This window comes from Solenopsis invicta, chromosome 12 (genome assembly GCF_016802725.1).
Source record: "Solenopsis invicta isolate M01_SB chromosome 12, UNIL_Sinv_3.0, whole genome shotgun sequence".
Classification (NCBI taxonomy): domain Eukaryota; kingdom Metazoa; phylum Arthropoda; class Insecta; order Hymenoptera; family Formicidae; genus Solenopsis; species Solenopsis invicta.
In genome coordinates, this window is record NC_052675.1 from 7,662,637 (window position 1) to 7,794,239 (window position 131,603).

Sequence of the window (131,603 nt, forward strand, 5' to 3'; positions counted from 1 at the left end):
CGTCAATCTTTAACCCTTGATGAAAGAACAATTTTCACCAAGTTTTAACCCTATATCCTTGCTATTGCGATAGTGACAAATAAAATCATAATTATTTAATTTTATTTTTTCCTATTCTTCTGATTCTTAAAAAATTATGAAAAAAATCACTGATCTTTTAGTCATCTAGGTACATATCTAGAAATTTCAAGTTTTAATTTTAAAAAATTTAAAAAGTTTAAAATTGTAGATTTTTTATTGAAATTTTTAAATGACTTTTTTTATATTTTTTTGGTTGCAACATCTTTCCAACATTATTTACCTCAATTTTTTCAGATTTTTTTAAAGATAAGCGTCAATGTTAAAATATTGATAATATAATTTTTTTTAAGTTTTTATGCATAAAATTAATGTGATTCTAAATCTACGTACTTTCTAATACATGTTATTTTATTTTATTTATTGTTCATAATAATGTAATTTTTCTATTATATTAAATGATTTGAGTTTTATATGTATATAAAAAATAATACAATTACATCTTTATTCTTAATGTTATCATTATTATCATTATTAATCACAAGATTTACATTTTCAACACAAAATATTTTACTTAATATTAGGTTGAGGAAAAAGAAATCCATTATTTCACCATTATTTATCTATTATAAAATAATATTTCTGCAGGTCTTATAATTTTTTAGAGATTTCAACTATGACAAATAATAAATTACTGCAGATACGTATGAACAGCATCCGATAGTACGATTACCATTAGCACATTCGCAATAATAACATTTCACTATAAAATATCTAATGAAACTTGGAATGTAATCAATATAACATTTATAACTTTTATTATTAACATGTCGCGATAATGGTAATCGGATATTGTTGACACGTATCTGTAGTAATTTATTATCTATCTCATGATCAATACCTCTCAAAAATTAAAAGACCTGCAGAAATATTAAGTAGAATATTTTGTGTATTAACTATTTTACATTATCCTAATATTTTTACTATGATGTATAAACAGTTAATAAAGATAATATGTAAAATTAATTTTATATTTATTATTTTCTCTAAAGCAAGACAAATACAATTCCAACACAATTAAATAGTTAAATCAACTTTCATTGTTTTTTTTATAATCTATATATAATTGTATTATTTTTTATATACATATAAAACTCAAACTTTTTAATATAATACAAAATTCCATTATTATGAACAATAAATAAAATAAAATACACTCGACGCCAAAATTAAGGGATCACCTATTCTGAATCCGAAAAATAGGCGTAATTCAAGAAAGTGTAACTTTGTCAAAAATAATTGTAAAAAATTTTTAAAAAAGCATTTTAAAGCTTGAAATCTCTAGTTTTGAGATTGATAAGTCATTAAACAATTTATAGATTGTTTACGAAGTTACGCGGATTCAAATGGGGCTGCGTCAAAAAAATATTTTACAAACTTTGCACAGCTCCACGGCGTAAAATAAAAATTGCACGCAAATGCGGTTTACACCATTCGAAAGCGTAAATCTTTACCTTTAATTTGCGTTTTGGTTGAGCGTGTGCGATTTATATTCACCGAATTATTCAACATTGAAGAAAGGAGAAAATTGTTCTTTCATAGAGGGTTACAGATTGACATATGATAAATTTCTTTCGGCGTGGGGACAGATTTCATATACAATTATCTAACTGTAATTCTCAATCTTTCCATTTTATTACTTTATTGTAGGAAACACTAATCTGAAAAAATGGTCTCGTCTTTCTCTTCGACGTGCCGGAATGTGCGAAAATCATTTCACTGCAGATTCATTTAATCCAAACAGTAAAATGAAGCGATTAAAAAAGGATGCAGTGCCAGTCCCATTTGACTTAAGTGTACAAAACTCCAAAAGAGATAACAGAAAAAGAACAAATTTAAATGAAGCAGAATATCAAGCTGATAATATTACGAGGCAGGCAGAATCTGAAAATGATGAGACAAACGTTGCATCTGCACTTATATCAATTTCCGATAATATTTCAATTCAAAAGCAATTACAAGAGCCTCGACTAAAAACTTATATATCAAAGCTAAATTTTGACAACTCAGATGAAGATATTAGCGAATGGCTACACCTTGAGCCAGATATGTGTAAAGAAACCTCAACGGCTATTGCGCCTAATTATGTACAGAACGTTTTTCAAAGTTCAATGCCAGTCTCATTTGAATTCAATGTCGCTGAAAACAATTTTAAAACATATAATAGAAAAAGAAAAAATTTAAATAAAACAGAGGCATATCGAGTTGAAAATATCACGAGACAGTCACAATCTAAAAATAATGAAATGAACATTACATCTGCACTTACATCCATTTCCAATAATATGTCGATTGAAGAGCAATTAAGAGAGCCTCCAATAAAAACATATAAATCATGGCTGAATGATTGTGACAGCTCAGAGGAAGAAGATAATAACAAATGGACACATCTTGAGTCACCTATGCATAATAAAAATTCAGAAAATAAAGAAAATATAAAAAATAAGAAACAAAACAACAAACAAGAAGAAAATAACGATCATAAAAAATGTAAATAATTCAAACATTGTTAAGTTTTTACAACGTAAGATAAGTCGATTACAGAATCATATAAGATCTTTAAAATATAAATTACAGCTCGAAGATATAGAAAACCAAAAACACAAAAGCAAAATAAAAAGTTGGTAAAACAATTAATAAATAAACAAGACCTACATCCCATTGCAAAAACTATGATAAATTTGCAGCTACACCATACACACAAAAAGGAAAAAATCTTGCAAGGCAATTGTATTATTATTCGCCTTCTGCATTCTGTCGTTTAAGAAAAGCAGGTTGTAATTTACCGGGACAGCGAACAATTCGAAAGTGGCTGGAAGAACATGATATAATATCAGGATTTTGTGACTTTATATTTAAAAAATTAAAAGACAAACTTTCTCAGCTTCCATTAGAGGAAAGAGTGTGCGCTCTAAAATGGGACGAAATGTCTATAAAAAGTTATGAGGAATATTCGCAGAAATTAGATCAAATAGAAGGTCTTGTCGATCTTGGACCTTTAGGAAGAAAATCCGAGAGAAGTAAATGTGTTCTTGTATTCTGTTTGGATAGTTTGAATGCGCATCATCCATGGCGTCAGCCTCTAGCATACTTTCTACCAGGAAAATGTATGAAAGCAGAGGAAATAGTGATATTAGTAAAAGAATGTCTAGATAGACTAAACGAAGCAGGAGCTGACGTAAAACTTCTTACATGTGACCAAGGTACCAGCAATCAAAGTGCTTATGCTCAACTAAATATTACTACAGAAAAACCATATTTTACACATAACGGTAAAACATATTATGCCTCATTTGATTTTCCTCATTTGATAAAAAGATTAACAAGTTTTTTGAGGAAACATACAAATCTGTATTGTGATGGAAAAATAATTGCATCATATACAGATATCGAAATGACCTGGACTATCGACAATGCCACAAAAGGAGGCTCAAATTTGTTATCTCACATCACAGAAGCTCACATTCGTCCAAATAATTTCGAGGCGATGAGGGTTAATTTAGCTTTTCAGCTATTAAGCCATACCATTGGATGTGCGATAAAAACAGCTGGCAATGAAAACGAGTTAGACACTGAAACATGGGAAGCAACTGCCGATTTTGCAGAACGCATGAACAATATTATTGATGCGTGTAATAGTTATAGCATTAAAATGAGATTTAGCGGAAAACGACCATTGTCCTCTAAAAATCCCGATTTAATTGCTCTGTTAACAGATTTTACTGAATGGTGCTCAAGATGGTCAAAATCACCAAACAATGTAACTCAAATGCCATGTTTCAGAGGCCTCGTTTTAACTGTACGAGCTATTCTTGCAATTTATGAAAAACTTTCAAATCAATTTCAAGGATTTGAACTGGCAACAGGATTGTACAACCAAGATTCGGTGGAGCACTTATTTTCTAAACTTAGACAACGTGGAGGGCATAATCCAAATCCAACAGCAAGAATGGTACGATTATCCATGAGACATATACTCTCAACAGGATATATACAAACAAGCGACAAAGGTAACGTTGAATGTCCAGAAAGTGAGGCACTTATTACTCAACCAAGTCAACTCATGAAAGAGGTAGAAAAAGTCATGAGTACAAGTACTTCTACTGTAGAATATGCTGACTTTGAAGATGATTCATATTTGGAAGATGCGCAGCTTTTGGAAGAATATGCAGATTATGAAAATATTGAAAATATAGAAAATATAACTCCACTGAGTGGTTATGATGAAAATGCTATTGCATATTTCGCTGGATTTGTAGCACGACGAAGTTTGAAAAAAACTAAATGTGAGAATTGTCGAAACGATATGATGAAGACTCCCATGGATGATGCGACAGCAAATGAAAAGTATATTGAATATCGTGAATATTCAGATTCAGATGATGATGAAGATGCTCCAACAGTAAAAAAATGAGTAAGGCCAACTACTATCTTAACAAATATAACAAAAACACAATTAAAAACATTTAATCATACGTGGCAAAATCATTGGGCATCTAACCACGTTCTTGAAAATATTGTAGCTGCATGTGTTCAAGCAACAAATAAAAATCACGCTGGATGGTTGGATACTAGTCACGAGTGTTATAATCATCGAATGGAAGCTTTAAAATATTTGATTAGAGTAAAAACATATTCTCGCACTAGATACAACAATCGTGCAGAGAAAATAAAAAGTAATACCTCCAAAAGAAAAATGAAAAACATTTTAAACAAATAAAATGTAATAGTGAATATACGATAAAATCTAAAAATAACACAAAAATAAAATATTATTAGCATCAGATCATAATTTGTCATAATAAGTAAAGTGTAACAAATATAATGTAAAGATATTAATTTTACAAACCTAAATCTATTAATTTATATATTGTATTGCACAATGAGGAAAATGTTTTATAATATTTCACTGCGCATAGCGCAGAATGCATTTAACAACAATTTACTGCGCATAGCACAGAATGCATTTTACAACAATTTGCTGCGCGGAGCGCAGAATGCATTTTACAATAATTTGCGGTGCGGAGCGCAAAATGCATTTTAAAAATACTGAAATCAGTGTTGTGCTTTTATGCATAAAGTATGAATAGTATATGTATAGTATGAATAGTTATGCGTAAACATGTATAAAATGCAGGGTAAGTTAATATATTTTTTAACTACATTAAATTAAAAAGTTATTTGTTTAAAAAATTAATTTAGTTACGTTAAATGTTTCATGATCAAAAAATAAACTAGTTAAAAGTTACGTTCAGATTAAATTAATGTAAGTTAAATGATGATGACGCTGACGCTGGTGATGAAAAAAAAAAAAAAAAAAAACCGCGAGACGCGACCGCGCCTCCTGATTAAAGGTTTTAGTATATATATATATATATATATATATATATATATATATATATATATTACTTTATATCCTAAAGTCAGATATATTAACAATGTTTTAAAACTTTATTATTACTTCTTCTGTTTTGTGTTTTGTATTATCCAATTTACAATAATTAACATTTTTGTATTCTCTAATATGAAAAAGGTTTGTGTAAATTACACGTAAAGTACACGTTAAAAAATTGTAAATATAATTTCAAAATATACAAGCACACCCTGAGTAAAATAACCATGTGAATTGATGCGCGTATTCATGTGGTGGTGCGTAATTGACTTACGGAATCGGCCGCGATGCTACAAATTTCGATGATCATCTACGATGATCAGCGTAGTGTGGTGTAACGGACATCATCTTTTACTTTGGTTTCCGTTCAGAGAATCATCGCTGAGCTCGAATACTTGGGTACGTATGACGAAATTGTTCGAAATAAATTTCGATCGGAATTATTCAATTATTCCCTAAATTTTTATTATTTTCTAGGAAAAATGGAATAATTCCGATCAGAATTCATTCAAAATAATTCCATAATATGTGCCTTGTTTGAGATAATAAATAATTCTTGTCGCCGTCACTTGCCTGGTCAAAACTGCAAATCGGCGCGAGATCACCTGTAGTTACTTTGTCCAAGACCCGTCGCAGCTCCAGGAAATCGCTCCTGTACACTGTGCCCGTTTGAGAAATACCAGAGGCCGAGGTTTCGTATAACTTGGTACTCTGCTAATCCCATATAAGCCATGTACACCGTAAAGTAAATACAAACATTTTTTTTCTTAATCTTAAACAACACGCATATTATAAGGCGTGTTGTCTGGGATAATATCTAATAAATTTATATAAATTTATATAATCTTTTTGTTAATACGTGTTTTTGACACTTTCTGTTTTAGGTCTGGAATCTTCATAAATTAATTTTTATTACTTTTACAAGTATAAAAAATTCTTCAGCAACTCTTGTCTATGCATCTTTAGAAAGCATTTGAAAAACATAGATATAAAAAAATTGTATATAAATATTGTAAGTAATTTTAACAAAAGAAAGAAGTTAGAAAAATGCATATTTTTACTGGTGACAATTTTTTTCAGATTTTTTTAATAACGTTACCACGGTGTGCAAGGAGATCTATCTCGATACGAATAATAACAAACAATCGTCTCGTCAAATAGATGTTGCTCGTGCGAATCGTTTGATCAAATTGCTCAAGGAGTTAAAGCCGATGATCAAAGCCCAGCTTTGACTCTGCTGATAGTAATATTGCACAAGAATAAAGAATTAAACAGCGAATTGCTACAGGTAAATAAATTCAGTAATTGAAATATAGAAAACGGGTTATCTGCTGCTTTTTCAATTTTCACAGTCTCTAATCAACTTTATATAAAAGTACACAGGAGATAGAGAAGAAAAAGTAACATAAACTCCTGAGACTACTTATTTTACTAATAAGAAGTTGACTCATTAATTGTCTGTAAGGATAAGAGCATACAATACTTAAATAGTCATCAGTTATAGCATTCTTCTAACATAACATGGTATACTTGCAAAACATTGTATGTCTAAAATTAATTAGTTTACAAAAGTAACAAAAAGTTATTTTTAAGTAATATTATAATAAAACATTTACGATTATCGTTTAAGTCAATCTGGGACTTAATGGGAGAAAATTTATATTGAGAAATAGATGTTTTCATTCTCTTAAATGTGTTCTGTTATAACATCAAAATCCGTCTGTTATAACATCAAAGGTTTGTTGAACGCCTCTCGTATTACAATCGTTACTGGAGCGCTCCACGACTGCGTTATAACATCATTAGAGAATCCAATAAATCCGGGATAATCTACTGAATATAACGATACCAAAAACTCGATTTTGTTTTGAAAGTATACCATTGATAACACCTTTTAACAGATATTGAAGAAGAAAATTTATTTTTTGTTCTACCCTTTCAAACTGCTCACAAAAATTTGATGATGTTTAAGTCAGGCAATTACGCTGGCTGAGAAAAATGTTGAAGTTTTAAAGAACAGAAAGCAATTTTGAAAAATATTTTTTCCTCAAGCATTTAGTGTTTCAAAAACCAATTTAAAATATATTTTAATAAATGTTATACGTTAAGATATTATGGGAAAAATTCTCCATGAAGTATTCAGATACATCGCCAATATTATATAGATAACAGAATTGCATTAATGATAATAACGATAATAACTCAGGCAAACTTCAATATAACGACCGATAATCTGGACGTGTTAATGAAGATAGAATTAGGTCTGCGCAAGAAAGACGATCTTCTTTTAGCGCGAGATATTTGCAGAATGTTATTAAAGAAAAAACAAACTAGCAAGGACGTCGAAAAACCACTTCTAAGGTAAGCTTTCAAAGTGGTGAAATTAATTCAAAAAATAATTCGAAATTTGTTGGGAAATTATTAATTAAAAACAAATTTTCTTATACAGATATTCTAACAATCATGACATATTAAAAGAGATCTTGACATTAGTAATAAGATATTTTATTAGCGCGGAAGAGAACGCTTATATTTCTTTTGTCACAGATGCACTTAACGCTATATCATGTCAGTGCGATTATTGTGTGTTAATTAAATGCAACTGGAATGAAAACATTGCACTGAGAGAATTTTATTTTAATTGCAGTTAGCGAATCAACCTGACAAGTTGATAAAGGAATTATTATTAAACATCGTCGAGAAGGGTCACTTTATGAATAAAAAAACGAACGAAGTGTCAGATATGTCAAGTACTGCGCTCTCCAAATTGCTTTACATAAAATTGAACACGCCATCAAAGAGTTAATTTACTTGAACGTGTTCATTTACAAGGATTTAAAGCGTAAAAATATACTACGAGAGATGCAAGGTAAAAGAAAGAAACAGAAAATTGCGTTTTCGACTCCAGATATTAAAGTTAAATTGACGAACGCATCAATCTCGAGAAGCTCGAATGCGCGATGCGAATTTCTCGAGCTAAGGAAACCTCGATGCTCAGGATAATGGCGAAGAAGCCTTAGAGAGTGCTATGAATTACGCCAAGGCGAAGTTTGTGAATGGCACACTCGAATATGAAATGGTTACTGGGGAAGGCTTGCTCGTAAAATTTGTGTATGTATTTGAATATAAAAAATTGCAAGAACTTGAACTTACTCGATTATTAAATATTGCAATTAACGAATGCGCGATTATTTACAGTTCGCTGGTATTGGATATATGCCAGTATCTCGGAAAACGTACAGGCTGCAGGTTTACTCGCACTCAACAAAATGATGATGATGAGCTCTAAATTTTGCGAATAATCTTTGCAACTTTAGATCACCACATTGGAGCGATCGCCGCATCCTGGGATCCGATCAAATATATACTGATCGGATTAAATAATCTCGCTACTATAATGAGATGGAACTATGGTCGAAATACATCTACGGCAAGTAAATTAACTTTTATGCATAAATTTTTAGCATTTAAAATCAATATTTTAGGATTAATATTGATAATTATATTACATTGATTTTTATTATATTGATTATTTTTATAGACTTCGAGATGATATGAACGTGCGTAAGACATAAATTCGTATGTTGTCAAATCTGATAATAAGAGAAATGATATGCGTGAAGGCACAGATCTTGGAATTAGCCCTTTGCGTCATCGATGAGGCTGAACAGATACGTCGGGATACGAAGAAATTCTTCATTCAATTTTCTCAAAAAGGCAATGTCTTATACAATATAGTTCCGGATATATTGTTGCGCTTAGTAAATCTTCAATTAGGAGAGGAGAAGGAAGAAGAGGACGGAGAAGTGGATCCAGACGCGGAATGTAGAAGAGGGGATCTATTTTTAATATTAATGGAAACAATAAATTTTAATAAATATTGTCTAATAAAATATATATAATTGTTCACTTTTTAATACATGTCCTTGAATAGAAAGACATTTCCCTTTATATAATATTTATATTAACTTATAACTAGTCCTGTTGTGGATGTTGCACGCCGACACGCATCAGATTTATCGTTAGCAAAAGATTAATATTGAGAAAAATTTTATTAAAATCCGTTACTCTATCAACCAATGCTTCGATACCTCATATCGTATTATTATATAATTTTTGATTAATTTCTTTTTGCAAAATTTTGATTAATCTTTACGTGACATTTCGTAAAAACTGTAGAAAGGTTCTATTGAAATCAGATCTATAATTTTCACGCTTGTAAGAAAATAAAAATAATACTCAGATATTCATATATATATTCCATATTAATCTTTATTACATTATTATTTATTATACAATATTAAACACGCGCGTATTATCATTTTTAATTCAATCATATATGCGCGCATATTCCATTATAACAAAATAAAAAAATTTATAAAAGAGGCGCTTTCTGGCCTCTTTACGTCCCTGCCCAAAAATCGTCCGAAATCCTCTTTCTGCATTTTACGGCTAGGACGTAGCACGGAAAATGAGATCGGTGCGAGGGAAGTGGAGAGGAGGGTATCCATAGAGATAACATCGCCGCTTGCTTCGTGTTTGCCACCGCGATGCTTTCTCTCTCTGACCGGTGATGTAAACAGAGAACGAACAAAGATTGTCCGTTTTTATCTAACCAGAAAAGAACGTCTTAGCACGGACACGCATAATGTCAAATGATTTATCGACGGGAAAATGGATGTTAGCAAAGACAACAACCCACATCCACCTTCACGGTACTGTTTTTAACAGCAAGTTGCAAATGGATGTGACATGTAGTTCCCATTCTGGCCTAAATGAATGTGCGTCGCTGGTGTACGGGAGTTTTCAAGCGTTACTGGAAAAAGGCCGCCGTGGCCGCTCTCAGGTTCCTCTCTGGTTAGTGAAAGCAAGAAGGAACGTTCCAGTGCAGTCTGGTGGAGGAATAGAAAACAAGCCTATTATTTTATCCTTGTAATTCCCCAAATGTTAAACAAGGATAAAATGATACATCATGCGCATCATGCGTGAAACGGAACGTAGCCCATGACGCACGCTGCGCGCGCATTGTGAATGCCGAATAAAGGAACAAGCAGGATCAAGCGTGGCCGAACGCATTCGGCTCAATTCGTCTGATTCATCACATGCTGTAAGTTTTTTGTCATTTTTGTAACATTTGCATAAAAAAACGACAGTAAGGACGGTATACACTTGACAAGTGTGTGCTTGAGAAGCTTGTAAACTAAATCCAATATCTCAAGTCTCAAATCCGTCGTTGATTAGTAGCGTCTAACTGCGACTAACAGGATCAATCAGGATGGCCGACGTAAATAGAGTGTTTGGCTTCGAGCTCTTTCAAAAGCTCTATCACGATGAAATTCAGAAAAAGGAAGATGTGATAATTTTATTAGTGCATTGGTATTTAGTAAAGTCTGGATTTCGATGCATCGGCATCGGAAATGAGGTAAGTCCCGATGTCATCAAGATAGACATTCCACAACATTCTGCGTCATGGGATAATACCATCCATGTATACTGCGACATCAAAATTTTGTCGAATACTTTTATTATCCTATACTAAAAGCATCTTTCGCAATGCTTTTTTTTCATACACAAAATTCTAACCTATATAAAATTGTCAAAATAATTTATATAATTAGAATTTGTTCTTTAGATATAATTTATTCAAGTTTGAATATTTTTTCAACAGTATTATTGAATGTATTAGATTAGTTGTATCAAGCATTTTTCACTGTAGTTTTAAAGAGAATTTTGAACATAAGGATGGTATGTCATCTAGTAATTATTTTAAAAATAAATTGTAATTTTTTAGACAGTGTCGGATCCATTGGAAAAAGGTTCTGAATTACTTCCAATGGAATGGAATTTACGTCCTAATTATGCATTACGTTATGTAATGGATAAAAAAATACATGTACTTCTCGGAGTCAAATCAGATATGGATCTACTATTGAACTTTATGGTAATTTATATAATAATATATCAAAATATTTCAAAGAGTGCTAGTTATCAAAATAACCAATTGCCTGAAATATTTGAATTGATTATTGTTACAGAGGACTCACAATAATTCTGTTTGTAACATTCAATTACCTATTGAGGAAACTGTATCTGTATTACATGGACCTTTAGAGATTGTAATACCATCTTATCAAACAATTTTACATAGTATACAAAAAGAATTTGTAAAACCAACATGCTTTAATGAAGCAGAGACTCAAACAAGTTTAAGCCCCATAAATGCTTTAGCTATCACTACTGAAAGAGATGATAATCACCAATCATTGAGGACTAGTCGTCGGCCAACTGTCAATCGGTAATTCAACATTGATTTAATCAATGTGTCTACGTCATTTTTTAGATTAGTTTAGGACTTGCTAGGTTGCACATTAATTTGTGTATACAATTTTGTAAATATATTTCTGCACTAATATCATATATAAATCTATACTTTTGGATGAATTAAATGTTTATTGCACACACTTTAGGATTTTATATATAAAATTGTATAGGTATAAAAAAAGTTTGTGTTTTATATATCTAATTACACATTTGACTAACTGTATGTTTTAACATTTGTTTTTAAACAATCTTAATGATCTAAGTGTTGTAATTTAAATTACTTATTTTTATTACTAGACCCGAATATGATCCTGCCAGAGTAGGCGTTAGAGATCTGGATCCATTTAGAGAAGGTGGTGGTATGATATACGATCCATTTGACAGAAGGTTTCCAACTGAATATCCACCGGGTGGCTTAGGAGTACCTGGAGTATTACCGGCGTATGTTTTAAATTACCTTCTTGCGAGAAAACGAAACAAGCGTACGCAAGTATGTAGGTGTATGCCACAATAAATAAATAATTTTTTTTTTACAAAACCCAAGTGATGCTCTCTTTAATTTTTATACAAAACCTAAATGGTTCTATTTCTTTATTCTCATTGAAAGATCTTCCTATTCCTAACCCAGTGGTATTTACTTAAAAATACTTTACTTAAATTTTACTTAAAATTTACTTAAAAATAAATATTTTAAATTTAATCCAACTTAAATGTATTTTTCCCAAAAAATGTATGAAATCTTTAAATTGCGCCAATTATAAACAGAATATATTGCTTTTTAAAATAACTACTGTATTTACTTAAAAATAAATATCTTAAAATTAATCCATCCTAAATGTATTTTTTCCAAAAAATATATGAAATCTTTAAATTGTGCCAATTATAAAGAGAATATATTGCGCTTTGAAATAATTGCTGTACTACTTACAACAAATAAAATGCAAGTGATAGTATCTTTACTTTTTAAATAAAACTTAAGTAGCGGTATCTTTGATTCCTTTTCAAATAAAATTTAAGTGATATTATCTGTGTATTTCTATTGAAAAATTGTTCTGTTCTAATCTAAATGGATGTACTTAATTTTAAAAAGTTTTAATGAAATATATAATCTCAAAGAATTAAAGAGGAAACAGAAATGAGAGTTTTATTAAAATAAAAAATATTTAAACTACAAAAACTTGGCGCTGATAGATATCTGAATATAATAATCTAAATAAAATGTTGTAAAATATAATAGTTATAGTAACTTAAAAAATTATAATGATTTACAATGTTGCTTAAATACTAAAGAAACTTAATCTTTAACTTATGCAAAGTATTGCGTAATTTTATAACGCATATCTCACAAGTGTTATAATTTATCGCACTTTTTCTTATGTCAATTTTTTTCATTAGTTTTCTTATCTAGTAGCACCAAGTTTTTGTAGTTTAAAAAATTTTTTATTTTAGTAAAACTCATTTCTGTTTCCTCTTTAATTCTTTAAGATTAAATGTAAATTTTTTAAGATTGTATATTCCATTGAAACTGTTTTAAATGAAGTACATCCACTTAGGTAAGAACAGAAAAATTTTTCAATAGAAATACACAGATAATATTACTTAAATTTTATTTAAAAAGGAATTAAAGATATCGCTACTTATATTTTATTTAAAAAAAGTAAAGATACTATCACTTGCATTTTATTTGTTAAAAGTACTACAGCAGTTATTTTAAACAGCAATACATTCTCTTTATAATTGGCGCAATTTAAAGATTTCATACATTTTTTGGAAAAAATACATTTAAGTTGGATTAAATTTAAGGTTCCTGAGTACTCGCTGCGGCCATATTAAAGTCGTGACGTCAGAAGCGAGAAATTGCGTGAAATGACACGTAATTTCGTCTGATGTACTATTTTAAATAAAGCCAATTTGGATAAAACAGACTAATCGGATGGTTTTAAAACACTTGTAAAAATGGATCAATATCCTTTTTTCGCCTAACAGTCAGTAAATAGTCGTAAAAAACACATAAAGTGACGTCTATTCAGATAAGAAAACAGACAGCTATTGAAAGGAGTGAAAAATGTGCTTTTATGTATAAGATTCAAAGAAACTTTATTTGGGTTCATTTTTACGAACTTGGTAAATACGAGACAAGTCATATTTTCACAATAAAACACATAATAACAAATTAGTTCTAATTTTGTCCGCGACGGAATATCGCTACCGTCAACGCGGAGTTCTCGGCTTAGGAGTCGAGAGCCTTAAAATATTTATTTTTAAGTAGATACAGCAGTTATTTCACAGAGTAACATATTTTTTTTATAATTGGCGCAATTTAAAGATTTCATACATTTTTCGGGAAAAATACATTTAGATTGAATTAAATTTAAAATATATATTTTTAAGTAAATACCACCTGGGTTGGGAATAGGAAGATTTTTCAATGAGAATAAAGAAATAGAACCACTTAGGTTTTGTATAGAAATTAGAGTATCACATAGGTTAGAATATAAAATTTTTTTGAATGAGGATACAAAGATAGTACCACTTGGGCTTTGTAAAAAAAAAATAAAGATTTATGGGATACACCTACACACTTGATAAAAATTTCCACGCAGATAAGTACGAAGAATGTCAGAGTCACAGCAAGGTTCACAATTATTGATATTTGGAAAAATGATACTCCTTATTATAAAGATGAGATTGTAAATCAGGAAGGTCAGGGAAGGAAGAGCAAGTTTATTAACGATAAATCGGTGCTAGAAATAACTTTTGAGTCATCCGTTAACATATGGAGCGTTTTTTTATGAGTTACAATGAATTTTCACTTTCAACAAAGCTCATTGTAACAGACTTTACATCAGTATTCATAAAATAATGCTCCATTTACGACCAGATAACTTAAGTTATTTCTAGCGCCGGATTATCGTTAATGAACTTGCTCTTCCTTCTCTGACCTTCCTGATTTGCACTCTCATCTTTATAATGAGAATCTGTATCACTTTTCCAAATATGAATCTTTATGTATCTTGCTGTGACTTTGACATTCTTCATACTTACTTGCGCAAAAATTTTTGTAGATTACCAAGTTTCTAAACATAAAATGTTGAATCGCGACTGCGTCTCTTTATGACTAATATACTAGCGTGTGTAAAAAGAGATCTCTATTGTAGTAAAAAAAAAATCGCAATTTAAACGTTATTTTGTAGAGGTGCGATACCACCTGGTGCAAGATTCGATCCGTTTGGTCCACCTGAGCTGGATCTACACCGTCGTGGACCACTCCGTAGACCTGACCATGATCATTTACCTCCTCCAGGATATGATGACATGTTTCAGTGACGTGTGAAACAAAATTAAACATTACAAAAATAAAAGTAAAGAGTTCACAGGTTCACAGTTTCTATGTATACGAAATGTCAGTACGATCTTATGTTCCTTCTGCTAATGTATGTGTATATCTTCTACAATATATATATATATATATATATATATATATATATATATATATATATATATATATATATTGTAAAGATTGTGTAAACTATCGTATGTGAATGATACATATACTTGTCGTACTTGCCTGGAGAAGGAAATAAAGTTGGAAAATCTATATTTATATATAAAGTATACATCAGGGTATAAGAATTATTATAAAACGTTTCTTTCTTCACAAAACAACTTCCATTCCTTTTTATTTCATTATTAATGTTTACAGTGTAACAAAACGATTTCTTGTTTAATTTAACTAAGAGTAATTGTGTAATAATAGATAGGAAATTATATTGAGAAAATAAACGGTGAACTTTGTTTAAATTGCGCTAACTCGTTACTTTTATTTCTTGCTTAATCAATTTGTAGGGAGTGTTTGTTTTTATTTTATTATGTCGGTTCAAAATAGAGGATTTCTTTGCTATCTAAATTGTTCTTCCTTGAAATATTCACATTAGACGTATGATTAAACACAAGAGATCAATACATAAAATTATTGTATTCTTTAGATTGACATCAAGTAACTATTTAGAAAAGACAATTTTAACTACAATTGCATTTATTTTTTTCGAGTAATATTAATTTTTGCAGCGATTCGATTCATTTCTTCGAGAAATAAGATATTCTACTAATTTTTTATCTCATTTATAAATAAGCATTATTGCACAGCAGAATAATTTTTACACATTATATTGTAATTGGACATTTAATTTCAAATAAAACATCAATGTGCATAATTTTCTACAACTGTTAGCATCACAGCTTCGATAACCACAGTCCTAGTCCTGCTTCTCAATCTATACTTTTTATGCACATAAAAATTATCACAGATATAAAAAAAAATAGTTAATATTTCTAATTATTTAGCGATTTAATTATACACCTTGTTGAAGAAGTGAATCGATGCGCAAGGATTAAAAACGAAGAAAAAGATAATGAAAATTATACTGGTAACTGTTAAGATAATATCCATCACGAATATCGGCATAATTTCTTTCGAAAAGGACTGTATTAAAAATAACATGTATGTTAATTGCTTTAATTATTACAATTGAACTAGAATTAAACGGGTAAAAGTAATGGTACTTTTGCATCTAAGGTTGGATCATTTGCTTTTATATATATCCGAATATATCCCTCGTCCCATCCTCTGGTAAAAAATATTGCAGTTTTTAATATTACAAAAAAAGCAGCGGCACCAGATTTTAATTTTCGATTCGAGTCTGCGATTGTAGTGAATGTACTCCATTGTCACTCATTAAAGAACATGTATAAGTAACTAAAGGTAAAGTTGTCTCCTGTCGTCTATTTGGTAGCTAAATAATCGATTACAAGTCAATTGTGTTAACGATGTTTAGTTACAAAGCTTACTATAAAAGATAAATTGCCAAATACACGATTAACAAACGTATAATGATACGTAATCATTGTTGTCACATTCTGAAACACAACAGTGCCTCTCTCGGGTGTTTCGTAGCAATTAAATTTGTTTGGTTAATTGTAGCAAAACACGTAGCAACCAGACTTGATTGCCGCGTGTCATTGTGCAATAGTTTCATTTCCGGAACGCGCGCGCGCACGCGTCTATTGTTGAGCAAAACAATTAGAAACAAAGATGGTATATAAGTATAAAATAACGTACATTCACATAAAATCAGCAGACACGCGTGAAATGTTCTAAGTTAATTATATTCGTTATTATTTTACGCGAGTGAATTTTTCTATCCTTTGAACACAGTTTAGTGTGGCGTACACAGCATCATTGACAATTTTACCAAAATAAAAGACGATGATGACTTTACATAATATGCTTGTATCAGATTGAAAAATCTACTTTGACTAAAAGTTAGATATGCAAAAGTTTTGGTGAAATTGTCATTGAGCTACGGTAATACGTGATATACAGCTCTGGAGTGATTTGCTTCACATTAGTTTCTCATTATCCATCATTCAAGTTAACGCAGATTCCAAGTCCAATAAGAGTTAAAAACATCCATCAGCGGTTCGGCATGCCATTGGAAATGCAACGCAATGTATTTCTCTTTCGTTCTTCAAATTGATAATCTTAAATTTCATTAAAAATTCTTTTACAGCTCTAATGTTGCGATTCAGATTTCATCTATCAAACATTTGTGCCAAGTATCAAAATATACAATGCAAGCATAAATTATTATCGTCCAATGTTTTGTTAATTAAAATTAATATTAACTGTAATTAAAACATACACATAATGTATGTAAATGAAAAAAGAAGAAAAGGACACTGGTTTTGGTATATTGCAATGTCATTTTATAAGTGTAATGTATTTAATATGCCTACATACTCCTTTAGCGTAAAATTAATAATCTTTTGTTATATCTTGATTCATCATAGAAATAATTTTTCACATTGAGCATCCCGAAATTTCATACTTGGCAAAGTTGATACATTGTATCGAAAACATTTATCTGAAAAGCCACATTTTTTTTCTTTTTAAAGAATAATACATATACATGTATTTTTATTTTATTTCGATCGCATGCTGCGAAAAATTTGTATATAAAATCTTCCTAAATAGTAATATCATATTTCTTCCTTTCTCTCTGCCTCTCTCAAAACAAGATTGCTTTGACATATTTTGTTTAAAGAAATATAATTCTATATAGATATTAAGATTCCGATTCGGATATTTTCACACATCTTGACACTTTATAAAGAATACTTCTTTAAATAATATCTTATTCAATCTTAAAATTTAATTTTACAATTGTTTATTATGTAGCACACACACATGTTTTAGATGATATTCGCGAATTATGTATCTCTTTTTTCTGTGTGTACATATATATCACAAATGCAACATAATTTACTATTCCAATAAAATACAAAACAAATCGACAATGTATTGGATGTGTGTTACATTCATTTGATTCATTACAGCTACAATTTTTTCCTACATACATTTCATTTTTCTAATTGGATAAATCATATTTTCTCTTCATTCATTACAATAGTTGATAAAGGATTTTGGTCTCATATTGAAAAAAAAAGATGAGTATATATTACATAATGTACGAATTTGTACATAACTCTCACGTCATGACTTACAAATCAGTAAGGCTAAATGGCAATAATATAGTCAATTGTGTTTTTTTGTTTTCAAATAGTTATTACCATTTCAAGACTTAACTTTTGTTCTTCCATGGTCAATATTGATCGAGTATCAAAAATAACATGGTTCATTTTCATAAAAGGAAATAGCAACGATATATTTTGAAGCGAATTCCCCTGTTAATGACTCATTTCGGAATATAAAATTAGGTAATGCGAAATATGCCTCAAAGGTTGATACTTATCACCGTTGCATTTCCAGTGATAGACCATTCAGAACAGATTTGCTACAATATGCCACTTGTTGTCAGGCGCAAAATTCTACACATTTATACCAATCAGTATGAATTAGTGACTTTTTTTTCATCTTCTTTCTTCTCCTTTTCTAAAAGTTCTTTGATCTATTGGATGCAGCAGGAATTTTTTTGTCCATTCTTGAGCTTCAATCGAGACTTAGGACGATATTTTTCAAGAAAAGTTAACTGCTTCGCGTTTATGGCGCCTCGTCTTTTTCTAAAGCAAAGAGAAAGAATCATTACAATCACTTTCATTTGCCATTTTCCATTTGGAATGTGACGCGACAGTTCTTATTCCACACTACAGACCTTCTAATAAGAGTCACGACACAAGAAGACCACTTTTGATTGGTCCGAAGTATTTGATCGAGAGATGTGAATATAAACAGAGATGTGTATATCAAACAAAGAAATACAATATATTTCCCCCTTTGTTTAATATATTTCCCTCTGTCTTGGAGATCGACCATACTACTACAAAAATCGGCTCGTATCGCGACTCTTATTAGAGGGTCTCTATTCCACACTATTTAAGACAAAAAAAAACAAAAAAAAATTACAGAGTACAAGATAACTTACTCTCTGATAAGGGCAACAGCATCTTCGAACTTGAGCCCAAGTTCAATGAGAGCTAACGCAACCAAGACCGGTGCTCTACCAAGACCTGCGACACAATGCACAGCCACACATGCGTCAGGCGATTCCCGAAATCGGTTCTTTAACAACTCAAACCATACATCCACCACCTAGAAGATGTATATAAATAATGAAATACGAAAAAAAAACATTCGTGTTCGAGTTTGCTTACTTTTACAGTCTAAAAATAAAATCTTTACCTCATTTGGTGGAAATGTACCATCATCGAATACCAAATCTATCACATTGATCCCTTCTGATTTGAGTTCCTCTACTTTGTACGTTGGTTCGCAGACTCTTACCACCTCCTTTACATTGTGCTTTTTCAGTTCCTGTTAAAGAAACATGATTATGCGATTTATATTAGACAGAGATATTTGGCGATGTCTCGATGTTGGTGAACTGATTTGGTATACTGACTTGAATAAAAGTATGGATGGTTTGATCATTGGGCCGATCAGTAATGAGGAACTTCATGTTTTTGTATTCAATCTCGGCGGGCGCCGGTCTGATATCCTTCACCCTCATGTTGCTCATTTCCTTCTTAACCACAGAAATGGTTATATATATTTATCTCCTCTTATTGTTTTTAACTCTTAAAGATCTTGTTGTGTCTCTTAGAATCTCGTACGTGTGCCACACTATACGAAGCGACAAAGGCTGGATTTGACAACTTAGCCCATTAAATGTCAGTCTTATAAAGTTGTTTTTCATTTAACTAATAGAAATATTTTATTTTTTTACAGAGGACAGAACCGTGGGCGTTTACATGTAGATTTTAAGAAAGGTCGGGGTATAAACGTGGCCGAAAAAACAAGGGTTAGGTCACATTAGGCGATGTTGATATGCGCTTTATTCTTCCAACTTGAGACTTTTTGACTAAATATTTCACGGAAGATTACCTAAAAATCAGTATAATTGTAATAAATTTAAAATTAAGATGAAATTTTTTACTACTTTTAATGAAACGGACGACAGGCGGTAAGCTATTGCTTACCTATTTGGCACTGGGTGCTCCTGTGACAGGTGCGCTCAGTAATCTATGACGTTTGCATCTACTATAAGGTAAATTAATAATTTCTATTAAATTCTTCTATGTCTTGTGTGATGACTAGTTGATGATTTTTTCTGGCTTCCCCGGTGATAATTCTCTATTACTTCTAATATCCTTCTCTCCCTCCAAGATGTTTCTATCCTTCCTCTGTCTTCCTCTCTTTAGCGATATCTAATAATTGTCAGGGAGTATGTGGGCGTGTCTCTCTATTTGTGTTGAGCCTGGCAGTATTCTGCGCTATCCAACTGAAACTCCATGTATGTGAGGATGCACTCACCAGGAAACTGCAACACAACATCAAAGATGATATGACCACGCGTTCCTCGCTTACGCAATAAGTTTTGCTTTTCATCATTTTCATGTTTTTATCATATTTGCATCATATTTGCACATAACAATAGCGCGCAAACTTTGCTATTAACGCGCGCGACGCGGTAAAGTTGCGTCCTGGCGACTTGTCAAGTGCAGCCAATTCAATGTGATAAGATATATAAATGTTAAAATTCATATGTATGTAATATTATTCTATTTCTTATGAATGAATGAATTTAAGCAATGATTGATAAATTTCGTCTTTACGAAAATTACAAAATTTCATTTGCGGTAAAAATATCATTCGCGCTACTCTGTAGATTGCGGAAGATTTTTAAATAGAAGATATTATATACGGTAACATTTTAGGTCGCAATTTCTAGTTGTTCTATGCCAAGCTTGCGTGTGACATTCGACAGCGCGCGTAGTTGACCTCTCGATCTTTCGCCGGGACTGATTTACGAAAGCTTCTTTTTGCGTAACGCTGCCGTCGATATGCGATGTACGAGCGCTACTGATTGACGGGAAAAGAGTAGTATAACCGACCGACATCCAGGCGCGTATGCACCAGAATAACCGAAATTGGCAGGTGAGGACGCAAGTTTGAGCAAGAGAGAGAGAGAGAGAGAGACGTGCACGCGGACTATATGTTGGTGAAACATCGCCAAGGCCAAATCCATCACGATGACGTCGCACGTCCACTATTCCGACTGTATATTCTCTATTTCTTCAACATGATGCCATTGTAAGAAATACTTGCGTACCGTTATATGATATGGTAACGTTTGACAATAAAATTTACCAAAATGGAACGCTCCTGATTAGTAAAAGTATTCGATTAATAAAGAGCTGCCGTCTATAACGGCATATAAAGATCGGCATCATAAAGAAACTGTACAAAAAGACTATTAGATTTTTAAAAAATCTCAAGGAAAAAATCCATAAAGTAATTTGAATCTGCCTACAAACCTACTTAATCCTGAGCTGACACACTAGGTGTGATATATCATGGGCTATTTACAAAAATGCTTGGCATTTATAAACCGTAAGAGTTAGGGGGATAGATCGAGTAGGGGAACATTTCTATCAATATCCCCACTAATTCTCCATGATAGCAGTCTCCGAGAATCGAATGGAAATTTTACATAGTGTTTTTTCAAGTTACGGGTGCACTACGCCCAGTGTGTCAGAAACGTACGCACCGTCAGTATAAAAAAAAAAAAATTAGATTTATCTTTAACAAGCAAAAATAAATTGATTAATAACATTTTTTTATAATTTTTGACTTTATTTTTATACTATGACCGACGAAAGACTAATCTTTGCGTTTTGATAAAAAAATGTCACGATTTTATCACACAAGAAAAACATGTAGATGGCAATACTTTTATGGGACGTTAGATCAGACTAGCGTTAATTCGTTCACAATTTATAATTTACTGAAAGATAATTCGAAAAAATGTCGCAAAAATTATATACGAGATCTAACTGTGTAGCTCTCATCAAGCCATTTCTGACACATCGTCTCACTTCTTCAACATTGCAAACGGTATTGCGTGTACAAATTGAAAGATTCTTAGATTATACAGACATTTCCAAAGTTCAAGATTCTCACGATTTGTTGGAAAAAAATAAAATAGCCAAATCAAAAAGATACTCTTTATGTCCGTCTACCCTTAATCGAAAAACATCGTATTAATGTTTGAAATGTGCCAAACCGATGTGTAAGCAACATAGTGCAAAAATTTGTTGCAAATGATCCATTTAAATAAATAATAATAAAGTATATTATATTGTATTTTATGTTTTTTCAAGTTTTATAATCAAAAACGAATGATTTATTTTGTTAGTTTTCAACTAGCAAAACAGGCGCGCGCTACGTGCGCAATACGCACTCCTTGATATTATAAATTACAAATTTACTCGATACACACATAATTCTTATAATAACTGTCAAAGTGCGATCTCTACGATGACAGTAGCTCACGAAGTAAGCGTGAGAGCCAATCAGCATTACAGAAAAGCGTCAACAATAAACTTCGACTATCGATTTAACATGGACTTTTTCAGATAAAGATTCATCTTTTCTTACACTGAAAAACTATCTAACGTCACCTTGCAGAATAAATGTTTTTAAAAATAATCGAAATAACGATATTTTTCTCTTAAAGTACGTTCAATTACCTTTCAAAATCCGTTGGAACCATCTCTCTAATGATTTTTCCTTCAAAACTATGAATCTAAAAAAACCGTTTTTTTTTCGCGAATACGTTTTATTCTCTCCTGAATATTTCAAATACATTCAATTTCTCGATTTGTCAATTTCTCAAATATATTCGATTTCTCTGCTATTTATTCTATTCATTCTTTTTTCTTGACCTTCAGGCGTATCGATTAAAAAAAATTGTTCAAATTCTATGCATTACATACAAAGCTATACGCAATTGAAAAAGGTCGAGTGACGTACATCCACGTGTAGCAAAATATCGAATCCGCTATAGTGTGTCAGCTGAGAATTAAGATTACGACGCGCCGTTAGTCCGACTAAATCATGTGGACTCCCAAGTCCACACGATTCCCAAAGGTAATGTTAGAATGTGCGAAAACTCAGTTTACACTTTATAAAGATGATATATCTCAATTTGACACAATATTAACAATTTTTCAAGAATTTCTTAAACGATATGTTTCCGTATATATTAATCTCATTTAGATTTAAAAAAAATTATGTTCGCACAAGTCAACTAATACAGTAGTATTTTATCTTATCTGAGCACATAATTCTTTATGTAACGACACACAGGAATATAGCAAAGAATAAAGAAACTGTTGCCAAAGAATATAATGATAAAAATAAGGCAACAAGAATAATAGGAATCGTAGCTTATATGTTGACAACGTAAGGTATATATATGTGAGACTGCTTTAATTCGCCAAAAAAAATTTAAAAATAAATCAAAACTTTACTGCGAGAGAATTGATTAGGGTCAGAGATTTACGAATAATGGTTGCGTGCTTTTTTATAAACGATTTATGCGTAGTTTATGTCGTATTGTATGAAGGTGCGATGTCATCGCGATGTTACCGCAATGGCGATGCACGAACTAAGAAAATAGACCGACCAATTTATCGTACATACACAATAAGATGTCCAATTAATATATCGATGAAGAGAGGGAGAAAAAAATCAAATATCTTAAAAACGAAACTAAATTTGATATTTTTCTTCTTATAAGTTCGAAGAGAAAATTAATTTGATCAAAACAAGTTTTGCTTTTTCTCCAAAGTCTCTACAACATTACAGAGAATTTGCAAAATTTTGCATGTGTAACGTAACTAAGATTTTATTTTTATAGAGAAATAAGCGCGATTGTATGTATGTGCGCGTGTGTCTGGAATCAATTCATCCTTGTATTCATCATCGGAACCGTCAAGAGACTGTCGCAAGATCGACGACGCGTTGGTTCTCGTGATAGTAAACAAAATTCTATTTGCGTGTAGTTACGTCGTGAACGCTGTCGGATAGACCGCAAACCAAAACGACGTGCGAAGAACAAGATGACAAAAATCATTCTCCCCATTTCTATCGATAGAACTTGAAATAATGAAAGTTTCCATGGGGGAAAAATAAATATGCTGAGTATTTATACGTCGAAAATTTTTCTCTTTTAACGTTAGCTGTTTCAGATATACATGTATATACATACATACATACATATATATATCATATACGCGCGATACAAGAGAAATCATGGGTCAGGAGTCAGGATATATCCGATCGAGAGACATAAGACTTCACCTGTGTCTACTAAACGTTTCTATCGAAGGAAAATTTCGACACCTTACGTCTCTCGTCTAATTCCTACACTGAGAGAAAAAATTGTAGTGGCGGCAACTATAAGGGGACAACCATACCAATTTAGTAGAATTTAATAGAATTATAATTTATAGTTAAGCGAACTGTATTATAATTACTGCAACTAAGTTAGTGATTAAGAGAACTAATAAAAAATAGTTGCAATATACTAATATATTAATTACAACTATTTTTTATTAGTTCTCTTAATCACTAACTTAGTTGCAGTAACTATAATATAGTTCGCTTAACTATAAATTATAATTCTATGAACTAAATTGGTGTGGTTGTTCCCTTATAGTTGCCGTCACTACAATTTTTTCTCTCTGTGTACGTACAAGACAATTTTGTGACGTTATAAATTTTACGAATAATTAAAACAATGCCAATGTTGATAAAAGAACAATAAGATATATGCCTAGGAGATGTTTCAATTCAAATCTCGAAAGAATAGTGCTTTGCACCTGTTGCAACGTTTTTGTATGTATAATTGTATAATGTCGGGAATGATGTCAACGAATTTATGACTCTCGCTCGCGTGATTGTTCTTTGTTTTTCGCGAAGAAACCGAAGAAAATCATAAATGATGTCGACAAAATTCTAATATTAGACTTATTATCGCGTTTCTACCGGTTGTCATCGAGAAAGCAACGCACAAAATAAATAAAATTGTCGAACACGAAAGTATTGATACGCGTATTTAAAAAAAAATTCTCAAAACTAGTGACGCAGTCGAATGCGATTTTCTTTATCATTATCATTATTATTTAGGCATGGAGATGGATGAATCTCCTACGAGGATTGACAAACACACCGATGCTTCCTTCAAACTTGTCGTCGACAAATAGATGCGTCGTGCCAAAATTTTCTCATCCGAGTAAAGCGGCATTACTCAGGTTTACCGTACAATTATACTTATTTCGAAAGCATGTGAAAACTTTATTCTATTCCGTCTTCATTCTATTAACGTATCATCGCTTTCGACAGCCGCTACGTCGCACTTATCGCAAACTTTCAGGTATACTTGATAATTGTCCCGTTTTTTTTTCTCCGAAAGAAATTTGCATCGATCAAAAATAAAAGCGATTATTCCGTAACGCTAAACTAGCAAAATGCTTACGCTATCGAAAATGTGTATCTTTTTACACGTGTGAAAAAGCTCTACGACAGCAAACAAGTTTTCATGATTTATTTAAAAATCCATGTAGTGAAAAGATAAAAAAAAAATGACGAGTGAGGAAAAAAAACGTTTAATAATATTTATTTTAGAATTATTCAGATTATTTCATTTATACGAGAGAAAAAAAATCAGTCGTACACCCAAGGACTTTGATTCTGTCCATGGGGAAATTTTCCAAACTGAGAAGTCACCACTTTCTTCATACTCGCAGTTCATGATTAATGAAACGACTAGAGCTTATTGGTCGTTACGTTAATCATGAAGTGTAAGTATGTAGAAAGATAGCGACTTCTCAGTTTGGAAAATTTCCCCATGGACAGAATCAAAGTCCTTGGGTGTCCTACATCTAGACTTACGAAGTAATTAAGCGACTCTTCAAATAACTGTACCTTATGATAAAGGATTTGATAAAAAGTCTGCAAAAGTTCGAGGTCACACGGAAGCGCGTTCCAAGATAATTAAGATCTCAGCGTAAAACAATTGGCGTATTGTCATGCGATCAAAACGATCGTTAGCAATGCATCGAAATCGCCGCGTATTATCACCAACAAGTCACATTTTAATTTGATGCGCGCGCACTTGCGCGTGCGTTCGTGCGAGGCACTTTCACCAAACTACTTTCCAAATTTACGCGACTCGAGATGGGAAATCGTATTCTTCCGTATCGTCCATGTCGTCAAAGTCACGAGATTTCAAGTTTAGTAATCGGCAACTTTGTCCTCGAGACTCGCCGTCAATTATCTTGGACTTGGACTCGCGCGCGGTCGTTGCACATACGATGGAACACGCAGCGAAAAATTGACATCCTTCGTCGGCTTACGGAGAGAACAATCGGCTCGATTCGCGAGAGCGAGAAGCGGCGGTGAGGCCCAGCGAGCAAGCGAGCGAGCGAGCGCGCGTACGCGGCTACTTGTGGTACGATACCGTGACGCTCGCGCTGACGGTCGCGTCGAATCTGGGCCAGCCGCAGCGTGGCGGCGCCGATCAAAATAGCACAGTGTCGAGACAACTTCCACCCTTCTCTCCATCGAGCGAGAGCACTCGTCATCCGATCCCCCTCCACGTATATACGTACGTACGTACGTACGTACGCACGCAAGCACCACGCATGTACGCACGCATCACATATGCTATATACATTCCACGCGTAATGTCGTCCGACTCCGTTCTCACCAGTTCTCACAACAGTAACGTTTTGCCTTTCGCGGCGTTTGCATAGTTGCTTGATGAAAATTGAGATCGCATCTTTGATTACCAAATATCGCGTAAATATCGCGTAAATATTGCGTTTCTCATCATTCGTATAATACCTATGCATCGGCGTTATTATTTGGATCGAATGGATCGAGAATCCGTCCAAATCGATTATTTTTAAGAATCGATTATATTGATCATATTAAAAATGGGAATCGATTACATTTTTTAAATAATCGATTAATCGATACAGTATTGATTATAAATTCCTTCCCGCTGCATTTTCATAAGCCCTTATCATAAAGGATGCACGCCACGTGCATCATATGAAAAGATAAATGAAAAATACCGCCGCTTTTGCAAAGCATTTATGAGCGCCACTGTATAACTGTTTTATTCTGTTTTTTTATTTTTTATTTATTCCAGAGTTATTTTGCGTGCTCACCTCATTAAATTGAAAAATAATTAAAATATACAAATTGTAATAATAAAATCGAAAAAAATTTTTGTTAAAGACGTTAAAAGTTAACTAGATCAAGAACGAGCAATAATAATCAGGTTATAAGCACAAATATATTGAATTTCAGCGTATATAACAAATGATCGCGGACATATACATTATTTTTTCGCGGAACAAGTTTCTATTTGACTGAGCCTTCATCGGCCGCTATAAAATTCTTAACAATAATAAATTCATATCCTAAACCGTTATACAAAATCAAGATTTAAAAATTAAATAAAAATTATAGAACCTAGTTACTAATTTATGATTAATTACTGTGCTGTTAGCATCATTCCTGAGTGTTACTTTCCTCCATTATTTTTTCATTGGTAACAGATGTTCTTTGTACATTTATTTCTTTATACACTAAATAGCCACCGAATAATGCCGTCTATCGTAGATGGAGTACTCCTGCCTATATCAATTGTGATAATTTTTTCTTTACTCTATTTTTTTATCTGCTTCTTTTCTCTAAGGGCGTCGTAATACATATCGGACAGTGATTAATCAAATATGTGATTCTCCTAGTACAAGATTGAGTCCGCAAACGAGAAAGGAGGAGAGGAACGAACTTGACAAATCATGACAGACTAAACACAGTAATAAGGTTTATAGTTTTTCGTGGATCATATTGAACTAAATAATAACATGTTTTCGAAACTACCGTATAGTTAGAAAGTTATTGTTTTTAAGCCTCTTTATAGTAAATCAAAATAAGATTCATTCAGATGTGCTCAGTGTCGTTATTTAAATTAATGCTAAATATTTTTCGGAGCTTTAATATAAATTATTTTAGAGATTAAAAACCTTTCGTAATAGTTTGATTCGTAATCTAAAATTGCTAGATTATCCCAATCAAACTTATGATTGTGTTGTAGCGTATGTTCCGTGATTACTGAGCATTTTGGTGCATCTCTATTGACGTTCTTTTTATGTTCACTTACTCTCGTTTTAAAACATTTTTTTATTTACACATAAAGAATACATGTATTTGTAATTTTTACAAATAATTTTTAAAAAAATTTAAAATTTTTATTTTTATATGAGATAATCTATTTTTTCTATCAGAAATAATATATCCAGTAGTAGAAAATAATCACTCTATTGGCACAGAACTGCCTAAAGTACATAAATATTTTAAAGCTATTTAAAAAATTGCTGGATGCTTAGTTTTCAAATAATTCAGAGGTTCTTTAAACAGATTAACAAAGATTAATATTCAAACATGTCAGAAAATTTCTTGTTAAAGTGATATTTTCTACATTGATTGTAAAAGATTTAAGAGAAAAACTCATCACACATGAAATACATGATGCAGCATAATACCGCTATACCAATGAGCATCCAACATAAAGTTATTCATATTCATTTACACAAGATGCTCATTGGTTCAAACAGTTCATACTACGCATATGCTTCTATTGACTATTGCGCCACGCGTAATGCGTTCTGTGGGACGTTATTCAGCCTCAATTGTAAAAAGAAACAAGATAAAAAAGAATTAAAAAATAATCGATTGCATTAAATAATCGATTATATCGATTAACTCCTCTTCCACTCATAATCGATTGCTTCCAATTATTCATCCCTGGATAATCGATATAGTCGATTATGAATCGATTAATCGCCCATCACTAGCGACAGCGGCGCCGGTGGCGGCGACGTTTCGTGACTGACGCCGCATGATCAATCAATTTCGATACCGATCGATGATCGCGTGTCAAATGGCACGTAAACAAATCGAATTTTTAAATAATTTACGAGATAAGAAATGAAAATTATACAACAGCTAATCGTTAATTAAACGATACAACGTGATTTTGGTAATCGCCACGTGTCAATTAACGGTTACAAAAATGATGAAACGTAATTATAGTCGCGATTTAGCGAAGAAACTAGCGACGCGACGGTTGCGCGTTATTGCATGGGATTGCATAAGATTGCATGGATCCTTTTGCCACGCGCAAAGTATCGGTATACCGATCCGTGATCCAGTCTTCTCTCAATTGCCATTTTTTTTTTTCTTATCATTTACCCGATACGCGGGCGTGCGCGGGGTGCAAATAATCGTCCTGCACGAGTATGAAAATGTCGCCGTCGATTGGTGACTTTCACGGTCATTTTCGCTGCACATTGAAGAGAAAACAAGATCGTTGGTGTGACGTCAAAACTCGTCGAGCCGGATAAATTACTAGGTCGTTTCAGTAGCGTACATATGTATACACGCACTGTCGCACTGGACACGCGCGCGAGTGACTCGGATGCAACTCGATGCGATCTGTTTCGGAGAATCACGGATCGATGAGAGAGTACAAAGCGCGCCTAGCAGTGAAACCTGTGGAACTTAGACCGGCGCGTCGTGTCCATCGACACGCGTTAACCCTGTTAATCGTAGTATATATACGGCGAGATAAGTCCTAGTATAAAAATATAAGGTATTCCATTACGCATTATGACGGTAGACTAGTAAAAGAACTAATCAAATATTTGCCCTTTAAATACTAGCACCAAATTCAAGTACAATATTGGTAAATATATATATATATATATATATATATATATATATATATATATATATATATATATATATGTATGTATGTATGTATATATAACGAATTAACAAACATACAATCAAAATTTATTTTTATGAAAACAATACTGGAATTCGTAAATGAAAAAATAATGGAATATAAAATGAATGATTGCAAATTAAGAATATTAATGAGAACATTATTACTGAAAAAAGAAACAAAAATGATTATTATAACTATTAAAAATGATATGAGTGGAATTTCTATCCCAATTTGATATTGAAAATCGCCTAAAAATTATAAACTATTGATTGACATAAAATTTTTAACAAATAAACGCACTTTTAAACATATATTATTTTATTTGATTTCTATTAACATTTTCTTTGTTACACATTTTAAATATTTTATTGCTTCTTTTTCTTAATAAATTATTTTCAACAATATTTTTCAACGATTTATTTATTTTTCAAAGTTTGATGTACGTTCCAGTACGTTCTAGAACGAACAAGGCACGCAATAACATCTTTTGAAAACATATTATTGGTTTTAACAAATTTGGTTTTTAACAATTTGGTTTTTAACAAACAATAATTGTTAATTTATCAAAAATTTGGAATTCTTTACTAAAAGAATTACCATAAAAATTTTTAAATTCTTGGTCCATAATTTTAGCTGCATTTAAAAATTCCGTAGATGGATACATGCAATTGTCTTCGTTCAATTAATATAACATGACAGCAGCTACGTCACGGCAGCAGCCATGTCACTTTTGACACTTGGGACAACGTTTTGATTGGTCAAAGAGCAACCGCCATGTTGTCGACTGCGCATCCTCGAGAATGGAATACCTTATATTTTTATATCATGCTAGTACCGATGATGGAACCATCACCACCACCGTCACGTGTCCTTCGAGCACGAAATGTTTTCTGAGAAATTTGATAAAAATTATTAAAGCATTATGCACGACAGTACGCGGATAATCCGACGATAACGCGTTTACTTCTTAAACCTAAATTTAGTATAAATTTAGTAAAATTGATATAAAACAACGATACGATGTTTTTTTCAGATGCGCGGTTGAAAAAAATAAAATTTTAGCAACGAAAGCAATGACGTCACTAGGAATCAATACGGCACGCGGCAGGTACGCGTGGCAGGAGGAGGCGTTATGACGTCGGTCTGATAACAGTGTGATGTCACTGTCGTCACTCGCGTAGGAGACGCACATAGTATATACGCGTGCAAATGTAACGCGTGAACGGAGACCACCGGTCGTCCCCGGTTATGCACAACGCTCCTTTACCCAAAAATGGTATCCTTCCTCACTACGTAATGTCTCAAAGTATCAAAAATCGTCTATTATGTCCCTATACGTACATTTTTCTTCTCTAGCCTCTACTATATATACATTTATGGTACCGTCGTCCGCTCCTATTTCTTCCCTATCAACATTTCTGCCCACTATCAGGACTTTTCCACAGACGACAATGAAGCGCATCAGCAGGGTTGAATGAGCGGCGAGCGAGCAAGCCCCACAGGACGACGAACCGCGCGCATATTAGGTAACGTTCATAACGGCGTTATCGCCGCTAGCAACATTTTCGCCTCTATCGGATCCGATCTTTTCCATTATACTCGCAAAGCGAAAAGGTCTATTAATTAAAAACGATCCAACACAATACGAATAGTTTCATGAAAGATAATTAATAAAAGGTTACTTAACCAAGTATTTCTGTACCGCTCCTTTCGAATAATTTGAAATACGGAGATATACGGAGGTGTATGATTACTCGCTACAGCATAATTAATAATTTGCAGTGAACTACATTGAGAGAACACTATTGTAAAATTCTATGTTGTTACACAAACGAAAGAAAATTTGCAAACTTTGTGTAATCCCAAATTGATTCAATTGGTATTCGTAACATAATATTCGCCGAACAACTGTTCCTGGTGACGTAAAAAGGCGATTTTACGGCGACTCGTCGCCGTCGAAAGGTGCGGCGCGGCTAATGAAAGCGGTCGCGGCACGAGCGGTCGGTCTCAGGTGTACGTTAAAATCGATATTTCAAGTAGGTCAGTAGGCTACCAGGCGAAGGATGATAACAGACCACTCGGATTAAGAAGCGCTACTATCCATGATACTAAAGGAAATGATATGCGATTGTAAATATGAGTAATGTACCGGAAACGATGTACCGTCTCCGACAGGTACGTGCGCGCGCGCGCGCACGGGCGCGTACACATTTTTATAAATTACACGTATTTATAAATTAAAAAAATGCCTTACTAGTAAAATATTAATTAGTGAAAAAACAAAGCGCGTCTTCATCCATGTGCGCGCGCGTGCGGCAAAGTGTGCGTGAATTTAAAATTTATTAATACGATGAGAGACGAAAAAGGGAGAGCCAAGACATAAAGAGAAGCCTTCTTTTTTTGTACATCCATATATGGGCTCCCCTCTAAAATCCCAGCTGGTCCCACTAGGCGCAGTGGCCCCGTAGACATTGGCGATCGTTATCCAAGGTCAGTGACATCGGTCGTCCACCCTAGCGTCTCGTCTGGCGTCTCGAATATCTTTTTTCTCCGTCGAGAGCGATGCTCCTGCGGAGGCTTATAACATTCGTCGTCCTTTCGAAACCGGCTCGGGACGAGACATTCGATCCGCTTACCGCTTAAAAACTCTCCGACAACCCTCTTGCGAGATACTATTTTTAAGCGAACGACCGACAGACGTCATTCACGCGACGCAGCTTCGTCTGTTGTGCGTTCGTGTTGTGTGGAAACTATCCCCACGTTTTACGGAATTTTTTATTCCGCGTTACGCGATGCTCGATTTTTTTAAAATAAACGTAAATACGTAAGCGCCTGACGTAAATTGGCATTGTGAGATGTTTCCCTTTCTTTTGCATCACGTTGCACGATTGTGTGTCTGGTTCTTGGAAATTTCGTTCGATCGTTACTTTTAACTCGCTAGCGCGATTCGTTTAAATCAATCGCTGAAAAACGTACGCGAGGGAGCGATTTATCCGTCAACGTTTCGTCGTCTACTCACATCTAATTACATTTTGCAACAACGCAATTGTTAATAATTGTCAATTTTCTCGAATTTGCCCGAATTCTTGGGTTCTCAGTGATACTAGAACTTTCTCGAAAATACACTGATTGAATTGATTTAAAATAGCAAAATCTGCACGCGGCGAATCTGATCCTTACGGAAGCACGTTCGATCGCCCGGCACCTTGTATAAAATGATACGATATACGCGTGCGACGATGGTGGTCTATTTTCGACGACGACGACGACGTTCTTTGTTTTGCTCCGCGAGTGTGTTTTGTCTCGTGTTGCGACGAGAGCGAGGTAGGAGAGTGAAGTGAGAAAGAAGGGTTACATGCGCGTCTTACGGTGCGTTCGTGTGCCGAGGGCACTTAATCCACGAGCTGAATAAGCTCCTTATCGTCTACGGCCCAATCGTCTACGGCCCAAGTTTAAAACACAATGTTACATAAATTCCAATACAAAACGGCATACACCACACGTTTGGGTCGCACCACACGTTTCGGTCCCTTTACGAATACATGGTGGTTACGTCCAATTTCTATTTTTTCATTTCTTTCTTTGAAAAAAAAAAGAAAAAAAAAGATTCGAATTGGATGCGTGCAATCTGTATGGAAGATTCAAGTTCTTGGATGAAGAGGGGATAACTGATCGAGACAAGCATTCCCTCTTCCGCTGCGTTAAAAACGTTTACAAGAATATTTGGATCTATACGGAGCTTTTTTTACTCCGATTTTTATTATACTCGGTTTTTGTTATTCGTAAACTGGGTGCGCTTTTTACAGAAAATCGGGAAATCAGTGACTCTATTACGGATCGACATTAAACTCGTGAGAGACGAAACGAACATTACTTTTTGACGATTTGCCTCGATTTGCCTAATTTGCCTAATAAAAATTGAAACGTCCGTGTCGTTAGGTGCGCGCGTGCGAGTGCGACACGATCGAGAGGAACGAATAGAAGCGAAGAATGCAAAGATGCGCGAAAAGGTAGAACATAGGGAGACAGTCGTTGGTAGTAGCGTGGCTACGGCCCTGCGCCCCATGGTCTTACCGTCCTCGCCTCGAGCCACACGTATCGCTCGCAACCGGTCTAGCCGAGATAGTAATTCTATCCAACACGTGGCGCGCGACGGCGGAAAGAAAGAGGAACGTCTCGGAATAATCTTGCGGGAAACGCCTGGGTCACGGCTGTGTGGAGGGTGGTCGGAGGCTTCTGAAAAGGTGACACCGACCAGAAAAGAGCTAGCGCTATTGCCGCCTACCGCTTCTTCGCCTTCGCTGCAGTCGACGCCGTTGTCGTCATCGTCGTTGTCGTCGTCGAATTACTCGACGTATCATTTGACTTAGCGCGTGCTTCTAGTATCCGATTCGTATGGACGAAACAAAACACTATTGAATGTTCCGACCTACATTGCGGAACAAACGGATTTAGTACTAACCGTGAAAAAATATTTTTTAAGAGTGAAAATTAACAAAATTTTTCAAGAATTACTCGTCGTTTCTTCTAACTTTGTAAATAAACATTTTTACGTATACATATACAGCTTTTACATATGATTAACATACGATATGTACGTAAAAAAAAGGGACGCTAATAGCGCACACGAGACGGAAGATATGAGACGTAAAGCTAATTACATTGAATGATATTATTGCAATTATGTCACGCGCAATATGCCACTTGTGCCACTCCTAGCTTCCTGTCCAGAGTATTCACTATTATGTAACGTAATGCAATTTACATAACAGGAAACGAAACTCTAGATCTAACTTTACGATTCCTAGACGTTGTTGCTATCGTTTTTTTTTCCAAATGTAACGTTGATTGAAATTTTCAACATTTTCTTAAATTAGATTGAGATTATATGAAGGGAATAGAGTTGTTTTAATTGCCCGAAAAAATTGCGACTATCACTATCAGTTTACTGTACGATAATTGCGACAATAATTATGAATAAAATGCGAATGAATAAAACGCTACTCCTATGGAATCAGAAAATTAAGCAAACTACCCCATCTTTTCAACACTCAGGTTGGCTGAATATCTACCAGCGTTTCGTGGCACATCTCTGTTGTATGATCCATAGAGTACTCCATTCAAATACACCGATATACCTCTGGGAATCATTACAGCTTAATACACACTCAATTAACAACAAAAAAAAAAAGAGGGTACAGCAGAAAAATTGTAAAAATTTGGACGAAACTTCAAACACTTGTATCTCAGTAAATAATTATAATGCAAAGGTGTTTAAAAAAGGAAAATAAAGTTTGAAGTCTGTACGTTGATAAACTTTCAATGCCGATCAAGTATCATCAATAATCATCTACAAACACGATGAACAATAGGCATTGGAATGAAAAACAAAAAGCATTTGGAAGACTCATCGATCGATCGCAGACTTTCTAATACTCGCTTCAATTTCAAGGACTTCATTGCACCTTAATAGAATAAAAATTAAAATAATCGGTGAGAAACACGGTCGAAAACAGCAACGATTCTCGATCGCTCGACTTATTGCTAGATTGCGGTCAGATTCACGCTCAAAGCGCTATTGGTATCATTCTATCTTTATCGTTCGTTATGCGTAAACAAGGATATAGAATGACGCCAATAGCGCTTTGAACGCGAATCGGACCGCGGCCTTACATTAGATCAATCATGCCCGACTGTTTATTTAACGTAAGCAATTTATCACGTAATCGATTTTACGAGTTACAATCAAATTTAATATGTATTACAGTACACAGATGAAGTGCGATAGCACGTAATTTGAGGAGACACGCAAATTAAACGCGCACGTGGTCACGTAAGACGAGATGACAGAGAGATAACGAGTCTTTATTCGGGAAAACTAAGCCGGAGGGTTCTCTGAATCTGCGACAGCATGAGCAACAATATTCCAGGCAGAGCATATGTTTATATAATATTTGCATAATATTTCTATAATGTACGTAAACTATTCGCGTCAAAGTTTCGACCTTCCCAATCTGTATCTAGATATTATACAACGTAATAAAAAATGTAAATAAAAAAATATTTGTGATTTGCAAAAAATTATATCACATAGAAACTCTAATTTATACAGAAGTATGCTTACTATCAGCCTTATTTTCTTCAATGGGACAAAACTAAAAATTACATAAGAAAAATAAAAGTTATATGTCATTATATATATTTGAATTAAAATTAGAATTATAGATATAAAATTATCACGTAGAATCGTTCACCATCTTACCCACAGTCACCGTGTTCATTTATTTATTAAATATGTTTCAATATGAAAAAATGAAAAATAAATACGTTATTGTATAAGTTTTTAACCATACAATATTGCAATTTTATAGAGAAAAGAAAAATCTTTACTGTCATTCCTTATGAACAGACATGAAAAAGTTATATATAGGTGCTTCCAAAATACATTTCTTATATTATTCATTCTTGTAGATAAATAAAACTATCATAGATTATTTATTATCATCTAAAGTCTCTAATGAATTATGCATCGGTTTGTCATTTATTACTAACTTGAAAAAATTAACAATTCATCATCTTACCCCCCTCTTTCCCCCAAGTTTAACTGTAGAATCATAAATATTAAAATAAAATGTATGCATAGGCCGTTTTATTAAATTTATAGTTTCTACACATATAAAATAAAATATAAAACTGTCTTGTGAAAAAACACATTGCTTCTATAAAAGTATGAATGAGTACATGGACATTTAAAAAGCTTCTAAAAACAATAAATAAATAATTTAAAAGTTCATACGTAGTAAATTTGATAGAATTTTTTTCATCCAATTGACTCTGATTAGCAAATTTAAGCCCGCCAACATACACATGTATAATCGTAACACAAGAGTAATATAATGGCAAAATCATACTATGTATACTCAAACAATTTTCTTTTCATTGTCGATAAACATGCTATCGAGTAACCATACTGCAGAGAAAATTTATTAACGATTCGTCGACGTTTTTTCTCCTTAACCTAAGAATAGTTACACCTAGGGTGATTTTTACACCTCCCAAGCAAAAAAATTAAACACGTGGCAATTTTTTTTAACTGACCTAGAATCTGTACTCATCATTCATTCGAATATTTCCAGATCCAATTTGTACAATAGAAACCAGTCACGAATGTTCATAGTGTCGATCTGTTGAAACTTACTAAGATGCAGAAATCATCTCAGGTGATCATTTACGCAAAAAAAAAGAAAAGAAAAGAAAACTCGAGCTGACTATTCTCGGGTTAAACACAAACGGAAGGTTTATCGATTACAATCCCTCTGGTTGAATACGATCAAGGATTTGTTCACGTAATTGATAAGACGTTGACGATAACAACTGCGATTCACATCTATTGGACCGATTGACGCGAAACACAAGAATAAAACATGGCTGAAGCTTACGAACGATAATCGGCCCGTTCGTTCTCAGTCGTAGCGTGCACGCGCGTGCTCGTTTGTTTCGCTGTAGACGCCTCTTCGTGCTCTGCTCCGCTCCGCTCCGCTTTCGGGACGGGATGCGTCGCGTCGAGCCGAGTCGCGCTGCGCTGCGCTGCGCTGCGCTGCGCTGCGCTATGCTGCGCTGCGCTGCGCTGCGCTGCGCCACGCTACGTTATGCTACGTTGCGCCGCACCACGCTACACTACGCCATGCCACGCCGCGTTCTATCGGATGACGTCAATCCATTTTCCCGTTTTTCTAAGAAATCCAGTCGATACGGAATATACGGAGTAATCGAGCGAAAAAATTGTGGATGAAACTTATCAAATGATGAGGGACGCGTTTCCAAGTAATCCACTAACCGCCAACTTTTTTTTACTCGATTTATAAGAGCGATTGATCAAGTTAGCAAACCGATCGAGATTTTCTACAGAAATGAAGCATACCAAAAAGAAAACGCAAGTACATATCGATAAAATGATTTCAAGATTTTCGATAAGCGTTGGTCCTCCAGTTCGGAGTAATCTCACTTTCAAAATCTTGTTATTATCTATATGTTGCACGCCGATCCTCATTTCAATTGTGTTCCATTCGTGAGAGATTTTGAATATTTGCACGTATACTTAAAATACTTCGAAATCGTACGGTTTCATTCGAGGAAAAGAGAGAGAGGGAGAGAGAGAGAGAGGGGGGGGGAGGAAGAGAAAGAGACGTTTGATGTACTTGAAACCAAAGTGATTCAAATCCTCTCGAGATAGGTCGTGGTCAAGAACGAACGCGATTGCGATTTCGCATTTGCTCGCCAACATTGTTAGGCGATGACTCATCCACCAGCCGTTTAATACGATCGAAAGGGTTAACTTTGCGATTTGCGTGGATGGCGCGAAGATAAATCGTCAAGTAGCTCGGCGAATTGAGCTTTACACTGACGTCAGTCAGTTGGCGATATCGGCTATGTCGAAAATGTGAGCAACAATGTGACGGCAACAATGTGACGCGGTCGATTATAAACTTTGCTGTTGCGCCACGCGTTTTAACATGGTTCTCTTTCTAAACACACGATTTTATCTCACTTTTTATCGGATACACGCTACATGGGACAATCGTGTCGTGAAGCGAATCGCGATATAATTGGTCGATCGAAAGCGTGCATTCGAGCCACGTCAAATCGAGATCCATTCGATCTGCAGTCGAACTCGAACGCTCGCCAAGTTATTCTTGCTCCAAAGCTGGAAAAAGAGAAGCGTCACTCGAGGGGGGCGGGGAGGGGGTACGATCGCGAAGAACTACGGGAATTTCCTCTCATATCGTGTCGGAAAGCTATAGTCATCCACTCGCGCCACGCGCCAAAGAAGCGTCGAGAACGTGATGACTCGGTAACAACGGCGTGGCGCGGAGGTGGAGCAACGAGACGCTAGGGTTCGTCGGCCGCGCCGCACCGCACCACGCCACGCTACGCCACGCCACGCCGCGCACGTCCATGGAACACACACGCGCGCACACATGCACACATACACACACACACACTCACTTGCGCGCGCGTAGCAACGAGTGAACGGGGCGCGTACGCGTCCAAGACTCGCGTTCGAGCCGCGGAATTGCAAACGCGACGCGATCGACTTTTCGTTCGCACACGACAAACGCGTCGTTTCTCCAAGCCGCGGTCTCGACGACGCAACGGCAACGAGTCTTCGCACTCACCTGAATCGCCATACACATTGAATATGGAAGCTACGGTAGGGCGTTCGTTAGCGAAAACGCGACTCCGTAGGCGACAGAAAACACGCCAAACACTCGCCACACACGCACGTCCGTACGCTGAAGAAGCCCGTGAACAACTGACTGTTCCGAGACGGACGGATCAACGGCGAGAAACGCGTTTAGGAAATGGCGGAAATGGCAGAAACGATGCTTCCTTCGGCGCTTCGCTCGCTAGTGGACGGTCCAATTGAGAACTATAAAAACGCGCGAAACTCAAACTCGCGCGCAACACCAAACAGAGAATTCTATTACCATATAACACACTTCCTGACAGAGTGAGAGAGAGAGAGAGAGAGAGAGAGAGAAAAAAACTTTACAAAACATAATGTAAAATATAGTACATATGATGCGCAAAATATATTTCGGAAATGCACACATTAATTAATACATGTACAGGCTACTGTCATTAAATTTTCTTTTTTTTAAATTTATCCCAAAAAATTATAAATCATACATACTAATTCTCAAAGATAAAATATAAAAAAAAATCAATTGTACTCAGAATTAACAGTTTTCAAAACATTTATTCATTATAAATACATTGTTTATTTGTGATTTTTTTCAAAAAATTAGGCTCATATGAGTCACCTAAAAGGCGATTTCGATCATGGTGATTATTATTTGTTTTCTCGAGTCGAAACGGAAGCTTGACTACAAAAATCGCAACTTTCTTCGCAATTGATTGAATGTCGATTCTTATCATATTTTATGTGCCAGACAATTTTTCCGTTTGTATAATTTAAATTTGTTAAAAGTATCCAAGGTACCAATTTTTATTTTAAAAGAAAACAAAATTTATAAAGAATTAAATGTCTTATTATTGATAAATGTACAACGTCGATCAAATTTTTAACTCTTTCGATACGGAACAACGCAATGAAGAAACGCTCTGGGTAGTTGAAACAAAAATAGTAATCCTTCTTAACTTTGAGCGTATATATGCGCTAACGATACTTAAAGAATTAATGTGATTCCTAAATTGTTCTAAAGATTACAAAAAAATGAATTGCTATTTAATAATCGATCATTTCTTCACAATACCATCCAAAATCTTGCAATTACAATTCAAACATCTTAAAATCCCTGCTCTCTCTCTTTTAGCAGTACACTCGATTACTGCTACTTAATATCTCGAAAAATTATAATCATTTTTTGAATTAACAACGTCCCTATGAGAAAATTTATTACTTAATCTTTCTATTTTTAAGGCATATCTCGACTCGAGATAATTCGATCCATATGTTCTAAAGTAGAAAAAATTATATAGATTTAAATTTTTTGTTTTTCTCGCATCATTTATCTTTATTACCTAATATTTTGCATCGTAAGTCGCTTTATTGTTTAACGAAAGCCACATTATTTCACTTAGTAATCATTATCAATAATGATTCATCAAAGAGAAACATAAATGACATTTTTCTCTCGCAATTTTTTTTGTCTTCACTATTTTTGAATCGCACGATCATATTGCTTTCAGAAATGTGACAGAATTAGTTATCAATATTCAGATATTTGTATCACTCGTTAATATTCATATAACATTATATATTCCGCTTATATTTTATGGTCCCTACAAAAAATACATTACGTCTATAAGCAGCTTATATTTTTATAATAATCATATGTATGTACATAACAGTTTTTCATTTAAATATATGTATTATCTCTAATACATGAATACTCGATTCTCGTTCTTTCTTGACTTTTCTTTACGGATTCTTGCTCATTCGTAGTTTGGCTACAAACACACATACACGCATACATAAACACACATACACGCGCGCGCGCGTGCGGATACATCTCTTTTATAAAACAGTTTATTTTATTAATTGTAGCTCTGGAATGTGTTACATGTTATAATCTTGTTGAGCGTAACAAAAATTGAATTGAACCGAGCAAAGCGTTTATAAAATTAAAAATGTACTATTAAAGTGAAAATTATTGTATCAGTATTATAACAATAAGTGACAAATTAGTAATAATAACATAATAATATTCGTAGTATCAATAATAGTGGTAGTAATTATAATAATGCTTTACAATAATTATAAAACTAATGCTAATCGTGAGACTAAAAAAAAGAATAATAAAAAAATGCAACTAAAAGTTCAATAATCGTAGGCATTGTGTATGTCGCAATATTATCTAAACAGAAAACACAATGTATATAGGAGAAAAATTCTTACAAAAGTATTTAAGTAACATCGTTGAAAGAAAGAGAGAGAGAGAGAGAGAGAGAGAGAGAGAGAGAGAGAGAGAGAGAAAGTCAGCTACGCATAAATTATAGAGTACACGCGCGTATCGTCAAACCATTGAAATTAATTACGCGCCACACGTCCCCCTTTCTTTCGTCAGCTCCATTTCGTCAATAAAAGTTAGAAATATCATGGCATCCTCGCGAACGATATTACATTATGATATAACACACGCGTTTCTCTTTCAGAGATTTTCTCAATATAAATCATTAATTATTTACAGTACAATCGCATGGAATAAGATCCGGCGTTAATCCGCAACTCTTCCTATCAGCATGTAAATTGAATTGAATTTGATTTAACATGTGTATTTTTCCTTTATTCACAGCACTTGTTATTATTCCCTACGGTCTTCTTCAAAGGTTACCGTTCGGAAGAAGTTTATATCACAAAGTAAGTATGTATAATTGTTTAGTTAATATGTCAATATGCGCGTTATGGAGAGATCACACCGTTATCTCAAAACTGGTGCAAACGGTCAACTTTGACGAAGTATACATTAATCTCAAATACCCCTCTAAAATATAGCGTATTGTGTATTACAATTTGAAAAATTGACAGTGGCGAGCCAAATAGAAAGAATAATAAAACTATGTGAAATTAAGACTATCCTTCTAGAGGCATATGCAAATCTATTTAGTAGTACCCTTATCATTGAAGCAAATAACTACAGATAAGTATCTCAACAGATTTCTCAATTGGCCAGCAAACGTATGTATAAAAAGCAATGTATATATATAAAATGTTTCTAATATAGTTTACTTATGGTTCAGTATTCTCTCAAATGTTTCATTGAAATACAGGTGCGATAAAACAAAGCTTACGTTTCTTCTATGCTTATAATCTCATTTAACAATAGTATATATATTTCGAAACTTTTTATTTCAAATTAAATTAAAATTGCCCCTACCCTTTGCAGAATTTTATTCCTGAGTAATTCTATATTTCTTTTCACATTAAAATTGATTCTTCAAGAAGCTATCAGGTACAAAGCAAACTTTTTATATAAAGTGAGCTGTTTGCATAAAACCAAAGAAAACTTGTTAGAAATGAAAATAATATTAAAGTTAATTATGTGATTAATTACCGAGCCATTACATGCAAATAAGAGTTTTGTTGCTTGGAAGCATCATTTGTGTATGTGTATGTGTGTGTGTGTATATATATTTATACATATATATATATATATATATATATATACACACACACACACACACACACACACATACATGTACATTGTGACTTGTAAGTGATCTATTACTATTACTTTCTAAAAATCTATTGAGAAAGATTATTGAATAGTAGACTAAATTGAAAACAAAGTATGAAAGAAAATGTGAGATAAGAGATCACTTGCAATCATTGCGCAGTTTTGCTTATAGTTGCGTTTACCTACAGAGAAATATAAAATATTAATCAAAATGCGTTGTTCAATGATAGAGATTACGCACAATTTGTTACAGTAATCTTCGTCATTTATAGACGTCTTACTACACTAAATTGACTATTTGTTTCGAGAAACCTATATCTTTTAGTTATAAAATAAATCGTAACTTTTGCTCTGTACTAGTGATATTGTATAGATATCATTAATTCTGAGAGATATTTAGTTTATATATATATATTTTTAAATATACATTTGTCTAGTCTTGTATTTCTTAAGGCAGGAATTTTCATATTTACAGTTTTTTCGTCGTTACGTTGGCCTTTTCTTGCAATAGCGCAAGGCTTACTTTATCGTGATTCCATTCGGACGATAGAAATTTATTCGTGTCGCACATTCGCACGTATTTATTTTTCTTACATATATCTACTCTCATTAACGATATACGTAATAACGGTATAAATCTAAGTGTGCCATATTAGTAATACAATCTCGGGTTGTACGTCTGAAATAAACTACATTTATGCATTACGTATCTACTTATTGACATATATATGATTGCTGTAAAAATTTACGTTCTAATGATATTTCCTAACAGTAACCAACTTAGATAATTAAATTTGTGACAAGTTATCTTGAATAATAAATAACAGTTATGTATGTACACATATAACCACAATGTATCATACATCAAAAAAACAAAGATAAAAAATATAATTAAATCCATGATTTTTATATTCCTTAGTATGTTTAACATGATAGAAAGCTATAATTTTCTTCCTATAAATATTATGTGTTCTTCTTTTTCAACATAGAAGAAATAAACGATGTACGTACATCTATGGATATGTGAGTCTGTATTATGTATTCAGGTAAATCCATTAGTGAGTACATATAATTTGTCACAAATTTATATATCATCAATTTGATATATTTCGTTCTACAGTTTCTAATATAAAATAAACATTAAACGTTGCGGTTATGATTTTCTGTCATACCACTTGAAAGTTTGATCTCGACGTCTGGTTCTTGTAAGGCAAGTGGCGCTTGCCTCGTATCGGAAACTTCAACTTCCATATTTTTTGAGCGATTTGTCGTCTCCACTGAATCCTGCGTTTGATTCGAAGACCCTGTTTCCTCGAGATTCGTTGACTTGGTAGGTTCCGTAGGCGACGAAATAGAGGATGGCGTTGCAATTTCGGAATTTGGCAAAGTCGCATCACCATCTCCTAAATTCTGATGTGGCTTCTCTTCGAACACTACGATATATACATGACAGCGTGCATTTACAATGCAGTTAAAGTCTAAATACAAATACAACATTCCAACTACTCACGTTTATCTAGACTGATAATTGATCCTACAAACTCGTTGACAGTGAAAGATGGCGGTTGATCTTCCATTTGTCTTCTTCTTCTTACAAGCCACCAATCAATCAAAAATAATGCCAAAGCTAAAATTTTTATCCCAGCACATAGGCCGACATATCTAAAATAGTCACGCAAATAATTAGACAAAATTATTCAGGTAAAAATGAAAATAAGCATTTAAACGCATTACGTATATTAAGGAAAACAACCTGTATCTAAATTGTTCAATGTCATAGAGTAAACATCGACCTCCCTTTTCTCCACAGGTGCTTTTCCATAGCAAACACGTGGAATCGATCAAATTACCAAATAATATTGGTGCCGGTATATAGCCAAATAGTCGAAAAATTACAAATTGCATACCCAAAGCAAAAGATCTTTCTTCTTCAGAAACGGACCTATATTTAACAGTAAATTTTAATGTATAGATAATAATCGATGGCATAAAAATGTTAACTTACCGTAATACTATCATAAGCAAAGGCATTTGAGTCACAGCGACAATAAATGTCATAAAAAACAAAAGAATGAGAAATGGAAATATAGTTCTACATGGTGAAGTACAAGGACCCGCGGTTGCTACTGGTACGACGGTCACTTCTGCAAATTCCGGAGCAGCCGGTGGTAGCATAGTCAAATTGCCATGTATACCTAAGACGTAAAAAATTTCGATACACTTTCCCTTAAAAAATACAATAATATCAAGAATATCGTATATCGCATAACAAAACTTACATGCGCAATTTGTAAAATTCGATTTGGAACTGAAGGCAGTGCAACCTGCATGACACGGACTAAAATAAGTTAGACCATTATTTCCGCAAACCGGCTCGACATCCGTCATTCGGCATTCACAACCAAAGTTGCATGCGGCAGTGAGATTTACTTGAAAGGGTTCAGGACCCTTTGTACTACTGTTAAAGTACGGAATAGTGGTCCCAGCCATTTTTACGTTCTCGCAGCCGAGGAAGAATAGCAGACCGTAACACACCAGACAAATTATATTTGAGACAAGAACAAATTGCACTGCGCCCTTCGGCCTTAGTTCTAAACGTTTGAGCATACATCCGCCAAAAAAAATGCCGATGCAAGCTCCTGGTATAGCGACGGAACCAGTAAAGATGCTGGCTTGACTTTTTCCCAGGCTGAATTGCGTTTCGAGATATTTGGGAAGAAATACCACAAAACCCGACACAATCACTAGCTCCATACATGCTCCCAAACACGTTACAACGTAAACTGGATTACAAACGAGTCTCCACATACTTCGAGGAATATCTAAATGTGTGAGAAAAATAAGATAAAAAAAAATTTGTCATTCTACACGCTACACGCTATATGCCACATTACTGCAGATTTAACAATTTATCCTATTTTAATAACAGAATGTTGATAATAGAAACACATTTACCTTTAACATCCTTGCCATAACCGCTATCGTCGATTGTATCTTTCTTAGGTTCTTTCAATTGTTCTTTTTCTTTTTGTGTTATTGGTTTATTCTTCTCTATAATTCGTATTTTTTCCTTTTCACGCTGTAGAGTTTTAGGAAAACTGAAGAAAGGTATCGCTACTAGAATGAGAAGTAAGCCACAAAGTAGGAATCCACCCCACCACATACCGACCCATCTGTGATCACCAGGATCTGTTTCAATTTAATCAGTGAATTTGTAAATTTATATCGATTGAATAAAAAAGACAATAAAAATATTAAAAAATGTCTTTCTTACCGATACTTATCGTCCCAGAAAACGAGTCCATATGAAAGGACAAAAGATATGCTCCAAGAAGAAAACCTAAAACTGGTCCAAAGGCCGCCATACTATACATACAACCTGAAAAAATGAAGGGAAGAATGTGAAATCTTGAATGTGCATTACTTTTCCATACATTATTCACGTCTAATGTAACGCGAAAACAAAATACTAACCAATATATAAAGACGCACTTTCTGGTCTCACGTGATCATCTATGTAAGTAGTACCAAGGGTAAATAAAGGAGAGCCACCACATCCTAATAGTAACTGAGCAAGTACAAATAACATGACAGGTCCAGCTGTAGATGGAGATCCCTGTATACAATTGTCACCTCTTAAATTATTGTGGGGTGCTAAGGGAGGTGAGGATAATCCTGATGAAAGCCGACCTGTAGACAAATTTTCAAGTTAAATTTTAATATAATAATCACTTTCCTCTTCTATATATTTATTATTTATAACGTGGAATTAACTGCCAACTTGCAAAAACTACCAAATGATAGGGTACTCACCCAAACCCATATCTTGTTCGCGTAAAGATACTCCGCGGCAGATGTTATCCGAATTGGAATGATTCGCAGTTGTCGTCAAATTGGGTTCTGCTGTGAAATGTGGCACCATAAAGATCATCGATCCCAGTCCCATTATCACTGCACCTAAATCGTAAGACGTACGTATGATCAACAATAAAATCAACATCTAACCAGCACCGTGTAGCACGAAAATTGCAATATTTAAATAAAACAAAGATTATACCTATCGCTATCCACACAGGTATGTGTCTGCGACTGCCGAGATAACTGACAAAAATGACAGTGATAACATTGCCGATCTCGTAAGAGCTTGCAATGAGACCCGAAAGACTGGATGGGATCTCAAACCTTTTCTCTATGGTTGTTATCACAGAATTGATGTAACCTGAGCTAAGTGCTTGTTGCAACGTAACGAGGAACGACAGGAGAAATACAAACACCTGAAATCATCACATGTATGTATGACACGATTAGATTAATTTGATTTACATGTTGTAATATTTAAAAAAAAAAATCGGATAAAAGAACACATTCGCAGAAAATGGATAGTACAACTGTACTTTAAAATACGGCTTAAATTTTAAATCTAATCTTTAAAATTTGAAAAATTACAATTCTCACGTGTGCATTTTCAATAAACGTAATAACATTGGGCGCGTACGTAGAAATTTAGAACGCAGCTGTGTAATATCTTTATTTTGCGATTAAAACAAGTAATACGATATGCTAAAATGTATCGATAAGTTTTAATTGAGTCTCTCGTAGTTTTAACAGGATGTGTTTCATTTTATTTCGAACGATGAATCACACAAGGCCTAGCTGCTTTCAACATACATGTGTACGTTCGCCGCACTGCTTTGCTTTGTTCACACACATTGCTTTTAAGCGATATACGTAACATATTATATGTACATGACATGTATATAGAATTTATTTATCCGAATGACTGTGCAAGATATTTCAATGACCTACCTTTATTCCGGCAAATCTTTGAATGAAGGCCGGTCTACAACTCAGAATCCCACAGTCCTTGGAATCCGGATTAAACGGTGGAGTTTGCGCCCTCTCCTTCTCCACCCTGAATACTCAAGGAAATGAAACAATCAACGACCGAGTGTCTCAAAGTAAGAGCAAAGCAAGAACAATGAGTAATTACGAGAGATAAAGATTGAGTTCGAACAGAAAAGCTGAATCACGCACGAGCAATGAAAGAGAAAGATTATAACGCGATCATGTATCACATTGACATATACTCTGATGAAAAGAGTATACATATAACGCTTTGAGCTTTCTTTGCGTTTAATACATAGTCGCCATAGCTTCTTTAAAACAAGTATACACGTGTACAATGAGAATGGATAACGACAATTATAACAAATATGTAAGAAACAATGAGCAACGATATCAACTTTACCTGTCCACCATAGAAGCACTGGGATTCCTGCTGTGACATTTGATGATAAAATCTCTGAAAAATAAAGCATGAATACATTATCCTGTGTGGCGCAAAGTACAAATATTATTTGCGATATTAATTGATAAAGTTTGATTATCTGCGCCAAAATAAAGTGATTAAAGCGTCATTTTCTCATAAATTAAACAAAATAACGAAAGTACGCTGTAGGCGAAACGAAAACGTTTAAGATGTTAAAAGTAAAAATATATACCGTCCAACAAAAGTCTGCAAAGCGTACGACGAAGGAACGAAAAGAAGGCAAAGATATTGAGATAAGAGGTGACGTGAGGTCTAAATCTATTTGACGCACAGCAAAATGTGTCATGGTCATCACGTGCTTTCACTTTCTACCTTTCCACTAGCTATTTTTCGCGCGCATTCCTACAATGATGATTTTGTTACATTTACGATCATGTGTGATCATTTCCATAATATGCAAAAATATATAACTTAAAGATGTAATTTTGCACGAGCAAATATTGACACTGAACTAATATCGGTTCGGAACGAGACAGAACGCGACAACTTTTCCTTGAATAGTAAAGAAGCCAGTAAAGAAATTGCGCGAAGAATTGTTTAGCGATGATATAATAGAGAGAAAAAGGAAAAAGGAAGAAAAGCTTGATGAAAGGAGGGTACGCATCATCTTGTATTTTCTCTTGAAATGTAGACGCGAAGTGAGTCGACATTCAGATTCCGATTGCGCTCACCTATGATCCACAAGGCCAGAACTTGGATTTCTACTATGACACCTTATGACGGTGTCGTGAGTCAGTCTACCGGTGGTCACCTGCAGCGGATCCGCATTATCGTCGGTACCAGTGCCGGCGCTTTCCGCATAGAGGCCCGTCATCGCGTACATACTTTCGTTACGCCGATGTCCGGCATGATAATTGCTGCCAGACTCGGACCTCTTGTGACCACCGAAACCGCCGCTGCTCTCGTTCCTCTTGTGGCCACTCTCAGATCGTTTGTGGCCGAAGGCACTGGATATACTCTCGGCACGTTTGTGACCGCCCTCGGGTCGCTTGTAACCGACGAAACCACCCCCTGACTCGGTACGTCTGTGCGCAAACATACTCGAGCTGGAGCCGTTTCTCTTGTGCCCACTGGTTGACGCCATTTCTCTTCCTCTTCTCTTTCGCCCCTCTTACGTCCCGCTGCCAATATTACGACTTTACCGCTGACATTGTTAGCTGTAACAGAAATTACTTGGTCATCGTACATTCTCTATTGACGACTTATATGTACTTAATCGCGTGTTCTTTATATGCATGATAACGATAACGCGCGTCTCGAATCAACTTGTCTCGACTTCTTCACCACGCAAGTTGCAGTCTTCTTTTCTGCTCTTTTCTCACACAGACAATCGACAAAAACGCTCACGAGCTTCTCAAATTGTTATCTCAAAGTTTCAAAGACGACAACGAAGATGCGAACGGTGCTCTTATCAGAAAACTCTATCGTTATCATCTTTATAGCAAAGGTAACTATTAGAGAATAACTATATTTGCTGTAATTATACGCGCGGTACATTACGTATCATCGGACCAATGAATCACTTGAAAGAAACACTCTCGAGCATAAGTTTTTACGTTTCGGAAATATGTAGGGAAAAGGGGGGGGTAAGATGACGAAGTGGGTAAGATGACGAATTGTTAATTTTTCCAAATTAATAACAAATAACAAACCAATGCTTAATTTATTAGAGACTTTAGATAGTAACGAATAATGTGATAGTTTGATTTCAATCTGTCCATGAGAATAAATAATATAACAAGAAATGTGAAAACACCTATTTTAGTAACTTTTAGTGTTCGTTCATAAGGAATAACATTATAATAAATATTTTTATTCTCTCTATAAAATCACAATATTGTATAGCTAAAAACGTATACAATAATGTATTTATATTTTTCAATTTTTGTATTGCAATATTTTATATTTCATAAACAAATAAACACGGCGACTGGGGGTAAGATGATGAAAGTTGTGCATAGGCAAGATATTGCATTTGTTCATTAGTTTTTTCGATCTTAACAGCATTCTGACTATATATAACGTAATTTTAATCGCAATATGTATCGTAATGTATATGAATTTTAATAATTTTATGTTTGCAGATTATATATTTTTCGTTTTATTTACGTTTTTCTGTAACTACGTTGTAATATCAAAATAGTGTAAGATTATTATATTATAATAAATCTTTTTTATTCACAAGAGTACATTTTTAATTTTATTTGACTGTTTTTTACCTTATTCGATATTAAAAGTTATCTTACTCGGATAGGGGGACAAGATGACGAAATTGACATGTCCTAAAATAATTTAAATTTTAAAAAATTCTTATTTAACAACTTCTAACTTTTACTAATGATAAACAAGGTTTTAGTGAATCTAAAAAAAAATAGATTGTTATTTTTATATTATCACAGAAATTAACAAAAATCGACAAACGTTAAGGTCGTCATCTTACCCTCTCTCTCCCCGTGTATTCATGTTGCAACTAACATGTTTTTGTTTCGGTAAAACCAACTTGTTTTTTTCGACAAACATTATTATACAACACTTCGCGCGCGTTTATAAACTTGATTGTGTGTACATACGTTATTCTGTTCTCCATTATCGCTCGCAAAAAAAACAGATAAGAAAAAAAATTTTAATATATCGCAAGGCGCAAAGGCGCAACTCCCATAGTTTCGTATCTGAGGGTGTAAAAGTATTCTTCAAAAAAATGCCAAGATATACCTGTACAAGTAATTATTATAGTATTATGTTTTACAACGCGATCGATATCGTGAGCAAGTAATATTCGATGATTAGACGCAAGTCGGTATCGATTGTTCGACGATGTAATCACATTCCTACCGCTGGTCGCGAAGTAAACGCAAGCGTGCGAACGCCCGCTACTCTCTCATGTTTTTTTTAGATTATCGATTGCACGCGTCCTTGATTTCCTGTCGTTGAAAAATTGAAGGGGGTACAGCTGGATAGTATAGATCGCTACAACGAATTCAAAGTCAGGGATACCGACGATAGGACGAACGTGCGATCTATCTATAATACATCATTATCGTAGGTCGCGATATAGCGAGTTGTTTACGGTACATGCTTGACGATCGATCGACAAAGTGAGGCACAACAGGTACAACTTTCATCGGCCATCTCCATGTACGTCAATCTTCGATTAATTCAACCCAGTGAGAAAAATATAGAACATTGAAAAATTTTTATTGATTGTGTGAGGCAGCTAAAAAATTAATCTTTTAAGGTCCAGGCATCGATTCCGTTTAAATAACTTTTTTTTTTCTTCATAATCTGAAAAGATACTTCTGATTAAGAATTTTATGAGTTGAATAAAATTAATCTTCAATTTTTTGAATAAACCAAATTATTATAAATTCATATTTGCATATGTGTCTCAGCTACAAAATTAAATCTTTCGTATAATCATAATAATAATTATGATAATAAATGAAAAACCAATGTTATACTTTAAGAGGATGCTAAAGTACCGTGAATTACCGACATTTACGGCATCCAAATATCTTCAAATTAGCGTTGCAGAATCACAAAAACTTTTTATAGACTTGAAATACGCGTAAAAAGAAGAGGTGCTTAGATAAATTTTACAAGAAAATCGAACAAAAAGTTAATAAATCATTAAAAATTCACTCGTATAGCCGCCACTTGAGATTAACTTTACCTTAATACAGAAGTTGTGTAGCTCGTACATACAAAATGAGAGTAGAGCATCCTTCAGAAAACACGCACGAATAACACTGATCGTATGATATTACGACTAAACGCCTAACAAAAAAGATATCCTAATGTGCTTTTACCGCATGCATATTTCGCTCAGTGAAGCTGAACCATCATAAACAGAGCAGTAATGGTGTCCAACAATAGTTGATAGATCTTTTCGCAAATGGCGAAATAATTAAAAAATATAAACAGATCTGTGAATTGGACAAAGAGCGATAGCCTGATCTCCCTCGAAAAATAGCCTTCAATATGATGCCGAGAAAGTTCTTTCGTTACTTTAGCATCCTCTTAAGATGACATAGATAAGAGTAAAAAATGTCATTTTGGATCATTTATACTTATATGTTTTCGTGAATAATGTTACACGAAATCAAATATCAGTGAATTTGCTTTGCGGTACTACAATAATGGCTTGTTTAGTAAAAACATGATTGTTTTTCGAATTAGAACGGAAAATCTAATTCCATCTAGAATGAATCAAAAGCATTATACCAATAAACATCCTAATTTAAACATAAATAAACATTTAGAGAGCGCTCAAAGTGCATATACATTAGGTCTTGAAAGATTAAAAAAAAAAAGAAAAGAAAAGAGATACGCGTGCGTTAACACTTACTAGGTTATACATTTAAATTTGCCAGAAATACGAATCTTTTTTATATACATATAGACATTTCATATTATTTTCCCTCGGAAAAGAATCTGTTTTACATAAAAACGCGAACAAACCAAAAATATATGCAATATAGGTAACATATTGTCGCAATGCTCTTTCATCTTTTTTCTCTTTACCAATTTTCCTCGAGCAATAATTGTATAGCTGTTGAAGAATAAAACATTTGCGATCAATTTACAGTAAAATTTATATGTTTATGTGTTGGTAGGAAAATATGATGTAGTGGTAATAGTAGTCATAGTAGTAGTAGTAGTAGTAGTAGTAGTAGTAGTAGTAGTAGTAGTAGTAGTAGTAATTAAGCAGTGGGCGGAACCATACAGTATCTGACGTCATCTAAATCCTTGCGGTTTCTCTATGACTACCCACTATTCTACGAGGTCGGCTTTAAGGATAAATCGAGCTCAGCGTTTTCCGCCAGGTTACATCTTTGTATCACGCAGATCCTCGGACTTGAAAAACACATGTTCCCCAAAGATCTGTTTCTTTTAATGCAAGTGTAGAACAGTTGCACAAAATGTGTATGCTGTCCTCTCTTTCTTCACTGGCATTCTTTTTGGTTAACCAGAGCTGAGATTAAAAAGATGTGCCCTTAGGGCAACATGATCTGTTATAGAAGGCCAATGCTCACTCTGAGCCTCTTTTTGTTCATCGTCAAAAGTTTAACAGTCCTGCTTGGCGAGAGTCGGGGTGCATCAGGAGCCTCGTCTATCGGCAGCTTCTCTCCCTCGATCAGGAAGTAAAATGTCCCCTAGTCTAAGAGGTCCCTGATGCATTTTTTGCCAACAGCAAACGGGGACACCTACAACTTGATTGGGGGTCCGAATATTTACATTAGGATAAACTCATTTAACTCGCCCAACTTATCAAGACTCTTCATACAGTCCCACACCGAGGATTCGGTAGTGGGCTTGGCGAGAACCTCCACAGAGCTGTTCAGAGTAGAGTCCTATATAAAGAGAGAAGCGACATCGAACCCCCACCACAACCTTCAGTATCCAATTGAGTCCTCTACCGCCATTTTGGGACCGCTCTAACGTCATCAAACACCATTCGTATCATTCTGCAAACAGCTGTGGTCACAATATAGCTGCTCACTTAGCCAATCAAGTATCAATCAGATTACCAATCAGAGCTTCGGACATCAATGTCGCTTCTCTCTTTATATAGGACTCTAGTTCAGAGCATATGACTATTTTTCTACTTGAAACTAGGAAGTTGATGCATTCGCGACTGGCAAAGACCGTGGCCAATTTGCCTAATAGAATGCTCACCTTATGATCAGTCCTTGGATCGTAAAAACCCGCTCCAAAGCGACCATTGTTATCTGATCCGTCTGTGAACCACGTGTCCACGTGCGAATACAATAGAAAGCCAGGTTTGCTCCAGTCATCCCTGAAAGGAATCCGGAACTTTTATTACCTGGCATTTCCTGGGTATTCTCTGCTGTTTCAAGGTGAAGGGATTGTTATGGAAAAACCGTAGATTGATGTTAATAAATGTAATAAAAAAAACATTATTCGAGAATAAGATAGAAAAATTATAACTAGAGAAAAAATTCATTCAGATAACCGCGTTCAACCGAATAAGTTATCGTTCGTTCAAACAAGATTATACTCATTTCTGCACTGATGATATCCATATGACACACGCGAGATATAAATAGCGCATGTCATTCGTCACGCGCAAGCAAAACCAAGGCGTTTCGTCTCGGAAAAATGGTTTCGTTGGAACCATTATTGATCGTAAATGAGCATGCAGAATTACCTAATATAACGTTTGCAATTGGTTACAATATATTTATTGCGTTTGTTCGCTAACGTTCGTTCCTTTGAGGACAGTCAACTTGGAGGAGATTCAACTGGAGGAGATTCAACTGGGAACTCGATTAAAATGAAATACGGCAGTATAAATTACCATCTGTATCACCTGTCTAATCTGTACCGGTCCATAATTAGCCAGAATGAGTCATTACGATCGCAAACTTGGAGCGCGCGGCATACCGAATTACGGAGCACCGCGCCGCGTCGCGCCGCAGAGATCGCCAGACACCAAGGAGCAATGAACTAGAGCATGTACCGTTAGACGGCAATTTTCGATCATTCATTCATTCATTCCGAACCACTCGTTTCGTCGCTTCTTTTGTCGCGTCTGATCGTTCTTTGAAACCCAACCGCTAACTTGCGAACGCATGGCGCATGGCATCGTCAATCGTATGCGTACGCACGCATCTTTTAATTTCACTTCCTCCCCATTTGATCATTGGCACGTTAGTATGTGTGATAGATTTTTGCATCATAAAATTTGCATAGAAACGTACACGACAAATTCCAAAGATCAGATATCGTTTGTACAATACATCGAGAGATTGCAACGTCGAGAATTATCAAAGAAAATTGCGATCGATCATTGTTTAACCAATTGAAAAAAATGATTAATAATCAAATAGAATAAATGTTAAGATTAGCGGTCATCTCGTGCGGCACGCGGCGTGCGGCGTACGGCTCATTTCCGTTCGGATGCACGAGTGCGGAAATGAATGTTGCGGTGCGCTTTGCTTCGCTTCGCTTCGCTCGCGAATCGATCGCAACGGCAAGCTAACAGATATGAGTACCAAGTCGACCTCATCCTCGCGTACTGGTGCGACACGGACGACCTAAACCGTCGAGGAATCTATCCATCCCCGCGCGCGCACACACACACACACACACACACACACACACACACAAATCGAACGCAGTCCCTCGCGTGCTAGGAGGTCTTGGAGTTTCTCGCGCGCGGCCAGTAGGTCACCCTTTCACCCTTTCACCCTTGCATTTATACCAACTACCCACAGACCGCGTTATACTACAACGCGATATTTCAACTTTTCACCGATATCCTTTTTATCCATTTTTCTTATTATGCAATAGCACAACAAATAGAGATTATTAAAGGGCATTTTAAGTATTTAGATATGTGTGTAATGTGAAATATTGTATATCCTATGTCTACACAACTATCATTGACTCTCATTAAAAGAAGATCGACGTATCTCGAATTATCGAATCTCTAATGTGTGATACCGTATTGTAAATTGCGACACGTAAAGCTTCGATTCACCGTTGCACAATGCCATACGTGCGCTTATAAGAATCGTACCGCCCACCTTCGTGACAGTAGATTATTTGTCGAAAGCGAGAATCTAGGCAGTTCAAATGTAGCTGGATCTGACAATGAGCGTGGCATGCCCTACATTTTACGATCAATCAATTCTTCTTTGTGCTCTTTATATTCCTCTGTCCAAATTTTAGGCTTACAATTTTAATTATTCTATGAACGGCAGAGCCCAGTAATTAAAAAAAAATATGTAACAAGTGAAAGGTAGTACATAAGTTGTACAGTTTATTCAGACTGTTATTTTCAACTTTCACATTGTGCGTAAAGAAAAACTTGATAAATATCTACATGACAAAATATTTTAGATAATCACTGAAACTGCAAATGAAAACCATCGTATTGTCGCACACTGTTAAAGTTTCGGCGTTCCTTCCCCGCTCCCCCCCTCCTCTCTTTCTGTGGAGAAGAATGAGATATAATATAAATATGTACTGCAATGCAGAAAAATATAATGCGACACTACAAGTTATATAAGTCAATGCTATAACGCGTGTTCTTGCATGCTCTGTCTCACAAATTTTATTTAGTTCTGAATTGAAATTTTTATTCACTTTACCGACTTATCATAATCAGTTTCGGTCGCTGAAATCTTAAACTTTATTACAAATGCTTTTAAACTCAAAAAATAAACAAAATTTAATTAATTATTTATGAATTTCAAGCTCTTCATCACATTTGTTATTATTAACTTTCCCCTGTACTTGACAAAAATTGACTTTTTAAATAGCTCGGCAACATCCCTCCTTACTCTTTCGTTTATTTTCTTCGGCAATTCGAAATGCTTTACTAATCAAAATTTTTTATTATTTTACTGATTTTTTACATAATCCAGTGAATTTAGATTGCCAAAATTTCTCATTTAGTAAAATGAGAAGTGATCAAGAAAGAAATGGATGTATATCTAAAAACGATATATTTATAATGTTATAATTCCTGATGTAATGTTCGATTATGTCAAAGTATGCAAAATTACGTGCACATTGATCCGTCCATTTTACTCGTAACGTATAGTAACCATTTGTAAAAATGAATGTTAAGTTAGGAATAAAATCGCATGGCAATCGACAGAAGTAAAAGTTGTTATTAATTCTTCTAGTGTGAATGAGATTCTTCGCAACCTCGCAGCCAACACTCGAATAAAGAGAAATAAAGAGAGAAGCCTACGCGCAACGCGTGGGTTCTCTCGCATAAAGCCTAGCAGCATAAAGTGCCTTAGCATGTAGAAGAGCTCGGACTCTCACACGCTGAGAAGAGCTTAAGAGTGAACGTTGCGCAGAATTTGTCTTAGATTTCGCGTCGACTTTCGATCAACGTGAAAATGTAGAGTATGATAATATCTATAACATAATAATTGAAAGTATTCTACTAACTGTTATAACTGATCGAACGAGGAAACGGTCGTTTTATCGTTAAGGGGATGCTAAAATTGTCCTTTTTTACCGACCAAACGTTAATTTTCGGGCACGCCGTTCTTCTAATTGCATTTACAGATTTAAAAATCCTTTTCCACAATTAAAGTATAGACAGTAATGTATAACGGACGCTATATAAGGATAAAAAAACAAAAAAAATTGAAAATGATTTTCCAATTTTTTTCGTTTTCATTATCTTTATATAGCGTCCGTTATACATTACTGTCTATACTTTAATTGTGGAAAGGGATTTTTAAATCTGTAAATGCAATTAGAAGAACGACGTGCCCAAAAATTAACGTTCGGTCGGTAAAAAAGGATGACTTTAGCATCACCTTTTGTACGCGAGAACTTGCGCTAACGATACTCCGAAATGCCGCCGATCAACATATAAATATTGAGATGATTAGTTTGGAAGATAATTTAAAAGAAAAATTCTTTATCTATCTCTCGTCTCTCGTCTGTGCGCATAAAAACTGATAAAATATTGTACAAGAGACGCGATAACGTGAAAGTTGACGTCAAGTAGACGCGAGGAATGTGTGATGACGTCTATTATTCATTTCGTATCAATCCTATATTATTATCAAGTGTTACCGTTTCTTCTTCTTTATCTAAATGTAAATTTTATATTGCGATATATGTGCCTCCAAGTCTCTTACTGCGTTTCAGGATGTTCTGGCTATACAATCCCAGACAAAAGTTATTAAATTTAAAGTTGATGAAATTCTATGTTTTTATTATAACTTAAGACGTGCATCATATGTGCTCGTATCATGTATATAAGACTGAAATAATGCCAGTTAACATGATATTTGGCACTACAAATAAATATATTTGTATATATTGCAATTTTTGCGATCGTCGGCAAAAAAACTTTTGGACATGAATTTTACCTGAAATCAATTGTAAGAAATGAAAGAACTAGACGCAAATATGCGTCAATGCTATCAATAGATAACATTTAATGTATATCAGATATTGAATGGTACTTAAAAATCCATAAGATATTTAAATAAATATCATTAACATAATATTTGCCCTTCTAGCACTTTATACAAATCAAAATAGAATGTGATTACGTAGCCCATTCAGAAATTTGACGTCTACTGAAATTTCGCGTCGTTTTATTGATATCTTAATAACAAATTAGTAAATCGATGTAAACTTTTTTTTTAGAAATATTGCTCAATATTTTATTTATTCATAAACAAAGTTTCAGAATATTGGCAATGTTGCTTCTTTTCATTGGCATAAATAAAAATTTCGTTGGCATAAATAAAAATGTATTGCTACACCGTAAGAATACATGTAAAATTTAAAGTTGAATAACTCGTGAACCAGTTAGAGGATCGACTTCAGATTTTAAACATGTGTCCAGATAATAAATAGAAATGATTTATAAAATTTTCAAGACATTGTCAATGTTAGAACGTTATCGCCAGTACATCCTTAAAAGATTCATTGAAATAAAATAATTTTTATTACGATGCTATCCCGACATTGTTTCAAGACGATTTCTTTCTTTCTTTGACACATTTGGTGGGACATGTGTGTGTACATTAAATTTTTCAGTAATCGCATTAAGAAACGTAACACGGTTCACGCTCGTCTGCGAGAAATGCGTTACATAACTGTCACGATAACGAAACGACTACTTGAAATCAAGAAACGCACAGCTATACGTGACTTTCAATTTTAATGGTCGAAACTTTCAAAGACGTGTTTCAAAACCAAGCGGGACCGATGCGGGAACGTAGAAAATTTTTCCTCCTCTCCAAGTTAATAATTTTCGCCTACTCCCACTCTTACTCCTAATTCTCTCGCTAATTATCAAATCGCGCAGTTATTTTATTTAAACTGTAATTAAATTGTAGTTATTTAATTTGTAAATAAAAATTCGACTCCCAAAATTAGTTGATTCTTTCTGTGTAAATATACATGAGAATTGTAATTACAACAAAAGAGATGATGTTATTCCTACGTGCACGTCAATCTAATGGATGGCTGCGTAGGCAACTATCTATGTTAATTGACGTAACAATTAAAGCTAAGACGATCCGAGAGAGATCTATATTTTGCATATAAAGTCGGTATGCGGAATATACATCATATATGATGTATGCACGAATACAGATATTATATATAAAGAAGGTTTCCAATCGTCATCGATTAAGCGGAAAGCATGCACATAATCGTCTGCTTATATTTCCTAAAGGCTTGAAATTTTGAAATAGCATCACGAAACGATGACGAGGTGTATTTCATAAAAATATTGTGCGCAATGTCTGTAACAACAAAGATGCACAAGTAGTGAGAATCAAATGATTTGTATAATAATAACACAGCCACGCAAAAAAGAACAAGTGTCATGTCTGCGAGATTAGATCCATGTATCCCTATGTATGTATTTTGGGATCCTGAAACCGAATATGATTTCAGAATTGCGCCATCAGATCAGGATTTTTTTTTACCAGGCTGAATAGTGCGTAATTTTAAGGAATGTTTGGCAATTTTTTTGAAGGTAAAAAAATCCTGATCTGATGGCGCAATTCTGAGGTCATATTCGGTTTCAGGGCCTCAAAATACATAGGGATACATAGATCTAATATCTCTAACATGACTTTTTTTGTATGGCTGCGTAATTATTACATTATTTTATTTAATTTAGAAAACAACGTAAAACGTACATAAAAAAGTAACGAAAGTTTTTCTGCAGTGTTTATTGCAGTGATAATCATATCAAATGGATGATATAAAAGTTGAAAATTGGAGTTTTACGACATATCGTTGAATATCTTTCTTTTAATTTAGAAAATTGAATTAACACAGATCATTCAGACTATTCCCAAGCAGAACAGGGAGTCATCACGACGTCAAAATGATGTCAAAGTGACTGCAAAATGATCATTAAAAGTCACTTTTTAATCAATTACGATTCATTTTGATGTCATTTTGACACAATTGTGAATCACTTTGATGTCATTTTGACTTGTTGTTCTGCTTGGGTTTTTCCTGCATCAAGATAAATAATGGTGATGGTATAAAAATGCGGTTACGCGTTCTCGCAAAGATGAACGAATTATTTTAATGTTACGTAAGAGAAATCACTGAGCAGTACGTTTACAATGAGTGTGTAAGCAATTGAGTATTCCGTGAGATGAAATTAGAGATAAACAGAGAGGAAAAGTCTCTAGACACATAAATCACGCGCCGCGAACGCTCGCGCGAGACAAGTTCGCGCCGTTCACGGAACAGCAGCGGTATTCCGTGTATCGACTGCGGGGAGTGTGGAGTGCAGCTGGAAAAAAACAGAATGAAAAGAAAGGCCGAAGACTTGGGTGACGCGACGCGTAAGTCTTCGGCCGTAAAAATTCAATGGTGTAAACTGTAAAGGTTTTGCTCTTCTAGCATGAATCCAAGCGAGTCGCATACCATTTCAATGTTGATAGGTACTTATATAGATAGATGGATAGATAGGTACGTAGGTAGGTAGGTAGGTAGGTAGGTCTCGGAGTAAATTCGAAAAAAACGGGATCTCACGTCACGCGACCTGAATCTCGCAGATGGAGGTCCAACGTCCGACCGAACGAAAGGTTAGAAAGAAATGTCGTTGAGAGGAAGAGGAAGAGGGAGAAGGAGAGAGAGAGAGAAAGAGAAAGAAAGAGAGAGAGAGAGAGAGAGAGAGAGAGAGAGAGAGAGAGCGACGCGTCTATCTATAGAGATATGGGATATACGAGTACTCACGGTAAGGAGGCGTCGAGACAGTGGCAGGATACTCCTTTGTATCCAGGGCCAAACCAAACGAAAAATCCTCGTGGCGACACACCGAGGCGGCTCCTCTCCTCTAGGCTACATCGGGCGAACTCCAGGCACTCCCACACCGTTCTCACTCTGCGGGAGACAGTCGCGATCGTGACGACGAGCCTTCGTCGCCAATTTGCCGCACGCTCGCGCGAGCCTCGACGCTCGGCTCCGACAAGTCGTGGTACAAATTCGTGAAAATCACATTGATAGCCGTTCGAACGTCAGCTCGCTTCGAAGATCATAGACCAGCTGTGTTTTTGCCCGACCATCGAGGAACTCGAGCATGCGCTGATGCGCTGAGGCGCTCTCTGGGACAGTCTGCGGGATATGCCAGATGCCAGCGTGCATTGCCACCTGATGCCGCCACTATCGCGCTACGTGATACCGTCCAACGTCGCCTGGTGTCGCCTGCTGCCTGATCGCGCAATATCAACCGCGCATGCGTCTTGCCCCTTGCGCGTTCCATCGACATTTTACTAGCGAGATAAGAGCCGCGGCCGTGGTGCCCTAGCGCCTCTTCTGCTTTGAACCGAACGTATTCGAACGAGAGAGAGAGAGAGAGAGAGAGAGAGGACGTGAGAAGGCTCGAGATGCTCGTCGCTCGTAATTTGTCTCGGTTTTTTTCATCTTACGTTTACGATCCATTACGACCATTTCTGAAAAACAAACTTTCAATTAATAGCTTGCACATAGAACGAATCAAGGATAACGATTAACACTTATTGTTCAATTACGTCTAGGTTATAACTATAGGTTATAATCAAAGTTTTGGAGAAATGTATATTGCGCGAAATATTTTCACGTTTAATTTTCAACGATTCTTTTTTTATTTAACATGTACTTTATTAACAAATAAAAAAGAAACTTACAATAAAAAAAAAACGGGCCCCTCCGGGATTTGAACCCGGGACCTCCTGCACCCAAAGCAGGAATCATACCCCTAGACCAAGAGGCCTGATGACCGTTTCGTATCAAGAAAGGTAGATCCAGTACGTGTCAATGTTAGCGTGTAATAGAATGTGTATATAATCCAAATGGCATTTAAAGCAGTGATCACACTAGCAATTGCCGATTGTAACTGATGATTAGCGATTGAAATTCGACCAATTGGAACAAGAAAATTTTAACTCCTTTTATTTTGATTGGCCAAAACTCAATCTTTAATCTTCAATCTTCAATTTCTATCGCTAGTGTGATCACAGCTTAAGAAAATTTCAAACGTCAATAAACGCAAAATTAGAATCTAAATATCGTCATTATTAGCAATAATACTGTAATATACATATAACAGTGTATTTCTTCAACTTATTCTATCGAATTTGACGAGTATTGAAATAGAAATTGTAATATTTTTTATCTCTTAGCTCTCTCTGTAAAGCTTGAGAATCATTGATTTTATTTGCCAAATTGTTATATCATTGATACATGTGTGATTCATTGGTAATGAATTTCATTATTACAATAATCCATTTCCCTTTCCATCACATTTAACGATCAATAAGAGGCAATTTCAATCCTAATGAAAAATAAGGAGAAATGGAAGATAGAAAAGTAAACGTTACGATGGAAGTAAAACAAGTGTTTATTGAGCATAAAGTTTAAAAGTCATTCTATTCTACATAATTCACACGACACAAACATCTCGACGTTCACATGTTTTCTTTTTTCGCGTTAAAACTATTCTACATAAGACCCCATATACTGCTAGCTGCATTCAAATATCATTTTATCCTTGTTTAATATTTGATGAGCAACAAATATAAAAGGATGTCTCTGATGTTTTCGAACGCAGCCCTGTGTACAGAACTTGTAGAACATTGCAATGCATTGAAGCGCAATATCGCAACAATATATATTTCTGCAAGCTTCTATGTGGTATGTGAGGGATATCGTGAATGTCGAGATATTTGCGTCCATCTTTCTCTGAACGATTAGCGAAAAGCGACATTTTTCCGACAATATAAAGAGAAAGAATTATTTATACGATTATTAATCATTCCTCGTTATCGAGCGTTTTCTATTAATGGCTCTTGTTCCCTCAGCTGCCATTTAAAAATCATATACGGCACGTTCCGTTTGGCGGCCTGCGCTAGTGCGCTTCTTCTCTCATGGAGCCGGGAGCATTCCGGCGAGCATAGGTCACATTTGCCTCGCGCTTTCCACTTGTCCGCAACAAGTGTTCTCTAATCGATATCACACCCTGCAAAATGTTTCCAACGTAACGTGAACAATTTCCAAATGTCCTTCGTTCTTTCTCCGATTGTATCGGCTTCGACATGCCATATCTTATTTTTCCTTATTAGGAAACGTACATCGTTTGAGATTTACATATGCAAATATAAATAATAATGCGATAAAACACACAAAGCTAGTAGTTGCGACTTTGGCGTCAACCATGTTTGCCGCGTCATCAGTCGTCCTCCTCCCCCACCCTCCCTACTTGCCCTTATTTTTTTCTCTGACAAGGGAATTAAAATGTCACTGTTAATAATGGATGTAACACTGATTGTGAGCCTCATTTCGCAGCAGTCGTATCTTTTGATTCTCGACGCATGGCAATTTTTATCACGTTTTATTTCCTTTATATAGTTTTAGCTCCTCGCTTTCTCTTCCTCTCTCTCTCTCTCTCTCATCCTACGTCTTGGTTGGCCCACTACCCGGCGGCGCGTTGCAATCGATTTGAAAATCCGACGTCGCACGGCCCTGCGCGTCGTCGCCGCCGTCGCTGCCGCCTGTTGTACCTCCTCCTCATCATCCTGTCTGCCCTCGCTTTTCAGTCAGTGCCATCGTTGCGGTGGAACCGGCAGACATTGACGGGGACATGGTCCAGGAACCCGCAGCCAGGAGCGCCAAGTGGTGATCGTTAGCGGTTCTCGCGACTCGCCAAGCGGAGGGCACAGAGTGGCGACGGTGTTTCTCGTGGTGACGCGTACGATGCGCCGCAGGGTGTGAAAAAGGCTACGTTGCGTCACGCCCAGGTGAGAACGAAAGATCAGAGGGGACCTACGTTGCATGCTCTCTCTCTTTCTCTCTTGCTCTATTTAATCTTGTGTGAGCTTGCAGGAAACTCTTGCTCTTATATCTAAACAACTTGGTTGTAATGCTGTGGAAACTGAATATGTCATATATCCTTTTTGAAACAATTGTTTATATTTTCTTTAAGATATACATATGCATGTGTAAGATACGTGTGTATGATTAAAGGGACTTTGCCAGGATACGTGAAAACGCATTTTCTTTTCATCAGTTTTCTCAGCGTACTAGTATATTTACATTGCTCATTCAACGCCAAGAGTGAATGAGTGTATTTCACTTACTTTCCATATTGCATATTAAATGAGATGTGTAAACTCCGATATTTAATAAAGCTCCATGCGAGTCGCGCGTATTTTCAAGCCAATATTTTGATTTAAAAATAATATTTAAAAGTAATCCTAGAGAAGAATTAAAATCAGATGATGTGTGTGCAGTCAGGTACACAGATTTCCTAAGAGGATATTAATTTTTCTGTCTCTGGAGAGATGGATGAATATGGCTGCAACCTGATATTTCGACTATGAGATATACAAGGATATATAATCTCGGAAAAAGGATAAGTAAATAGAGAACCGAAATGTCTGAAACGAAATTGAAAAATAATATTAAAATACAAGAGCGTCACGTCGCGTCACGTAGGACAAGTAATTTTTTTTCTTTGTGTTTTTTTTTCTTTTTTGAAAAAAAAGTAACTCAAATTCTCAGCAGCATTTCTTTTGTAGTTGATTGAAAATGGCGTGAGTGTGTTATAGCTTTTGTTGGATTTACATTCAATCGAGTGCGGGCACTGTACTCTGGGGCGATGCACTCGGGGATGGTACTTACACCAGCCCTAGAAACTATTGCTACAAGTCCAAGTGTATTTACATATTAAATATAATCAATTTGCGAAATAGAACTTTACATTTGACACAATATTTTTATTTTTCATCACATAAGTAGTTGCAATAATTGTTAGTAACTATTTAGCCATTGAAAACTATAAAACAAAATTATATTAAAAATTATATTTACCGCAAAACAACGGTAAATATAAAATAGCATAATAAAACAGTTTATGTGTATTATTTACTATTATAGCGTTTATTTTATAGACAAGAAGCGTCCGAAGGATAAATAGGTAGAAATTATAGACGTGATAGTGGATAGAATGACATAAAGTGGATTCGCAATTGTAGGAACATCTATGGGCCGTAAACGGTGGTGGCAAGGAGGCTTGGTGGAGCTGCTGGTGCTCTGTACCCTCCATCACGCTGTTCTGGCTGACGGCAACGTCGGTGAGTACAATTGCATATATTATTATCCTTCAAATGCGAAAATAACGGCTTTCGCTTCTCAACAATATACTCAATTCTCGACGCGAATACTTAGTAATCAGTAAAATTACGGTAATTACTTTTTATGAGAATATATTAGAGGATACAGAAAGAGAGATTATAATAATGTTTTCCAACAATGTCTTTTTTAATCAATTTGACTACCTTCTTCTTGTATAGAATGTAAATTGCTCCGTTTCTATTTATTTTTAAATATGGATATTTGAAATAGACATTTTTAAATATTTAAACGGTTATATATTTTTATAGAATATTTTAAGATTGTGAAAATGCTTCGTGCGCGCACGGAATATCGCGCGCGCGCACCATTCTCTTTACAATTAATAAGCGAATGAACTTTAAGTCGAGAAGTGAGGCCTTTAAAAAAACAGGAAATCTAACGTTGTACACCTTGAAGCCTTCCACTCGATATGTTTCACTGTGAACCATCTGTTATAATATTCCGTGCGATCAACTAGAAACCCTTTGTACATGAACGGTAGATGTGACGATATGAAACAAAGGATGAGGAATGTATTACGTAGATGTAACGGCACGCTAAGAAAATGATGTAGACGTAACAAAAATTAATGAGTACTTTCCGAGTTATGAGGCTTGAAAGTTACACTGTAGCTTTCGAGCCTCACAACTCGGAAAGTACTTAATAAAAAAAAACTTCTTTGTAGTATTTTGAAAAGTTCTCGAAATCGACTACAAGAAAATGCAATAAAAAATAGAGAATGTTAGAGTATTGGTGGTTCCCTAATTGAGGGATATTGATACTTCCCTAACATTCTCTATCTTTTATTGCATTTTCTTATAGTCAATTTCAAGAATTTTTTAAAATACTATAAAGAAGTTATTTTTCATTAAGTATTTTACGAGTTGTGAGGCTTGAAAGCTGCAGCTGTACTATAACTTTCAAACCTCATAACTTGGAAAGTACTCAACGAAAATGAACTTATTTATAGTGTTTTGGAAAGCTCTTGGCATCAACTATTAGATTCTGGAATCAAAAGTAGAATGTTCCGTTTAAAAAAGTTAATGTAATTTTGTTCTGACTTTGACGCCATCCAAGGTCAGACTAACAAGATCAGTAAATGGATCTTTTTAAATTCTACAACTTTTATCTGAAACACTTTTTCCTAAAATGTTTAGTTTTCGAAATATTTCGCCGGTCCGAAACTTTTGGCGGGTTCTATATAACTGCTTAATATGTATCACATGTGTTACATAAGCATCATGTCTAAAATTGGACCGTTAGACTTGAAAATGACTTAATGTCACTATTTGAACAAATTTATTTACAAAACTTTATTAATTTTTTATTTACTTTTTAAAATAATAATAAATGTTTTCAAATATTTTTTTAATTTATTTGAAATATCTGTAAATTCAATTCTCAAAAAATAAAAAAAAATTTTTTTAATCTTTCTAAGAATGTTTCTGAATTAAAATCTCAAAATCCATTTTGTATAATTTCTATAAATAATTAATCTATAAAATATTCTTCAAATATAAGAAAATTTTATATATATTTAATCTATATATTTTAGACGATGCGTGTGTTTACATTCAAGTATTAACATCGATCGTATGATACGCCCCAATGGTTGACGCCCTATTAAGTTAACGCGCGACATTATGATACTTCTGTAAGTACCATGCTGTTTCGCCACATGAAAGTGCACTTATTGATTAACAATACGTTGAAAGAAATATAAGAAGCGAGCAAACATCAGCGCCCTACTACTTTTAGCCACTAAAGATATTACTTATATTAATCTTCAAGAATACAATCATAATGATGATTGCGAAAAATAAACATATAAAAGGTGCATAACACCGTATAATATGTAGAAGGAAAATTTTATCAATTAAACCGCGACATGGTATTTGAAAGACTCGGCTATTTTAATAAAGCTTTTCTAGCTTCAGCCAAACTAATCTTGATTTTGTTTGCGTATGTGTAATATGTGTGTATGATGTATATCCCTTTGAAACAATAGTTTAGCCATTAAAGAAAAAAGGTAGAAAGTTAGCCCAACTAGACTTTAAAGATTAAAGGAGCATTTCTATAGTTTGTAATATATTCCACCAGCAGTTGACGTCAGCCGTGAGCTTTCGCGATACTATTCTTCCCAGTATACTTTTAGAAGAAATCGAGATTAAGGTCGTTGATCTTTATTGATTTCCCGTTATCCCGTTATCAGGATACTCTTCCCAGATAGCAAAATGTTAACAGTACTAGCAAATTCGTTCACAATAAAGCAGATTCTTATCCGCTGTGTCCTCTTTCTGCCATTACGATTTGTTAGTTAATGATTTGTAAATACAGCGCAAATAGAGCAAACCTTCAAATCTTGATATTGTAATTTAGGGGCTTACTCGTTTTTTTCTGATATATTTCTAATGATATTAGAGAAATAGTAAACTGTGCTGAGCTGTTGTTAGATTTCTACTAATAATATGTAGTAATGTGCAACAAATTGCAATACATGTTCTAGGCAAGTTTGGCTCTCTGGATTCACGTGCATTAGAATTATATCAATTCACTCGCCGCATATTTGTAATCCATACATTTACATAATTTTCCGTAAGCTTTACATGAGAAAATTATTTAAAGGTTGGACATTGTGAAGAAGTTAGCGGTTCTTTTATTTACGGGTATTAATAAAATAACTGAAAGAAATAATATTTTATTTCAGTACAAAATATAATTAATAACTTTGAATGGTGTATGTATGTATATAAAAAGAGTGAGTGAGTGAGTGAGTGAGTGAGTGAGTGAGTGAGTGAGTGAGTGAGCGAGTGAGTGAGTGAGAGGGAGACAGACAGACAGAGAGAGAGAGAGAGAGAGAGAGAGAGAGAGAGAGAGAGAGAGAGAGAGAGATTGAGATTGAAGAGGGAGGGTGTTCGATTTTCGCCCACGACAGCAACTCGACAGTTATCGAACCGTTCATCCTACGCAGCCACCGCCTTCGTGAGCCTCGAGATCTCTCTATCGTACGTGCGTAATATCGCTACGTTCTCTCGCTTCCTCAACTGTATCATGCAATACTTTGCTTGTCTATTTTGTATCTCCTATCTTCTTCTCGGTTTGTCCACTCTAAAATTCCAGGCAATTCTTTTGCCACTGATATACTGAAGTATATTGAAGTGCACATGACCGCCTTCATTTCAATATAATTTTATTTTCTTTTTATGATTGCTTTAAGCGAAGTAGCTAGATGTACAATATATGCAGCTATTCAATCGAGCAATGTTATCGATTACCCGTATACTTAATCATGACCGAAGTTATTCCCTTACATAACAAGCACGATTCCAGTCATTGAAAAAAACAGTTGACAATGAGTATTATATTTGGTATAACATAAAATGATGATTAAGAAATTTATTTCCTCCTGTTAACAAATTAATAATTGGATGAACATTTTTCTTTTTTTTTCAGTACATTATTCCATTTATTCCAAATGCTTTCGAGTGTTTTATTTACATCCCCAATCTCATGAGAATTTAATTCAATATTAAACATTCGATGAGACTGTAATAACATGTACGAGATAAATAATTTATTTTTGATAAGAGAATAAAATAATGTAAAACGCGATTTTAGATGAATAATCACAATACAGATTGAATATATAATTGAAAGGTTTTCAATGTTATAAAGAACTGATTAAAAATCGTAAGAAAGGAAGAAGTTGATATCTGTCCTGAATCTTTTTCTTCTTTTCTTATAAAGTTATCGTCTTACGAAAAATGTCAAAGTTTTTATATAAGATTTCAATGGAAAACGCGTATGGATGGGAATATCAATAGATATACTATATATATACATTCTTTCTACTTTATATGATACAAATGTATAGAAAACACTTTGTTCAAAATTCGTGATATTAAACGCATCAGAGCTATTTTAAATAATTTGTATGATTAAATTTAGTCTAGCCCTAGACATTTTCAGCGTGCCGTTATATTTATTTCATCATTTTACAATGTATTTCATAAGTAATACAATGCGACAATATTGCTCTTTCACGAATAAACACCTTTGAGCAGAATAAAATCAGATTGCACACCTGTTCAAATATTTGTGCAAACAAGCAGAATATAAGAGGGAGAGGGGGGTAAAATCATGATCTTAAGGTTTGTCGATTTTTGCTAATTTCTGTGGTAATGTAAAAATAATAATCTACTTTTTTTTAGATTTACCAAAACCTTATTTATTATCAGTAAAAATTAGAAGTTGTTAAACTAGATTTTTTTTTAATTTAAATTATTTTAGGACATGTCAATTTCGTCATCTTGCCCCCATATGCGAGTAAAATAACTTTTAATATCGAATAAGGTAAAAAACAGTCAAATAAAGTTAAAAATGTACTCTAATGAATAAAAAAGATTTATTATAGTATAATAATCTTATACTATTTTAATATTATAACGTAATTAAAGAAAAATATAAATAAAATATAAAAAATATATAAAAATTTAATAAAATATAAAAATGTAAAAAAAATATTTATGTAATCTAAAAATAAAATTATTAAAATTGTAATATACATTACGATACATATTGCGATTAAAATTGCGTTATATATAGTCAGAATGCTATTAAAACCAAAAAAACTAAAGCATTACCTTACCTATGCACAACTTGTGTCATATTTTACCTCTAGTCGCCGTGTTTATTTCTTTATAAAATATAAAATATTGCAATACAAAAATTGAAAAATATAAATACATTATTTTATACGTTTTTAGCTATACAATATTATGATTTTATAGAGAAAATATTTATCATAAGTATGTTAATTCTTATGAACAAACACTAAAAAGTTACGGATAGGTGCTTCTAAAACACATTTCTTATTATATTATCTATTCTTATGGACAGATTGAAATTAAACTGCCACAGATTATTTGTTACTATCTAAAGTCTCTAATAAATTAAGCATCGGTTCGTTATTTGTTATTAACTTGAAAAAATTAACAATTCGTCATCTTACCCATTTCGTCATCTTACCCCTCTCTCCTCTATGCTTGATTCTGTATTTGACGTAAATACTTGGAATTGTACATACGCTAATTATTTATTACAGTTTGGAAGCGTGTGCACACACATTCGATGTTTCTCGTAAACAGTTTCTTTTGATATAATTTTTCTGATTTCAGGATGTCTATTCAGCGAGGATATATGCGATCCTCAGACGGAAAAGTGCTTTGACGGTAACAATTTTGCACAATCCACTTTAATTAATAAGTTAATAACAATACAAGAAAGTTCTTTCTTTTTGACAATATTTCGAGGTGGGGATTGAAATCAATTTGATGTTGTTAGTCTGATTTAACGCAAAAATTGTATTTTAAAATCGAATGTAACAGCACGCAGTTTGAAAACTAAAAAATGTATATAAAATCACAGAAATATATATATATATATATATATATATATATATATATAATTAGGCACTAAACTTCTGCTATAACCGTTCGTTGGCTTTCTCTACATTTTAATTAAAATTCTTTTTCTTTCGTAGCTCTTGTGATCCCTTTATTTTTCATACTGAGAAATAAACTATTAATGATAGATTTTACATGATTTAGTTTAATCAAAGTTAATAATATTTAATTATGTTAATAATAAAACTGCAATACGCTATTAGTAAAATTCAGTAGTTTTTGTACAACATTTATATTAACATTATTTTTTCAGATCTGGCATTCGGAAAATGTATACCTCGTTACACGAATTTAGAAAATGACGATTTATATCAGTAAGTAAAAGATAAAAATCATCATCTTTAAAACTGAGATGTATTTATGGCAGCTATAAATTATTCGTACTGCAACGTCTACGTCTCAAATGTCAATTCGAGATATATGTGAACACGATATATATGAACCAAGCGGAATTGAATCCTCTTTCCGATCAGTTAATTTTATCGTCGGGTCGTCAAACGGTCTCGCTACTTCGTCTTTATCGTCTTTATTATCGTACACCTACGTAATGTTTTAGCGCATAAGATGTAGCATAATCAACCAATATTATTGGGTTGCAATACAAGTCTGTTCTCTATCACACAGATATAATCTTAATGACGGTGAACTGGAGCTGCTACAATCGGTGAGACTACAATTAATGAGACTGGAATCTGATGGATACAAATGGAAACATCCTTTTACACAATGCATTGTGCAAACCTTGTTGCATAATCTCCGATATGGGTATGTCGCTTTGTTAAAATTTATAATCATAACTCATAACAAACTGAAATTTGCGTATAAACCAATACAACGATATATTTTTACAATTTTAATATTATATACATATATATATATATATATATAAATCTTAGAGATGTTACTTTTTGCCTCATCAAATAAAATTTATGCACAGTCAATAAAAGAAGAAAAAGTCATATACTTGCTCTCTAATATTTATTCCTTTAGATCAAATTCTTTAAAAAAGATATTTAAAATTATATTTGTATAAGTATTATATCAGAGAAACATTTAAACGCCGAAATACCATTGTCCTATGATGGAAAAATGTTTGCAGTATATTTATATTTAGCATGACAAAATTAATGGAGAAAAATTATAAATTTTTAAAATCCGAAAATTGTATATGTATATATGTGTACGCAAGGGTAATTTTAATAAATGCGTGGCGATCATCTTGATTATACAAAGAAATATTAAAAATAAAACATTAAAATAGAAACATTTGAAAGACAACTTTAGTGGAGAGAAAAAGAAATTAGAATTTTTTAAATAAAAGAAGATTTAAATGAAAGAAGAAAGTTGATTACAAATTAAGAAACAAATGGCGAGAATTCTCCGGAAAAAAAAGATTCCAAAAAGGATATATAAGGAGTTCTCCGCCCCTTTGGTATGCTTGAGTCCAACAAATGGCGGAGTGGAAATTAATTCCTATTGACATAACAAAGATTCAAAGATACCCGGCAATAGGAGATTTCCTTGTTAGCTACATCTTTGGTGACCGGAAAATTAAAGCAAGTCTACTTTCTTAACTTGTTTCCAAGAAACCAATTAGTCCACTTCCTAAGTTACCAATAAGGAAGAAAGACAAGGTGGTTCAAACAGTTAACTTTCGGAAGAATATTCAGGGGTATACAGATATCACCTTCCAGCAAAGAAGTTGAGACCTGTCAAGGGGGTAACCACTTCATATATATATGATTTCATATGTAATCATTACATATGTAATCAACAGAAATGAATTTGGATTTCTGTGTAATTATTGGAAATCATGTGTAATCATCATAAAATCTATAATAAAATCATGTATGATCATCATGAAAGCTAATAAAATAAGTGCAAATAATTCTAAGATAGGTTAAGCATAAATATATGCTGGATATGCCGTCATTACCTATTGAGTCGTGCAGTTTCTGCAATATCTGCCGCGCTACCCGTCGTACTGCTCAACATCTATACAACGTCTATACTACATCTATACTACGCAGCGCATATGCATGCGGTCGCGCTTATGTGTGTTACCCTTCGCATACTATTGTAGACAAATATTACTGACCTGCATAAACGATTGTACGTCAAAAATGACGTACGAATCAATAGTGTTGGGTTTTGATTTATCAATAGATTTTTTTCTATTCAAATAATGGAGAATGACAAAATAATCTATAAAAATAAAACAACCTATGTTAATGTTAAAACTTAACCCGAAACTCAAGAAGGTCAAATTGCCATGGCTGTAGTTATAATGTGGAATAAAATAGAAATGGGAATAGGGCTAAAAGTTCCTGTATATTTAAAAAATATCATGCATCTTGAAGGTTATGACACAACTATTGCCATACAGAAGATGACGAAAGATGGCATTGAAAATCTAGAATTCTTTGATAAAAATGAAATGTTTAAGTTCATAAAAAAGGACGAGAAACTTAGCGACTATTTCAACAAATATTATATTTGTCTCACTGACTTTCGCATTATGAAATATTTATTAAGAGGCGATTTATCAAAATGACGACATTGCTTAATAGATGAAAGAAAAAACAGAGTTACCATCTAAAAAATAAATTTAAAAAATTTTTTAAATATTTAATTAATTATTAAAATTACACAAATAAGTGTAAATAAATAAACAACTATACAAAATTCAACTAATATAGATAATTACAAAAATAATTTTTGAGATAATTATTAATACCAAAAAGGAAATTTTGCTCTAATGTTTAATGTGTTTTACTTCTTTAGTTACATTGCAATTTATGTTTTAATATTAACAAAGCAATGATAATATAAATTAAAATAATGTAAAATTACAATGTTCTACAATTATTTTTTAGATAAATAAACAAATCGACAAGCAAGTTGTAGAGAAATTTTTGCCTGCTTCTGTGGAAATAGTCATCATTGAAGAAGAAATAAATAATCCGGAGAACTTTAACTATAATGCTAAGGTTAAGGCTGATATTATTTGCCCCATATGTACATACAAAAAAAATAAAAGCCCATAAACTCGAATACCGAAAACAAGGAAAAATGAGAGAGATAAAATCAAATTTTGTGAAGCACATCAAATCTCATTTTTCCATTGTGGGCAGTTCAAAGCAAATTCAAAGCAAGCTTTTTGAGAACTTTGTTTTGCATTCCGTCGAGGAAAATCAGCTTGAAGACAATAAATCGACGATTTCTGTTATGGATTTTGCGAGTTCAGGGAAATAACTTCCTGGAGTATAGTCGAGCCGCATATTGCTCCAGAAATACATCATCATGCGCCAGTAGTTTTAAAAACGAAACTTTAAATAAAATTATAAAACGTAAGGACAAAAAATCTTGATTATACAAAAGACAGAAGCTATAAATCCATTATAAAAAAACCAAACTCGAATACCGCAATTTTTAAAAATTTTAAACAAAATTGTCCTAATTTTTCAAAAAAATATAAAGTTAAAGGAATGTTTAGAGAATGCTTTATTAATTAGAGAAGAAAACTTGGGAAATATTGTTAGACAAAATTATGACAAGAAAAACACTTTTTTATTACAAACATTAATTAATTCTGCTGAGAAGAATATAAATACGTCAAACTCTAGTTCTAGATACAATGAGACTCTCAAGTTATTTTCGACATATATATTTATGCTTGAAGGAAGATTATTATACAAAACACTATATAAGAATCTTCAATTACCTTCTCCTACGTATACAGTACCGGCCAAAATTATATCACCTTTCGATTTTTGGAGCATAACTTTTATTGAAGTGTATTGAATGCATTCAAAATTTTATAATAAACACTTGATGAAAAATACACCTTGTACATAAAGTGTAATGAGATTTGACAATATATACTATAATCCTTTGACTATAATCTTCAAATTTTTTTAAATTTTTTCATAGACGCATTTTTGTGCTTTTTTGTTTTTTGCATTGCAATCATTGTTTTTACCATTTATCATAACATAGTTTTAGCCGTTAGATTTAATATTCCACATTATTTATACTTGTTATGACTCAAAACTAATTATGATTAAAATTTTACATATGTTGGAAAAAATTTTTAATAAAAATAACTTTTCACAAGTTGCTGTTTCCATTATTTGATAAAAAGTTATTATTTACGCAAGTTATATTTATCATCAAAATATATTATGATTTAATAGAGATTCATGTCCTTTAAAACAAGCTATGCTAAAAAAATAGAAAGGTGATATAATTTTGGCCAGTACTGTATAGGCAGACATTTGCAAGAGAAAGGGGAAAAAATTGTTGAAGGAAAATTACGTTGCGATCAACTGAAATCTTACCTACCTGAAAGAAACTTGCTTCTTCCTGTATGGATCTCGGAAGATGCTACAAGAATAACTGGTAAAATTCAATATGATCTCTTTACAAATCAATTAAATGGATTATTTTTACCATTTAATAAGCATGGAATGCCTATATCGTATTTATTTCTGGCCAGATCAGCCAAGGAAATTGAACATTACTTCAATGAAAGAAAAACTGCCTCATTAGTTTATGTTATTATGGCACAACCCATCGCAGAACATACTATTCCATTTTGTCTTTTATTATTTGGTACTGATAATAAGTTTACCGTACAAGATGTCATCACACGCTGGAAATTTATTTGTAAAAAACTAGCTAAACATAAAATAAAAATGTACTCGGATTTTCGTCAGATCGAGATCCTCGTTTATTAAAAGCAATGCGCACGGAAATACATTTGGGACTTTCACAGGTGTGCAGTACCTCGAACTCGAGTTTGACGTCAAATTGGACGTGGTTTAATGCTATATATACTGACAATAATATTGTACAAGATACCATACACATACAAAACTTAGAAACGGGTTATTGAAACCCTCTATTCTGTTACTGTTAGGGTACAAATTTATTTCTGTAAGTTATTTAAAAATACTGATAAATATTATGTCCAATGATAAACACTTATTATCTTTATCTGATATTGAACCTAAGGTCAAAATGAATTTTGAATTTGCTAAGAAAATATGACAAGAATATGTACGAAAATTACTACTTAATCATATTCCTGATTCTGAAGGTACCGTGCTATATTTAAAATTATTAAATTATATAATACTGTCATATACTAATTCCTTACTAATTTAACGCCGTTAATAGAAGGCTTTCTAAATTATGGTATTGTGTATTTATAATACGGCGCAATTGAATAAAAAATAACCAAAAATATACTTTAGCAGACAACTTTTTAAGTTTAAATTGTTGTACCTGTATTAAAATTAATGCACATAGTATGATAAAATATAATAAAAAATTTAAGAGATAACAATCTGCCAGATCTGTTTATGTCATTATTGTTTAGTAATCAACGCTGTAAATCATTTTTTCGTCAGATTAGATCTATGCCCACTACTTATTCAACTATTGTAAATTGTAAAAATTAAAAACAAATACAATTTTAAGGCTTTTATGAATAATGATTCAAATATAACAATACGAGCTAAGGAGCCGTGTTGGGTATTGTGCGCCCAAAAACAAACAAATGCCAAATAAATTTTATTGTAAATTGTTTACTTGATATCATACATAGAATTAAGAAAATACAATTACAAAGTGATATCTTAGCTAGCAAATTAACTAAAAATATTAATTTTCCGAGAATAGGACATAAAGTCAAAACAATACAGATTCAAACCAATTTACCAACTAATGACAATATTTATGAAACTATTGAAGAAGCTAAGAAAAAGGCAGTCACTGATGTTTACAAATTTAATTTAGAACCGAAGAAACTAAATTGCAATTTACCTTTTGAAGTTAATGCGAGAGTTAATGACTCTGAAGATATTGAAAATCGAAATAAAAACGGTAACTTGCATGACTCTGTAGACGGCGAAAATTAGAGAAAATAGTACAGTTACATCAACTTTTACTCTTAGAAATATGGAAAAAGAAGAGTTTCTAGAAGAAAATATCTTTGAAGATGTATCCACTTTATCATGCGTGTCTGATGGTTACCTTAATATGAAAAATTATGATAAAACGATCCTTGTATTAAGTAAAGAAAGTCTATTTACTATAATTACAGATGCACATGGTAAAGAAAATCGTCTATCTGTTGGCTTCTTAATAAAAGTTGTGGTCGCCTCAGTAGTGATTGTTTACAGTGTGTAATGGAAAAAAAATTTTTTTCTAAACCAAAATCTAATTTAAGATCGAATCTTTCAATACCATCTTGTAAAATTTGTGATAATGTAACTGTCGGTGAGTGGTGTCTATTTCGACAAACCGAAAACAATGTAATATTCTTAGGTTTGATTTTAGGAAGTTTTTCCTACCTTCAAGGTAAAAGTGGAAAATCTAGAGAATTTTCCAAAGAATGTGCAATTATCAATTATGAATCAAATAAAGTAGGAGTATTGTGTTCGTGGTATAATTACGATACCAAAGGAAATGTTAAACCTGTATTAATAGAGAGCCATGGATATATAAGTTTGAAAAATTATGTATGTACCATTACTAGTGGATTTATAGAAAACAAATCAAAACTAGAATTAAAACTTCATGAGACTGTTGTAAAATACATCAAATCTTTTGTTGAGACTGAGCCAATAGCTAATCTAAATGAATATACGTATATGTACTAGTTTTTTTTTGAAAAAACAAAAATCTTTTATTTACTCTATAGGAGTTGTAATTTTTTCAAAAGAGAATGAATATAAAATTAAATTTATGAGAAAGAAAAAAAAATATTTATTTTATTTTCCAAAGCGAGTCGATAATTGTATAATTAAATCTGTTAATATTATACGTAAGTTATCATCTCTTAATATCGACGTCAAAGGATTTTATTCGTTCTCTCAACAGGAACTGGCAACTTACAAATTAGGATAAGTTTTATAAATGGTATCATTTATCTTTCTCTGTTGTTGGGAAGTTATATAATATATAACTTTTTCGTTTTTGTTTTTTTTTATATGTATATATAGTCATGTTTACGAATTCTATTCCGAATTTTGTCGCAAATTATAAATCGTCTAAAAGTCTACTCTTGTGTTATAAAACACAATTATTTTCTATATGCAATAAACATTGCATTTGAATTTTTTTTCAACTTATTTTGTATTTTCCCGAAAGATTTGCTTCTTTTGGTGAATATGTAAATATTTATCATAGTTGTATGCGTGTAAGCACGTATTATTCATTTCATAACAAGATTGCAGTAGTTACTATTAGAGAAAAGTGTGCAAAAGCACAAGTTTTTTACCTTCAGATGAAGTTCAACACAAATTTACAAAAACTGACATCTAATGATTACTTTATTTAATTTTATTTAAAAAAAATTAGCAATCAATAATGTTTCTAGTCAAAGAAAATTATTTTTAATCACAAGAAATCTGATGATTACATATGCAATCATAAGAAATCATTGTGTAATCAGATGAAGTCATTTATTTTATCAAATAATTTCATATGCAATGAAGAAAAATTATTTGCAATCAGATGAAATCATTTGCAATCAGATGAAATCATTTGCAATCAGATGAAATCATTTGCAATCAGATGAAATCGTATGAAATCAAATGAAATCATGTAATCTGTGGGACAACATTTTAGTTAGTGGTTACTCTCTTGGGACCTGTATATACAGAAGAGATTAAGTCTTTTTGATCTTCCTATAAATCTTGGAAACGATAGAACAAAAAAGAGAATTTATTGAAGAGACCAAACAGCCCTTTTCAGGACCACCTCCATTTATAACACAATAATTATCAATAAATTGAATGTTAGCAGACTTTCATTCGCGCTACAAATGTAATATTTGGTGTTAGTTGTAATACTTAATATAATAGAACTTTGAATTTTTTCAGACAAAATAATCTTCGTGATTTTCGTCTCTGCGAATATTTGAAAAAACCGAACCTCAATGAACAAGATGAACTTATTGATGAGGTCAGTGTAAATCGTAATTTTTGTTTGCTGACTATCACAAACGTGTTCGCAAACATTGAGAAATATCTTTTTCCAATAACATCTCTGTTTGCTGATCGTAATTTATTTTTTGAAAATATGTAATTATTATAATCATAATATTACTTGGTATTAATCAGTCATTTTTGATTTTTTTTTTTTTTTTTTCAGATAATTCCAGCGATTGCCATACTAAGAATATCTGCGGACAACGAGAATCCTGAGAACAATTTAGCCGATATTCTGTATCATCCCCAAGACATTAAAGACAAGTAGGTTTTATTTTTTACTAAAAATATTGTAAGTTATTATATTACAATTAAATTCAAATTGCTTTTATAAAAATAATTTCTAGTAATTGTTTTATTAATTTTATATTCTATTATTTAAAAATACAACGGAAGACTTAAATAAAAAATTAAACGGAATATGAATCATCATATTTGTTATTAAAAATTAACTTGTGTATATATTGTTACGCTCGGTATTGACAGTCCGGCGCGTGAACGGAGTTTCGATACGAGATTGACGATCGGCTGTCGTCCATAGACACTTAGGAAACTACCTGTCGTTTGTCTTTGTCTTTGGTTCTGTAAACGAACTGTCGTTTGAACTAAAGACCGTAATTTTAAGGTCCGTCTTATTATTTCAGGAGCGCGCGTGTTTCCGTCGTGCGCGAGTGCGCGAGTGCGAACCGACCTGTCCGGTCGTAACAATATATTAAAATAAAATAAGGCGTTTTGTACCACGTGAATCCCTGGAGACTTGTGCTAAATTTTCCGCTTAAGCTGTTTAATATAATTCTGTGGTTATATAAAAAGAAATGTAGTCATAAGTACATTAATTTTTAATACTATGCATAAATAATACATACAAGGTGATTATTATTAATGAATGTCCCATAGGAGCATGATTTATCGACGAATATGTATTTCTAACATATTATTATATTAGAAATTACAAATGCGTGCTTCTATGGTAAAAAGTGGGGATATTCATTAATAATCACCCTGTATAATGTATAGTGCACTATTAGCTTTATAATAATTTTTAGTCTTTAACAATGTGAAATACATTTTATCACATTTTACTTAACAAATATAGTAAAGTATAAATAAAGTATGCTGTTGGTCCGTGTGGATCCATACAACATGATGTACGAGTTTTAAAATTGGTACAAATCGCAAAGAAAATAAAAAAATATATTTAACAAATACATCAAATAAAAAAATTAACATTAATCAAAAGGATGATTCAATATTTCTTTATTTATTTTTTTGAATTTTTGAAAACGGATATCAATTTTTTATAACAAACAACAATTATCATCATCATAAGAAAACTCATAAACTTTATTTACAGTTCTGAATATATGAAATGGCGTAGTGAAAGCAATCGAGCTTCAATTAACAAGGAGAAATTCGACAATGAATATGGAAAATCACTGAACGATGTGCGCAAGCAATTTTATCCGCCCAGAACACGTCGGTTCAGCTTCATTGACGATTATAAAAACGACGTTACCGAATCGCTCGCAGATACTTTGAAAGACAAGACATTGTCCGAGGATGATGAAACTATTTATGACACTCAATTTTTGTCTGCTGAGGACTTGGAATTCTTACGGAACGAAAAATTGCCAGATTATACACTGTTAGAGCCTTCCTCCGATGACGAGACAAATGAGAGAGAATACGAAAGAGCATTCTCCAGAAAGTATAAGCATCGGAAGAAACCATTACGTCTCGAATTTTCCGATGTTGATGCAAAAAGGACGGTGACGAAACTTAATGAGGATCTCAACCATGAAAATGGCGAAATCGATGAAGATAAGTCAGAAATCGAGAGACCCGACGAGGGTACCGAGAAAATACGTGAGATGTATACCGAGGGAGGAGTCGTCCGACCGACTATATATAAAATTAAATCCGATACGAGTGGTAAGTTTATCGTTAGAAAAGATCACTTAAGTATCTTTTTACTAAATTGAATTGCATCTAACGCAGGAACTGTATACGACGAGATGTACGACGACGATGACGATGACTTGGACGCGCTTTTGTGGAGACGAGAGTTGGCTGGCTTTAAGCGCAGGGAACGCTTGGACGTTAAAAAGCCTGGACCGCTGTTTTCGACAAATAATTATGCATTTAAAACCCAATCTGCAGCTAGTAAAAGTAAAGTACACGTTTGATTTTTGTTTTTTTACAATTAGCTTGTTTATTTCAAAGTCATTTTTACTGGCATTCCAAAGACGTAATTCACACTTACCATAATATTCACGTTTTTGCAGCCCTCCTTGACAAAGATTACTCCGAGATGGACAATCAAGACGTAAGTGTAATCGAATTAACTTTGCCTATTATATCCTTGTGGACATTACATCAGCGTCATATTGTAGAATAACCAAATATATGCACCATTGACTAAGAAGGAATTACGCGGTAATAAGAATAAAATGAACGATGATCAGCCAGAAACTTACGAGAATGTCGATTTAGATCACGTCTACATCGAGTTTGAGCAACCATTTCATAACTGGAGTGAAGGAGCACACGTGGTTACTAAGGTAGATATAGAATAGAACAATATGAAAAGATTATTCAAAAAGAGATTATTTATTAATTATAAACAGCACTTAAAATGTTATGTCAACTGTTTGAATTTACAGGTAGAAAAATTCTTGGGATTGCCTCTCGGAACATTAAGAGGTACACGAGTGGGTCGTGCGGAAGTAACGTTCAAAGTTGTTCCAAATGACAAAAACTACAATGCAACCGATGTTGCTAACAGCATCGGTATAATAATTTACACACCCTACTTATATGAATATGAATTCTAATAAAGATATATGAATATTATAATAAAATGCGAGATAAAAACAAATCTATTTACAAAAATAAAATATGTTTTATTCTAGATAACATACGTGGTAAATTACAAGATGCTCTAGGAATCAAAGTTATTCGAGCGGGTATAGGCGATAAGGTATTACAATAAATCATACTATATACATTGTTGATATAGATTAAGTAATTGGCAAATTTTGCATATAGACATAATATTACTTTATTATCAATATTATCAATAAAAGTATTTTTTGCAACAGGCTAAATTACCAGCTACTTTGGAGGTAGCCAGAGATAGTGAGATGAGTTCCAGTTTCTTCGGTGCGTTAGTAGCTGCTGGAGTTGCAGCTGCGGTCGCAGCCGCAATAGTTACCCTGATAATTGCGCGTCGCCATGCTAAATATCGAGCGAAGCTTGCCGGACTGACCACTCCGGATCCAGAAGCATCGAAAGACTATCAAGATTTATGTAGAGCACGAATGCACGCGAAACAACCGAGCGAGAAATTGGAGTCACCACGTATTACAAGTTTGTCGCGCGAAAACGAATTCAATAATTTGCCCTCCAATCGTTCCAGCACATCCTCTTGGGGCGAGGAACCTACTCTCTCCAATATGGATATCTCGACCGGTCATATGGTTCTCGTAAGCATATGTACATACTAAAAACGAGAAAAAAAGAAAAATGAAAGATTTTAATAAATATACTTAAGCTTTCAAAACTTACGTTGTAGTACTTAATCAATTTAATGAATCGTTATTTCATGTACTTCTCATGTTTCTTATTCTATATTAAATTTGTATTTTCAGAGTTATATGGAGGATCATTTGAAAAACAAAGATCGTTTGGATCAAGAATGGGCGGCATTGTGTGCTTATGAAGCCGAACCATCATCTACGGAGATAGCGGAGAGTGAGGCAAACGTCAAGCAGAATCGTCCCAACGCGGCACTTCCCTACGATCATTCTCGAGTAGTCCTGAACGATCTTGCAAACGCCAATAATTCTGACTACATAAACGCTTCCACGATCGTAAGTACATATGTATCTCTACTCTTAGCTCTTGTATTTCATATCATTCCTTCAATGAATCCTCCTGAGAAATATCTCGACATATTTATTTTTTTAATTTGATGTATTTTATATCTAATCATGAAATAATTCGCAGAGAACGTCGGTATGTGATCAAAAAAAATTGTCGCTCTGATTTTCATAAGGGTGATCTTATAAGAGTATACATATATACGTATGTACACTACATGTCGCGCGGGAGTACTATTTTGTTGAAATACATTGGAATATTATATCAAGTGCATAATGTTCTGTAAACTCTAACATTCAGGAGGATATCATGTTTCCGTTCGCGAATATTTCAATATACATGTGAAAATTTACTGATCGTTTCACGAAATAGTTACAAAGTAATTTGATTAAAAATAAAATTAATATTTTCGTTTTCACGATAACGTTGCTGAAATACATACGACATTTGCTTTTCCGGCTGCTACATCTCAATATATACATATAGAAGTCGGTAAGTTTCACAGTCGATGGGCGCATGTCAAGCTGATTATTAAAAAAATCGTAAAATCGTTTCTCAGCGCAATTTGTAAAGGCTTGTGGTAGATTTTTTTTTTTTTACTGCATCGTAATCGTAACACAAACGAACGAACCAGCATGTTTATCGAGCAAGCTTTGTATTTTTTAAATGCACAATCGGCAATGTATAATATGACCGTATATTATGTTCAACTGATACATATATGTATATTCGTAAATGGAAAACTCAAAAAATAAATAAATAAATAAATAAATAATTGGCAATAACGGAAATACAATAAGACATTTTATTTGAAGACTTTAATTGAAGACACCCATGATTTTTTAAACGCGATCCTCTTTTGAACTAACAAAAAAAAATGTGAGATTACAGAATCTTTATAGGTATTGAGCAAATTACATCAATTAAGGTTCCGAAATTCATTGCCAGTACTGAAAATCTATAGTATACGTAACCTGAACTAATAAATTTTCAATACTGGCAGCCTAAGTGATCAAAATTTAATTGTTTTTTTTTTTTAATATACGAATAAGAATAAACCTAATTTATCGATTATAATGGAGCGTTTATCGAGTCATCTTGTCAAAGCCGTAGTCGTAATATCCGTTTACTCGTTGCAGACGGATCACGACCCTCGAAATCCGGCTTATATAGCCACACAAGGACCGTTACCGCAGACCACAGCTGATTTCTGGCAATTGGTTTGGGAGCAAGGCAGCGTGGTGATTGTGATGTTAACGCGACTTACCGAAGAAGGCCATGCCATGTGCCATCGTTACTGGCCCGAGGAAGGATCGGAGCTCTATCACATCTACGAAGTACATCTCGTGTCGGAGCACTTTTGGTGTGATGATTATCTAGTGCGCTCTTTCTATCTGAAAAATTTGCGCACTTGTGAGACCCGTACTGTTACGCAATTTCACTTTCTCTCCTGGCCGGAGAACAGCGTCCCGTATTCTACAAAGGCTCTGCTCGAGTTTCGTAGGTTTGTGTTGATTTAATTGCTCACTGGTATTTGTAGGGGATAAGGAGATGCATGCGTGCGCGCACAGCGTGTCTTTTATTATTACTTAATTTATATGTATTTATAAATATGTATTATATTGTATAATATTCTATCCCATATTATTCTATTATATAGTATATTACATATGCAATTTTGTTATTTTTACGCATTGTTAAAAAATTAAGTATTAAAAAAGATTTAATAATTGAGACTACTGCGTTTCATACATAATTATATTTATATGTCAATAAAAGTCCAAAAAAGGATTCAACTGATACTATATTTTACTATTCTATATTTTGCATTGAACAATATTTGGAAATGTTATTTTCAAGCTATTTCAATCTTTTCTCTTTCTAGGAAAGTTAATAAATCATACCGCGGAAGATCATGTCCGATAGTCGTGCATTGCAGGTAAGCATATATTGTTGTATTATTTTGATTAATCAATGTGACGATTGGGGTATTCTCTCATGTTTAATTATTCCATAGTGATGGAGCTGGGCGAACCGGTACTTACTGTTTGATCGACATGGTCTTAAACCGTATGACGAAAGGAGCGAAAGAAATCGATATCGCCGCTACTCTCGAGCATATTAGAGATCAAAGACCCGACATGGTTGCCACGAAACAACAATTTGAATTTGTCTTGATGGCAGTGGCAGAAGAGGTACATGCGATTCTTAAGGCTTTACCTGTATCTAGTGAGAAATCCGTTACGGCTGCCGGTTCTTCGCCACCCACGAAATCGGAGCAATGAAGCTAAAATTACGGCGTAAATTTAACCTTAAATGGTATACAATTGGTCCGTTGACTCTTTTTTTTTAGATTTCTAATAGATTTAGTCAAAATTTTGTTACTTTTTTATGTTTGTTTATATATTTTATGAAAAATTCAAAAGATTTAATTTAATTATTTTCCAAAGCTATTTTTCGTGATTTATCATTTTTTATTTGTTATAATGTATAAAAAATCTAATTTTGTTTGCTCATATCTGTATAATTGTATCAACTATTTTTATACTCTTTAGGGTTAAATTAATCGTAATTGAGATGCAAACGAGAGTAAAAGATATCTATTCTATTGATTTCGATGTGTCATGAAAATGCTAAATACTTTTACTAGCTGTTTACTACGATATAACTTACTGAAGCAAAGTGAATCAATCGGTTTCTTTCATTGGAATTTTCTACACGCTCTCTTTCCCGATTAACGCACTTTCGCGTGATTATAGTTTTAGAGTGCACCAATTATCACGAGCTTTTTCTTTCGTATTCTAATTGTATTTTCCCAAAATGCAAAAAAAATCGATTTAAATTCCTATAATGAGAAATATGTAATGGCATAATCAGAGAAAAGTATTAATTTATAATAAGTACATTTTTTATTTAAGTAAGATATGTTTAAAGAGAGGAATAATAAACGATACGCATGTTAAGACTAACTTTAATTATGTATGTGAACGTGCATGATACTTAAGCTTTTTTTTTACTGCTATGTTCTGTAAGATAACACTGTTTTATTACATCGACTAATCGTATAACATCCCCTTCCGCTCATGCAAACGCGGCCTATTTCAAGGGTCAAGTACTTGTAGACAACAAACAGATGGACATGGTTATGTGATACTCGAGGCATGTGCAATGTATCAATAATTGAATGATTATTACACTGTGCGATCGATCGGTGAAACAATGGAACATTTTATACTAGTAGAGTCTAATTAGTACTTTGATTTTTTGTCATTAAACGCGGTCGTTTGAGATCAGAATTTTATTTGTTTGATATAAGGATTATATTCAATATTCTTATGGACTGACGATCAGATTGGCTGCGTTTAACATTAAATATGCGATTGTGAATACGGGTCGGAATTTTTATTGTCTGTAAACAAAATGTATTGTTTTTCGTAAAGTAGTTATGGAATATTTATATATATAAAAATCTTTCCATTGAAAATTGTAGATTTTAATACTTTGGAAATATACATATTTTTCACACACACACACGCACACGCACACGCACGCACACACACGCACACACACACACACACACACGTTCAAATTGAATCATAATTATTTAAATTTATTTATAATGTTAAACACTTTCGCGAAAAACAATACATTTCTATTGTATTGTAAAACATTTGCAAAAAGATAAGATTTTCTTACGTATACGTAAATTATGTACACTGATTGAATTACATTAACTTTTACGCGCGTGTCCTCCAATAAACGTGCTTTAAAATAGCTTTAAAGGAATGAATGAATTTTTCTCGAATTCAATGAATAATAATTAGCGTAAACCAATCAGCTAAGTCAATTGCACGATACCAAAATACGTATATTATAAAATGTGAGCATAAAATTTATTTTAGTGAAGCGCGTCATGTACAATTTCAAAACAGCCGCACTTCCTATCTTTTTTATTTCTTTTGTAAAAAATTTTTAATATCCTATATATTTATTTTATAAACAAATTGAATTTATACGTAACAATATGAAATAAAAAATTTTATTACACTTTATAAAATTATACAGGTATATATATATTTTTTTTTTCAAGTACGCGAATGATCGATCGAACAGCCGCAAACTATTAATTTACAAAAAGACAAAAAGCGTGCGTTTGTAGTAAGAAATGGTCTGGTCTAGAGACCCTCTAATAAGAGTCGCGATACAAGAGGAGAATCATTTTTGATTGGTCCAAAATATTTGATCGAGAGATGTGAATATAGACAGAGGTATATTAAACAGAGAGAAATACATTTTTCTGTCTAATGTATTTCTCTTTCTGTCTTGAAGATTGACCATACGATTACTCAGACTACAAAAATCGGCTCGTGTCACTCTTATTAGAGGGTCTCTAGTCTGGTCAATCGTTAATCATTGTTTTATTTTTCAGAATTACTACAGAATCGGTAATATGATTTGATATTTTTAAGTATTGTGTGTGGGTGCGATCGTTTTGCTGAGAAATTATATAAATTGATGAACATGATGTTAAATGGTGCAGAATACATACGTAAGTGTATATGCTGATAGGCATATTATATATTTTATTACTGTTTGGCGATTAAATTCGCATCAGAATTTTTGACATTTTATTAGTTATATTATTTTTTGCGAATGTATTATAAACTGCATATTTGTAACATCTACTTAATTTATTGAAAAATATGAATTTTAAGAAGCAAAAACTAAGAAGGAATTATAACATTTTTTTAAATATATTTTTAAAACCAGTGTCAAAATTGATACTAAATAAAATCACCCACACAGCACATATCATTCGAAGGACGTTACGTATTTATTTACGCCACAACGTATGGATGTCCTGACAATGAGATATGCTGTGTGGGTAGTGATAGGTTTAAGAATCAATGTTTCGCGAGCCTATATATCAATTGTTTAACAGTGTTACGCGATGCAAATATTATTTTAGAGAGGATTTTGAAAAGCAGGAACACTAATGTACCTTGAAACTGTGTCAAACTTCGCTTGATCACCGCAAACTGAGTTTGATTAGCCTTCTTTAGCACCGACTGACTCACAAAACAAATTCTATATTTTTATGTAAAGGGATGACTATATATATATAAATGATATAATTATATAAAATCTATACTATGTTACCCAATATATAATGCTATATATATATGTTGTAAAATAATAAATCAATCTATGTTCAAGCCATGTGTGAACACGTTTGTATTTCCTTCCATTCATATTCTATCATGTTATATAATTGTATTATATTATCATATATAAGTGTAAACATTTAATATTTATTTTTATTACACAAAATCTTTATTTAGAGAAATAGAAATACATGATACACTTTTATATCTTAAATCAATAATATATTTAAAATATATAATCATTACATAAGATTATTCTGGAAAATTATTAAGTATAAAGAACTGCTTTCATCCTGTAATCTCCCTCCCTTCTTTCGTTATTATTTAAATTTATTCTGAACTTGTTGCAATCTCTAATTTTTCTCTTATTTAATTAAATTATGTAGAAATGTCAAGATAATTGCAACAAACACATTGCTATAATAATTTTATTTGTATACATATATATTGTAATAATGGATGGCTTTCCAACAAGCAACACATAGTGACACAGTGCGACTGTGTCCATTAGTGTGAGAGAGATTTTAGTTGTCTCACTCACACTAATGGACACAGTGTCGCCTGTGTTGTTTGTTGGAAAGCACCCAATATCTCTGTCCTATACATATGTGAGTCACATTAAAGTCTTGAAAAGCAGATTCGAATGATAACACATTTCATCTTGTATCTTGTCGATAAGTGGACGATAATGTTTCAGGAAATTCTGGGTCCCAAAAACCTTGAAAAAAAATTATATTTTAGTAACATAAAAAATAATGATAAAATCAAGTATTATACCTTCTGGTGTCTTTGGCCTCTCATATTGGTGACGATGCCGCGAGCATTGATTCCTTCGTTTTTGTAATTCTTCTTTTGACAGTGACAAATTCTTATAATACTAAAAATCAAATAATATAGTAAATTTTTAAAATAAAACATTGTATTTATATATTTATATATATATATATATATATATATATATATATATATATATATACAAATTTCATTATGTATTTCATTTAACTATATTATTAATATTGCATTTACTTCTCTGCATTCCCAGCAATCCCAACCATTTAATTTTTCTCTATCAGTTTTACATCGCATATTAAGTTTCTCAACCTCTACCCTTCTTTTTGGCAATCTGTAAGTAATATTTTCATCAAATAATAAAATCAATTAAAAGCTATTTATATTACCACAATCGTTAAGTGATATTTACACATTCAATTTATCCAATAACATTTTTTTTTTAGGTGGCTTGTTTTCTGTATCATTCAAGTTTAGATTATCCATATTATTTCTACTTGCAGCTTGTTCTGCAGGCAAATAAAAGGTTTCGTCTTCAGAAGCAAAATCATTTCTAAGATTTTGTAACTCATTTATTAATAATTGATCTTTCTTTTGAACTTCAATAGATTTTTTAACTTGAATATTGCTCTCGTTATGCATTTTTATTGGTGAAAAATAACTTGTCTCGACTTTATGTTGTAATGTACCAACTGCAGTATCAATGAAAGATTTATCATCTTTCATTTGCATAGAATTATGTTTAGTAAAAGGACATAACTTAATATCTGTTATCTTTGAAACAGCACTAGGACCAAGATTCTGGCTAGGATATTTATCTTTACTTGGAGAAATTTTTATCATGTGCTTTGTAGGAATCTTCTTCTTGAATTTTAAACACCGTTTAGCTTTTGATGCAATATTTTTCTGTGTAGGACTAATTTCTATCACATCATCAGAAATTTCACTAGTATTATTTACAGAGTTATTTTCAATAACAACTACATCTGCCGTAGAAATGTCTTGAATAAAATTCTGTTGCACATTATGTATCATACTAGTTGACTTATATTTATCTACATCTGAAGACACTACTATCTTTTCATTATTCCTAATTGGATGAAATATAAGTCGAGATTGTTTCATTCTCTTTCCACTTGGCAAAAATGTAGTTTCTACATGGTGTGTTGTACTAATTTCTAATTTGTGGTTATCCTTTGGAGGAACTTTTTCACTGCTATGATGTGGCTTCATGTCTGAGGTTGGCGTTGAGTTGCCTACTGCTTTAGATGAACGCATCAATTTTTTTGCAGCATTGCTGCCAGTTTTTAGAAATGTTCTAGAGAATACTGGACTTCTTGGTGGACTAACTGGATTATTTTCATCGGCATCTTTGTACGAAGATTCACTTGCATCTGACGGATTAGTTCTCGTATTGCAATTAAAATTAATATAATTTGTATTTAACGTGTCTGATTCCACTAATCGAAAACTATTGCTTCCTTGCACATTGGGATTAGTAAAATGTTGGAATATTGCTTCGTCTTTTATTTTTGTACAAGATGTATCGATCGTCACTTGGGACAAAGAATGCCTACAAAATCATATGTATACATATAAGTATGAGTGTGTGCATCTGCATATAGATGCACACATGCATACTAATAAAATATTACCGTTCCACGGAAAGACAAAGAGAGAGAGGGAGAGAAATGTGTTAAATTCAATTTTAATTTATATATAAATCATATTAATAAATAATATATATAAACTTACGCATTACATTTTTCTTGCAATTTTATATAATCTTCCCATAAATCTGTAAAACAAAACAATTTTTCGATTAATTATATAAAACGCTTACCAATTGTACATTAATTGAATATTCAAATTTTCGCTAAAATAGGTAAACAATGTTTTTAATATATAATTGCGTTTTAGAGTAGATAGATAGATAGAGTAGATAGAATTGTCTTTAAAAGGCAACAAAATAAACATATTTAAATTTTGGCGCTCTTTCCAATATTTGGTTCTAGGAAATTTTATCAACATAGTACGAATATTTACTAGCAGATAGCAGCATGAACCAAATATTTTGCGCCTTCTGTGTACTTAGTTCCTTCTGTTATTTCTAGAGGGCAGAAATTGTTTACGAAAGTTTCCAAAGTGTTTAAAGGTTTATATAACTCCAAAGTTTATAAATTCTATTACTTCCAAAATATGTAATTTGCGCGTGTGAAACGATGTAGAAATTAAACATTGTAAATATTATCTTTTTTTTTTAATATTTGAGCACTCCTATAATATTCATTAAGGAAAAAAATAAGTATAGCTGATAAAGTATTTTATATACCTACTTTGATAGTGTTGAAATGCTTTTTGCAAGATTTCACTGTAGCTCTCTATCGCTTTTTTCGCTGTTTCGTTATGTATCAAACATTTAAACTGCAAACTCACTGACATCGTTAACGGAGTATGCTTATATCCGTTTCGGAGCAACACGTGTAGCTACGCTGCTGCTTCTTTGGTGAATGTTCGCAAAATGTCGTAAATTATTCTCGAAAAGTCGTAATTGCACGAATACGAATTATTCTGATTTATTTTTAATATTTGTATTGTATGTATATATTGTCAATTATGCACCAACGCGCGACGTTTCGACACACTCCGCCATAACAGCAATAACAGTAAGTTATCTGGCGTTTCTCATACAATACACATATGTATGAGTATGCACACATATCTACGGTATGTATACACATGATGACATGAAAAGTTAGGTGCTCAGGATCGTCTGTTTGTAGGCACCAAAAGTATAATTTGGAATAATTTTTCAAATTTTACAGAGAAAGATAAAAATACCTCTGGGAGCCATAAAAATATTCATATAACTCTCATCAGTTGGAAAATACATGTACACAGAACATATATATATATATATATATATATATATATATATATATGTGTGTGTGTGTGTGTGTGGTATCCATACATATATTATATGTGCGTATAGACGTTTTATTATAATTTGATAAGCCTTGAGAGATTCTTCTGTCGCGACATCTTTATTATATATCCTTAGCATATATGTACATTGTATATTGTAAATACGTTCGTAATAAATAAGCACTAGTATCTTATATAAAAAATCTTAAACAATAAATAAATATTCACATTTTGTCTTACTGTTGTTACACAAATTTCTCGACGTTTCCTCGTAGCATCATCTAATTTCTCTTGAAAATAAATTTTTTCGTGAGATTAAAATAAAATGAAAACCTCTTTCGCATCGAGCATCTCATAAACAAAAGTCTTTCTTTTCTTTCATCAGAATGAAAACAAGCATCGGAGTCAAGCTCTCGTTTAGATTCAGCTTCTTACACTCGCAATATATAAGTATATACACATGTGTATCACAGACCTTTCGTAATGATGCAAAAAAGAAAATTAGAGAATATTCTTCAGCGCACATGACTGATTGAGGAATAACTTGGAAATGATTGTATCATTAGTAATTTAGTATGTATTATGATAACTATAATACCATTGTCATTGGGAGAGAAGTCATTCTAATTAAGTATTTGATCGCATATCGTACAATTATACACTGAACGTGCACTTAGAACTAATGGAGTGGTGATAATGGAGACTATAAACAAATCGATGATATGATCATACTATCTCTCTCTTTCTCTCTATTTTTCTTTCTCTCTCTCTTTTGCTCTGTCACTAGCATAATTTGAAAAATAGCGATTTATAGATTCTTTCTGATTTCACACATACACGCGCGCACGCACCCACATACATACACAACATACACAGGATACGGTCATGTGCCGTATGACGACTATGTAAAATCATTACGAACTAAAAGTGGATTGTTGCGAGGAAGTCGAGGGCAGGAAAAGATTCTGCGCCAGGTTGGGCTGCCCGGGCAGTTTATTTGACGGCAATCGGCCGATAGCGGACGCAGAAGTAGCGGGATTATAAATGTTATCCAGACTGTGATACGATATAAGCGCCGACAGAGCATTCCGAACACCAACAGTGGCCAACTGGGACCATCTCCCGTGAGAGCTCACAGCATCATCGCCGGCATACACTGCGTGTGCGTCGAAATTACTTGGCATGTGTGGCGTGTTCGTATCTGCAAGATAAATTATATAGTCAATAGCAATGTCACTACAAAGGATGTGAATGCCGGGAGTCACAAACCTAGAAGAGGCGGGTTCAATATGGGAAGATGAGGATCCAGTTGTCCACCTGGTCGAGCATTCGCGACGAGACGAAGCTCCGCGCGTAGATCAGCTAACAATTGTATCACTTTCGGATCGCACTGTAAATATTATGCATATTAACAGAAGAAAAATTTATCTACTATTGATAAATATAAAAAAAAAAAAAAAAAAAAAATATATATATATATATATAAAATTAATGTTACATGAAGCAATTGTCATAACTAAGATACGAGATATCTTTACATAATAGAATCTCTTTACATAATTACCTCATTCTGATCTAACCGCAAGGAGAGAAGATCGTCAACTCTAATCGGTTTTCCCTGATTCAAGGCATTCGTGAGAATCATCAGTCTCCGGGCAAGATTATCTTCAGTACACATGTCCGATTGATTATCTCCCTTTAGATTTGACTGCGGTTTAATGGACGGTGAAGTGTTGAAATAATACGATGGCGTAGACACTACGTACGGCCCGCTCTGATTAAACAAATTATCTTCACCATAATGAGATTCCGCGCCAAGTCTACTTGGGTGCGAGTTATAGCCTGCTTCCATCTTTAATCGTTTAGAGGACCTGTAACAAAGTTACAGACATGTGTGAGTATTCAATAAGTACTACTTCAACATAACAAACGAATATACACAATGAATACAATGATATTAATTCACTTGCAGACAGAGAGAGAGAGAGAGAGAGAGAAGAGAGGGAGGGAGAAATTCATTCCTGATGAAAAATTACTGATGATATTTTATAAATTTCAATAACAAATTATAAATTATAAAACTTTTTCAACAAAAGATTTATGAACATTATATTTAACTTGATTATTAATATTGTTGCATTGTACTTAATAGCCTAAATACATAAAAAAATTAATGAAAGATCATGCAACTACTAAGCCATACAAGCATGACTTAAAGCAAGCCCAATTACATATGCATATTACATATTAAATTTATACACATACACATGCACATATCGTATTAATATAAAGATATAATCGTAAAATTGTATTTATTGTTTACTTATATGTAACTATCTTGTAAAACAATGAAGAAGAGCAAAGTATTTTCTCTTCATTGCGAGTTAATGCATCGCTCAACATAGATCCTATATTATATAAAACAATATTATGGATGTGAGAATATTATGATCGCTATTTTGATTATTATATTTGGTTAGCAAAGCTCAAGCACATGGATGGTTATTGATTCATATACTTGGTAGATATGAGTCAATAAAATTGGACACTCCGGACGTAAACACGTATTGAGATTTGGAACTTTCATTACCTATTATATATTCTTACAAGTGCTACAAAATTTGTCCATCTATTATTCAGCCACAATTATATTATCTCCTGAAACATAATTTTCTCCTATTAGATATTATACCAACTGTCCTGTCTACAATTTTTTATCCTAAATCATATATCTCAGTCCCCTTTCTACATATTCCACAATACAGATTATGATATAATCACACAAACGTGTCAATATCTTTGTAGCAATCACTATTATATGTCTGAATAATTTAAATACATTTTTTTTCTTATACAACATGTGTGTGCGTGTATGTGTGTAACGTATAAGTATATATAAACGATATACGTTTATGTATTGTATATATACATATAAATCTATTTTTATAAATTATCCTTATTAAAATTTGGATCCTTATGGGTGTTTTGCATTTGGTAACACAAGTCAATACAAATAGTTGTTCTATCTTTTTGATATTCAATGAGTAATAAAAATAGTTCAATACTTGTGTCACTGAATGAAAAGCACTGTATATATTTTTACTACATTATTATAATGCATTATCTCGTTTATTATTTACGATTGACAATCATATTTTATATATTAATAATGAAACATTCGTTACCAATATGAATAAAAACATATTTTTTACCCTTATTCGTATAAACTGATTTAGAAAAAATGTTGGAAGGTTATATTATTTAAAAGAGAGAAAGATGATCTTATAAATTAATATCAAACATTATAATTTGACTAATATAAGTTATTTTCAAAGTTTAATTATTTTTTTACACTAGAAGAACAATTTTTTATTATCAATGCATCAGATAAATCATAGAATAAATATGTAATTTACAAATTATTATATTATCAGATTTCACGCACTTAGATTCCTAATAAAAGTTGTACGTAAAAACATGTGACATATTTTGAAAGACTATATTTTCCAAATCATTTTACATCATTATTTATAAATCTATGATATATATGTATATATATATATAAACATTTTATTATGAATATACTCTGTATTGATAGAGGTTCATCTGCATCTCTTACATCATACACTTTTTCCACAGAATACATTATAGTGTAAAAGATTAAATGTTCAGTTTTAATTTTTAAAGCATTTTTCGAATAAAATTACAATGTGAACATTGTGTTGATACTGTAATCTATTGGCTTATTAAGAACGTCGCAAATTACACAAAGATCATAATTTTATAGTTTTTCACATGTAATTTTTTTCAAACCTCATGGGATAAATACATATCCTTTACTATATTTTTTTTCTTTTAAAAACACGAGGAATAAATTAAGTTATTTAATTTATATTAATATTGTCACACAAGTGTATATAAGGTGTGTCAAGAGATATGATAAACTTTGGTATATAAAAACGATTTTGTTATATCTCTACCTTTTCTATATGCTTATTTTACATACTCATAAACACGCAATTATATGTGTGCACATATAATAGCATAGAATACATATACAAAAACAAAACGCTCAGTATGTGTATATGTACGTATGAGATAACTTACGATATTACGATAAAGACACTCGAGAGTAATTTCTATTATTGTGCAAAGAAAAGCACATACATACATACATATATATATATATATATATATATATATATATATATATGTATGTATGTATGTATGTATGTATGTATTTAACAGTATATCACAAATACATATAAATTATACAATGTTCAATTTTTTAAATTCTACTTACTGAAAGTTTTCATTTGTTACTACAAATATAATAAACATTTTAATATTCATTTTATGCCTTTTTCATATGTATACTTTTGTATTATTTAATTCACTAGTGGAGAAACATGATTTAAATATTATATATTAAAGAAATGAAACATTCAATTTACTTGCTTTTATTTCTAAAAAAAAAAAAAAAAATAAATAGCGAAAAAAGTTATACGTGTCAAAATATTTGTGGAATAAGTAGAGAGAGAAACGGTAACATATATTTTTTATGATTATTTTACATATATGAATCTGTAAATACTAACAGATAAGTATTTTTCATGATAATTGTCGAGTGCTGCTTGCTAGACTTTTTCAACAGATACTAGTACATAATATATAACAATAAAAATAAAAAAAATATTACAACTTAAAAAAATCATATAATAAAATATTTGATATCGTTAAAGATTCATTCACTGCTCATGAAAACATTTCAAGTAAATGTTTTTGAGTATGCTTAAATATATTGCAGCATTCGAATATTATTTTACAATATTGCTATGATATTACATTAGGAAACATCCGAAGACTGAATTTTATCGTAAAAATAGTATCAGTTAAAGTAACGCACATGCAAAAAAAACATATGTAAATACTAAATAAATACACAATGGTTCGCCATTTGTATTTTATGAGAAACTCATCATTATTATCTATAATACGAAATCATTAAATTGTGATACAAGGCTAGGGGATGATTAAAGTATAAATGTACGCCGAAAATGTTTGAATAAATGAATATTTGAATAAATTGGATTAATGATAAATAAAAATAACAGAAGGTTAACATCTTCACGATTTTAATCTTGATCTTCTCATATTCGTCTTCTTCGGTCTTCCAAAGCAGCATATCCTGTGTATTTTGCCTATATATTTACATTATAGAGCCTTACAGCTCATCTATTTGTACAGATTGTTTTACGCTCTACTTATAGATACCTAAGGTCTTTTCGCGAAAAACAGCAAGGAGAAATCACGTTGATGTGACCTGTATATTTATTTACAATCGTTATTTCTTTCAACCATTTTGCCACTTGTATGTTTGAATATGAACACAAACATACGTTTATACAGAGATGATATAAATCAATCTCTAAAAGTACCTAAATCAGTATGCATGTGCGCAAAAATTATATACGAATATTTCTCATTTCGATATATTAACGTGAGCGCATGCATTATATTCTTTTTGTGGTACATATATGTTGATGTGTACATTTATTTATAGTAAAGTCCTATATACATGTACGTTTTCCTTTCGTATATTGACGAGATATGTACACATACTTAAGCAAATTAACTAAATAAATTGATAATTTAATTTTTACAATCGTCCTTATAAACGAATGGTAGACTGAATCACAGTGATTACTAGGATATGTATACCTTCTTCTTGTATATAGGTCGTACGTTATGAATGACGATTATTAGGCATACATATAGAGGATTATAATAATAAAGTATTTTAATAATCATTTCTATAATCCTTGTAAAATGGTTCACTATGGACAATAATTAACCCTTTAGCTGCAAATGTATATACTTTACAGTCATGTAAAGTATACAACTTAAATGTTATATAACTGAAATTGAAAACTTTGTAGTAGAGGACTACAGAAGAGATTATACTCACTATTAATTTATTACATCATTTTATATTAAATCAGTATGAAATTAATAAAATTGAGTTATATTGTTTATGAACTTTATTTGATTCCAAGTCTAAAAAATTTTTCGTAGCGCAGCCAAAGAGTTAATAAAATGGTATATAAACATGATTATGATAAAATATTATCATCGAGGCACGTTGTGTATGCCCTGAAAAATACACATTTAAGTATATCTCACACAGTCTATTGAATCAATCGTTTAAGAATAAACAATCTCTGGAGAGCGAAGCCACGAACAGAGAAGGGTGTTTCGTGCTTCTATTTTCCATTGATCTGCATTATTGCCATCGTCGTGTTCGAACGACTGTGAACGAAACTAAAATTAACTCGTTGATTCATTAGGTTGACAGAAGGGAAGGTCGGCATGCAAATGAGAATTAGAAGGAACATACAGAAATACTACTATAACATTTTCTTTTCGATGTCACTTATCACAAGAAATTCATTATTCGAACAATGCATTTCACTAAAGAAAATAAATGCCAAGCACAACTGTCGTACACAGCCATCTACGTGTATAAGCAAATTAATTCTTGATTGGCATCGAGACGTATGTCTCAGTAGCTCGTAAATTCGATTTCTTTACGGCTTTACTCACCCCCCGACATCTGACAGATCATCCTTGTTGGGACCTCCTTTATTCGGAAAGGGAAGGAGAGGAGGCAACTTTGCTGCAACACTCTCTTGTTGTTCCCGTAATAAGCGTTTTCGCTTTTTACTCCAGAGTTCATGACAATCTTGCCAAGTCGGAAGTTGTGGTGCTGGCATCCTGATATATCGTGAAAGTGCATAGTAATGTATTTTATAAATAAGATTTGAACGAAGAAACATATGTATACAAACACACATGAAAAGCCGACACAAGAAAATGCAGAAAGATAACATACTGTTCGGGCTGAACGTTTTTTAACCAAGCACTCTTAAGTGCATCGGCTGCCGTTATTCGCTTCTCAGGATCCAATTCTAACATTTTATCCAGAAGATCCAAGGCTGCTCCTGGCATAAATGCGAAATCGTCCCTTAGACGTCTTCTATGCTGTTTTTTTGGCTTAAGTGTATGCCAGTGTGGTAGTTTTATCACAGAAGGCCAAACAGCGGGAGTAGGTGTCCCACAAATTCTCGAAATCATCTCCAGTTGCATCATATCTACGTTGGCCTGATAAAAAGTTACCAATATTAATAACAAATTAATTTTAACTGTTTTTTTCAACTTAAAGAGGTGGTTACTACCTGAAATAAAGGCTTCTTGGAAAATAATTCTCCCAAGATACATCCGCAACTCCAGACGTCAATCGCAGGCCCATAACGTTCCTCTCCCAACAAAAGTTCAGGGGGTCTGTACCACAAAGTAATCACTTTATTGGTGTACGGCCTTTGTCTGTCTTCTGCGTTATAAAGTCTTGCCAATCCGAAGTCAGCCAATTTAACCTCACCCCTATTAAAATTGTACATTATATTATATTAAGAAATTGTAAGAAATATTTATAACATTCAGTAGATCGCGTATATATACTTGTTGTTCATCAATATATTTGAGCATTTGATATCCCGATGTAGAAAATTCTTGCTGTGACAATAATTTAAACCATCTAACAACTGCTTCATGATACTAGCGTTATTCATCTCATTGAAATCCACCATGCCTGATTCCAGCAGACCCATCAAGTCATGGTCCATGTATTCGAAAACTAGATAAAAGGAACCTTTATCCTAAAACACAAAAAAAACACGCAATTAATTGATTGTGCAAAAATTTGCAAATCAACAAAATTACTCCACACTCTATTAGTGATGTTTGTCGGTATGTTAAATCACTGAAAAATAGTAAATAATTGAAGATAATAAAATTAACAAGACAAATCGAGTTACATCTATTTAACGCATAATAGAAAATTTGCTCATTCTCTTTGTACGTGAGCACAATATCGTGTGCGCAACATGTCGCTACATCAGATTATTCAACAAAATTCTTGTTAATCAATAAAGAAATAACAAATTTTCTATAATACAACCACAATTAAAAAGGTACCTTTCGGAAATCCAGAGCATCTTGTTTGTCAGTGACAATTTCTCTAAGATTAACAATGTTTTTGTGATTTAGCTGTCGCAAAATCTTTATTTCTCTGACTGCCGTAATGGGAAAGCCTTCCTTCTCATTTTCAAGTCGGACTTTTTTCAAAGCTACCATCACGCCGGATCGTTTATCTCGTGCCTTATACACCTGTCCATATGTACCCTCTCCGATCTGCGCAATGAATTCGAACACATCGACGCATCGTTCGCCCCAATCCTTGCCGCCAGAAGCCGACATGGGAGCATGGCAGTTTCGCGATCCTCTGCGTTTCAATATTTTCGGTCTTTTCAATTTCGGTTTTGGTGCCACTCGTTCAACCTTCAAGCGCGGTGGCGTTGCGTTTGGATCATCCTCACCGCTCAAGTCTTCCGAGCCAGGTACAACTACAGTTAAAATTAATTAGTTGTTATCAAGTAATAGCGGTTCGCACGTAAGTGCGAGTAAAGCTCGTCCGAAAATCAAACTCACCTGGTGGCATTGGCAGATCCTTGATACCCCTTTTCTGCAGTGGCTTTGTTGATGCCACTGACGGGAGTTTCAATTGCGCCTTGCTGGGAGGGCTCGGAGAACGGCTCGGTGGAGAATCTATGCTTTCCAAGTCATTCTGGTTAATGCCAGGTGGCAATGGTAATCTCTTCAGACTTTTGGTCGTGAACGTTACTATGGGAGGTTTTGGAGGATCCACAGATTTAAGTTGTACAAGATTATTAGGTGGATTAAACTTGGACATGATAGTGTTGGGCGCTGGAACAGGAATCGGTGGTGGTGGAACAGACATGTTGGGTAAAATCGGTGTAGGCGGAATTGGCGGCGGCACCACCGACATGGGCATAGGAGCGGACACTTGCGCCAGGCCCACCGAGTTCGACGATACGGATTCGGCGGATTGCGGCAGTGGTGGTGGCGGCGGCGGCGGTGGCGGCGGTGGTTGCTGTGGTTGTGGCTGTACTCCAGGAGTAGGAGCTGGGAAATTCGGACTGTGCGACACAACGATCGAACAACTGTTGGATTGCATCATCGATGACGGATTGGGCGAGGTGATGCTCGCGTGAGAAGCGAGTGGATTCATCGCAGTAGACATCGGATTAGGTAGCGGAACACTGCCGCATGGTTGTCCGGTTGTTGGTGGCAACGGTGGCGTTTTGCACGCTACAGCACCGTCGTCGCTCGTCGGAACGGGAATATCGGTGACGTCGAGCAGCACATTATCGCCAGTCTTCGCGCCAGCCTGCTCCTGCTTGTGATTTATCGATGTCGTTCTGTCCTTATTGTCAATGGAAGCTTTATTTTCGGAGGAGACGTTGCCACCGTCGCCGTCTTTCTCGTCGGTACTCTCTATGATTTGCACTTCGTCTTGATTTCCAACCTTTTCCTTTGCAGCCTGCAACTTCTTGTACGCCAACTCCCTCATATTACGGTCCTTGACGAGTTCCGCGAATAAACTGGTTTCGCTGATCTTGGCCTGTACTCGAAGATTTCGGGCGGTAATGCTCGACGGGCTTCTAGCACGAGACCTGTGAGGAGAAGGAGAGGGTATTCTAGGACGCGGGCTCTTCGATTTGAGTTTCCTCGAGGTCTTACTGCGGGACTTGCTGGGCGAGCGTGATCTCTTTGGAGTGCGACTTCTTCTGGGACGCGAACGCGATCTCGAGCGAGACAGTTTTCGCCATCTCCCCGGACTGCGCGATCGCGATCGAGACAGAGGCAAGTGCAATCTAAAATGAGAAAAATGGGAGAAATTATTATTGTCATTAGGTAAGGGTAAGTTTATTTTAATAATACAAACAGACAGAGAGGAAAGGATCAATGCTCGTTTTTCTCACAAGCGTATATACCTTCCAGTGGTAGGACTCCTAGTTGATCTGGATTTCCGCTTGTCCCTTCTGTCTTTATCGTGAAGCCGATGACTACGTCGATCGGACTCTTCTCGTCTTCTACGTTTAGGGGAAATAACTCCGCTGTCCGTTCGTCGTCTATGACTACTTCCGGGACTCGGACTAAACTCTCGCCGTCTGACGGTGGCCGGGCTCGGGCTGTGCGGCCTCAGTCTGTGGAGCACCGGCGTAGGACTGAAATCTCTTCTTCGCGACGGTGGACTGTGATCCCTTCGTCTCGACGGTGGACTCAACGGGGGACTGTGCGGCCTCCTGCTGCGATTCACACCGACTCCTCCTCCTCCACCACCGCCACCGCCACCAATGCCGATGCCGATGCCGACGGTGGCGCTGCCACCGCCTCCGCCTCCGCCACCGCCACTGCTACCGCCACAGCCACCGCCACCGATGGGTCCAGGACTAACGCTGGGACGGCGCGTCACGTGGATACTGGGACTACGTTTCTGTCGATCGGGACTGTTGTGCTTCGGTGCTATGACGGTAATAGGGCAGGCCTTACTCATCAAGTTCTCCGGCGTCATGGCGCATGGAGGCATCAGAGGCGTGTGCGGCGATTCCATCTGTCCATGCGTCGACAAGAGAGACGGTGGGGTGACTACGTTTCGAGAGGTCTGCCGCGACATCTCCAGCTCCGCTGGATCGTCACTGGGATACCTCTGTTCGCGCGGCGTAGCCGGCGAGATGGGTGACATGTTGTCCTTGAGCGGCATCGGTGGTGATTCCGACCAATTAACGGAAGCGACAATCGACGGTTGCTTCTCGCGATTTGGACTCGAAACACCGACCATCTCCTCCTCAACGAGTACGCGATGTGGGCTTACGCTGTGAGAATGCCTCTTGGATTTTCTCTTCTTCTTTTTACCCGAATTCGACGACGGACTCAGACTTCTCTTCTTCTTTTTCTCACGTTTATGTTTCTTCTCCTTTCGTCGAGCGTATCGTCTCGATTCTTCTTCGTATTCCGGCGTCGCGCCATGCATCGCCGGCTGTTGTTGCTCGTTCGACAACGAGCCGTACCGTCTACTACTCGACGAGTGTCGATGCTGAACTGACGGCGACGGAGACAGACTGATGGGCGACGCTCCGAGAGCACGGACCGGGCTGCCGCCATAATATCGTCTTTGAAGGAACGATTCAGGTACTTCTCCGTCCGTGTAACTATTAGCACGACTATCCTCCGATTGTATCTCTCCCGCTTCAGGTTCCGACAGATCCTCGCTACTCACGTCGGAGTACTCAACCAATGGTTTTACCACAGATGAAGCTACAGTTGGAATTGTCTCGAGCGACTTGTCGCGCGAACGTTTCTTCTTCTTTTTCCCAGAGCTCTTGCTTTTGCCATGTCTTCTGTGTCGCTTGTCGCTCGTACCGTCAAAGCTGTGTTGTCGGTTCACGTCGCTGCTCGCACTGCCTCTTCTTCGTGAACGGAATCTCCCATTACGTTCAGCCCGTTCAATATCACGAGTGCTAGGCATGTCACCTACTGAAAATGAAATATTATTTAAGTATCTTTTTAGCACACTTTTACATGTACTGATAGATGCAACATTTTAAGCAAATAAAATACGCGAACGAGTGTATAAGTTTATTACACATCTTGGACACCATTTCATCACGCTCACACACGCACACACGGAAGATGTCACTAATAAATTTCGAAGGTATAAGATTTGTACAAAACTGTTTCGATAAATTTGATTCGTAGGAACGTGTATATACATTAGTTTTTTTTTTATTTACTTTTTTACTCAAGTAATTTTACATAAACTTATTATGTAAATAAAAGCGTAAGCTTAGAGGTATATTTGAGCCATCGCCGAGACCATCGCGCGAATAGAGAAAATATCAACAGGCAGGAACGAGGGGACGAGCGGTCGGCTTTCCTCTCCTCTCCTCCACCTGGCTTACCCTCCTAACATCGATGGAAACGCGATGGTCAAAAGTAACGTTATCGCTTAGACGTGGGGTCTCGACACTGTCTCGGCCACCACAGCAATAGCAGGTCTCGGGCCTTTCGAACTCGAGGCTGATTGTCATGGATATGTATGACACACACGCTTGCGACCGACAAACATGCACGTATGTGCACACACGCAGGCAGGTACGCACGCACGCACGCACACATCGGCAGAGTAGATGGTGTAGAGAACGATATCGTAAAAACGACGCGATTACCTTGCGAGCGAACGGTCGCGTTACGTTAACAAGTCGCGTCGCGCTCGCTCGGATCCAAGCCAGACGCGAATCGACGAGGAGCGAGCGGACGCGGACGGGAGAATCGGCGGTTGACGCGAGGTACGCGGAGCCACGAGTATCTCGAGCCAGCCAACACGACCGCCATTGCTCCTATACCTACACCCGCTCGCCGCCAGCGGACTCGCCCAGTTTCTTTTTTCCCCCGAGCTCGAGTCCGCCGAGCCGCGATGACCCGGACGAGAATTGTCGCGACGATAGATACGCGATCGTACTTACGTGCGATGTGTGTCCTGCAACGTCGCGACGAGCCTCGCTGTTCCTCGCATCAGGGTCCGAAACCAGAGCGTAACGAGACGATGAGAATGCGTAACGGTTACGTCCTTCCTCTTCGCGCAGTTTCAGCACGTAATTCGCGGACGACCGCGACGTCTCCGGCCAGAAATTTATCTCTCTCCCGATCGTACGGATCTCAGGCGATCATATTTTTATGATTCTACCGGCCGATCGCATCATATCTCATGTGTTTTCTTTCGATTGAATTCCGGCTCGCTCATAAAAGCCTAGCTCGATCGAATGGAAGCCATTAACCATTAGCACGTCGTGTCGTGGTCGTTCTGCCTAACGTAACGCCTTCGCCCTTCGCCGCCACACACGCGCGCTGCGATCGACGACTCTGCGGTGTCGCCGCGCCGCGGTCAATATTCGTACTTTGCGATAAACGTCTTCCCCCATCACTCCAAATGTATGAACACAAAAATACCCCAGCGCTGTCGCGCGAGTGTGGAACGTTCCGATTGGCTCACTTCAAATTTGACCTACTGCTCCAAAGGCAAGAACCAATCACCATCGATTGATGTGTATGTGTTGTATGTGTGCACCCGCAGACTGCTCGGCAACAAGCGACAACTCGGGCAACTGGCAATGAGCAGTTGCGCGTCTATATGCATCTCTCCACCCACCCTATGTTTCGTTAACCGTAGCGTCACGACATAACCTACAATAACCTAGAAAGAAAGTTTTTGCGAAAACGTTACGAAATTATGAAAAAAGACTCGAATACGAAAGAGATACGAGCAGCGTGATTGTTAATTCTATAATCAACGATATCTACTAAGGAAGGACGAGACCACGAGCAGTAATTAGCTCGAAAAGATGGGTGAGCGCTACAATATCCACAGCCAATTGGAGCATCTGCAATCCAAATATATTGGCACCGGACACGCGGACACGACGAAATTCGAGTGGCTGGTGAATCAACATCGGGATTCTTGCAGCTCGTATATGGGTCATTATGACTTGCTAAATTTCTTCGCAATCGCTGAGAACGAAGCCAAGGCACGAGTCAGATTCAATCTTATGGAGAAGATGCTGCAACCTTGTGGACCACCACCCGAGAAGCCGGAGGATTGAATTGCACCTTTGTCCCTCAACATTTTTTTTCTTGTGATAGAAACTCTTGTAATTCTCGAAAATAAAAAAGAACATTAACTTTTTATTATTTATTCAGATGTTTCAAGAAAATTTAATAAACTCGAGTGAATACTGGATTTTGATCAGTTAGATCAATTGATACATTATTTGTGAGCGTGTTACATTTTTACATCGCATATAAAACCATAAGTGACATTAATTGTGCTTGCGTTAACAAAAATACATGTACAACACGTTTTTATGTAATTTTACGTTATTTTAAAATAATTAACAAGATTTCATATTTTAGTATTAATAGTTATAAAAAAGAAAAAGTATCAAAATGCCTTCGCTCTGCTCTACAAAGTGTGGAAAAAATGCGATTTTAAAGGTAAATTTTTTTTTTCCTAATTATACTATATATCTAAAAATTTGTGTAATCTATTATCACCCTATATTAAATATCGATAAAATACATGTGTACATCTTTAGAGACCAAAAACTGGCGATACATTATGTAAGGAATGCTTTTTCTTGGCGTTTGAGACCGAGATTCACGATACTATTATAAATGGTAAATTGTTCAAACCTGGTGACAAGGTTGCCATTGGAGCATCAGGTGGAAAGGATTCCACTGTACTAGCATATGTTTTGAAGACTTTGAATGAAAGATACAAATATGGATTGGATTTGTTTCTTTTATCTGTCGATGAAGGAATCACTGGTAATATAATTAAAAATAATATCAATAAGTTATGTAACATAAAGAAAATATAATTTTATTTCTAAAATACATTATTTTAGGATACAGAGATGATAGCTTAAAGACTGTAGTACAGAATAGAGATGATTATGGCATTCCACTTAAAATCTTATCATATAAGGAACTGTATGGATGGACAATGGATTCTATAGTTGCAGAGGTAAAATAAAAGTAAACCTAAGCTATTGATTAGGCCTATTAAAAACTTGATTAATCTAGTAATTATCGCGATACAGGGTCAGTCTTGTCATTGTGCAAGTTGACACGAGACACAACCGTATGCCTTGAACTTTAAAATCCTACAAAAAAATGTTATTTATCTTTCAGATCGGTCGTAAAAATAATTGCACAGTTTGCGGTGTTTTCCGAAGACAGGCATTGGATAGAGGAGCAGCAATTTTGAAGGTGGATTGCATTGCAACGGGTCATAATGCGGACGATATCGCTGAAACAATATTAATGAATATCTTGAGAGGCGATATTGCCCGATTACATAGATGTACATCTGTTATTACTGTAAGAATATTATTGCATATATACCATCATATGTATTGTGTACATGAAATTACAATTTGATATCTATATTTTTATTTAATGTAGACTGGAGGTGCAGATTCCATTATGCGTTGTAAACCACTGAAATATGCATATGAAAAAGAGATTGTCATGTATGCATATTTTAAAAAACTTGTATACTTTTCCACAGAATGCATATATGCTCCAAATGCTTACAGAGGTTATGCACGAGCCTTTTTAAAAGATTTAGAGAAAATAAGACCTTCATCTATCATAGACATAATACATTCGGGTAAGAGAATATTTTAATATTACTATCCTACTGTACCTGCATTAATAATCTGTTGTATAATCTAAAAGTTACAAAAATAGTTAATATTATCTATTGGGCATGTACTAGGTGAACAGTTACAAGTAAATGATAATGTGAAAATGCCAGAGAGAAGAAATTGTGTCCGATGTGGATTTGTTTCGAGTCAAGAAACATGTAAAGCTTGTGTTCTTTTGGAAGGTTTGAATAGAGGACAACCAAAACTCGGTATTGGCAAATCTAATAAAGCTAAAAAAATAATGATGCATATAGATGAAAACAAACAAAGCTTATTATAGACAAAAACAAGCAAAGTGTAGATTGTTAAGATTTTTATGTATCTGAATATGTAACATGTGTACACACAAAATATATTTTTATAAAAATGTATCTTTTGCATACACATTTTTTCACTTGCTATTTGAAAAAAACATTCTGTGCTGTATTTAAAAATCTAATAAATTTTCAAAACATAGTTGAATTGCTACAAAGTAGAATTGCTAATTGGTGAATAAAATAAAAATAATTTATATTTTTGATGTTCGCACAATATGTTAATATATTGTACATTAAAAAAGAACAGTTCTGTAATCTTGTGCTCTTAATAATTATTGTAATTGGATGTACGTGTGTTATATATTGTTTTTAGAAATTAGGTTTTCATTTGTAAATAATAAAACTATATACATCTGTGTATGTGACAAATAAAGGAAACGGAATTATATGTAATAATATTATTTTAATCACAATCTTCATTTCCATAGTTTTTCTAGTATAATAAAAATATTTTTGTTATATAAAACATATTCACATATCAAAATAAAATTTATACTATATATGCCGCTGCTCTTTCAACGATTTGTGTTCTGCAAATCGGGCAATTATTATTGATACTAACTGAGCAATCTTCGCATATGCATACATGACCACAAGGTAGTAAAATAATTTCACGTGCATTTGTATTGCAGACTACACATATCTGATCTTCTCTAAGATCTCTGTCCCTGACTCTTTGTCGTCTTTCTTGACGAGATATTTCGAGCGACTGACGTAACTGATCTGCCAATCTTTGTTCTTGTTTATTCTTCCAATAGCGTCTCACCATAATTCCTCCGAGTACTAATCCAATTGTGCCACTCATTAAACAAAATATCCTAAATCATAAAGTTTATAAAATTACATAAATATAAATTTAATAATATATAGCAAATAATATTCTAATTATATCCACTACAATTTACTTGCCTATATATTTTTTTACGATCATCTAATTTCCGTATCAAAGAAGTAATTGACATGCTTGTTATATAAAAAGGAGATCCGTTTAACGGGGGTTGTAAAGTAAGATAATTGGATTCACTTTCCGACTTTGAAAGCTCACCTATCGCTGTAATAATTGAATCTTCACGCAACATTTTTTCTGTAGACTGTATACCACGTTGTCGCACTCCTACAAAATTGGATTACAAGTGCAAGTTTAATTGTTTCATATAATCATTGTCTATTAAAATATATATATATATATATATATATAAAATATACAAACACAAATGTATATTACATAATAAAAATAACAAATAGTTCTATTGCAATTACCTGTAAAGAATCCCCATACATGATCTGTAATTGTAGGTGCACTTGGTTGAAAATTGTCAGAAATTATATCCAAATCTAAAATGTCAGCGGACAATGGATCTGTTATTTCTACAGAGTACCATTTGTTTCGTAAAACAAATGGTACTGTATGATATACTTGCTGAATTGTTCGTTTTTGATCAGACCTATTAAGTTACAAATTGAATAATTTCAATAAAGTATATCGTCAAAATTATTGATACTTATAATGTAATCAAAATTGTTGAGAAAATTGTGATATATAATGTTACCAATAACCAGCAGACGTTCTTGCAACAACGTGTTCTCTGACACTAAGTTTCTGTATGACTCCGGTGACATCTTTTTTATTAATACTTTGCAACGATTCTCTCAATGGCTTCACGATTCCTCTAATAGCAATGTAATCTACTTTGTTATTTGAACTCTTATCCAGTAGACTTTCCAAATCTGTGCCAATGTCATGTAGCTCAACATTCTAAAAATGTATGGACATGTTTTAAAATTGACTTTAATATTTTTATTTAAATTACTAAATTTCAGAATCCAAGAAAAATTAATATCTTCTACCTTGATCGCCTTAATCGCATTCTTGTAATAAATAAACTGTTTCAGACAGATAGTGAATACAATAGTATCAATTCCGAACAAAAATATTTCACTAAAGTACTCCATGATTAAATTATGTTCTTGAATAGATTGTTGTTCTTCTTTACGTTGCTCCAATCTGCATTAATTCATTTGAACTAAGGTTAAACGCGTTCCGACACTCTGGATATCCATCCCGGAATATTTTTTAAATTGCAAAGAATCGAGAAAGAAAGAAAAAAAATGGGAGGAAGACACTAGTGACAGGTTATGTTCTGTAGTGCCAGGTCTGCCAATAGAGTCCTGAATAATTGTAAATAATCCATAGACATAGGATCTATAGACCGAGCATTCGAGGAGTGGGGACGTGAAAAACTAGAAAGAGATAGCAAGCTTTGGACCACTATTCTGTCTTTGTCTAATGACGCGCGTGGGGAATCTTCACTTGTTTTTTTTTTTTTTTTATATTTTGACGTCTACAAACGTAATAAAGAAACTGATAAATTTAACATTAATAAAACTAAGAATAAATGATTTATTTACTGAAAAGAAACATGCTTTTAATCAAGCTCCATTGATGGATCATAGAAATCAATTGATTTGTATTCTCTTAGAAAAGTTTTTCACTCTTTGTATACATCATTATGCTCCTTCTAAGAATAACAAAATTAGACAAATAAGATCTAAATTCACAAAACTCATTTTATTTAAAAATCAATAACATATATTATATATATAGATATATATAAAGATCAGCAGAGTTAATTTTTTTATTACTGTTATGCCAGGTGCTTTAAATGTTTATTCAATACTTTATTGTTTAAATTTTAATACACAATTTTACATTATATATAATTCTATATTTCGGTACTTTTTCCAATGCTTTTCAATTCCCCTTCATTCTTTTTTCACATTCACTTACATTTCCATTTTCTTTTTCCCTAACCTTATCGAGAGTTTCATTGCATTACCTTTACTGTACCCCCACGCGCGTCATTTGACAAAGACAAAATAGTGGTCCAAAACAGGCTATCTCTTTCTAGTTTTTCACGCGAGAACTTTACCCCCACTCCTCGAATGCTCGGTCTATAGATCCTATGTCTATGAAATAATCAGAGAAGCGCAAACTGATCCTAATATGTTGATTGGCTGACAGTAGCCATCAATCAAAACTGGATACATCAGAGAGGAACCTGAGAGCGGCCACGCCAGCCTTTTTCTTATAACGCTAAAATTCCCAGCGCACTAACGATGCACATTCTGGTCGGAATATGAACTAAAATTACATCCATTTTGCAACTCTGTCGATAAAAATGGTTCAAGTCTGTACTAAAATCATGTAGTGAGGGTACGGCTATCTCTATGGATATCCTCCTCTCTACTCCCCTCTCACCAAACACGTTTTCCGTGCTACGTTTAGGCCATAAAATTCAGAAAGAGGATTTCGGACGATTTCTGGGCAGGGACGTAGAGAGGCCAGAAAGCGCCCACTCTTTATAAAACGCCTACGTTTTTTTAATTTTGTTACAATGGCATATGCGTGCATACGCATGATTTACAAATGACAATACGCGCATTTAATATGACATAATAATAATAATAATAATAATAATAATAATAATAATAATAATAATAGTAATAATAATGTAATAAAAATGAATGAAATATATGGATACTTGAGTATTATTTTTATTCTCTAACTTACAAACGTAAAGATTATTGATCTGATTTTAATACAACCTTTCAACAGTTTTTACGAAATATCACGTAAAGATTAATCAAAACTTTACAAAAAAAAAATTAATAAAGAATTATATAATAATATACGATATAAGGTATTGAAGTGTTAATCAGTAAAGTAACGGATTTTAATCAAATTTTTCTCGATATTAATCTTTATTAACTAAGAGTGAGAAAATACAATTTACTCAAATATTTTCGAAAAATTAAAATTAAACAATAATTAAAATATACGCAGCAATTTTCTAAAAATGTTTTTTCAAGGCAAATAGTAAAAATAAAAGTATAAATGTGTGATTTTTACAATTGTTTTATGCAAAGTTGCACATTGTTGATTTAAAAAAAAAAAATTATTTATTGGCTTTATTGTTGTCCAAGTGATTGTGTGTCCAAGTATTTTGTCAGTCCACAACAAAGCTAATTATAATGAAATAATACAAGGAAATAGCTTTGAAAATATTAAAAAATGAAAAATTATAAATCAAATTGTATATATTTCAGATCTTACAAATTAATTTATTCTTTTAACCTTTAATATTAAAGACAAATGTTGATCCCTTTTTTCCCCTTCCATCCAAGTCTGGATCCATTTATCCAGCTTCTGCTTTTCCTTTTTCCTCTCATAAATGACGATTTTCGAAAAGCGACAATATATCCGAAACTATATTATATAAAATGTTGCTTTTTTGAAAAAGTTGAACGAAGAATGACTTCGTAAATTGAAACCTGTCTCTTCACGCGTATCATTTCTTTCATTAACAGCTAGATTTGACAACATACGAACGCATGTTCTACGCACGTTCATATTATCTTGAGATCTATAAAAATAAACATTAACATAATAATACTATACGGTAATTCTTTCAATTATGTGCTTTTTTATGAGAAATAAGATAATGTGTATTATATACAAAATTTTGAAAAAAAAATTATATTTTAAAATGTTATGTGAAACATAATTATCAATATAAATTATAAAATATTGATATAAATGCTAAAAATTGATGCATAAAAGTTAATTTACTCGCCGTAGATGTATTTCGACCATGGTTCTACCTTATTAAGGAACCTAGTAGCGAGATTACTTACAATTAATCCAATCAGCATATATTTGATCGGATCCCGGAATCGGCGATCGCTCCAATCTGGTGATCAAAAGTTGCACAGTTTGTTCGCAAAATTCAGAGCTCATCGTCATCATTTTGCTGAGTACATTTTCGTTGTTATACTTGTCGGGATACTGGCATACATCCAATACCAGCGGACTATAAATAATCGCGCATATGTTAATTACAATATTTAATAATCGATTAAGTTCAAATTTTTGCAATTTTCATCATTTAAATACATACACAAATTTCACGAGCAATCCATTCCCAGTAACGATTTCATGTTCAAGTGCGCCATTCACAAACTTCGCCTCGGCATCGTCCACCGCACTCTCTAAGGCTTCTTCACCATTATCCTGAGCATCGAGGTATTTTTAGCTCGAGGAACTCGCGTCGTGCATTCGAGTTTCTCAAGATTGATGCGTTCGCCAATTTTAACTTTAATAACTGGAGTCGTACGCGCTTTTCTGATTTTTTCTTTTACCTTGATTCGCTAACTGCAATTAAAATAAAATTCTTTGTATGCAATGTTTTCATACCAGTTGTATTTAATTAACACATAATAATCGCACTGACATGATATAGCGTTAGGTGCATCTGCCGCGAAAGAAATATAAGCATTCTCTTCCATGCTAATAAAACATCTATTAATAATATCAAGATCTCTTGGAATATGTCATGATTAGAATACTTGTATAAGAAAATTTGTTTTTAATTAATTTCCCAAAAGTTTCAAATTATTTTTTGAATTAATTTCACCACTTTGAAAACTTACCTTAGAAATGGTTTTTTGACGTCTTTGCTAGTTTGTGTTATTTTTAACTTTCTGCAAATATCTCGCGCTAAAAGAAGATCGTTCTTCATGCGCAGACGTAATCCTATCTTCATTAACACGTCCAGATTATTGGTCGTTGTATTGGAGTTTCCCTGAGTTATTATCGTTATTATCATTAATGCGATTCTGCTATCTATAATATTAACGATGTATCTAAATACTTTATGGAGAATTTTTCTCATAATACCTTAATGTATAGTATTTATTAAAATATATTTTAAATTGGTTTTTAAAACACTAAATGCTGGTGGAAAAAATATTTTTCAAAATTGCTTTCTGTTTTTTACAACTTAAACATTTTTATAAACCAGTTTAATTGCCTGACTTAAATATTATCAAATTTTTGTGAGTAGTTTGGAAAGGTAGAACAAAAAAATAGATTTTCTTATTCAATATCCTTTAAAAGATATTATCGATGGTATACTTCCAAAAGAAAATCGAGTTTTTGGTATCGTTGTATTTAGTACATTATCGCCGATTCTTTGGTTTTTTTTATGATGTTATAATGCGATCGTGGAGCGCTCCAGTAACGATTGTAATACGAGAGGCGTTCAAGACAAACCTTGGGATTTTGATGTTATAACAGAATACATTTAAAAGAATGGAAATGACATCTATTTCTCAATATAATTTCCTCCCATTAAGTCCAAGATTGACTTGAACGATAATCATAAATGTAATGTAATGTTACTTAAAAATAATTTTTTGTTTGTTTTGTAAAATAATTATTTTCAGACATACGACGTTTTGCAAGTATACCATCGTTATGCTACAAGACTGCTATAACTGATGACTATTTAAGTATTGTATGCTGTTATCCTTACAAACAATTAATAGGTCAACTTTTTATTAATAAAATAAGTAGTATATTTCCCAAGCAGAACAACAAGTCAAAATGACATCAAAGTGATTTACAATTGTGTCAAAATGACATTAAAATAAATCGTAATTGATTGAAAAGTGACTTTTAATTTGATCATTTTGCAGTCACTTTGACATCATTTTGACGTCTTGATGACTCCCTGTTCTGCTTGGGTTTCTCAGGAGTTTACGTTATTTTTTCTTGTCTATCTCCTGTGTAGTTTTGTATAAAGTTGATTACATACTGTGAAAATTGTAAATGAAAAAGCAGTAGATAACCCGTTTTCTATATTTCAATTATTAAATTTATTTACCTGTAGCAATTCACTGTTTAATTCTCCAGTCTCGTGCAATATTACAACAGAGTCAAAGCTGGGCTCTGATTAGCCGCTTTAACTCCTTCAGCAATTTGATCAGATGATTTGCACGAGCAACAGCTATTTGACGGGAGGATCATTTGTCATTATCGAGATAGATCTTCTTGCATACCGCGGTAACATTATTAAAAAAATCTGAAAAAAATTTTTACCTGTTAAAATATGGATTTCTCTAACTTCTTTTTTTCGTTAAAATTACTTACAGTATTTATATACAATTTTTTTTTATTCTGTTTTTCAAATGCTTTCTAGAAATGCATAGACAAGAGTTGCTAAAGAATTTTTTTATATTTGTTAAAGTAATAAAAACTAATTCATTAAGATTTCAAACCTAAAACAGAAAATGCCAAAAACACGTATTAACAAAAGGATTATGTATAAATTTATTATATACTATCCTGGACAACACGCCTTATAATATGTGTGTTGTACTTTACGGTGTACACGGCTTATATGGAATTAGCAGTGTACTAACAATAAGTTGTATGTAACCTCGGCTTCTAGTATTTCTTAGACAGGTACAGTTGACAGGAGTAAGTTCCTGGAACTGCGACAAATTAAGGACGAAGTAGCTACAGGTGATCTTGCACCGATTTGCAGTTTTGACCAGGCAAGTAACGACGACGAGGATTAATCGTTATCTCGAACAGGGCATATATTATGACATTCTTCGGAATGAATTGTGATTGGAATTATTCCGTTTTCTTTACAAAACACAATAAAAATTTAAAGAATAACTAAATAAGTCTGATCGGAATTCATTCTGAACAATTTCATTATACGTACTCAGATTTGCTGTATTCGAGCTCAACGATGCTTCTCTGAACGAAAACCGAAGTAAAAGATAATGTCCGCCTTTCGGATCATTGCATATGTTAGGTTTTTCTATAGGAAGGGGTATAAGCACGTCCAGCATCACAGCAAATGCTTTCACTTCCGAGACATCTTTGCCTATAAAAAATATATATTAATATGACCAAAAAAGAGTAGACAAAGAGTTGATGAGAATGCACGGTAAGCAGTGCGCAAAAAATCTTTTTTTTGAACAATTTTTTGGGATTTGTTTAATATTAATATGATTTTATCAATATTCTATAAATAAAATTATTGCATCAATATTATAAACTTTTTATTAAAAATTGTAAGTAAGTAATAATTTTGAATTAATAACACTCTCTCTTTTTCTCTTTTTTTCTCTCTCAATAACTATCTATGTGTATCAACAATGACTCCTCTCAAAGATATAAAACTTTTTCTAACGTTAAAAAATAATTCCTATGAAATATAATTGAAATACATTTGTTTTACTTGTTAAAAATTTGACGACTATATCTACTTTGGAACCACGAGTATATATGCATTTCTCAACAGACATATCGGGGCAGGATGAAATTGAAAGTTCCGTCAACTTGCCTATCTCCGAACCTAAAGTGGGTAGTATAGTAGTAGTAATTTAAAATTGTATACATCAAGTATACATTATCACAAATAAATGATTTATACGTAAGTATTATACATTAATTTATTGTTAAATAAGATTTATAAATGTTTATTCAACACGTGAATTTAATTTACTTTAATTCAATTTATTAATGATTACACAAACATCCGTATCACACAAAGATACTCTTTTTGTATTGCTGATTTGCTGTAATTACAGTAATAATAATTACATGTTAGCTAATTACTGCAAAACTACTGTTATTATATACACTCAGACAAACATTCAAAGTATACATCAATTAAATAGCTTAATGTGTAATACTACTAGCTTCCGGTATTACGCCGGTATTCTTAATTTATAAGGTCTTTATTATGTAAATATTCTTCCTCTAATTTATAATTAACGCAACGCAAATCAATTGATACGTTACAAACACTAATGCTTCTTCAAATTATTTTATAAAATTCGTATCGTTCACTATTTACCAAATTAATTGTTATTTATACTTAATTCTTTTTTTTTTTTAGTAAAAATTAGCGATTAATTTTAGTAATTGAACTCTGCATGAAACAATATTTTTTGCTTGAAAAAGTCCATAACTTTAATAAAAAATATATATATATGTAAAGTGCGTATAATAAAATATAGAATGTTCTGAAATTATTTCTTTATTGCAAATTCTTTGATAAAGAGTAAAATCAAAATATGCCCTATTTTGACTCAGTGATATCAAAGGTTAAAACGATTTTAATGTATAAAAGTGTTTAACAATTGCAAAGTAGTGCAGAGGAAAAAGTGACAGTCATCCTGCAACGTTCTGAATTATCAGTAATTATTTTTTATTAGGTTTTTGTATTTAAAAATCCGCTTTGAAATTAATTAAAATTTGAAATCTTTTTGATCTATTATCTCTAAAATCGAAAACCGGATCACCATAAAAACTACATATTTGTAACCTGTTCGTTGAGATCTTTAATCTGATACCCATCTTGACCCTTAATATTATTAACAATAATAAGTAATTAGCCAATTGACATCACTCTTTAGTATTTTTTCGAGGCAACTTTAATAATACATTTAAAAAATATCCTTATTGATTATATTTTCTTCCATTTTCAAACTTTAAATCTTATATATCATTATTTATTTTTATATCTTTTATATATTTTATTGACGCATAAGAGTAACATTTTTGGTCCGATAAAATCTAGTTATTTCGAATTGTCTAACAAATAAAAAGAAAAAAATGTTCCAAAATACCACGTAGGGCCTAAAATAGGGACGTAAGATGACTTAAAATTATTTTAACTCTAGAACACATTATAGATGTAGGGAGACCCTCTCCCCCACCTATGAAATTTTGATCACTTGTGTGAAGACGGAATGAGAAAAAAGATTCGGGATAGAAGAGGAGTTTGAATGAGTCTCCACTATTAATCGCTATGATTAATCAACTTTATTGCTCAACTAGAGTCTTTAAACGTCACGGAAGTAAATTTTGATTTTATTAATAGCACAATGTGTTTTAGGATTAAAGATATTCTTTAATGTTATATAATTTAACAACATTTTTATAAGTCATTTTGAAAATCTAATATTCCAATTTTGAATGATGCTGTCTAGATTATAATTCAAGACATAAAAATATTGAAATATTAAATTTTGAACATGAGGATAATAAATTTATTTATTTTATAAGCAATATAAAGATTATTGCTATCAAATAATAGATCAAATAATAGATTTTAATACTTTTTATTAGTTTTGTTTATTTTAATTAGTATAATTAACATATTAAATTAATGAGCAGTCTTGATAAAGAAAATAATAACTGAGCTTCTTATGGAAAAGTTCTTCAAACTTATTAGAGTACCAACTTACCACAGTCCTCCAAAACGAAGGCAAAGGAAGATGTTATGCCGCACAGAACAAATATTAATAACGGAAAGACAGCACTGATTCGCGTCATGTTTCTTCCACAATCTTCATGCAGATATTAACGATGTCGTGTAAGATCTTTGCACCTAAATTTATAATACCCGCTTATCTAACATGAATATGTAATTTATGTTATTACTCTAATGATAGACTATGTTGTTACAAATGATTTCACAAATGGCTAGGTATCTCTTGGTTTCTCATCCACATGTATTGAAAAATGTTATTGAATTTTCAATAACGAAATATGATGATAAAAGACAAAATTTAAAATGTGCGAATAAAAATAAATATATATTATATATAAATCAGTAAAGCCAGAATTTTTTTGTTACGTACAATAATATAACGAAAATTACTCCAATTATTTTATATATTCTTTTTAAGATCTTTATAGTATCGTACGTTGCATTATTACTGTGGTGCATTTATTAGTTTTGTCAAAAATCTTCGGAATAACATAAACAACGAATCGATAGTTTTTAGACATTTCACCCATTCGGAAATTTGACATCTACTGAAATTGCACATCGTTTTAGCATTGATATCTTACCCATACATCACAGAGAGATTGCAGGAACATTGCAGAATGATTTCATTGAAACATTGTAATATTGCATTTTGATTGCAAAACATTGCTGCAACATTGCTGGAAGATGGAGATTGCAGCAACATTAAAATGTCCGCTTTTTGAAATATTGCATTAAAACATCCCATTTTCCAAAATATTCACATAAATATTATTACACCACATAATTCCAATGAACAAAACAATATTTGTGTAACATTTTAAAAAACATTTTTTGCAAAAAGAAATTCTCGGGAATCTTTTTCGGAAATTTCCAAGCAGTCACCCATCCAAGTCGCGACTCTGGTGAACGTTGCTTGGCCTCCGTGATCACTGCGAATTGATCCCTCATGATGACCTGTGAACACTTTATGCTGATATGTGTATATAACTGGTAGATTAAGTCAATATACGTTATAGAAAAAATAAAATATGTATAATTAAAGCACAGTATTTATATAAACAAATATAAAATTATAGAATTTTTTACCATTTTTAATTTTGCAAATGCAGAATAGCATTTGGAATAACTTTTCTGATATTTGTTTAAATAAGAATGTAATTGGAAAATATATATCAATATAATACAATAATTAAATTAAATATGAAAAAATTTTTATTAAAAAAACAATTAAAATATATTGTTTGTTTATTGGGTTCTTGTAGATCAAGGTTTCTTCATATATGGACTTATTAATATAAATATTTATGTTTTTTAACAATACTATGATGCACACAGCACCACGGGACCGCATGCCTTTTTCTAAATGTCTTAGAGTCAACATTTGAAGGATGTCTGCAGACGTCTATGCAAAGTCGATTTGCAATCAACTTTGAAAGTCTGACTTGGATGAGTCGGCTTACAGTCGATATATGGACGGTTGTATTGTTAGGGAATGTAGAGATTCAGCAAAAAATTTAGTATCTTAGTTTGCTAAATGTAGATGAATAATAATGGATGAGTTAAATTAATATATTATTATACGCGAATATTTTGCTTTGGCTCTTTATTGCCACTAATTTATTAAAAAATTATGATATTGCAATGTTTCCGGAATATTACTGGCATATGCCATGCGATGTTGCAGGCATATTGTTAATTTATGTTTCTGCAATGTCTCCGTAATATTGCATTGCAATCTGCAACATTGCAACATTGCTGCAATGTTGCTGCAATTTTCTGTGCTGTATGGGTAATAACAAATTAGTAAATCGATATAAACTTTTGTTTAGAAATATTGCTCAGTATTTTATTTATTCATAAACAAAGTTTCACAATATTGACAATGTTGCTTCTTAATAATTTCGTTGACATAAGTGAAAATGTATTGCTATATCATAAGAATACGTGCAAAATTTAAAGTTGAATAACTCGTGAACCAGAGTTAGAAGATCGACTTCAGATTTTAAACATGTGTTTAAATAATAAATAGAAACGATTTATAAAATTTTCAAGACATTGTAAATGTTAGGACGTTACCGCCAGTACATCCTTAAACAAAATTATTCGAATTAGACTTTCATTTCCGTTTACAATGTTACAATATTTCAATACTTAAAGATTTTATTATTTACATATAAATTATTTTTATATTTTTTACACATATGTGTATATATGTATAGTCGTGAGCTAAAAGGTTGCAACACATTTTCTTCGATTGTTTTTGAAATGTAGACTTGCTCATTAAACGGCGAACGTCATTGGTTCTTACCTGTGGATCCAACCAATTAAGCATCAAACCATTTACCATCAAAAAAAATGTGTTGCTACCTTTTAGCTCACGACTATACATACAGCGAATTTTTAAATTAAACTAGATAGTTCGAAAAGTTGTATAAAAAAAGATACACGTTAGTATGTAGTAATTTACATTAGTATTTAATTGTTTAAATAAGATATTCTTAAGAAAGGATAAAAACAAGCAGTATTTCTTTATCATAACTTAAACGTAAATCCGATTAAAACGATGTTTTATAAAATTACATAAAACAAAAAGTTTAAAGCTGTTTCTACAAAAGTTTAAAGTTAAAGTTTAAAACTGTTTCTTTGTACTTATCAATTTTTAAAACAGAATCTTCTGCTATCACATATTGCTTTTTACGACGAAATCTCGCACTCTCGTATACTAAATGCTGAAAGAGAAGAATGTATCTCCGAATAATACTTTTATACGTCGTGCTTCCAGACTGTTTCGAAATTTTCTCGGGAGAATATTCTCGAAAATTATGTCGTAAAATCAACAATTTAAATGTATGTTGTAACTATAGTTTTTACATGTAAGTTACTCTCACATTAACATTAAATAAAGTATTTACAAGAAATATTTACAATTACTTACACAAACAAATGTTATAAATAAGTGTACACAGATTTTACAGGTTTGTGAATATTACAGAACTTCGAGTGAGCGACTCCGACTTTGAATACGTGAACAACATAATTCCACGGTCGGAGTAAAAGTGATTCCGACTTACAATTAGTTTCGCAAACGCCGTGTGAAATTCAGAAACAAGCGATTCCTTAACTTACGAACAAAAAACAAACAAAATAAGGCAAATGTGTCACCATGCAGTATTTTTATAAATCGTGCTTTCAGACTATTTCCGAAGCTTTGTGAGTTCATTAGATTGCATAATTCTAAGTTGTTGCAGCATTAACTGTTCCACATTACATTGGACAACTATAGTTAAATTAGACAACTGTAGTTATTCCTCTCTTATTTTTTAGAATTTTTAACCTTTGGAGGTTACACAAGGTTTAAATGACTCACTTCAATTTTGAAGAAAAGTTTCTTTAAAGTAAAACCTCGAGCTGATAGAGTCAGTCGAACTAAACAGAAACGTTCTCTACAATTTTGCATATTTTGCAATAATTAACAAGATGTTGATTATTGGAAATCGCCATATGCTAGAATTATTTAATTAGAACTTAAAATAGAGTATGTGACATTATTATATTAACCCTCTTCAATTCAATAGTTCTTCAATAGTGTATCAGTAATTTGTTTGTATTTTTATAGTTTTTTTTTCGTAAGGGTATCAGGCAGTGTGTCGTTTAATCCTACACAAGAAATAGAAAGACCTTTATTAGTAAAGACAATTGCTGTCCATTACGCTATTATATAAAAAAATCGTAAAATCAAGTATCAATATTATTCTTCCATGTTTACGCCCGATGTACAACACTCATCACTTTTACTTATGTAACAATTGCGGCAAATCAAAATAAATTTGCAAAATTTCATTTTTTTTTAACTTTCAAAACCATTTGAGACTAAAAAGAAGTTACTTTTGCACTGATTTTTGCTTAATAAATTCTTTATATAAACCTAATTTCTTTATATAAACCTAATTTTTCTTTCCAAAAATGGCCAACATTCTATATGTAAAATAAACCCATTTTTTTAAAGATTTATTAGAAAATTATTTTTAATTAAAGTAGTATATTTCAAAAGTATTACCATAAACTTTTAGTAAAAATATTGAAAAACTTATTATTTTGGGTAAAATGTGTTTTTTTGGGACTTATATTTTTTAAAAAATGTTAAAATAATGTTAGTATAATTTTATTTGTTAATTTTTCATGAAGAGAATGCATTCCATGATGTTTAAACTTTACATCAAAGTTTTTCCGATCTAATTACACTGTCTGGTTTTATACGGCAATTATTTGAAAATTGATGTGGAATAAAATAATTAACTTTCGAAAATTACTCAGGGGCTAAATTGATCCACTGTGACCACCAAATTTTAAATATGGTGTCATATTTCCTTCTTTATCAAACCACAGATCATATAAGTCTTTGTATGCTTTAGAAGCTTTAGAACCTGATGACTTTAAAATACTGGACACATTAGTAAGAGTTATTTTATTTTCCTATAGAAATTTTAAATATTTTGTTTTATGTCCTTTTTCATCAAACCACAGATCATATAGGTCTTTGAATGCTTTAGGAGCTTTTGCGCCTGATCCATTTAAAATACTGGATACATTAGCAAGATTTATTCCTTCTTTTTCTAGAGATTTTAAATATTGTGTTTTATGTCCTTTTTCATCAAACCACAGATCATATAACTCTTTGAATGCTTTAGAAGCTTCTGCGCCTGATCTACTTAAAATACTGGATACATTAGCAAGATTTATTTCCTCTTTTTCTAGAGATTTTAAATATTGTGTTCTATGTCCTTTGTTATTAAACCACAGATCATATAAGTCTTTGAATGCTTTAGGAGCTTTTGCGCCTGATCCACTTAAAATACTGGAAACATTAGCAAGATTTATTTCCTCTTTTTCTAGAGATTTTAAATATTGTGTTTTATGTCCTTTTTCATCAAACCATAGATCATATAGGTCTTTAAATGCTTTAGGAGCTTTTGCGCCTGATCCATGTAAAATAGAAGAAACATTAACTAGATTTATTCCTTCTTTTTCTAGAGATTTTAAATATGGTGTTTTATGTCCTTTTTCATCAAACCACAGATCATATAACTCTTTGAATGTTTTATGAGCTTTAACGCTTGATCCTTGTAAAATAGAGGAAACATTAACTAGATTTATTCCATTTTTTTCTAGAGATTTTAAATATTGTGTTTCATGTCCTTCGTTATTAAACCACAGATCATATAAATCTTTGAATATTTTAGGACCTTTAGCGCCTGATGAATTTAAAATAGAGGAAACATGAGCTAGATTTATTCCCTCTTTTTCTAGAGATTTTAAATATTGTGTTTTATGTCCTTTTTCATCAAACCACAGATTATATAGGTTTTTGAATGCTTTAGGAGCTTTTGCGCCTGATCCACTTAAAATACTGGATACATTAGCAAGATTTATTTCCTCTTTTTCTAGAGATTTTAAATATTGTGTTCTATGTCCTTCGTTATTAAACCACAGATCATATAAGTCTTTGAATGCTTTAGGAGCTTCTGCGCCTGATCTACTTAAAATACTGGATACATTAGCAAGATTTATTCCTTCTTTTTTTAGAGATTTTAAATATTGTGTTTTATGTCCTTTTTCATCAAACCATAGATCATATAGGTCTTTGAATGCTTTAGGAGCTTTTGCGCCTGATCCATTTAAAATACTGGATACATTAGCAAGATTTATTTCCTCTTTTTCTAGAGATTTTAAATATTGTGTTCTATGTCCTTCGTTATTAAACCACAGATCATATAAGTCTTTGAATGCTTTAGGAGCTTTTGCGCCTGATCCACTTAAAATACTGGATACATTAGCAAGATTTATTCCTTCTTTTTCTAGAGATTTTAAATATTGTGTTTTATGTCCTTCGTTATTAAACCACAGATCATATAAATCTTTGAATACTTTAGGACCTTTAGCGCCTGATGTATTTAAAATAGAGGAAACATTAGCTAGATTTATTCCTTCTTTTTTTAAAGATTTTAAATATTGTGTTTCATGTCCTTCGTTATTAAACCACAGATCATATAAGTCTTTGAATGCTTTGGGAGCTTTAGCGCCTGATCTACATAAAATACTGGACACATTAGTTAAATTTATTCTTTTCCTTCTCAGAACTGTTAGATATTTTAATCCTTCCCCTCTAATTAAAAAGTTTAAGAATTTGTTAAATTCAGATGCTTTTGCTTTGCCAACAACACATCTCGCAAATTTAATTTCATTATTAGTATGTTTACTTTGAGCTGTTTGGTAACTGGATTTATTATTTTTTATTTCTTCAAGAATCTTCTCCATTATTCCTTGTGTAATAGGGCCGAATTCATAGGACTCTATCCAACGTAACGCTAATTCATGTAATTCTTCATAGCTGTATGCGTAATTGTGTAACTGAGTTATCTTATTTCTAATAAGAGTATTTAATTTTTTCTTATCTGGCTGATTAACCGCAAATATCAATTTATCTAAAAACTTTTTCTTTTTTTCTCTTTCATTTTCATTAAAAAGTTGTCCCTCACCTTTTTCTTTTTGCAAGGAAGATGGCAACACTAACATCTTTATAATCTTCTCTCGTGTTATATCTTCCGAGAATTGATAAATATCATTTTTGTTCATAGATGAACAATATCTTAAAACTCTATATTTTTCCTCATAAATATTTACGCTATCAAATTTTAAAAGATAGGTATCATTAGATATCCTTATTTTCAACTTCTTTTCTTTTGTCAGATCAAAGTTTGCATTAGTGTACAGAATTAAATATTCTATATTCTCACTAAAGTTTTCAACAAATAGTGTAAAATATTTATTAATACAGAACATATTTTCTTTCTCTGAGAAGGAGAACAACTGACTACTGTCTATATTAACATCTGCGTTATGAACATATAGATAAGAAATTCTATTTTGATGGTAAATAGCAATGCTATTATCATTATTTTCAAAGTTTATGGAAAATACATTTTTATGCACAAATGTATCATGAAGGAAGCTCATTAATAAATTAAACTGATATATAATTCCGGATACATCGATTCCACGTTTCACATACTGGTCTGAAGTTTTTAAGTCACATAATATTCTTTCTTGTAATGCTACATAATCATTTTGATCTTTACCATTTTTTTTCATTTCAATTTTTACAATGCTGCTCAGTTTTTCTCTATTGGGCTGATTAACTGCAAATACTAATTTATCTAAAAATGCTGCTTTTATTCTTTTATCAAATTCCTGAGTAAGTTTTCTTTTTTGTACTACTTTGTTCGTAGAAGGCGAAAATTCCAACTGTTTTAAAAGCTTCTCTCTTGTTGTTTTATCTAGTGAAAACCGATAAAAACCATCCTCTTGTGTATCATCATTTGTAAATAAAAAATCTTTTAAAATATCACATTCTCCAATTTGTACGTTATCAAATTTAAAAGGATAAAAAGTTTTAGATCGTCCTATTTTGAATGTTTTCTCTTTTGTAAGATCCAATTTTGAATTAGTATAAATAATGAGATATTCTACATCTGTCAATAAATTATCTGTTTTCAATATGCGTTTAGCAAAAGCATTAAAATAACTATTAAGTAAAGAGTTGCGTTTAGAAAATAATTTGCCATAGCTAATACTACTTTCTGTATAGTATTCATCTACATATTCAATTCGTATATGAATTGACTTCTTTTCATGACGAATAACAACATTATTAAATTTATCAATTTCAGAATCTTCAAACATTAATGATAATGAAGGATATTTATGTTCATACGTAAACTTTCTAAGCGAGCAAAGTACTGACAAGTCTAATTGATACATAAGTTTGATCAAGTGATTAGAAGATTGATGTCTGTGGTGTTGAGTATGATAATCTGTATACAATTTATTCTGTGCAGATTCATGTTGTAAATCACCAAGAAATTCTAAATTCTCATTCTCAATATTTAAATCTATGCGCGAACTTTTTGATACTGTATCATATTTGTCTGTAAGAGAACGTTTCCGTTTTCTAGTGTTTACACTCATTTTAGAAAAAAATAATGAATCGAAATATTCAGAAATGCAATAAAAAGTTAATAGAGGAATTTCTATATTATTATAAAAAATGTTTAGTTAGTAGCAATTTTATATATTATTTAGAAATAACAACTGATAATTTTTTAAGAATCTAAAAAAGCTATCTAGAAAGCTTTTTTGAAATATGCGTAATTTTCCTTCAAATGTATTCACTTGAGGAGCAACAGTTTTCCTTTTTTTATTCCTTTCTTCACGTTACTAACATAAACTTTTGCTGCCCGTGCGTATCACGTATTATATTTATAGATACAATACATGTGTTTAGACATATACGCACCCATTTATAAAATATATGTATTATATCTCGGCTGAATAATCATGTCTTGCGTCTTGTCTTCTTTTGTTTATTTTCTTCTGTTCTTCTTTTTCCTTCTTCTTCCTTTCAGCCCAAAAAAACCTTTAAAAAAAATTTTTTTAAATTAACAATAATTAACAACAATAATTAAGAAAAATCTTCCAATGATGTCTTCCGATGTCGAATTCTTTGAACAAGTAGAAAAACAAATTATTTTAGGTAGAATTTTTTATATTTCAACATAATCTCCTTTTAGCTTGATACACTTTTCCCAGCGTTTCTGTAACTTTTTTAAGCCGTCTAAAAAATAGGATTTCGGAAAGGTCTCAAAATAGGTATCTGTTTGGGCGATGACCTCGTTTGACGTGAATCGTTTTCCGAGTCATCGTTTTCCATATTCACCAGATTTAGCATCCAGTGACTTTTTTTATTTCCTAACTTGAAAAAAGGCTCAGCGGAAAACGATTCACGTCGAACGAGGAGATCGTCGGCCAAACAGATGCCTTTTTTGAGGATCTTCCAAAATTCTATTCTTGACTTCAAAAAGTTGGAGAAGCACTGGGAAAAGTGTATCGAGCTAAAAGAAGCTTATGTTGAAGAATGACTAAAAAATTTTCTCAAAATAATTTGTTTTATCTTTTTTTAGACCGCCGGCAAATCTAAATAAAGATTCTTTGGAATAACTCAAAAATGTGTACAAGAGATTCAATACGTATCCCCTCCCTTCTCCTCCGCGTACACAAATAAAAAACAAAAAATGCAGCCACATTGTCTGTTCTAAGTCCTTGTCATTGGCTCTGGATATAATACTAACGGAGTCATAAAGCTCATGCAATTTTAGCGCATGGTCATAAGAAGCGAATATTTGCAAAAATTAACTTCGCTATCGTATTCAGTGACCCCAAAATATTAAAACCTACGAAAACGACCTTTTTGGCCAAATTTGAAATTTTGAATTTTTTCCTTACCGATAGTCGCCGAAAGTCTAAATATAGACGCTACGGCGAATTTCCCATTACATTAGGTTATATCCAAGATATAAGTACAATATTTTAAGAACTTTTTAAGGGAATTACAATAGACCCAATGCCGGCGGTCTAAAGGTTAAAGACTTACTGAACAACCTCGTACCAAAAATCCAACGATCCTAATCTATTTGATTTTCTGAAACAAACATTGCCAAGAAACTCAAAAGTGTTTGATTCTGTCGCTCAGCCTGCCCATTAGAATGAGGATAAAATTGAGTAGTTCGAGTCTTTTTTATTCCCAATAAACGAGATAATTCCTAAAATAACCGAGATTCAAAATTATCTTACCTTGATCAATATGAATTTACAAAGGAACATCAAATCTAAAAATCACCTAATTCACAAAAATTTCTGCTATTGTATTCGTCTTAATAAAGATTTTTAATCTACAGATGTTTGATTATCGTTGGAACCAGAATTATTAAAATCAAAGTATTTTTAAACTAATTATTATATAAGTAAAAATAAATTTTAAAAAATTATTAAAAATTTTGAAAGTTTAAAATAAAAAAAAGAACACAGTAATATAATTTAATTTTGCTGGTTCCAACGATAAAGAGAAGTATTTCAAATATATCCCAAACAGAAAAAAAATATTAAAAAAATGTTTTTAAAATCATTTAAAAAACGTTTTCAAAAACGTTAAAAATAATGGGTATAATCTTTTTTTCATTAAAAAAAGAAACGTTTATTTCAACTTAAAAAAAACTTCATTTAAATGTTTAAAAAACATTTTTTAATGATTTAAAGAGAATATTTATTAAACGGTAAAGAAACGTTTTTTAAATGTTTGCAGAAAATGTTTTTTAAATGTTAAAATAATGAGGAAAAAACTTTTTTTTAATGTTTTTACAATTATTTCAAAAACGTTAAAAATTATGGGTATAGTCTTTCCTTTTCATTAAAAAAAACGTTTATTTTAACGTTTAAAAAATGTTTTTTAAAATTATATAAAGTAAAAATAAAAATGTTTTCTCAATCAAAAAAGATTTTTTTTCTCTGTGAAATATACTATGGTAGAATTTTACTATATTTTAATTGTGGAAGTGTCAGCTTTGAAGAGGTTTTTCTTAGGAATTCTTTTTTCGGAAATTCAAGCAGCTATCCGTTCAAAAGTCGTTACTCCGGTGAAGTTGCTTAAACCTCTGTGATCGCTGCGAACTGATCCCTCGTGATGACCTATAAAATACTATGAACACTTTGTGCTGATACGTATATGTATACTGTATAACTGATAGATCAAATCAATACATGTTATCAAAAAGATAAAACATATGTACAATAATTAAAACATATTATTCATATAATCATACTTACAATTCTTTACTGATTTTCTCGAATAAGTAGCATCTAGAATAACTCTTCTATTATTCGTTTAAATAAGAATACAACTAAAAAAAAATCAATATGGTACAATAATTGTATTAAATATGAAAAAATTCTTATTATTTTATTTTAAATCATTATTCCAAATAATTATATAAAATAAATATGTAAAAACTGAAACGGTTTTTTAAATAGATTTTAAAATAAATACTAATTGAAAACTGAATAATTTAAATATTAAATAAACATAATTTTACAGATAAAAAATAAATATAAATTATTATTAAATAAATATTAAATAAAAATTTATAAAATGTTTACTGAAATAATTTTTTTACACAAGTGCTTCATAGAAAATAAATATTTATAAAATATTAAATAAATGTTAGAAAAAAATTTACTAAAAATCTTTTACTAAATAAATAGTTAATAAAAAATAAATAATTTTCATAATAATAAATAAACTTATAAAAAATTCATTGAACTTGAGGAAAGTATAAAAAAATCACACAAACAATATAAGCACGAAGACCTAGCCGCGACCGTAAAAGGCATTCTTGTTCAATTTGTAGTTATAAAAAATGTTAACTGAAATTATTTCGTCAAATAAATAATTAATAAAAATTAAATATTGAAAAATATTATACAAACGTTACGCAAATGTTTACTGACAACATCATTTGTCTAATTTATAATTAATAACAAATATTTACATAATATAAAATAAATGTTAAAAAAATGTTTTTTAAAATCAATTTTTCAAATAAATAATTAATAACAAATAAATATTTATAAAACGTTAAATAAACTTTGAAAAATGTTAACTAAAATTATTTTTTGAAATGAATAATTTATGAAAATTAAATGTTTAAATAATATCAAGTTTTAAAAACGTTTGTCAGAAATCATTATTTTTAATGAATATTCAATGAAAAAAAATGTTAAATGTTTAATAAATATTTTTTTCCGAAAAAGTTGTGGAAATCAATTTTAATAAAAAAGAAACATTTAAAAAATATTTAAAAAATATTGTCTGCTGCTTGGGGCCGTTGTTTATCTTTTCTTTGATACTTTCCTGAAAATTTTTTTTTCTGTTGGCGATTTGCACAAGAACGGTTAAATTTTGTACCTTTTCGATCTATCTTTACGTTCGTATGAGCTGAAATTCAGTCAAACAGTAAACATTAAACACGAGTAACCCTTTTCAGACATTACACAAACACACACACACACACACACACACACACACACACACACACACACACACACACACATCTTCATATTGCAATAGTGCAAAGATCTTCCTGTGACGCTTAGTGGCGATGAGTAGAAGCATTGGTAGTCAGATATTTTGAAGTAAAGTGTAACTTATAATGGAAAATAATGAAATAAAATGAAAAAGAAATACTATGTAAAAATTTTTACCGCTTCAAATAAAATGTTATAACTTCCGTAATTTTTTAAACGTTTTGATAAAAATTTAAAAATAGGTTATTAAAAATATGTACTTTCATAACATGCAATAAAAAAAATCAAATTTTTTGACCCTCCAAGGGTCCTGCTTTTTTAATTTAAATTCAATATTTTTGTGAGAATCTAAAGCGGAATTTAAATATTATTTTCGTGAGAATCTAAAGCGGAATTTAAATTAGTTAACGATTGGCTTTGTGTTTGTCGAAGCTGCTCTTCCTGCAGACACTGAAAAAATTCTTTATTCTGCCGAAGACGTTCAAGAAGTTCATCCTCATGCCTATTCTCCTTCATTAAGCTAAGTATACACCAGCAAACCAACACCGAACGAACAATTGCAAACGTACTTATAAACATTGATATCGCGCACAAATTCTCTTTGATGTATGTACCGCCTCGTAAGCGAATCGACTCGAACGCAAATCGAACGTTCTATTCGCATTTACTTTAACGTATATATCTACTAAATGATAACAACGAACATTCGCTGTTTGTTTGCTAAGTCTGTACCCAGCTTTATACAAAGCTCCATCACCCCACGTAGTAATCCCTGCCGCAAATTTACTTTAGAACACTATATGTCTATAGTTCTGAATGTGTTTTTTGAAACAGGTATTGCATATACGGAATGAGGTTCTCCTTATATGACTTTTATAATTTTTAATAAGATAATGAACATACGTATTACCTTATTAAAAATTATAAAAGTCGTATAAAAAGACCTCCATTCCGTATATATGCAATACCTGTTTCAAAATACACATTCAGAACTATAGACATTTTTATAGTGTTCTAAAGTAAATTTGCGGCAGGGGACGCCTACAATGCCCTTCGTCTCGGCAACCTCTGTCGTCAGTTCAACATCTACCGACAACCGCGAGCTCGGTCGTTCGACCACTTCCGGAGAACGTACAACGTTTCCCGACGAGCGCGTGCTCATTCCCTTTCGAGGAGTATGCACAAAAGCCATAATTTACTGCTTGTACGTTTGTTTTTGAAAAGAAAACTCGTTTTGCTCGTCCTATTCCGGACGAGCCCACAAATGTTGAGCTCAAACGAACGTGCACGCTTCTCCGTGTCAAACTTATAGCAAATTTAGTTGGACACATTAGTGCGCACTGGTGCACATTAAAACCACCGTTCACTAATCAAACGATATGTAATAATATAAATATATAAACTGATTAGGTTGTGAAATACTCAATCAATATTTTATTATGCTATTTGAAAAAATATATATTTTATCATTCAAGATACTTATATTTTATTTTTAAATGAGATCAGATCAGTGTACAGCGGCTTTAATATGCACCAGTGCGCACTAGTGCAGTTCAACTAAATTTGGAATTAGTTTTACACTCAAACTTTCACGGTATTCTCACGGCGAAAGAAAAGACACTTCTTAAAAACATTAATCTTCATTGAGGAACCATTACAAGAAAATATTATCTCTATTAAACTGGACCCCCCCCCCCCCCCTATCATCGAAAATTAAGCTCTTATCTAGTCAAAAATTTAGTGCTATTTAGATGTTAATTTAGTACCACAGTCCGAATTTTGGTGCTCAAACCGGTTAGCAGGAAATTTGGTAAAAAGTGGGAGTTCAGCTTGACATTAAGCTGGACCTCCTTATAACAAAAAAGTATATATAATGGTCACAAACACAAAACAAGTGCACTAGAATTTAGTACTAATTTAGTGCTCAAAGAAACCATTAAAATAAATAAAAAACATAGATACTTGTTTATCACTATATGTATACTAGAGTTGCCAGATCTAATATCATTTCCGGGACATCTCTGAGACGATGGTTGAAAAACGGATATTAATTATTATTAAAGAGTTCTTGTATCAGTAATGTCTCCACATAAATCATAGTATACTATAATCCCTTTTTAAAAAATAATTTTAAACTGAAGTAACTTTTTTTTAAGATAGAAAAACGAATTAAAAAACTAAAATGTATATTTCTTTTAAAAGTTTTTCTCTGATTATTTAGAAAAAAAACTGTAAGAAAACTACATATCCTAGTTTTTGAGTCGCCTGATAACGGTGTATATGATTTATTTAAAGGAAATAATAAAGTAAAAACTATTATATGAAACTTTTTTTATTTATTATCATAAAGTATAATTTGTACTTTTTATTTGTACTATTCATATCAACTTTGAAAAATAAATTATCTTACTATCATTTCTACATGTGACCATATTAAAAATATCATTTCCAGGACAAAAAACTTTAATTACTGGACACGGGACCAGTCGACAAATTCCGGGACAATTCCGGAAATCCCGGATATCTGGCAACCCTAATGTATACCCAGCGCGACCTAGGAAAACAATACTTACAGACTTTCACGTTTGTATATTTTCAGTACTAAAATAACAGAAAATACAAATAATCGTAAT

General features: G+C 33.1%; 10 protein-coding genes, 1 long non-coding RNA gene and 1 other non-coding gene across 28 annotated transcripts; 5 read left to right on the forward strand and 7 right to left on the reverse strand.

Moving 5' to 3' along the window:
- The first annotated feature begins 10,301 nt into the window (after positions 1-10,301).
- Positions 10,302-15,592, forward strand: LOC105203489 (proteasome inhibitor PI31 subunit). Of its 4 annotated transcripts, none has more exons than XM_011172288.3 (6): positions 10,302-10,577; positions 10,715-10,892; positions 11,262-11,411; positions 11,506-11,765; positions 12,089-12,232; positions 14,986-15,592. In XM_011172288.3, exons 2-6 carry the CDS (start codon positions 10,746-10,748, stop codon positions 15,116-15,118), a joined length of 834 nt encoding a protein of 277 aa, XP_011170590.1. In that variant the 5' UTR covers positions 10,302-10,577; positions 10,715-10,745; the 3' UTR covers positions 15,119-15,592. The 4 variants fall into 4 exon arrangements, with proteins under 4 accessions (XP_011170590.1, XP_011170589.1, XP_011170591.1 ...); XM_011172287.3 differs by having other exon boundaries at positions 10,309-10,577; positions 10,712-10,892; XM_011172289.3 differs by having other exon boundaries at positions 10,324-10,577; positions 10,735-10,892.
- On the reverse strand, positions 15,442-39,349 carry LOC105203488 (protein tyrosine phosphatase type IVA 1). The gene is made up of 6 exons (XM_026140567.2): positions 39,138-39,349; positions 20,288-20,628; positions 19,711-20,192; positions 19,491-19,622; positions 19,234-19,400; positions 15,442-18,871 (listed from the first exon to the last, which is right to left on the reverse strand). Exons 3-6 carry the CDS (start codon positions 19,825-19,827, stop codon positions 18,760-18,762), a joined length of 528 nt encoding a protein of 175 aa, XP_025996352.1. The 5' UTR covers positions 19,828-20,192; positions 20,288-20,628; positions 39,138-39,349; the 3' UTR covers positions 15,442-18,759.
- A 352-nt stretch (positions 39,350-39,701) lies between these two features.
- On the reverse strand, positions 39,702-61,089 carry LOC105203485 (solute carrier organic anion transporter family member 5A1). Of its 2 annotated transcripts, XM_026140571.2 has the most exons (15): positions 60,712-61,089; positions 53,668-53,788; positions 48,663-49,148; positions 47,911-47,964; positions 47,469-47,574; positions 46,720-46,936; positions 46,476-46,619; positions 46,137-46,352; positions 45,937-46,041; positions 45,618-45,851; positions 44,942-45,484; positions 44,668-44,857; positions 44,416-44,604; positions 44,173-44,324; positions 39,702-44,095 (listed from the first exon to the last, which is right to left on the reverse strand). In XM_026140571.2, exons 3-15 carry the CDS (start codon positions 49,073-49,075, stop codon positions 43,803-43,805), a joined length of 2,856 nt encoding a protein of 951 aa, XP_025996356.1. In that variant the 5' UTR covers positions 49,076-49,148; positions 53,668-53,788; positions 60,712-61,089; the 3' UTR covers positions 39,702-43,802. The 2 variants fall into 2 exon arrangements, with proteins under 2 accessions (XP_025996356.1, XP_025996357.1); XM_026140572.2 differs by lacking the exon at positions 53,668-53,788.
- Positions 61,090-61,654: 565 nt separating this feature from the next.
- Trnap-ugg lies at positions 61,655-61,726 on the reverse strand. Its single transcript has one exon. It is a non-coding gene; the product is annotated as a tRNA-Pro (tRNA).
- A 1,767-nt stretch (positions 61,727-63,493) lies between these two features.
- LOC105203491 (receptor-type tyrosine-protein phosphatase-like N) lies at positions 63,494-87,195 on the forward strand. Of its 2 annotated transcripts, XM_026140568.2 has the most exons (19): positions 63,494-63,749; positions 64,986-65,084; positions 70,302-70,355; positions 70,843-70,903; positions 71,214-71,354; positions 78,482-78,563; positions 78,753-78,853; positions 79,944-80,521; positions 80,588-80,758; positions 80,875-80,915; positions 80,983-81,150; positions 81,253-81,379; positions 81,502-81,569; positions 81,691-82,074; positions 82,240-82,461; positions 82,958-82,963; positions 83,611-83,975; positions 84,357-84,410; positions 84,489-87,195. In XM_026140568.2, the coding sequence occupies exons 2-19, from the start codon at positions 64,994-64,996 to the stop codon at positions 84,754-84,756; spliced, it is 2,982 nt and encodes a 993-aa protein (XP_025996353.1). In that variant the 5' UTR covers positions 63,494-63,749; positions 64,986-64,993; the 3' UTR covers positions 84,757-87,195. The 2 variants fall into 2 exon arrangements, with proteins under 2 accessions (XP_025996353.1, XP_025996354.1); XM_026140569.2 differs by lacking the exon at positions 82,958-82,963.
- Positions 87,196-87,836: 641 nt separating this feature from the next.
- LOC105196837 lies at positions 87,837-91,278 on the reverse strand. Of its 4 annotated transcripts, none has more exons than XR_005576052.1 (7): positions 90,762-91,278; positions 90,181-90,223; positions 88,838-89,998; positions 88,663-88,759; positions 88,414-88,513; positions 88,198-88,354; positions 87,837-88,134 (listed from the first exon to the last, which is right to left on the reverse strand). XR_005576052.1 is itself a non-coding variant. In XM_039456020.1 (6 exons), the coding sequence occupies exons 1-6, from the start codon at positions 90,865-90,867 to the stop codon at positions 88,293-88,295; spliced, it is 1,569 nt and encodes a 522-aa protein (XP_039311954.1). In that variant the 5' UTR covers positions 90,868-91,278; the 3' UTR covers positions 87,837-88,292. The 4 variants fall into 4 exon arrangements, 2 of the variants coding, with proteins under 2 accessions (XP_039311954.1, XP_039311955.1); XR_005576053.1 differs by having other exon boundaries at positions 87,837-88,131; positions 88,194-88,354; XM_039456020.1 differs by having other exon boundaries at positions 87,837-88,354.
- Positions 91,279-91,450: 172 nt separating this feature from the next.
- Positions 91,451-104,184, reverse strand: LOC105203480 (cyclin-dependent kinase 12). 6 transcript variants are annotated; one of them, XM_039456016.1, is made up of 11 exons: positions 103,797-104,183; positions 101,265-102,807; positions 99,898-101,144; positions 99,385-99,812; positions 98,869-99,065; positions 98,586-98,790; positions 98,243-98,511; positions 97,954-98,124; positions 92,915-93,221; positions 92,620-92,740; positions 91,451-92,551 (listed from the first exon to the last, which is right to left on the reverse strand). In XM_039456016.1, exons 2-11 carry the CDS (start codon positions 102,797-102,799, stop codon positions 92,265-92,267), a joined length of 4,767 nt encoding a protein of 1,588 aa, XP_039311950.1. In that variant the 5' UTR covers positions 102,800-102,807; positions 103,797-104,183; the 3' UTR covers positions 91,451-92,264. The 6 variants fall into 6 exon arrangements, 4 of the variants coding, with proteins under 4 accessions (XP_039311950.1, XP_039311952.1, XP_039311951.1 ...); XM_039456018.1 differs by lacking the exon at positions 103,797-104,183 and adding an exon at positions 103,500-103,641; XM_039456017.1 differs by lacking the exon at positions 103,797-104,183 and adding an exon at positions 103,233-103,372.
- On the forward strand, positions 93,104-93,529 carry LOC120359215. The gene is made up of 2 exons (XR_005576054.1): positions 93,104-93,244; positions 93,323-93,529. It is a non-coding gene; the product is annotated as an uncharacterized LOC120359215 (long non-coding RNA).
- A 327-nt stretch (positions 104,185-104,511) lies between the features above and the next one.
- On the forward strand, positions 104,512-105,197 carry LOC105203481 (splicing factor 3B subunit 5). The gene has a single exon (XM_011172281.2). The coding sequence runs from the start codon at positions 104,673-104,675 to the stop codon at positions 104,928-104,930; it is 258 nt and encodes an 85-aa protein (XP_011170583.1). The 5' UTR covers positions 104,512-104,672; the 3' UTR covers positions 104,931-105,197.
- On the forward strand, positions 105,005-107,248 carry LOC105203482 (cytoplasmic tRNA 2-thiolation protein 1). The gene is made up of 6 exons (XM_011172283.3): positions 105,005-105,321; positions 105,423-105,654; positions 105,735-105,853; positions 106,021-106,209; positions 106,294-106,501; positions 106,610-107,248. The coding sequence occupies exons 1-6, from the start codon at positions 105,274-105,276 to the stop codon at positions 106,816-106,818; spliced, it is 1,005 nt and encodes a 334-aa protein (XP_011170585.1). The 5' UTR covers positions 105,005-105,273; the 3' UTR covers positions 106,819-107,248.
- Positions 107,239-109,031, reverse strand: LOC105203483 (mitochondrial E3 ubiquitin protein ligase 1). The gene is made up of 5 exons (XM_011172284.3): positions 108,704-109,031; positions 108,406-108,611; positions 108,116-108,300; positions 107,765-107,969; positions 107,239-107,673 (listed from the first exon to the last, which is right to left on the reverse strand). The coding sequence occupies exons 1-5, from the start codon at positions 108,806-108,808 to the stop codon at positions 107,346-107,348; spliced, it is 1,029 nt and encodes a 342-aa protein (XP_011170586.1). The 5' UTR covers positions 108,809-109,031; the 3' UTR covers positions 107,239-107,345.
- Positions 109,032-110,935: 1,904 nt separating this feature from the next.
- On the reverse strand, positions 110,936-117,158 carry LOC105204140. Of its 4 annotated transcripts, none has more exons than XR_005576048.1 (7): positions 116,969-117,093; positions 113,847-113,974; positions 113,581-113,778; positions 112,346-112,538; positions 111,814-112,067; positions 111,551-111,726; positions 110,936-111,279 (listed from the first exon to the last, which is right to left on the reverse strand). XR_005576048.1 is itself a non-coding variant. In XM_039456009.1 (2 exons), exons 1-2 carry the CDS (start codon positions 117,054-117,056, stop codon positions 114,905-114,907), a joined length of 252 nt encoding a protein of 83 aa, XP_039311943.1. In that variant the 5' UTR covers positions 117,057-117,158; the 3' UTR covers positions 114,452-114,904. The 4 variants fall into 4 exon arrangements, 1 of the variants encoding a protein (XP_039311943.1); XR_005576049.1 differs by lacking the exon at positions 116,969-117,093 and adding an exon at positions 114,119-114,262 and having other exon boundaries at positions 112,346-112,497; XR_005576047.1 differs by lacking the exon at positions 116,969-117,093 and adding an exon at positions 114,119-114,262.
- Positions 117,159-131,603: the final 14,445 nt, after the last annotated feature.

Excerpts from the sequence above, each read along its gene's own strand:
- LOC105203488 (XM_026140567.2), bottom strand. The coding sequence starts at position 19,827 with ATGAGCAACATGAGGGTGAAGGATATCAGACCGGCGCCCGCCGAGATT. Across the intron at positions 19,623-19,710 it reads CCATCCATACTTTTATTCAA|GAACTGAAAAAGCACAATGT; the intron begins GTCAGTATACCA and ends TTTCTTTAACAG. Across the intron at positions 19,401-19,490 it reads GTACATTTCCACCAAATGAG|GTGGTGGATGTATGGTTTGA; the intron begins GTAAAGATTTTA and ends TACATCTTCTAG.
- LOC105203482 (XM_011172283.3), top strand. The coding sequence starts at position 105,274 with ATGCCTTCGCTCTGCTCTACAAAGTGTGGAAAAAATGCGATTTTAAAG. Across the intron at positions 105,322-105,422 it reads GAAAAAATGCGATTTTAAAG|AGACCAAAAACTGGCGATAC; the intron begins GTAAATTTTTTT and ends GTACATCTTTAG. Across the intron at positions 105,655-105,734 it reads TGTCGATGAAGGAATCACTG|GATACAGAGATGATAGCTTA; the intron begins GTAATATAATTA and ends ACATTATTTTAG.
- LOC105203483 (XM_011172284.3), bottom strand. The coding sequence starts at position 108,808 with ATGGAGTACTTTAGTGAAATATTTTTGTTCGGAATTGATACTATTGTA. Across the intron at positions 108,612-108,703 it reads ATGCGATTAAGGCGATCAAG|AATGTTGAGCTACATGACAT; the intron begins GTAGAAGATATT and ends ATACATTTTTAG. Across the intron at positions 108,301-108,405 it reads AGAACGTCTGCTGGTTATTG|GTCTGATCAAAAACGAACAA; the intron begins GTAACATTATAT and ends GTAACTTAATAG.
- LOC105203489 (XM_011172288.3), top strand. The coding sequence starts at position 10,746 with ATGGCCGACGTAAATAGAGTGTTTGGCTTCGAGCTCTTTCAAAAGCTC. Across the intron at positions 11,412-11,505 it reads ATCTACTATTGAACTTTATG|AGGACTCACAATAATTCTGT; the intron begins GTAATTTATATA and ends TTATTGTTACAG. Across the intron at positions 11,766-12,088 it reads CGTCGGCCAACTGTCAATCG|ACCCGAATATGATCCTGCCA; the intron begins GTAATTCAACAT and ends TTTTATTACTAG.
- LOC105196837 (XM_039456020.1), bottom strand. The coding sequence starts at position 90,867 with ATGTCAGTGAGTTTGCAGTTTAAATGTTTGATACATAACGAAACAGCG. Across the intron at positions 88,760-88,837 it reads TTATTGGATAAATTGAATGT|ATTGCCAAAAAGAAGGGTAG; the intron begins GTAAATATCACT and ends TATTACTTACAG. Across the intron at positions 88,514-88,662 it reads ATTGCTGGGAATGCAGAGAA|TATTATAAGAATTTGTCACT; the intron begins GTAAATGCAATA and ends TTTGATTTTTAG.
- LOC105203485 (XM_026140572.2), bottom strand. The coding sequence starts at position 49,075 with ATGGCGTCAACCAGTGGGCACAAGAGAAACGGCTCCAGCTCGAGTATG. Across the intron at positions 46,937-47,468 it reads AAAGATTTGCCGGAATAAAG|GTGTTTGTATTTCTCCTGTC; the intron begins GTAGGTCATTGA and ends TGATGATTTCAG. Across the intron at positions 44,605-44,667 it reads TTGCTTATGATAGTATTACG|GTCCGTTTCTGAAGAAGAAA; the intron begins GTAAGTTAACAT and ends TGTTAAATATAG.
- LOC105203480 (XM_039456016.1), bottom strand. The coding sequence starts at position 102,799 with ATGCCTAGCACTCGTGATATTGAACGGGCTGAACGTAATGGGAGATTC. Across the intron at positions 92,741-92,914 it reads TGCGGTTAGATCAGAATGAG|TGCGATCCGAAAGTGATACA; the intron begins GTAATTATGTAA and ends TAATATTTACAG. Across the intron at positions 92,552-92,619 it reads ATTGAACCCGCCTCTTCTAG|ATACGAACACGCCACACATG; the intron begins GTTTGTGACTCC and ends TTTATCTTGCAG.
- LOC105203491 (XM_026140568.2), top strand. The coding sequence starts at position 64,994 with ATGGGCCGTAAACGGTGGTGGCAAGGAGGCTTGGTGGAGCTGCTGGTG. Across the intron at positions 81,380-81,501 it reads CGATGTTGCTAACAGCATCG|ATAACATACGTGGTAAATTA; the intron begins GTATAATAATTT and ends GTTTTATTCTAG. Across the intron at positions 81,570-81,690 it reads GAGCGGGTATAGGCGATAAG|GCTAAATTACCAGCTACTTT; the intron begins GTATTACAATAA and ends TTTTTGCAACAG.
- LOC105204140 (XM_039456009.1), bottom strand. The coding sequence starts at position 117,056 with ATGACGCGAATCAGTGCTGTCTTTCCGTTATTAATATTTGTTCTGTGC. Across the intron at positions 115,069-116,968 it reads CTTCGTTTTGGAGGACTGTG|GTTCGGAGATAGGCAAGTTG; the intron begins GTAAGTTGGTAC and ends TACCCACTTTAG.
- LOC105203481 (XM_011172281.2), top strand. The coding sequence starts at position 104,673 with ATGGGTGAGCGCTACAATATCCACAGCCAATTGGAGCATCTGCAATCC.